Source organism: Ranitomeya imitator, chromosome 3 (assembly GCF_032444005.1).
Source record: "Ranitomeya imitator isolate aRanImi1 chromosome 3, aRanImi1.pri, whole genome shotgun sequence".
In the NCBI taxonomy this organism is placed as follows: Eukaryota; Metazoa; Chordata; class Amphibia; order Anura; family Dendrobatidae; genus Ranitomeya; species Ranitomeya imitator.
Genome location: NC_091284.1, coordinates 8,546,240 through 8,690,418, shown reverse-complemented (window position 1 = coordinate 8,690,418; position 144,179 = coordinate 8,546,240). Strand labels below are relative to the sequence as shown.

At 45.8% G+C, this 144,179-nt stretch overlaps 1 protein-coding gene and 1 non-coding gene across 2 annotated transcripts; one reads left to right on the top strand and one right to left on the bottom strand.

The window, feature by feature from the left end:
* The first annotated feature begins 56,711 nt into the window (after positions 1-56,711).
* Positions 56,712-110,790, top strand: VTCN1 (V-set domain containing T cell activation inhibitor 1). Its single transcript, XM_069760445.1, has 6 exons — positions 56,712-56,913; positions 74,924-74,988; positions 75,073-75,420; positions 93,721-93,984; positions 108,501-108,642; positions 110,012-110,790. Exons 1-5 carry the CDS (start codon positions 56,882-56,884, stop codon positions 108,620-108,622), a joined length of 831 nt encoding a protein of 276 aa, XP_069616546.1. The 5' UTR covers positions 56,712-56,881; the 3' UTR covers positions 108,623-108,642; positions 110,012-110,790.
* Positions 90,799-90,990, bottom strand: LOC138673162 (U2 spliceosomal RNA). Its single transcript, XR_011319828.1, has one exon. It is a non-coding gene; the product is annotated as a U2 spliceosomal RNA (small nuclear RNA).
* Positions 110,791-144,179: the final 33,389 nt, after the last annotated feature.

Here is a 144,179-nt window from a genome sequence, read left to right as displayed (position 1 = left end):
GTATTACACAGGAGAGGTTTAGATACACGGCTCAGCAGACAGTATCACACAGGAGAGGATTAGATACACGGCTCAGCATACAGTATCACACAGGAGAGGATTAGATACACGGCTCAGCATACAGTATCACACAGGAGAGGATTAGATACACAGCTCAGCAGTCAGTATCACACAGGATAGGATTAAATACACGGCTCAGCAGTCAGTATCACACAGGAGAGGATTAGATACACATCTCAGCAGACGGTATCACACAGGATAGGATTAGATACACAGCTCAGCAGTCAGTATCACACAGGAGAGGATTAGATACACAGCTCAGCAGTCAGTATCACACAGGAGAGGATTAGATACACGGCTCAGCAGTCAGTATCACACAGGAGAGGATTAGATACACAGCTCAGCAGACGGTATCACACAGGATAGGATTAGATACACAGCTCAGCAGTCAGTATCACACAGGAGAGGATTAGATACACAGCTCAGCAGTCAGTATCACACAGGAGAGGATTAGATACACGGCTCAGCAGTCAGTATCACACAGGAGAGGATTAGATACACGGCTCAGCAGTCAGTATCACACAGGAGAGGATTAGATACACAGCTCAGCAGACAGTATCACAAAGGATAGGATTAGATACACGGCTCAGCAGTCAGTATCACACAGGATAGGATTAGATACACAGCTCAGCAGTCAGTATCACACAGGATAGGATTAGATACACAGCTCAGCAGACAGTATCACACAGGAGAGGATTAGATACACGGTTCAGCAGTCAGTATCACACAGGAGAGGATTAGATACACAGCTCAGCAGACAGTATCACACAGGAGAGGATTAGATACACGGCTCAGCAGTCAGTATCACACAGGAGAGGATTAGATACACAGCTCAGCAGACAGTATCACACAGCATAGGATTAGATACACAGCTCAGCAGTCAGTATCACACAGGAGAGGATTAGATACACGGTTCAGCAGTCAGTATCACACAGGAGAGGATTAGATACACAGCTCAGCAGACAGTATCACACAGGAGAGGATTAGATACACAGCTCAGCAGTCAGTATCACACAGGAGAGGATTAGATACACGGTTCAGCAGTCAGTATCACACAGGAGAGGATTAGATACACAGCTCAGCAGACAGTATCACACAGGATAGGATTAGATACACGGCTCAGCAGACAGTATCACACAGGAGAGGATTAGATACACAGCTCAGCAGACAGTATCACACAGGAGAGGATTAGATACACGGCTCAGCAGACAATATCACACAGGAGAGGATTAGATACACGGCTCAGCAGACAGTATCACACAGGAGAGGATTAGATACACAGCTCAGCAGTCAGTATCACACAGGAGAGGATTAGATACACGGTTCAGCAGTCAGTATCACACAGGAGAGGATTAGATACACAGCTCAGCAGTCAGTATCACACAGGATAGGATTAGATACACAGCTCAGCAGACAGTATCACACAGGAGAGGATTAGATACACGGCTCAGCAGTCAGTATCACACAGGATAGGATTAGATACACAGCTCAGCAGACAGTATCACACAGGAGAGGATTAGATACACAGCTCAGCAGACAGTATCACACAGGAGAGGATTAGATACACGGCTCAGCAGACAATATCACACAGGAGAGGATTAGATACACAGCTCAGCAGACAGTATCACACAGGAGAGGATTAGATACACAGCTCAGCAGTCAGTATCACACAGGAGAGGATTAGATACACGGTTCAGCAGTCAGTATCACACAGGAGAGGATTAGATACACAGCTCAGCAGACAGTATCACACAGGAGAGGATTAGATACACAGCTCAGCAGTCAGTATCACACAGGATAGGATTAGATACACGGCTCAGCAGACAGTATCACACAGGAGAGGATTAGATACACAGCTCAGCAGACAGTATCACACAGGAGAGGATTAGATACACAGCTCAGCAGTCAGTATCACACAGGAGAGGATTAGATACACAGCTCAGCAGACAGTATCACACAGGATAGGATTAGATACACGGCTCAGCAGACAGTATCATACAGGAGAGGATTAGATACACAGCTCAGCAGACAGTATCATACAGGAGAGGATTAGATACACGGCTCAGCAGACAGTATCACACAGGATAGGATTAGATACATGGCTCAGCAGTCAGTATCACACAGGAGAGGATTAGATACACAGCTCAGCAGACAGTATCACACAGGAGAGGATTAGATACACAGCTCAGCAGACAGTATCATACAGGAGAGGATTAGATACACGGCTCAGCAGACAGTATCATACAGGAGAGGATTAGATAAACAGCTCAGCAGAAGGTATCACACAGGAGAGGATTAGATACACGGCTCAGCAGACAGTATCATACAGGAGAGGATTAGATACACAGCTCAGCAGAAGGTATCACACAGGAGAGGATTAGATACACGGCTCAGCAGTCAGTATCATACAGGAGAGGATTAGATACACAGCTCAGCAGAAGGTATCACACAGGAGAGGATTAGATACACGGCTCAGCAGACAGTATCACACAGGATAGAATTAGATACACGGCTCAGCAGACAGTATCACACAGGAGAGGATTAGATACACGGCTCAGCAGTCAGTATCACGCAGGAGAGGATTAGATACACGGCTCAGCAGACAGTATCACACAGGATAGGATTAGATACACAGCTCAGCAGTCAGTATGACACAGGATAGGATTAGATACACAGCTCAGCAGTCAGTATCACACAGGATAGGATTAGATACACAGCTCAGCAGTCAGTATCACACAGGATAGGATTAGATACACAGCTCAGCAGACAGTATTACACAGGAGAGGGTTAGATACACGGCTCAGCAGACAGTATCACACAGGAGAGGATTAGATACACGGCTCAGCATACAGTATCACACAGGAGAGGATTAGATACACGGCTCAGCATACAGTATCACACAGGAGAGGATTAGATACACAGCTCAGCAGTCAGTATCACACAGGATAGGATTAGATACACGGCTCAGCAGTCAGTATCACACAGGAGAGGATTAGATACACATCTCAGCAGACGGTATCACACAGGATAGGATTAGATACACAGCTCAGCAGTCAGTATCACACAGGAGAGGATTAGATACACAGCTCAGCAGTCAGTATCACACAGGAGAGGATTAGATACACGGCTCAGCAGTCAGTATCACACAGGAGAGGATTAGATACACAGCTCAGCAGATGGTATCACACAGGATAGGATTAGATACACAGCTCAGCAGTCAGTATCACACAGGAGAGGATTAGATACACAGCTCAGCAGTCAGTATCACACAGGAGAGGATTAGATACACGGCTCAGCAGTCAGTATCACACAGGATAGGATTAGATACACGGCTCAGCAGTCAGTATCACACAGGAGAGGATTAGATACACAGCTCAGCAGACAGTATCACAAAGGATAGGATTAGATACACGGCTCAGCAGTCAGTATCACACAGGATAGGATTAGATACACAGCTCAGCAGTCAGTATCACACAGGATAGGATTAGATACACAGCTCAGCAGTCAGTATCACACAGGATAGGATTAGATACACGGCTCAGCAGACAGTATTACACAGGAGAGGATTAGATACACGGCTCAGCAGACAGTATCACACAGGAGAGGATTAGATACACGGCTCAGCATACAGTATCACACAGGAGAGGATTAGATACACGGCTCAGCATACAGTATCACACAGGAGAGGATTAGATACACAGCTCAGCAGTCAGTATCACACAGAAGAGGATTAGATACACGTCTCAGCAGACAGTATCACACAGGAGAGGATTAGATACACGGCTCAGCAGTCAGTATCACACAGGAGAGGATTAGATACACAGCTCAGCAGACAGTATCACACAGGAGAGGATTACATACACAGCTCAGCAGTCAGTATCACACAGGATAGGATTAGATACATGGCTCAACAGACAGTATCATACAGGATAGGATTAGATACACAGCTCAGCAGACAGTATCATACAGGAGAGGATTAGATACACGGCTGAGCAGACAGTATCACACAGGATAGGATTAGATACATGGCTCAGCAGTCAGTATCACACAGGAGAGGATTAGATACACAGCTCAGCAGACAGTATCACACAGGAGAGGATTAGATACACAGCTCAGCAGACAGTATCATACAGGAGAGGATTAGATACACGGCTCAGCAGACAGTATCATACAGGAGAGGATTAGATACACAGCTCAGCAGACAGTATCATACAGGAGAGGATTAGATACACAGCTCAGCAGTCAGTATCACACAGGATAGGATGAGATACACAGCTCAGCAGTCAGTATCACACAGGAGAGGATTATATACACGGTTCAGCAGTCAGTATCACACAGGAGAGGATTAGATACACAGCTCAGCAGACAGTATCACACAGGAGAGGATTAGATACACAGCTCAGCAGTCAGTATCACACAGGAGAGGATTAGATACACGGTTCAGCAGTCAGTATCACACAGGAGAGGATTAGATACACAGCTCAGCAGACAGTATCACACAGGAGAGGATTAGATACACAGCTCAGCAGACAGTATCACACAGGAGAGGATTAGATACACGGCTCAGCAGTCAGTATCACACAGGAGAGGATTAGATACACAGTTCAGCAGTCAGTATCACACAGGAGAGGATTAGATACACAGCTCAGCAGACAGTATCACACAGGAGAGGATTAGATACACAGCTCAGCAGTCAGTATCACACAGGATAGGATTAGATACACGGCTCAACAGACAGTATCATTCAGGATAGGATTAGATACACAGCTCAGCAGACAGTATCATACAGGAGAGGATTAGATACACGGCTGAGCAGACAGTATCACACAGGAGAGGATTAGATACATGGCTCAGCAGTCAGTATCACACAGGAGAGGATTAGATACACAGCTCAGCAGACAGTATCATACAGGAGAGGATTAGATACACGGCTCAGCAGACAGTATCATACAGGAGAGGATTAGATACACAGCTCAGCAGAAGGTATCACACAGGAGAGGATTAGATACACGGCTCAGCAGTCAGTATCATACAGGAGAGGATTAGATACACAGCTCAGCAGAAGGTATCACACAGGAGAGGATTAGATACACGGCTCAGCAGACAGTATCACACAGGATAGAATTAGATACACGGCTCAGCAGACAGTATCACACAGGAGAGGATTAGATACACGGCTCAGCAGTCAGTATCACGCAGGAGAGGATTAGATACACGGCTCAGCAGACAGTATCACACAGGATAGGATTAGATACACAGCTCAGCAGTCAGTATGACACAGGATAGGATTAGATACACAGCTCAGCAGTCAGTATCACACAGGATAGGATTAGATACACAGCTCAGCAGTCAGTATCACACAGGATAGGATTAGATACACAGCTCAGCAGACAATATTACACAGGAGAGGGTTAGATACACGGCTCAGCAGACAGTATCACACAGGAGAGGATTAGATACACGGCTCAGCATACAGTATCACACAGGAGAGGATTAGATACACGGCTCAGCATACAGTATCACACAGGAGAGGATTAGATACACAGCTCAGCAGTCAGTATCACACAGGATAGGATTAGATACACGGCTCAGCAGTCAGTATCACACAGGAGAGGATTAGATACACATCTCAGCAGACGGTATCACACAGGATAGGATTAGATACACAGCTCAGCAGTCAGTATCACACAGGAGAGGATTAGATACACAGCTCAGCAGTCAGTATCACACAGGAGAGGATTAGATACACGGCTCAGCAGTCAGTATCACACAGGAGAGGATTAGATACACAGCTCAGCAGACGGTATCACACAGGATAGGATTAGATACACAGCTCAGCAGTCAGTATCACACAGGAGAGGATTAGATACACAGCTCAGCAGTCAGTATCACACAGGAGAGGATTAGATACACGGCTCAGCAGTCAGTATCACACAGGACAGGATTAGATACACGGCTCAGCAGTCAGTATCACACAGGAGAGGATTAGATACACAGCTCAGCAGACAGTATCACAAAGGATAGGATTAGATACACGGCTCAGCAGTCAGTATCACACAGGATAGGATTAGATACACAGCTCAGCAGTCAGTATCACACAGGATAGGATTAGATACACAGCTCAGCAGTCAGTATCACACAGGAGAGGATTAGATACACGGCTCAGCAGACAGTATTACACAGGAGAGGATTAGATACACGGCTCAGCAGACAGTATCACACAGGAGAGGATTAGATACACGGCTCAGCATACAGTATCACACAGGAGAGGATTAGATACACGGCTCAGCAGTCAGTATCACACAGGAGAGGATTAGATACACAGCTCAGCAGTCAGTATCACACAGGAGAGGATTAGATACACGTCTCAGCAGACAGTATCACACAGGAGAGGATTAGATACACGGCTCAGCAGTCAGTATCACACAGGAGAGGATTAGATACACAGCTCAGCAGACAGTATCACACAGGAGAGGATTAGATACACAGCTCAGCAGTCAGTATCACACAGGATAGGATTAGATACACGGCTCAACAGACAGTATCACACAGGATAGGATTAGATACACAGCTCAGCAGTCAGTATCACACAGGATAGGATTAGATACACGGCTCAACAGACAGTATCATACAGGATAGGATTAGATACACAGCTCAGCAGACAGTATCATACAGGAGAGGATTAGATACACGGCTGAGCAGACAGTATCACACAGGATAGGATTAGATACATGGCTCAGCAGTCAGTATCACACAGGAGAGGATTAGATACACAACTCAGCAGACAGTATCACACAGGAGAGGATTAGATACACAGCTCAGCAGACAGTATCATACAGGAGAGGATTAGATACACAGCTCAGCAGACAGTATCATACAGGAGAGGATTAGATACACAGGTCAGCAGACAGTATCATACAGGAGAGGATTAGATACACAGCTCAGCAGTCAGTATCACACAGGATAGGATTAGATACACAGCTCAGCAGTCAGTATCACACAGGAGAGGATTAAATACACAGCTCAGCAGTCAGTATCACACAGGAGAGGATTAGATACACAGCTCAGCAGTCAGTATCACACAGGAGAGGATTAGATACACAGCTCAGCAGTCAGTATCACACAGGAGAGGATTAGATACACGGTTCAGCAGTCAGTATCACACAGGAGAGGATTAGATACACAGCTCAGCAGACAGTATCACACAGGAGAGGATTAGATACACAGCTCAGCAGACAGTATCACACAGGAGAGGATTAGATACACGGCTCAGCAGTCAGTATCACACAGGAGAGGATTAGATACACAGTTCAGCAGTCAGTATCACACAGGAGAGGATTAGATACACAGCTCAGCAGACAATATCACACAGGAGAGGATTAGATACACAGCTCAGCAGTCAGTATCACACAGGATAGGATTAGATACACGGCTCAACAGACAGTATCATACAGGATAGGATTAGATACACAGCTCAGCAGACAGTATCATACAGGAGAGGATTAGCTACACGGCTGAGCAGACAGTATCACACAGGATAGGATTAGATACATGGCTCAGCAGTCAGTATCACACAGGAGAGGATTAGATACACAGCTCAGCAGACAGTATCACACAGGAGAGGATTAGATACACAGCTCAGCAGACAGTATCATACAGGAGAGGATTAGATACACGGCTCAGCAGACAGTATCATACAGGAGAGGATTAGATACACAGCTCAGCAGAAGGTATCACACAGGAGAGGATTAGATACACGGCTCAGCAGTCAGTATCATACAGGAGAGGATTAGATACACAGCTCAGCAGAAGGTATCACACAGGAGAGGATTAGATACACGGCTCAGCAGACAGTATCACACAGGATAGAATTAGATACACGGCTCAGCAGACAGTATCACACAGGAGAGGATTAGATACACGGCTCAGCAGTCAGTATCACGCAGGAGAGGATTAGATACACGGCTCAGCATACAGTATCACACAGGAGAGGATTAGATACACAGCTCAGCAGTCAGTATCACACAGGATAGGATTAGATACACGGCTCAGCAGTCAGTATCACACAGGAGAGGATTAGATACACATCTCAGCAGACGGTATCACACAGGATAGGATTAGATACACAGCTCAGCAGTCAGTATCACACAGGAGAGGATTAGATACACAGCTCAGCAGTCAGTATCACACAGGAGAGGATTAGATACACGGCTCAGCAGTCAGTATCACACAGGAGAGGATTAGATACACAGCTCAGCAGACGGTATCACACAGGATAGGATTAGATACACAGCTCAGCAGTCAGTATCACACAGGAGAGGATTAGATACACAGCTCAGCAGTCAGTATCACACAGGAGAGGATTAGATACACGGCTCAGCAGTCAGTATCACACAGGATAGGATTAGATACACGGCTCAGCAGTCAGTATCACACAGGAGAGGATTAGATACACAGCTCAGCAGACAGTATCACAAAGGATAGGATTAGATACACGGCTCAGCAGTCAGTATCACACAGGATAGGATTAGATACACAGCTCAGCAGTCAGTATCACACAGGATAGGATTAGATACACAGCTCAGCAGTCAGTATCACACAGGAGATGATTAGATACACGGCTCAGCAGACAGTATTACAAAGGATAGGATTAGATACACGGCTCAGCAGTCAGTATCACACAGGATAGGATTAGATACACAGCTCAGCAGTCAGTATCACACAGGATAGGATTAGATACACAGCTCAGCAGTCAGTATCACACAGGAGAGGATTAGATACACGGCTCAGCAGACAGTATTACAAAGGATAGGATTAGATACACGGCTCAGCAGTCAGTATCACACAGGAGATGATTAGATACACAGCTCAGCAGACAGTATCACAAAGGATAGGATTAGATACACGGCTCAGCAGTCAGTATCACACAGGATAGGATTAGATACACAGCTCAGCAGTCAGTATCACACAGGATAGGATTAGATACACAGCTCAGCAGTCAGTATCACACAGGAGAGGATTAGATACACGGCTCAGCAGACAGTATTACACAGGAGAGGATTAGATACACGGCTCAGCAGACAGTATCACACAGGAGAGGATTAGATACACGGCTCAGCATACAGTATCACACAGGAGAGGATTAGATACACGGCTCAGCATACAGTATCACACAGGAGAGGATTAGATACACGGCTCAGCAGTCAGTATCACACAGGAGAGGATTAGATACACGTCTCAGCAGACAGTATCACACAGGAGAGGATTAGATACACGGCTCAGCAGTCAGTATCACACAGGAGAGGATTAGATACACAGCTCAGCAGACAGTATCACACAGGAGAGGATTAGATACACAGCTCAGCAGTCAGTATCACACAGGATAGGATTAGATACATGGCTCAACAGACAGTATCATACAGGATAGGATTAGATACACAGCTCAGCAGACAGTATCATACAGGAGAGGATTAGATACACGGCTGAGCAGACAGTATCACACAGGATAGGATTAGATACATGGCTCAGCAGTCAGTATCACACAGGAGAGGATTAGATACACAGCTCAGCAGACAGTATCACACAGGAGAGGATTAGATACACAGCTCAGCAGACAGTATCATACAGGAGAGGATTAGATACACGGCTCAGCAGACAGTATCATACAGGAGAGGATTAGAAACACAGCTCAGCAGACAGTATCATACAGGAGAGGATTAGATACACAGCTCAGCAGTCAGTATCACACAGGATAGGATGAGATACACAGCTCAGCAGTCAGTATCACACAGGAGAGGATTAGATACACGGTTCAGCAGTCAGTATCACACAGGAGAGGATTAGATACACAGCTCAGCAGACAGTATCACACAGGAGAGGATTAGATACACAGCTCAGCAGTCAGTATCACACAGGAGAGGATTAGATACACGGTTCAGCAGTCAGTATCACACAGGAGAGGATTAGATACACAGCTCAGCAGACAGTATCACACAGGAGAGGATTAGATACACAGCTCAGCAGACAGTATCACACAGGAGAGGATTAGATACACGGCTCAGCAGTCAGTATCACACAGGAGAGGATTAGATACACAGTTCAGCAGTCAGTATCACACAGGAGAGGATTAGATACACAGCTCAGCAGACAGTATCACACAGGAGAGGATTAGATACACAGCTCAGCAGTCAGTATCACACAGGATAGGATTAGATACACGGCTCAACAGACAGTATCATACAGGATAGGATTAGATACACAGCTCAGCAGACAGTATCATACAGGAGAGGATTAGATACACGGCTGAGCAGACAGTATCACACAGGAGAGGATTAGATACATGGCTCAGCAGTCAGTATCACACAGGAGAGGATTAGATACACAGCTCAGCAGACAGTATCACACAGGAGAGGATTAGATACACAGCTCAGCAGACAGTATCATACAGGAGAGGATTAGATACACGGCTCAGCAGACAGTATCATACAGGAGAGGATTAGATACACAGCTCAGCAGAAGGTATCACACAGGAGAGGATTAGATACACGGCTCAGCAGTCAGTATCATACAGGAGAGGATTAGATACACAGCTCAGCAGAAGGTATCACACAGGAGAGGATTAGATACACGGCTCAGCAGACAGTATCACACAGGATAGAATTAGATACACGGCTCAGCAGACAGTATCACACAGGAGAGGATTAGATACACGGCTCAGCAGTCAGTATCACGCAGGAGAGGATTAGATACACGGCTCAGCAGACAGTATCACACAGGATAGGATTAGATACACAGCTCAGCAGTCAGTATGACACAGGATAGGATTAGATACACAGCTCAGCAGTCAGTATCACACAGGATAGGATTAGATACACAGCTCAGCAGTCAGTATCACACAGGATAGGATTAGATACACAGCTCAGCAGACAATATTACACAGGAGAGGGTTAGATACACGGCTCAGCAGACAGTATCACACAGGAGAGGATTAGATACACGGCTCAGCATACAGTATCACACAGGAGAGGATGAGATACACGGCTCAGCATACAGTATCACACAGGAGAGGATTAGATACACAGCTCAGCAGTCAGTATCACACAGGATAGGATTAGATACACGGCTCAGCAGTCAGTATCACACAGGAGAGGATTAGATACACATCTCAGCAGAAGGTATCACACAGGATAGGATTAGATACACAGCTCAGCAGTCAGTATCACACAGGAGAGGATTAGATACACAGCTCAGCAGTCAGTATCACACAGGAGAGGATTAGATACACGGCTCAGCAGTCAGTATCACACAGGAGAGGATTAGATACACAGCTCAGCAGACGGTATCACACAGGATAGGATTAGATACACAGCTCAGCAGTCAGTATCACACAGGAGAGGATTAGATACACAGCTCAGCAGTCAGTATCACACAGGAGAGGATTAGATACACGGCTCAGCAGTCAGTATCACACAGGACAGGATTAGATACACGGCTCAGCAGTCAGTATCACACAGGAGAGGATTAGATACACAGCTCAGCAGACAGTATCACAAAGGATAGGATTAGATACACGGCTCAGCAGTCAGTATCACACAGGATAGGATTAGATACACAGCTCAGCAGTCAGTATCACACAGGATAGGATTAGATACACAGCTCAGCAGTCAGTATCACACAGGATAGGATTAGATACACGGCTCAGCAGACAGTATTACACAGGAGAGGATTAGATACACGGCTCAGCAGACAGTATCACACAGGAGAGGATTAGATACACGGCTCAGCATACAGTATCACACAGGAGAGGATTAGATACACGGCTCAGCATACAGTATCACACAGGAGAGGATTAGATACACAGCTCAGCAGTCAGTATCACACAGGAGAGGATTAGATACACGTCTCAGCAGACAGTATCACACAGGAGAGGATTAGATACACGGCTCAGCAGTCAGTATCACACAGGAGAGGATTAGATACACAGCTCAGCAGACAGTATCACACAGGAGAGGATTAGATACACAGCTCAGCAGTCAGCATCACACAGGATAGGATTAGATACACGGCTCAACAGACAGTATCATACAGGATAGGATTAGATACACAGCTCAGCAGACAGTATCATACAGGAGAGGATTAGATACACGGCTGAGCAGACAGTATCACACAGGATAGGATTAGATACATGGCTCAGCAGTCAGTATCACACAGGAGAGGATTAGATACACAACTCAGCAGACAGTATCACACAGGAGAGGATTAGATACACAGCTCAGCAGACAGTATCATACAGGAGAGGATTAGATACACGGCTCAGCAGACAGTATCATACAGGAGAGTCATACAGGAGAGGATTAGATACACAGGTCAGCAGACAGTATCATACAGGAGAGGATTAGATACACAGCTCAGCAGTCAGTATCACACAGGATAGGATTAGATACACAGCTCAGCAGTCAGTATCACACAGGAGAGGATTAAATACACGGTTCAGCAGTCAGTATCACACAGGAGAGGATTAGATACACAGCTCAGCAGTCAGTATCACACAGGAGAGGATTAGATACACAGCTCAGCAGTCAGTATCACACAGGAGAGGATTAGATACACGGTTCAGCAGTCAGTATCACACAGGAGAGGATTAGATACACAGCTCAGCAGACAGTATCACACAGGAGAGGATTAGATACACAGCTCAGCAGACAGTATCATACAGGAGAGGATTAGCTACACGGCTGAGCAGACAGTATCACACAGGATAGGATTAGATACATGGCTCAGCAGTCAGTATCACACAGGAGAGGATTAGATACACAGCTCAGCAGACAGTATCACACAGGAGAGGATTAGATACACAGCTCAGCAGACAGTATCATACAGGAGAGGATTAGATACACGGCTCAGCAGACAGTATCATACAGGAGAGGATTAGATACACAGCTCAGCAGAAGGTATCACACAGGAGAGGATTAGATACACGGCTCAGCAGTCAGTATCATACAGGAGAGGATTAGATACACAGCTCAGCAGAAGGTATCACACAGGAGAGGATTAGATACACGGCTCAGCAGACAGTATCACACAGGATAGAATTAGATACACGGCTCAGCAGACAGTATCACACAGGAGAGGATTAGATACACGGCTCAGCAGTCAGTATCACGCAGGAGAGGATTAGATACACGGCTCAGCAGACAGTATCACACAGGATAGGATTAGATACACAGCTCAGCAGACAGTATCACAAAGGATAGGATTAGATACACGGCTCAGCAGTCAGTATCACACAGGATAGGATTAGATACACAGCTCAGCAGTCAGTATCACACAGGATAGGATTAGATACACAGCTCAGCAGACAATATTACACAGGAGAGGATTAGATACACGGCTCAGCAGACGGTATCACACAGGAGAGGATTGGATACACGGCTCAGCATACAGTATCACACAGGAGAGGATTAGATACATGGCTCAGCATACAGTATCACACAGGAGAGGATTAGATACACAGCTCAGCAGTCAGTATCACACAGGATAGGATTAGATACACGGCTCAGCAGTCAGTATCAAACAGGAGAGGATTAGATACACGGTTCAGCAGTCAGTATCACACAGGAGAGGATTAGATACACAGCTCAGCAGACAGTATCACACAGGAGAGGATTAGATACACAGCTCAGCAGTCAGTATCACACAGGAGAGGATTAGATACACGGTTCAGCAGTCAGTATCACACAGGAGAGGATTAGATACACGGCTCAGCAGTCAGTATCACACAGGATAGGATTAGATACACGGTTCAGCAGTCAGTATCACACAGGATAGGATTAGATACACAGCTCAGCAGTCAGTATCACACAGGAGAGGATTAGATACAGGGCTCAGCAGTCAGTATCACACAGGAGAGGATTAGATACACGTCTCAGCAAACAGTATCACACAGGAGAGGATTAGATACACGGCTCAGCAGTCAGTATCACACAGGAGAGGATTAGATACACAGCTCAGCAGACGGTATCACACAGGATAGGATTAGATACACAGCTCAGCAGTCAGTATCACACAGGAGAGGATTAGATACACAGCTCAGCAGTCAGTATCACACAGGAGAGGATTAGATACACGGCTCAGCAGTCAGTATCACACAGGACAGGATTAGATACACGGCTCAGCAGTCAGTATCACACAGGATAGGATTAGATACACAGCTCAGCAGTCAGTATCACACAGGAGAGGATTAGATACAGGGCTCAGCAGTCAGTATCACACAGGAGAGGATTAGATACACGTCTCAGCAAACAGTATCACACAGGAGAGGATTAGATACACGGCTCAGCAGTCAGTATCACACAGGAGAGGATTAGATACACAGCTCAGCAGACGGTATCACACAGGATAGGATTAGATACACAGCTCAGCAGTCAGTATCACACAGGAGAGGATTAGATACACAGCTCAGCAGTCAGTATCACACAGGAGAGGATTAGATACACGGCTCAGCAGTCAGTATCACACAGGACAGGATTAGATACACGGCTCAGCAGTCAGTATCACACAGGAGAGGATTAGATACACAGCTCAGCAGACAGTATCACAAAGGATAGGATTAGATACACGGCTCAGCAGTCAGTATCACACAGGATAGGATTAGATACACAGCTCAGCAGTCAGTATCACACAGGATAGGATTAGATACACAGCTCAGCAGTCAGTATCACACAGGATAGGATTAGATACACGGCTCAGCAGACAGTATTACACAGGAGAGGATTAGATACACGGCTCAGCAGACAGTATCACACAGGAGAGGATTAGATACACGGCTCAGCATACAGTATCACACAGGAGAGGATTAGATACACGGCTCAGCATACAGTATCACACAGGAGAGGATTAGATACACAGCTCAGCAGTCAGTATCACACAGGAGAGGATTAGATACACGTCTCAGCAGACAGTATCACACAGGAGAGGATTAGATACACGGCTCAGCAGTCAGTATCACACAGGAGAGGATTAGATACACAGCTCAGCAGACAGTATCACACAGGAGAGGATTAGATACACAGCTCAGCAGTCAGCATCACACAGGATAGGATTAGATACACGGCTCAACAGACAGTATCATACAGGATAGGATTAGATACACAGCTCAGCAGACAGTATCATACAGGAGAGGATTAGATACACGGCTGAGCAGACAGTATCACACAGGATAGGATTAGATACATGGCTCAGCAGTCAGTATCACACAGGAGAGGATTAGATACACAACTCAGCAGACAGTATCACACAGGAGAGGATTAGATACACAGCTCAGCAGACAGTATCATACAGGAGAGGATTAGATACACGGCTCAGCAGACAGTATCATACAGGAGAGTCATACAGGAGAGGATTAGATACACAGGTCAGCAGACAGTATCATACAGGAGAGGATTAGATACACAGCTCAGCAGTCAGTATCACACAGGATAGGATTAGATACACAGCTCAGCAGTCAGTATCACACAGGAGAGGATTAAATACACGGTTCAGCAGTCAGTATCACACAGGAGAGGATTAGATACACAGCTCAGCAGTCAGTATCACACAGGAGAGGATTAGATACACAGCTCAGCAGTCAGTATCACACAGGAGAGGATTAGATACACGGTTCAGCAGTCAGTATCACACAGGAGAGGATTAGATACACAGCTCAGCAGACAGTATCACACAGGAGAGGATTAGATACACAGCTCAGCAGACAGTATCACACAGGAGAGGATTAGATACACGGCTCAGCAGTCAGTATCACACAGGAGAGGATTAGATACACAGTTCAGCAGTCAGTATCACACAGGAGAGGATTAGATACACAGCTCAGCAGACAATATCACACAGGAGAGGATTAGATACACAGCTCAGCAGTCAGTATCACACAGGATAGGATTAGATACACGGCTCAACAGACAGTATCATACAGGATAGGATTAGATACACAGCTCAGCAGACAGTATCATACAGGAGAGGATTAGCTACACGGCTGAGCAGACAGTATCACACAGGATAGGATTAGATACATGGCTCAGCAGTCAGTATCACACAGGAGAGGATTAGATACACAGCTCAGCAGACAGTATCACACAGGAGAGGATTAGATACACAGCTCAGCAGACAGTATCATACAGGAGAGGATTAGATACACGGCTCAGCAGACAGTATCATACAGGAGAGGATTAGATACACAGCTCAGCAGAAGGTATCACACAGGAGAGGATTAGATACACGGCTCAGCAGTCAGTATCATACAGGAGAGGATTAGATACACAGCTCAGCAGAAGGTATCACACAGGAGAGGATTAGATACACGGCTCAGCAGACAGTATCACACAGGATAGAATTAGATACACGGCTCAGCAGACAGTATCACACAGGAGAGGATTAGATACACGGCTCAGCAGTCAGTATCACGCAGGAGAGGATTAGATACACGGCTCAGCAGACAGTATCACACAGGATAGGATTAGATACACAGCTCAGCAGACAGTATCACAAAGGATAGGATTAGATACACGGCTCAGCAGTCAGTATCACACAGGATAGGATTAGATACACAGCTCAGCAGTCAGTATCACACAGGATAGGATTAGATACACAGCTCAGCAGACAATATTACACAGGAGAGGATTAGATACACGGCTCAGCAGACGGTATCACACAGGAGAGGATTGGATACACGGCTCAGCATACAGTATCACACAGGAGAGGATTAGATACATGGCTCAGCATACAGTATCACACAGGAGAGGATTAGATACACAGCTCAGCAGTCAGTATCACACAGGATAGGATTAGATACACGGCTCAGCAGTCAGTATCAAACAGGAGAGGATTAGATACACGGTTCAGCAGTCAGTATCACACAGGAGAGGATTAGATACACAGCTCAGCAGTCAGTATCACACAGGAGAGGATTAAATACACGGTTCAGCAGTCAGTATCACACAGGAGAGGATTAGATACACAGCTCAGCAGTCAGTATCACACAGGAGAGGATTAGATACACAGCTCAGCAGTCAGTATCACACAGGAGAGGATTAGATACACGGTTCAGCAGTCAGTATCACACAGGAGAGGATTAGATACACAGCTCAGCAGACAGTATCACACAGGAGAGGATTAGATACACAGCTCAGCAGACAGTATCACACAGGAGAGGATTAGATACACGGCTCAGCAGTCAGTATCACACAGGAGAGGATTAGATACACAGTTCAGCAGTCAGTATCACACAGGAGAGGATTAGATACACAGCTCAGCAGACAATATCACACAGGAGAGGATTAGATACACAGCTCAGCAGTCAGTATCACACAGGATAGGATTAGATACACGGCTCAACAGACAGTATCATACAGGATAGGATTAGATACACAGCTCAGCAGACAGTATCATACAGGAGAGGATTAGCTACACGGCTGAGCAGACAGTATCACACAGGATAGGATTAGATACATGGCTCAGCAGTCAGTATCACACAGGAGAGGATTAGATACACAGCTCAGCAGACAGTATCACACAGGAGAGGATTAGATACACAGCTCAGCAGACAGTATCATACAGGAGAGGATTAGATACACGGCTCAGCAGACAGTATCATACAGGAGAGGATTAGATACACAGCTCAGCAGAAGGTATCACACAGGAGAGGATTAGATACACGGCTCAGCAGTCAGTATCATACAGGAGAGGATTAGATACACAGCTCAGCAGAAGGTATCACACAGGAGAGGATTAGATACACGGCTCAGCAGACAGTATCACACAGGATAGAATTAGATACACGGCTCAGCAGACAGTATCACACAGGAGAGGATTAGATACACGGCTCAGCAGTCAGTATCACGCAGGAGAGGATTAGATACACGGCTCAGCAGACAGTATCACACAGGATAGGATTAGATACACAGCTCAGCAGACAGTATCACAAAGGATAGGATTAGATACACGGCTCAGCAGTCAGTATCACACAGGATAGGATTAGATACACAGCTCAGCAGTCAGTATCACACAGGATAGGATTAGATACACAGCTCAGCAGACAATATTACACAGGAGAGGATTAGATACACGGCTCAGCAGACGGTATCACACAGGAGAGGATTGGATACACGGCTCAGCATACAGTATCACACAGGAGAGGATTAGATACATGGCTCAGCATACAGTATCACACAGGAGAGGATTAGATACACAGCTCAGCAGTCAGTATCACACAGGATAGGATTAGATACACGGCTCAGCAGTCAGTATCAAACAGGAGAGGATTAGATACACGGTTCAGCAGTCAGTATCACACAGGAGAGGATTAGATACACAGCTCAGCAGACAGTATCACACAGGAGAGGATTAGATACACAGCTCAGCAGTCAGTATCACACAGGAGAGGATTAGATACACGGTTCAGCAGTCAGTATCACACAGGAGAGGATTAGATACACGGCTCAGCAGTCAGTATCACACAGGATAGGATTAGATACACGGTTCAGCAGTCAGTATCACACAGGATAGGATTAGATACACAGCTCAGCAGTCAGTATCACACAGGAGAGGATTAGATACAGGGCTCAGCAAACAGTATCACACAGGAGAGGATTAGATACACGGCTCAGCAGTCAGTATCACACAGGAGAGGATTAGATACACAGCTCAGCAGACAGTATCACACAGCATAGGATTAGATACACAGCTCAGCAGTCAGTATCACACAGGAGAGGATTAGATACACGGTTCAGCAGTCAGTATCACACAGGAGAGGATTAGATACACAGCTCAGCAGACAGTATCACACAGGAGAGGATTAGATACACAGCTCAGCAGTCAGTATCACACAGGAGAGGATTAGATACACAGCTCAGCAGTCAGTATCATACAGGAGAGGATTAGATACACGGCTCAGCAGACAGTATCACACAGGAGAGGATTAGATACACAGCTCAGCAGACAGTATCATACAGGAGAGGATTAGATACACGGCTCAGCAGACAGTATCATACAGGAGAGGATTAGATACACAGCTCAGCAGAAGGTATCACACAGGAGAGGATTAGATACACGGCTCAGCAGACAGTATCATACAGGAGAGGATTAGATACACAGCTCAGCAGAAGGTATCACACAGGAGAGGATTAGATACACGGCTCAGCAGTCAGTATCATACAGGAGAGGATTAGATACACAGCTCAGCAGAAGGTATCACACAGGAGAGGATTAGATACACGGCTCAGCAGACAGTATCACACAGGATAGAATTAGATACACGGCTCAGCAGACAGTATCACACAGGAGAGGATTAGATACACGGCTCAGCAGTCAGTATCACGCAGGAGAGGATTAGATACACGGCTCAGCAGACAGTATCACACAGGATAGGATTAGATACACAGCTCAGCAGTCAGTATGACACAGGATAGGATTAGATACACAGCTCAGCAGTCAGTATCACACAGGATAGGATTAGATACACAGCTCAGCAGTCAGTATCACACAGGATAGGATTAGATACACGGCTCAGCAGACAGTATCACACAGGAGAGGATTAGATACACGGCTCAGCATACAGTATCACACAGGAGAGGATTAGATACACGGCTCAGCATACAGTATCACACAGGAGAGGATTAGATACACAGCTCAGCAGTCAGTATCACACAGGATAGGATTAGATACACGGCTCAGCAGTCAGTATCACACAGGAGAGGATTAGATACACATCTCAGCAGACGGTATCACACAGGATAGGATTAGATACACAGCTCAGCAGTCAGTATCACACAGGAGAGGATTAGATACACAGCTCAGCAGTCAGTATCACACAGGAGAGGATTAGATACACGGCTCAGCAGTCAGTATCACACAGGAGAGGATTAGATACACAGCTCAGCAGACGGTATCACACAGGATAGGATTAGATACACAGCTCAGCAGTCAGTATCACACAGGAGAGGATTAGATACACAGCTCAGCAGTCAGTATCACACAGGAGAGGATTAGATACACGGCTCAGCAGTCAGTATCACACAGGATAGGATTAGATACACGGCTCAGCAGTCAGTATCACACAGGAGAGGATTAGATACACAGCTCAGCAGACAGTATCACAAATGATAGGATTAGATACACAGGTCAGCAGACAGTATCACACAGGATAGGATTAGATACACAGCTCAGCAGTCAGTATCACACAGGATAGGATTAGATACACAGCTCAGCAGTCAGTATCACACAGGATAGGATTAGATACACGGCTCAGCAGACAGTATTACACAGTAGAGGATTAGATACACGGCTCAGCAGACAGTATCACACAGGAGAGGATTAGATACACGGCTCAGCATACAGTATCACACAGGAGAGGATTAGATACACGGCTCAGCATACAGTATCACACAGGAGAGGATTAGATACACAGCTCAGCAGTCAGTATCACACAGGAGAGGATTAGATACACGGCTCAGCAGTCAGTATCACAAAGGATAGGATTAGATACACGGCTCAGCAGTCAGTATCACACAGGATAGGATTAGATACACGGCTCAGCAGTCAGTATCACACAGGATAGGATTAGATACACAGCTCAGCAGACAGTATTACACAGGAGAGGATTAGATACACGGCTCAGCAGACAGTATCACACAGGAGAGGATTAGATACACGGCTCAGCATACAGTATCACACAGGAGAGGATTAGATACACGGCTTAGCATACAGTATCACACAGGAGAGGATTAGATACACAGCTCAGCAGTCAGTATCACACAGGATAGGATTAGATACACGGCTCAGCAGTCAGTATCACACAGGAGAGGATTAGATACACATCTCAGCAGACGGTATCACACAGGATAGGATTAGATACACAGCTCAGCAGTCAGTATCACACAGGAGAGGATTAGATACACAGCTCAGCAGTCAGTATCACACAGGAGAGGATTAGATACACGGCTCAGCAGTCAGTATCACACAGGAGAGGATTAGATACACAGCTCAGCAGACGGTATCACACAGGATAGGATTAGATACACAGCTCAGCAGTCAGTATCACACAGGAGAGGATTAGATACACAGCTCAGCAGTCAGTATCACACAGGAGAGGATTAGATACACGGCTCAGCAGTCAGTATCACACAGGATAGGATTAGATACACAGCTCAGCAGTCAGTATCACACAGGAGAGGATTAGATACACGGCTCAGCAGTCAGTATCACACAGGATAGGATTAGATACACGGCTCAGCAGACTGTCACACAGGATAGGATTAGATACACGGCTCAGCAGTCAGTATCACACAGGAGAGGATTAGATACACGGCTCAGCAGTCAGTATCACACAGGATAGGATTAGATACACAGCTCAGCAGTCAGTATGACACAGGATAGGATTAGATACACGGCTCAGCAGTCAGTATCACACAGGAGAGGATTAGATACACGGCTCAGCAGTCAGTATCACACAGGAGAGGATTAGATACACGGCTCAGCAGTCAGTATCACACAGGAGAGGATTAGATACACATCTCAGCAGACGGTTTCACACAGGATAGGATTAGATACACAGCTCAGCAGTCAGTATCACACAGGAGAGGATTAGATACACAGCTCAGCAGTCAGTATCACACAGGAGAGGATTAGATACACGGCTCAGCAGTCAGTATCACACAGGAGAGGATTAGATACACAGCTCAGCAGTCAGTATCACACAGGATAGGATTAGATACACAGCTCAGCAGTCAGTATCACAAAGGATAGGATTAGATACACAGCTCAGCAGTCAGTATCACACAGGATAGGATTAGATACACGGCTCAGCAGACAGTATTACACAGGAGAGGATTAGATACACGGCTCAGCAGACAGTATCACACAGGAGAGGATTAGATACACGGCTCAGCATACAGTATCACACAGGAGAGGATTAGATACACGGCTCAGCATACAGTATCACACAGGAGAGGATTAGATACACAGCTCAGCAGTCAGTATCACACAGGAGAGGATTAGATACACGGCTCAGCAGTCAGTATCACAAAGGAAAGGATTAGATACACGGCTCAGCAGTCAGTATCACACAGGATAGGATTAGATACACGGCTCAGCAGACAGTATTACACAGGAGAGGATTAGATACACGGCTCAGCAGACAGTATCACACAGGAGAGGATTAGATACACGGCTCAGCATACAGTATCACACAGGAGAGGATTAGATACACGGCTCAGCATACAGTATCACACAGGAGAGGATTAGATACACAGCTCAGCAGTCAGTATCACACAGGATAGGATTAGATACACGGCTCAGCAGTCAGTATCACACAGGAGAGGATTAGATACACATCTCAGCAGACGGTATCACACAGGATAGGATTAGATACACAGCTCAGCAGTCAGTATCACACAGGAGAGGATTAGATACACAGCTCAGCAGTCAGTATCACACAGGAGAGGATTAGATACACGGCTCAGCAGTCAGTATCACACAGGAGAGGATTAGATACACAGCTCATAAGACGGTATCACACAGGATAGGATTAGATACACAGCTCAGCAGTCAGTATCACACAGGAGAGGATTAGATACACAGCTCAGCAGTCAGTATCACACAGGAGAGGATTAGATACACGGCTCAGCAGTCAGTATCACACAGGATAGGATTAGATACACAGCTCAGCAGTCAGTATTACACAGGAGAGGATTAGATACACGGCTCAGCAGTCAGTATCACACAGGATAGGATTAGATACACGGCTCAGCAGACTGTCACACAGGATAGGATTAGATACACGGCTCAGCAGTCAGTATCACACAGGAGAGGATTAGATACACGGCTCAGCAGTCAGTATCACACAGGATAGGATTAGATACACAGCTCAGCAGTCAGTATGACACAGGATAGGATTAGATACACGGCTCAGCAGTCAGTATCACACAGGAGAGGATTAGATACACGGCTCAGCAGTCAGTATCACACAGGAGAGGATTAGATACACGGCTCAGCAGTCAGTATCACACAGGAGAGGATTAGATACACAGCTCAGCAGTCAGTATCACACAGGAGAGGATTAGATACACGGCTCAGCAGTCAGTATCACACAGGAGAGGATTAGATACACAGCTCAGCAGTCAGTATCACACAGGATAGGATTAGATACACAGCTCAGCAGTCAGTATCACAAAGGATAGGATTAGATACACAGCTCAGCAGTCAGTATCACACAGGATAGGATTAGATACACGGCTCAGCAGACAGTATTACACAGGAGAGGATTAGATACACGGCTCAGCAGACAGTATCACACAGGAGAGGATTAGATACACGGCTCAGCATACAGTATCACACAGGAGAGGATTAGATACACGGCTCAGCATACAGTATCACACAGGAGAGGATTAGATACACAGCTCAGCAGTCAGTATCACACAGGAGAGGATTAGATACACGGCTCAGCAGTCAGTATCACAAAGGATAGGATTAGATACACGGCTCAGCAGTCAGTATCACACAGGATAGGATTAGATACACGGCTCAGCAGACAGTATTACACAGGAGAGGATTAGATACACGGCTCAGCAGACAGTATCACACAGGAGAGGATTAGATACACGGCTCAGCATACAGTATCACACAGGAGAGGATTAGATACACGGCTCAGCATACAGTATCACACAGGAGAGGATTAGATACACAGCTCAGCAGTCAGTATCACACAGGATAGGATTAGATACACGGCTCAGCAGTCAGTATCACACAGGAGAGGATTAGATACACATCTCAGCAGACGGTATCACACAGGATAGGATTAGATACACAGCTCAGCAGTCAGTATCACACAGGAGAGGATTAGATACACAGCTCAGCAGTCAGTATCACACAGGAGAGGATTAGATACACGGCTCAGCAGACAGTATCACACAGGAGAGGATTAGATACACAGCTCAGCAGTCAGTATCACACAGGAGAGGATTAGATACACGGCTCAGCAGTCAGTATCACACAGGAGAGGATTAGATACACAGCTCAGCAGACGGTATCACACAGGATAGGATTAGATACACAGCTCAGCAGTCAGTATCACACAGGAGAGGATTAGATACACAGCTCAGCAGTCAGTATCACACAGGAGAGGATTAGATACACAGCTCAGCAGTCAGTATCACACAGGAGAGGATTAGATACACGGCTCAGCAGACAGTATCACACAGGAGAGGATTAGATACACAGCTCAGCAGTCAGTATCACACAGGAGAGGATTAGATACACGGCTCAGCAGTCAGTATCACACAGGAGAGGATTAGATACACAGCTCAGCAGACGGTATCACACAGGATAGGATTAGATACACAGCTCAGCAGTCAGTATCACACAGGAGAGGATTAGATACACAGCTCAGCAGTCAGTATCACACAGGAGAGGATTAGATACACGGCTCAGCAGTCAGTATCACACAGGATAGGATTAGATACACAGCTCAGCAGTCAGTATCACACAGGAGAGGATTAGATACACGGCTCAGCAGTCAGTATCACACAGGATAGGATTAGATACACGGCTCAGCAGACTGTCACACAGGATAGGATTAGATACACGGCTCAGCAGTCAGTATCACACAGGAGAGGATTAGATACACGGCTCAGCAGTCAGTATCACACAGGATAGGATTAGATACACAGCTCAGCAGTCAGTATGACACAGGATAGGATTAGATACACAGCTCAGCAGTCAGTATCACACAGGAGAGGATTAGATACACGGCTCAGCAGTCAGTATCACACAGGAGAGGATTAGATACACGGCTCAGCAGTCAGTATCACACAGGAGAGGATTAGATACACATCTCAGCAGACGGTTTCACACAGGATAGGATTAGATACACAGCTCAGCAGTCAGTATCACACAGGAGAGGATTAGATACACAGCTCAGCAGTCAGTATCACACAGGAGAGGATTAGATACACGGCTCAGCAGTCAGTATCACACAGGAGAGGATTAGATACACAGCTCAGCAGACGGTATCACACAGGATAGGATTAGATACACAGCTCAGCAGTCAGTATCACACAGGAGAGGATTAGATACACAGCTCAGCAGTCAGTATCACACAGGATAAGATTAGACACACAGCTCAGCAGTCAGTATCACACAGGATAGGATTAGATACACGGCTCAGCAGTCAGTATCACACAGGATAGGATTAGATACACGGCTCAGCAGACTGTCACACAGGATAGGATTAGATACACGGCTCAGCAGTCAGTATCACACAGGAGAGGATTAGATACACGGCTCAGCAGACTGTCACACAGGATAGGATTAGATACACAGCTCAGCAGTCAGTATCACACAGGAGAGGATTAGATACACGGCTCAGCAGACAGTATCACACAGGAGAGGATTAGATACACGGCTCAGCAGTCAGTATCACACAGGATAGGATTAGATACACAGCTCAGCAGTCAGTATCACACAGGAGAGGATTAGATACACAGCTCAGCAGTCAGTATCACACAGGATAGGATTAGATACACAGCTCAGCAGTCAGTATCACACAGGAAAGGATTAGATACACAGCTCAGCAGTCAGTATCACACAGGATAGGATTAGATACACAGCTCAGCAGTCAGTATCACACAGGATAGGATTAGATACACAGCTCAGCAGTCAGTATCACACAGGAGAGGATTAGATACACGGCTCAGCAGTCAGTATCACACAGGATAGGATTAGATACACAGCTCAGCAGACAGTATCACACAGGATAGGATTAGATACACAGCTCAGCAGTCAGTATCACACAGGAGAGGATTAGATACACGGCTCAGCAGTCAGTATCACACAGGAGAGGATTAGATACACAGCTCAGCAGTCAGTATCACACAGGAGAGGATTAGATACACAGCTCAGCAGTCAGTATCACACAGGAGAGGATTAGATACACAGCTCAGCAGTCAGTATCACACAGGATAGGATTAGATACACGGCTCAGCAGACAGTATCACACAGGATAGGATTAGATACACAGCTCAGCAGTCAGTATCACACAGGAGAGGATTAGATACACAGCTCAGCAGTCAGTATCACACAGGAGAGGATTAGATACACAGCTCAGCAGTCAGTATCACACAGGATAGGATTAGATACACAGCTCAGCAGTCAGTATCACACAGGAGAGGATTAGATACACGGCTCAGCAGTCAGTATCACACAGGAGAGGATTAGATACACAGCTCAGCAGTCAGTATCACACAGGATAGGATTAGATACACAGCTCAGCAGTCAGTATCACACAGGAGAGGATTAGATACACGGCTCAGCAGTCAGTATCACACAGGATAGGATTAGATACACGGCTCAGCAGACAGTATCACACAGGAGAGGATTAGATACACGGCTCAGCAGACTGTCACACAGGATAGGATTAGATACACGGCTCAGCAGTCAGTATCACACAGGAGAGGATTAGATACACGGCTCAGCAGTCAGTATCACACAGGATAGGATTAGATACACAGCTCAGCAGTCAGTATCACACAGGAGAGGATTAGATACACAGCTCAGCAGACAGTATCACACAGGAGAGGATTAGATACACAGCTCAGCAGTCAGTATCACACAGGATATGATTAGATACACAGCTCAGCAGTCAGTATCACACAGGAGAGGATTAGATACACAGCTCAGCAGTCAGTATCACACAGGATAGGATTAGATACACAGCTCAGCAGTCAGTATCACACAGGAGAGGATTAGATACACGGCTCAGCAGTCAGTATCACACAGGAGAGGATTAGATACACAGCTCAACAGTCAGTATCACACAGGATAGGATTAGATACACAGCTCAGCAGTCAGTATCACACAGGAGAGGATTAGATACACAGCTCAGCAGTCAGTATCACACAGGAGAGGATTAGATACACGGCTCAGCAGTCAGTATCACACAGGAGAGGATTAGATACACGGCTCAGCAGACAGTATCACACAGGAGAGGATTAGATACACAGCTCAGCAGTCAGTATCACACAGGAGAGGATTAGATACACGGCTCAGCAGTCAGTATCACACAGGAGAGGATTAGTTACACGGCTCAGCAGACAGTATCACACAGGAGAGGATTAGATACACGGCTCAGCAGTCAGTATCACACAGGAGAGGATTAGATACACGGCTCAGCAGTCAGTATCACACAGGAGAGGATTAGATACACGGCTCAGCAGTCAGTATCACACAGGATAGGATTAGATACACGGCTCAGCAGACAGTATCACACAGGATAGGATTAGATACACGGCTCAGCAGTCAGTATCACACAGGAGAGGATTAGATACACGGCTCAGCAGTCAGTATCACACAGGATAGGATTAGATACACGGCTCAGCAGACAGTATCACACAGGAGAGGATTAGATACACAGCTCAGCAGACAGTACCACACAGGATAGGATTAGATACACAGCTCAGCAAACAGTATCACACATGAGAGGATTAGATACACGGCTCAGCAGACAGTATCACACAGGATAGGATTAGATACACGGCTCAGCAGACAGTATCACACAGGAGAGGATTAGATACACAGCTCAGCAGACAGTATCACACAGGATAGGATTAGATACACGGTTCAGCAGACAGTATCACACAGGAGAGGATTAGATACACGGCTCAGCAGTCAGTATCACACAGGAGAGGATTAGATACACGGCTCAGCAGTCAGTATCACATAGGAGAGGATTAGATACACGGCTCAGCAGACAGTATCACACAGGAGAGGATTAGATACACAGCTCAGCAGACAGTATCACACAGGATAGGATTAGATGCACGGCTCAGCAGACAGTATCACACAGGAGAGGATTAGATACACAGCTCAGCAGACAGCATCACACAGGATAGGATTAGATACACGGCTCAGCAGACAGTATCACACAGGAGAGGATTAGATACACAGCTCAGCAGACAGTATCACACAGGAGAGGATTAGATACACGGCTCAGCAGACAGTATCACACATGATAGGATTAGATACACGGCTCAGCAGACAGTATCACACAGGATAGGATTAGATACACAGCTCAGCAGTCAGTATCACACAGGATAGGATTAGATACACGGCTCAGCAGACAGTATCACACAGGATAGGATTAGATACACGGCTCAGCAGTCAGTATCACACAGGATAGGATTAGATACACAGCTCAGCAGACAGGCCATTTTTATGCGCTAAACGCTCTCATTTTTCATATTTCTAGTGCAGTAATGCAGTTCAAATTTCGTTTTTCACGTTTGTATGTTTTGGCGCTGCAGTGTGCTGCCTTATTTACTTAACTATATACGAGTTGGCGACTCTGGGTTCAGCACCTGTTCACACTGAGTCTATGTTTGGATGTGTCGGTCAGGTTTTTGGAATGTATTCTTTAGCCTTCTGATCGTGCACTCTGCCTCCTAGCCACAGGTGTTTTAATTACAGCAGGTCCAATACCCCTCCACAGAGAGAGAGAATTTTAGTCTAAGAAGAGGTTTCACATGTTTCCATTCAGATGGAGACGTTTATTCTCAGCGAGGTAAGGCAAGCGTAGGACCTGGTATAAGAGAGATGCCGTAATGTGGCTACCAGGTACACATAAAATTGGCCATTTTTATGCGCTAAAAGCTCTCATTTTTCATATTTCTAGTGCAGTAATGCAGTTCAAATTTCGTTTTTTAAGTTTGTATGTTCTAGCGCTGCCTTATTTACTTAACTATATACGAGTTGGCGACTCTGGGTTCAGCACCTGTTCACACTGAGTCTATGTTTGGATGTGCAGGTCAGATTTTTGAAATTGTTCTCAAAATGTATCAGGCTTGTTTAGATGTTCTTTTCCATACTTCTGACATTGAATTTTATGGTGAATATGCATGAGAGGTTTTCTTCTGATGTCTCTTCCATGAAGGCCATATTTGTGGAGGTGTTTCTGAACAGTAGACCATTGTACCACAACTGCAAACTCTGCTAAATCTTTCTGAAGGTCTTTTGCAGTCATGCGGTGGTGCTGATTTGTCTCTCTGGCAATTATACGAGCAGCTCTCACTGAAATATTGCTTGGTCTTCCACACCTTGTCTTGACCTCCACTGATCTTGGTAACGGCCATTTCTTAATTACATTTCAAACTGAGGAAAGGGCTACTTGACAACGCTTTGCCATCTTCTTATTGCCTTCTCCTGCTTTGCGGACCTCCACCATTTTCATTTTCAGAGTGCTAGGCATCTGCTTAGAAGAACCCATGGTGGTTGGTTTTTGGCACAAGGTTAGAGGAGGCTGGGTTTTTATAAAGCTAATAAATTTGTATCACTTGGCCTTTCCTAACGATGATAGTGAACAAGCCACAACTAGTAATGAGCGAGCGTGTACGCCACTGGTCAATCAAGCATTTGGGTGCTCGATCAAGTACCGAGCAGCGCCAAGTAGCGCATGTTGCTCGGGTCCCTGAGTTGCGCAGAAATGAAGCTGGGAATTCATTCTCTCTAGAAGAAGCGCTCCTCCTCCTAAATCCACAGATCCTAACTAAAGGTGAGCAGGACATGCAGATGATGTCCCACCAGCCCAGCTGCGCCAAGAACGCCAGAAAGTAAAAGATTCGCTGCCTCCTGTCCAGCCGCCAGGTACCACTGATCTGGATACTGGACCAAAGATCCATGAATCCATCTGCTCTTCTCTAGTCCCCATCACCCCGAATACAGCAGACAGTCCCAGATTTAGGTTTGAGCCCTGCAGTCTCTGGCATCTGCTGCATTTGTCTCATTGCCAGCATCTCTGACATCTTCTCCTGCCTGGGAACAAAGATATGGTAAATGAGCGTGGATTGAGATGTGGCCAGGGTCACACGCTACTTTCTCTGGCCCTGTTTCTGCTCTTCAAAAGTTGGGAGATATGCATCAGTGTCAGCAATAACTAACCATCTGTAATGTCACCGCTAGTTTCTGTCTGGCCCCGGGGTCAGCTGCTGTGGCTCCAGGTTCTGTCCTTGGGTAGTCCCTGGCATCCATCTGGGTTCATGTTTAACCACACCATCAGGGGCTCTAGTGAAGAACGAGGAGTTTACTTAGTTACGTCCCTCCAGGCTGTCCCCGGACTGTGGCACAGTGGTTCTGCAGCCACATGTGCAACAGTTTGCTAAGGCCATGGAACCCACTGATTCTTATATCCCTCCAGGCTTGTACCGGTACCACGAGATCACCCGTTAGAAAGGTCAGCAAAAAAAGATGCTATCTTATCTATGGACTGTTAACGTCCTCCTGGATGCCCTGACATCAGCCCCCGCATCCTCGCCAGTTCAAGTTGTGGCAACCTTGGCAGTGACCATTCAGTCCGCAAGTCATGCTTCAAGTCCTGGACTCTCTCTGTCTTCACTACCACGTTTTGACAGGAATCCGAAACAATGCCGAGCTGTCATCAACAATTGCTCGCTGCACTTTGTACTGCTGGCCCATCAGTACCCCACCGATCAGGCTAAGGTAGCCTGTCTAATGTCTCATCTTGGAGGAGAGGCACTGGCATGGCTCAACCCCTTGTGAGAGAGAGAAGATGTGATAATCTCAGACCTGCAGACCTTCCTGGACACGTTCTGCAAGGTATTTGGCGAGCCAGGTCGCATTACCTCTGCTGCTTCATCCCTCCTCAGACTACACCAGGCCAATCTGTCAGTAGGCCACTACGCTGTCCGATTTCACACCATGGCCTCGGAGCTTGGTTTGAACAACGAGACACTGGTAGCCTCCTTCTGGGAGGGATTGTCAGAAAGGATCAAGGATGAGCTAGCAGGCCGAGACATTCCTATTACTCTGGATGATCTAGTTTCTCTGGCCATCTGAATTGATCTTCGGTTCAAGGAGCGCTCCCGAGAAACAGTGCGTGAGAGAGATCCTCTTCGTCAGGCTCAGTCCTTCCAAAGACTGCTCATTCCTCAGCATCCCACGCCCACAGCATCTCTCCTGAGATCCAAGCCTAGGACCGTTAGAAGAGGCTTCTTTGAGCAAGAGCAAGTCCTCTCTGCCATTGATCCAGACCAAATCTGTGATTTGTGTAGGTTTCCAGTTCACTGAGACAGCATATCTGGATTCTGGTGTGACAGGGAACTTCATACAGCAAGCAGTGATAGATCCCTATCAGATGCCCATTCGACAACTCCAGAATCCATTGCTGGCGTAATTTGCCGATGGGAGGCCCTTATCTGACGCCATTCGGGTGGTCACCAAACAAGTAGAGCTCCTTATAGGAATGCTGTACACTGAGAAAGTCATCTACATGCTATCCAGCCTGTCTCATCCACTTCTCCTGGGTCTTCCATGGCTTCACATGCATGAACTTGACTGGAGATCCAGAGAGGTGCTTCATTGGGGTCAGTCTTGTAATGAGAAGTGTCTTGTACCTGTACAACCGGTCTGGCTGTTGGTGGCACCATCTTCCTTGTCGGACATTACCACCACATAGGTTGTACGACTGCCGTATAGACCTGCTCCCAGGATCCTCACCTCCATGAGGCCGTATTTACCCCCATCCCAGGCAGAGACTATAGCCATGTCCGAGTATGTTAAGGAGAATTTAGCTACACGTTTCATTCAGAAGTTCTCTTCTTTAGGTGGAGCCGGCTTTTTCTTTGTAAAGAAAAAAGGATGGGACTCTCTGGCCTTTAATTGTAGGGTCACGATTAAGAACAAATATCTATTACCCCTGATTTTGGAGTTGTTCAACCACCTCAGAGGTGCTAGGATTTTTTCCAAGCTGGATCTGCAAGGAGCATACAAACTAATCTGGATACGTCGGGGAGATGAATGGAAGACAGCTTTCAACACTTTGGACGATCATTATGAATACCGAGTTATGCCGTTTACGCTCAGCAATGCCCAACTGTCTTCCAAGAATTTGTGAACGACATCTTTAGGGATCTCCTCTACACTTGTGTTGTGGTTTACCTGAATGATTTCTTGGTCTTCTCTCCAGATCTGCCCTGACACCCGTGACTCAGAGACACTCACCCTAAGGCTAAATTTGAGAAATGTGGTCATTATTTTTAGCCTGTTTTGGTTTTGTTCTGCATTTGCAAACAGCTGACAAAAACATCAAAGCTGATGCACCTTCCTGCTCTTTCCTGACCACCGACCAAGAGGAGGAGCCTCAATTCATAATTGAACCATCCAAGATAGTTACTGTGACTCCAGTAAACCGGTCCCAAATTTGGCCAGGTAAGACCTTGGTGTCGGAATCAGACAAGAGGCAAGTTCTGCTATGGGGGTGCTCCTCCAAGGTGGCCAGTCATGCCAAGCAGGGAAAGACATTGCAGCTGATATCACGTCACTATTGGTGGCCTACCATGTGGAAGAAAATCATGGAGTTTGTTTTTGCCTATCCTTCATGGTGCCCGCAACAAAACTCCTAGGTAACTCCCATCTGGGTGACTCCTACCACTTCCTGTGCCCTCAGTGCCTTGTAGCATATTGCCATAGACTTTATTACAGACCATTCTTTGTCATTGGGCTGTTCCGTCATCTGGGTAGTGGTGCATTGCTTCTCGAACATGGCACATTTCACCCCATTGCCAGGCCTTCCGTCTGCTCCGGAACTTGCAGAGAAATTCATCCAGCACATCTTCCGTCTTCACTGATTCCCTTGCTACATCATGTCTTACCAAGGTGTCCAGTTTACATCCATATCCTGGAGAGCTTTGTGTAAATTTGTGAACGTTGTGCCAGATTTCTCGCCTGCATACCACCCTTAATCCAGTGGGCAGGTAGAATCAATCAGATTCTGGATGATTGTCTGTGGCTCTTCACAAATACACATAATGACGACTGGGTCAAGGTCTTGCCATGGGCAGAGTTCTCTTATAACAACTACTTAAGTGAGTCTTCTTCAAGTTCTCTATTTTTTATTATTTTTGGGCAACAGCCAGGAATCCCTCTTCCGGTGTCGGTCGCTTCTGGCATACCACAGCGGATGCCCTTACAAAGGATTTCTCAAAGATATAAGAGAACACTAAAGCAACTCTAGAGAAATGTTCTGAACATATGAAGAGGCATGCAGATAAGAGACGCTTGGCTCCACCTTGTGATCGTCCAGGAGATAAGGTATGGTTATCTTCTAAGTTCACCTATCTTAATATCCTGTCCGACAAGTTGGGTTCTCACCTCATCGGTCCCTTTGAAGTCATCAAACAAATTAATGCTGTATGCTATAAGTGGAAGCTACCAGCCTCCTTATGAACACCCAATTCCTTCCATGTGTCCCTCCTCAAGCTGGTCATCTTGAGTTCTTTTTCAAGGATCCTGGTGACACGCCTGCTCCCTTCAGCTCCGAAGAAGTCAAGAATATCCTAGCCTTGAAGAGGGTTAGAGGAAAACCCTTTTTCTTAGTTGATTAGAAGGGATTTGTGTTGTGAATTCTGTGGCAGAGCTCCCTCCTGTGGTCACAAGTGGTACTTCGGCTGATTCTCTCTGTGAGCTTCCGTTGGTGGAGGAAAGTGGTACTGCGGCTTCTGAGTTTCCTTCCTCAGGTGATGTGAAGTCGTTAGGTGCTGCTCTATTTAACTCCACCTAGTGCTTTGATCCTGGCCTCCAGTCAATGTTCTAGTATTGGACCTGTTTCCTCCTGGATCGTTCCTGTGGCCTGCTGCTCTGCATAGCTAAGTTCCGCTTTGCTATTTTGTTTGCTGTTTTTTTCTGTCCAGCTTGTCTATTTGTTTTTTCCTGCTTGCTGGATGCTCTGGGACGCAGAGGGTGTACCTCCGTGCCGTTAGTTCGGTACGGAGGGTCTTTTTGCCCCCTTTGCGTGGTTTTTGTAGGGTTTTGTGTTGACCGCAAAGTTACCTTTCCTATCCTCGCTCTGTTCAGAAAGTCGGGCCTCACTTTGCTAAATCTATTTCATCTCTACGTTTGTCTTTTCATCTTAACTCACAGTCATTATATGTGGGGGGCTGCCTTTTCCTTTGGGGTATTTCTCTGAGGCAAGGTAGGCTTATTTTCTATCTTCAGGCTAGCTAGTTTCTCAGGCTGTGCCGAGTTGCATAGGGAGCGTTAGGCGCAATCCACGGCTACCTCTAGTGTGATTGGAGAGGATTAGGGATTGCGGTCAGCAGAGTTCCCACGTCTCAGAGCTCGTTCTATGTTTTTGGGTTATTGTCAGGTCACTGTATGTGCTCTGACCTCTATGTCCATTGTGGTACTGAATTACCTTCTCATAACAGTACTGGAGGCCCAAAGTACTAATGATTCTCAATAGAGGGAAAAAAGAAGTTCTGAGACCATTTTTTTTTCTCTGCACTGTGTTTTGCCTTTTTTTTCCCCTAGACATTTGGGTGGTTCAGGACACAGGTGTAGCGATGGACATTAAAGGTCTGTCTTCATGTGTGGATCAGCTCACGGCAAGAGTACAAAATATTCAAGACTTTGTGGTTCAGAATTCTATGTTAGAACCGAGAATTCCTATTCCTGATTTGTTTTTTGGAGATAGAACTAAATTTCTGAGTTTCAAAAATAATTGTAAACTGTTTCTGGCTTTGAAACCTCGCTCCTCTGGTGACCCAGTTCAACAAGTTAGGATCATTATTTTACTCTTCGCCACGACAGCACCCCACATGAGAGAGAGGGATCCGCCCATAGGAACAGGAAACCTACAGAATAAAAGGAGGCGGTCCCCTCTCCTCCTCAGTTTTAGGTTTCCTGTTCCTACAGGGACCCAGCTTACCTACAGATGAAGAGGATCCCTAGGCCATGCACCCGCCTGCGTCGGTATCTGTGGGAACGGCAGGGGCTGCGGTTCCAAAAGCAGCGGCGGGGGAGCCACTGTATTCAGCCTCCCCCCTCGTCTGGTCGGTAGCCATGGTCCGGGTCCGGTCACCGCTGGTCCGCCCGGCTCCATGAGGGCGCGCGCGCTCAAGCGGCCGGCTAAATGAACGCAGCCGCCGCATGGAGAGATGAGCGGCGCGTCTAACCTGGAAGTCGCTGGAACACTTCCGGGTTCAGGCCAGGGAGGCAGGAGATTCGGCGCCATATTTAAAACTGCAGCGCTAGCGTCGGCCGGTGTGTATGTGAGTATGGCTTCACCGGCCGACGAAACGCACCTTGCTGTGCCAGAGCGTTCTCCCAGTAAGGAGAAAAGTACCAGGAGCAGCATTAAAGATGGTGGTCGACAGGAGCGATCTTCCACCAAACAAAAAGATCCCTCAAAGAATCCGCCTCCAGATCCGGTACCTGTCAGCTTCTCTGGGTGAGTTTAAAGACTTCTCTACCTATATGCTGATGTATGTTCCTCCTATGTCCCCTTCCTTTAGTCCAGGAAAAAGGCACACAAATCCAAGCACAAAGAATGTGCTTTATGTATACAGCCCCTACCAGATTCCTATATGAAGAGGTTATGCTCAGATTGCATCATACTGACCCTACGTCAGGAAAACATTATGACTCCATCTGACGTTAGAGCCATGATTCGGGAAGAGATGCAGGGACTGACGCAGGCTAGTAGCACCAGTTCCCGCCAACCTAGCAAGTCCCCATCTCCGGAAAATCCAGAATCAGAGGAGGTGCATAAGTCCTCAGATGAGTCAGAATCTCGGCCAAGTTCATCCGAAGATGAAGGAGGGTTATGTCTGCCTAACAGCAGCGTGGACAACTTGGTGAAAGCAGTCAGAAACACGATGGGGTGTCCGGATGAAAAAGGGAAAAAGTCAGCTCAGGACATTATGTTCGCGGGGTTAGGACAAAGGAAACGTAGGTCCTTCCCCGTTGTTACCACTGTAAAGGAGTTAATTAAAAAGGAGTGGGACAAACAGAGCGCAAGAGGATTTTTACCATCATCCTCTAAAAGGCGATATCCCTTTAGTGACGAGGAGCTGAATACTTGGGCGAAAGTGCCAAAAGTAGATGCAGCCGTAGCCTCAACCTCGAAGCAATCGGTCTTGCCTGTGGAGGATTCAGGGATGCTAACTGACCCATTGGACCGTAAAGCAGAGGCCTTGCTTAAAAAATCTTGGGAAGCCAATACAGGGGCATTCCGACCAGCCATCTCTGCTACCTGTACGGCGAGATCGCTGCTGGTTTGGATGGAACAACTGGAGGAGCAGATCAAAGGTAGAACTGCAAGAGACTCCATTCTACCAAAGATCCCTCTAATGAAGGAGGCTGTAGCATTCCTGGCAGACGCCTCAGTAGATTCGCTACGCCTAGCAGCCAGGTCAGCCGGCTTAATAAATACAGCCCGGCGAGCACTCTGGTTGAAGAACTGGAAAGGGGACGCACAAGCAAAGGCAAATCTTTGTGCGCTCCCCTGCCAGGGTGAGTTCCTTTTCGGAAAGACTCTGGATGAGATCTTAAATAAAGCAGGAGAACGGAAGAAGGGTTTTCCTAATCAATATCTTCCGTCTTACAGGAGAGCATTCAAGAGACGACCCTTTTCCAGGAAACCGTTTGAGCAAAGGGATCGCTGGGAAGCGAAAAACCCTAAGCAAAAAGGAGCTCTGTTTACCGGATCTTACAACTCAAAATGTGGCAAGTACCGCTAACCTTGAAGTGGGCGGCAGGTTAAATTTTTAACATCCAGCCGTTGGATTCTGGACATTATAAGATATGGTCTAAAATTAGAATTTTTTAGAATCCCTTGGGATTCTTTTATAATAACATCACCAAAGGGACAAGAACAACAAGAGGCTCTAGAGTCCGAGATCATATCTCTTCTATCTAAAAAGGTGTTGGTGGAGGTTCCCCAAGATCAAAGAGGAAAGGGATTCTACTCCCCTTTGTTTTTGATCAAAAAAACAGATGGTTCATTCAGAACCATCATAAATCTCAGAAAATTAAATTCCTTTTTATATAATCGAACTTTTAAAATGGAATCTATTAGTTCTGCCATCAAGCTCTTGTTTCCTAGGTGTGTCATGGCCGGAATAGACCTAAAAGATGCCTACTATCATCTTCCTATACATGCCGAACACCAGCAGTACCTAAGGGTAGCGGTCATCCTGACAGGACAGGTTCGTCACTTTCAGTATGTAGCAATGCCCTTTGGGCTTTCCATGGCTCCCCGTATCTTTACAAAGGTGATCCTGGAAGTGATGGCTCACTTACGCCAGCAGAACACTCTCATAATACCCTACCTGGATGATTTTCTTGTTATCGGAAATTCCATATCCCAATGTGAAATGCGGTTATCTAATGCGATCTCATCCTTGCAGGATCTAGGTTGGATCGTGAATTACGAAAAATCCAGGTTGAATCCAGACACCATCCAGATATTTCTGGGAATTCAACTAGATTCAGTAAGTCAGAGAAGTTTTCTGCCACAGTCAAAGAGAAAAATTATACAATCAAAGGTGTCAGAGGCAATGTCAAAACCCTGCATGACCCTGAGAAAGGCCATGTCCTTACTAGGATCACTGTCCTCATGTATACCAGCTGTGCTGTGGGCTCAATATCATACCCGTCAATTGCAGTATGAAATATTATCCATCCAAAAGGAAGTACGACATTTAGAGAGTAAAATTACTCTTTCCAGTGACGTGATTGAATCCCTAAGCTGGTGGTTAGACATGGATCACCTTTCAGGGGGTGTACCATGGATGATAAATCCCTCTAAAACAATTATCACTGACGCCAGCCCTGTGGGTTGGGGCGCACATATGGAAGATAGTCTGATCCAAGACACCTGGAATCAGGCAGAGCTGGTGTGTTCTTCAAATTGGAAAGAGTTAAAAGCAGTAGAATATGCCCTAAGTCATTTTCTTCCACAGGTTCAGGGAATGCATGTGAGAGTTCTGTCGGACAATTCCACCACAGTGGCGTACATATACCGTCAGGGAGGTACGCGATCAGGAACCCTGATGAACGTAGCAGCAAACATCCTCCAGTTGGCAGAGTTTCATCTTCCATCCTTAACAGCCCTGCACATCAAGGGGGCAGAAAACACCAAGGTGGACTACCTCAGTCGAAACAGGCTACGACAAGGGGAATGGTCGTTAAACAAGGACATATTCAACATGATAACAAAAGCATGGGGCGTACCCCAAATAGATCTGTTCGCCACAAGAGACAACAGACAAGTAAAGAGATTTGCTTCCCTGAATCTCATGGATCACCCAGACATGTTGGACTCTCTTCACCATCCTTGGAGCTTCAAGCTAGCGTACGCCTTCCCTCCAATGTCTCTGATACCTCTAGTGATCAGGAGGGACCAAGCCAGCAAGGAGCAAGGGACCAAGCATTAGGAGGGGTGGATACTATTAGAACAGTGCCGGCACCAGCGTGTTTACTTACCTCGCCATACTACTCTGGTTTCTGCCGTCTCTGTCTCCTCCCAGCGCCTGCGCATGGCGTGCAGGTTTTCTGGGAGAATGCTTAGGGAATCTGTTCCTGTCCATCCCTTTTACCTGACCCCATCCGCCCAGTCTGCACCTGATCCAGTCCGTCCAGTTGTACCTATACCTGAACCCACCCTGCCCACCTGCGATCCCACCTGTGGCCGTCCCGTGTTCCTGTACCTTTCCTGACTGTGCCTGATTCCACACCTGTCTACCAGTCGCATACCTCCTGATAACCAATTTCTGTCCAACCCTGTTTCCCTGTCCCCTTGGGGAACAGGTGACTGGCTTCAGGGTCCATCCTACAGTAGCACCTGTCGTCCACCTGGGTTCAAATCTAACCACACCAACAGGGGATCTAGAGATAGCGCCAGCAAGAATCTGCGCTTGAACTTGACTTGGATACTTAATGTACTTCTCAATCTGACCAACTATCAGGAATCAGTCCCTTTGAGACTTGTCCCTCCCACTATGGGCTAGTCCTAAACTTTTAAGTATGTCTGTCTCTACAGTATGTAGCTGGGCAGATCACCTTCACAACATTATGCATTACAATTGTTTTCTGTCAAAACCTATTACACCCATAGTCTCTACCTTATGCCCTAAGACTTAGCCTATGTATTATATCACTTATCACACACTATACATTATACATTAAATATAATTTACTGATGTTGCTTACTTTGTCTTTTATGTCCCAAATCTTAACCTATACCCCTCCTCCCTCCTGCACTGTACACTAAACATTACTATATATATATATATACATATATATATATATATATATATATATATATATATATATATATATATATATATATATGTATATATATATATATAGCTCTGCTAAGAATTAAGAGACCCCCACATCACATCCCTGTCATGGCCGCCCAATCTCCAGACCTGAACCCACTGAAATCCTCTGGAATATAATCAGGAGGGTGATGGATGGTCACAAGCCATCACACAGAGAAGAACGGCTGACATTATTGTACCAGGAGCGGCATAAGGTCACCGAGGAGCCGTGTGAGAGACTGGTGGAAAGCTGCCAAGACGCAGGAAAGCCGGGATTAACAATCATGGTTATTCCACAGAATATTGATTTCTGAACTCTTCTTGATCTTCCTGGGGTAAAACATTAGTATTGTTGTTTCTAAATGATTATGAACTTGTTTTCTTTGCATTAATTGAGGTCTGAAAGCACTGGAGTTTTTAATAAAATTTCGACCATTTCTCCTTTTCAGAAAAAAAATACAAAATGTATTGCTTGGAACTTCGGTGACCTATTGTCAGAAGTTTATAGAATAAAAGAACAATTTACATTTTACTCAAAAATATAAAGAGAAAAATCAGACAAACTGAACATTCTGCAGTGGTCTCTTAATTTTTGGCATATCTGTATATATATATATGTATAACACATAACCTTATCAACACTATATTACAACGCGATTGGTGACTTCAGGGGCAGGAGTATGACAGTACAGTCGAGGACTCCTACACGTCGACATCTGAATGAAATGCTGACATAGAGGCATAAAAATGCTAGACTGCAGCTGGCCAAAATGTACGTGGGTAAGCCAAAATCCTTTCGGGAAACTGTCTTATGGACAGACAAGACCAAGAGTGAGCTTTTTGGTAAACCCCATCTTCCTACTGTTTACCGAAAGCGGAATGAGGCTTACAAAGAAAAGAACACATTACCTACAGTCAGATATGGTGGAGGTTCACAGATTTTTTGGGTTGTTTTGCTAGCTGTGTGCAAGGCATCATGTAATCCGAAGATTACCAAAGGATTTTGGGTGTTATTGTAGCGCCCAGTGTCAGAAAGCTGGGTCATGGGTCTTCCAGCAGCACAATGATCCTAAACATACTAAATTAGCCCCCAGAAATAGATGGAAACAAAGCGCTAGAGAGTTCTAAAGAGGCAACAATGAGTCCAGATCTAAATCCCATTGATCACCTGTGGAGAGATCATAAAATTGCTGTTGGGAGAAGGCACCCTTCAAATGTGAGAGCCTGAGAGTAGTTGCAAATGAAGAGTGCTCCAACATTCTAGTTGAGAGGTGTAAGAAGCTTGTTGATGGTTATTGGAAGCAATTGATTCCGGTTATTTATTCCAGGGAGGGAGACAGAGGCAGATAGTGTGATAATATGAGTGCCCCCTACTAATAATGCCCATGCGAGGGGCATTACTGCCTGGGCAGGCACAGAGCTGTACCTGATTCAGACCACAGCAGTCAGTGAGGTGCTGTATCTGGCCAATGTCTTTTCTTAACCCCTTCATGACCCAGCCTATTTTGACCTTAAAGACCTTGCCGTTTTTTGCAATTCTGACCAGTGTCCCTTTATAAGGTAATAACTCGGGAACGCTTCAACGGATCCTAGCGGTTCTGAGATTGTTTTTTCGTGACATATTGGGCTTCATGTTAGTGGTAAATTTAGGTCAATAAATTCTGTGTTTATTTGTGATAAAAACGGAAATTTGGCGAAAATTTTGCAATTTTCAAATTTTGAATTTTTATTCTGTTAAACCAGAGAGTTATGTGACACAAAATAGTTAATAAATAACATTTCCCACACGTATACTTTCCATCAGCACAATTTTGGAAACAAAATTTTTTTTTGCTAGGAAGTTATAAGGGTTAAAATTTGACCAGCGATTTCTCATTTTTACAACGAAATTTACAAAACCATTTTTTTAGGGACCACCTCACATTTGAAGTCAGTTTGAGGGGTCTATATGGCTGAAAATACCCCAAAGTGACACCATTCTAAAAACTGCACCCCTCAAGGTACTCAAAACCATATTCAAGAAGTTTATTAACCCTTCAGGTGCTTCACAGCAGCAGAAGCAACATGGCAGGAAAAAATGAACATTTAACTTTTTAGTCACAAAAATGATCTTTCAGCAACAATTTTTTTATTTTCCCAATGGTAAAAAGAGAAACTGAACCACGAAAGTTGTTGTCCAAATTGTCCTGAGTACGCTGATACCTCATATGTGGGGGTAAACCACTGTTTGGGCGCACGGCAGGGCTTGGAAAGGAAGGAGCGCCATTTGACTTTTTGAATGAAAAATTGGCTGCACTCTTTAGCGGACACCATGTCACGTTTGGAGAGCCCCCGTGTGCCTAAAAATTGGAGCTCCGCCACAAGTGACCCCATTTTGGAAACAAGATGCCCCAAGGAACTTATCTAGATGCATAGTGAGCCCTTTAAACCCCTAGGTGCTTCACAAATTGATCCGTAAAAATGAAAAAGTACTTTTTTTTTCACAAAAAAATTCTTTTAGCCTCAATTTTTTCATTTTCACATGGACAACAGGATAAAATGGATCCTAAAATTCGTTTGGCAATTTCTCCTGAGCACACCGATACCTCACATGTGGGGGTAAACCACTGTTTGGGCACATGGTAAGGCTCAGAAGGGAAGGAGCGCCATTTGACTTTTTGAATGAAAAATTATCTCCATCGTTAGCGGACACCATGTCGCGTTTGGAGAGACCCTGTGTGCTTAAACATTGGAGCTCCCCCACAAGTGACCCCATTTTGGAAACTGGACCCCCCAAGGAACTTATTTAGATGCATAGTGAGCACTTTAAACCCTCAGGTGCTTCACAAATTGATCCGTAAAAATGAAAAAGTACTTTTTTTCACAAAAAAATTTATTTTCGCCTCAATTTTTTCATTTTCACATGGGCAATAGGATAAAATGGATCCTAAAATTTGTTGAGCAATTTCTCCCGAGTACGCCGATACCTCATATGTGGGGGTAAACCACTGTTTGGGCACAAGGCAGGGCTCGGAAGGGAAGGCGCGCCTTTTGACTTTTTGAATGGAAAATTAGCTCCAATTGTTAGCGGACACCATGTCGAATTTGGAGCGCCCCTGTGTGCCTATGCAATGGAGCTCCCCCACAAGTGACCCCATTTTGGAAACTAGACCCCCCAAGGAACTTATCTAGATGCATACTGAGCACTTTAAACCCCCAGGTGCTTCACAGAAGTTTATAATGCAGAGCCATGAAAATAAAAAATAATTTTTCTTTTCTCAAAAATTATTTTTTAGCCTGGAATTTCCTATTTTGCCAATGGTAATAGGAGAAATTGGACCACAAATGTTATTGTCCAGTTTGTCCTGAGTACGCAGATACCCCATATGTGGGGGTAAACCACTGTTTGGGCGCACGGCAGGGCTCAGAAGGGAAGGCACGCCATTTGGCTTTTTAAATGGAAAATTAGCTCCAATCATTAGCGGACACCATGTCGCGTTTGGAGAGCCCCTGTGTGCCTAAACATTGGAGATCCCCCACAAATGACCCCATTTTGGAAACTAGACCCCCAAAGGAACTAATCTAGATGTGTGATGAGCACTTTGAACCCTCAAGTGCTTCACAGAAGTTTATAACGCAGAGCCATGAAAATAAAAAAAAAAATTTCTTTTCTCAAAAATGATTTTTTAGCCCGCAATTTTTTATTTTCCCAAGGGTAACAGGAGAAATTTGACCCCAAAAGTTGTTGTCCAGTTTCTCCTGAGTACGTTGATACCCCATATGTGGGGGTAAACCACTGTTTAGGCACATGCTGGGGCTCGGAAGTGAAGTAGTGACGTTTTGAAATGCAGACTTTGATGGAATGCTCTGCGGGCGTCACGTTGCGTTTGCAGAGCCCCTGATGTGGCTAAACAGTAGAAACCCCCCACAAGTGACCCCATTTTGGAAACTAGACCCCGAAAGGAACTTATCTAGATGTGAGGTGAGCAGTTTGAACCCTCAAGTGCTTCACAGAAGTTCATAACACAGAGCAGTGAAAATAATAAATACGTTTTCTTTCCTCAAAAATAATTTTTTAGCCCAGAATTTTTTAATTTTCCCAAGGGTAACAGGAGAAATTTTACCCCAATATTTGTTGTCCAGTTTCTCCTGAGTATGGTGATACCCCATATGTGGGGGTAAACTATTATTTGGGCACTTGCCGGGGCTCGGAAGTGAAGTAGTGACGTTTTGAAATACAGACTTTGATGGAATGCTCTATGGGCGTCACGTTGCGTTTGCAGAGCCCCTGATGTGACTAAACAGTAGAAACCCCCCACAAGTGACCCCATTTCGGAAACTAGACCCCCAAAAGAACTTATCTAGATATGTGGTGAGCACTTTCAACCCCCAAGTGCTTTACAGAAGTTTATAACGCAGAGCCGTGAAAATAATAAATACGTTTTCTTTCCTCAAAAATAATTTTTTAGCCCAGAATTTTTTATTTTCCCAAGGGTTACAGGAGAAATTGGACCCCAAAAGTTGTTGTCCTGTTTCTCCTGAGTACGCTGATACCCCATGTGTGGGGGTAAACCACTGTTTGGGCGCACGTCGGGGCTCAGAAGGGAAGTAGTGACTTTTGAAATGCAGACTTTGATGGAATGGTCTGCGGACGTCACGTTGCGTTTGCAGAGCCCCTGGGTGCCTAAACAGTAGAAACCCCCCACAAGTGACCCCATTTTGGAAACTAGACCCCCAAAGGAACTTATCTAGATATGTGGTGAGCACTTTGAACCCCCAAGTGCTTCACAGACGTTTACAACGCAGAGCCGTGAAAATAAAAAATCATTTTTCTTTCCTCAAAAATGATGTTTTAGCAAGCAATTTTTTATTTTCTCAAGGGTAACAGGAGAAATTGGACCCCAATAATTGTTGCGCAGTTTGTCCTGAGTATGCTGGTACCCCATATGTGGGAGTAAACCACTGTTTGGGCACACGTCGGGGCTCGGAAGTGAGGGAGCACTATTTGACTTTTTGAATACAAGATTGGCTGGAATCAATGGTGGCGCCATGTTGCGTTTGGAGACCCCCTGATGTGCCTAAACAGTGGAAACCCCTCAATTCTAACCCCAACACTAACCCCAACACACCCCTAACCCTTATCCCAACTGTAGCCGTAACCCTAATCACAACCCTAACCCCAACACACCCCTAACTCCAACACACCCCTAACCCTAACCCCAACACACCCCTAACCACAACCCTAACCCTAAGGCTATGTGCCAACGTTGCGGATTCGTATGAGATTTTTCAGCACCATTTTTGAAAAATCCGCGGGTAAAAGGCACTGCGTTTTACCTGCGGATTTACCGCGGATTGCCAGTGTTTTTTGTGCGGATTTCACCTGCGGATTCCTATTGAGGAACAGGTGTAAAACGCTGTGGAATCCGCACAAAGAATTGACATGCTGCGGAAAATACAACGCAGCGTTCCCGCGCGGTATTTTCCGCACCATGGGCACAGCGGATTTGGTTTTCCATATGTTTACATGGTACTGTAAACCTGATGGAACTCTGCTGCGGATCCGCAGCGGCCAATCCGCACCGTGTGCACATAGCCTAATTCTAAAGGTATGTGCACACGCTGCGGAAAACGCTGCGGATCCGCAGCAGTTTCCCATGAGTTTACATTTCAATGTAAACCTATGGGAACCAAAAATCGCTGTACACATGCTGCAGAAAAACTGCACGGAAACGCAGCGGTTTACATTCCGCAGCATGTCACTTCTTTCTGCGGATTCCGCAGCGGTTTTACAACTGCTCCAATAGAAAATCGCAGTTGTAAAACCGCAGTGAAATGCGCAGAAAAACCGCGGTAAATCCGCGATAAATCCACAGCGGTTTAGCACTGCGGATTTATCAAATCCTCTGTGGAAAAATCCGCAGAGGACCAGAATACGTGTGCACATCCCGAACCCTACCCCTAACCCTACCCCTAACCCTACCCCTAACCCTAATCCTACCCCTAACCCTACCCCTAACCCTAACCCTAATCCTACCCCTAACCCTAATCCTACCCCTAACCCTACCCCTAACCCTAACCCTACACCTATCCCTACCCCTAACCCTAATCCTACCCCTAACCCTACCCCTAACCCTACCCCTAACCCTAACCCTACCCCTAACCCTACCCCTAACCCTACCCCTAACCCTAACCCTAACCCTAATCCTACCCCTAACCCTAATCCTACCCCTAACCCTAGTTCTTACCCCAACCTTAGTGGGAAAAAAACAAAATTCTTTATTTTTTTTATTGTCCCTACCTATGGGGGTGATAAAGGGGGGGGGGGGGTCATTTACTATTTTTTTTATTTTGATCACTGAGATAGGTTATATCTCAGTGATCAAAATGCACCTCAGTGATCAAAATGCACTCTGGAACGAATCTGCCGGCCGGCAGATTCGGCGGGCGCACTGCATATGCGCCCGCCATTTTGGAAGATGGCGGCGCCCAGGAAAGAAGACGGACGGACCCCGGAAGGCCGGGTATGTATAAGGGGGGGAGATGAGGGCACGGGGGGGCGTCGGAGCACGGGGGGGGGGGTGGATCGGAGCATGGGGGGGTGGATCGGAACACGGGGGGTGGATTGGAGCACGGGGTGGGGGATCGCTGTGCGGGGGGTGGATCGGAGCACGGGGGGGATCGCTGTGCGGGGGGGATCGGAGTGCGGGGGGGTGTGATTGGAGCACGGGGGAGCGGACAGGAGGACGGGGGAGCGGAGCACAGGAAGGAGGGGAGCGGACCACAGATCGGGGGGCGATCGGTGGGGTGGGGGCACATAAGTGTTTCCAGCCATGGCCGATGATATTGCAGCATCGGCCATGGCTGGATTGTAATATTTCACCAGTTTTTTAGGTGAAATATTACAAATCGCTCTGATTGGCAGTTTCACTTTCAACAGCCAATCAGAGCGATCGTAGCCACGGGGGGGGGGGGGGGGGGTGTGAAGCCACCCCCCCCCCCCCCCCCCCGGGCTAAACTACCACTCCCCCTGTCCCTGCAGGCCGGGTGAAATGGGAGTTAACCCTTTCACCCGATCTGCAGGGACGCGATCTTTCCATGACGCATATGCTGCGTCATGGGTCGGAATGGCACCGACTTTCATGACGCAGCGTATGCGTCAAAGGTCGGGAAGGGGTTAAAGGGACATCATAGCACAGAGGGCCGGTTGGCTATTATTATAGGTGGGCAGTGCGTCTTATGAAGGATTGGGTTAAACCCGTAGTATAAAGTCTTCACCTCGTCCACCGGGAAGATTCCTGCAGTGACAGCGGCCGCCCGTCATTCCATTATGACATTTATAACGTTCCTTCGGCATTTGTCGGCTCCTTGTACACGGGTGGATTGTTGGTGGCTTGTGGCTGCTGCTCTTGTCTGACCAGTGACCCCTGTAGATAGCTGGAAATGTGCCGCCATTCTGCACCTGTTTCCGGTGGTGGAGAAGCCCAGAGCGGGTGACATCACTTTTATCCAGCTGATAAATGGAGCATTTTCTCACCTTCTGTAATTTAAACACAGCAGCAAAATTAAACTCGCACAAAGTGCACAAATGGGTTCAGGTTTATGGGCTCAATTACACGGCGGCCATCAGTCTTCGGGCAGAAGTTGGCTCTGGGATGCCCAGTTCGCTCTCCGCCATCTGTTGCTGATGTGAGCAATCCTGTCACACATCATGAGCGCCAGCTATATACAACCCATCTGTGCACCCTGGAGTCAGGAGCATTACTGCTGCCGTAAATTAGAGGGAATGACATGGATAGATGAAGACCGGCGACTTAATAGTGACAAAGAGACACTGGGAAAGGGCAGGCAGGTGGAGATAACAGACACAGGACAAGTCAGGGTTCAGTAGGACAAACCAAGGGCTTCCAGAGTCAGGTTCACACGCCAAAGACAGAGCTATAGCTGACACCACCCTCTGGATACCTGAGAGTTTCACTCAACTACCTGTGTTACTTTCCTTACATTTTTATACCAATATTACTGTATGAAACTGATGTTTGTGCCACCTGAGTGTGCAGGTGTTGCATGAGGTATCAGGTCCCCCAGCTAAGAAGGTTTACACCTCTCCCTTAACCACCAGGTCCTAATTGAAACTTCAATTCAAAGCTGTAAATTTCTGGGCCAGACCCGATACCTCATGCATGGCCCATGGCTGACTGACTCTGTGCCATTTGCAAATTTCTACTGTGACTCAATTGATGCCACATTTCATGGTGTCTGCCCCTAATTTTATCTGTTTTTTTGTCACTCCTTAGGCTGTTGTGTATACATTTGGTTTGGCCTCCCATTTAATTTAATAGGGTTTGGGTACGTTCTTCAAACTGTTCAGCGAACATGTTCAGCAAACGTTCAACAAATTGAACCGAACCAAACCTCGAAAGGTTCGCTTATCTCTAGTGAAGGCCACAGTGGTCTGCACCGGGAGCAGTGAAGACCAAAGGATCTATACTGGTAGCAGTGAAGACCACAAGGATACTGTATGTACCAGGAGCAGTCAAGAGTGAAGACCATAGAAAAACTACTTGGGAACAACATAAAATAAATTGAAATAATTTTCGTAAATATATTAATGCTAAAAAAAATCAGAAGATATCACCCTCTAAAAAACTGCCTTGTGCCTATAATAGTAGGGAACAAAGCGAATGTTGAGATATTAAACACGTACAATAAAAGAGAAGCGTGTGCACTCTCAAAAATAGTAAGAAATGAGTGCATATGCCACAACTAATGCACAAGAAATACGGATAAAACAAGGTAGAAAAGAAGGCAAATGTACATCAAACAAATTATACAAAAATGTGATTTATATAAAGGTTATAAACCTGTGTACAGAATGACCCACACCATGGTCCCCCCATGACGAGGTGAGAGTCACCAGGAAAAAACACATGAATGCACCGGTATTTACAAATCTCTCAGTAGTTGTAGAAGTTGGTAATGGACAATCCAAGATTGCGCACATCATCAAAAGAAAAGCAGAAAAATGCAGAACAGCATCTAAAAAATGCATTTAACGTAAAAACAGGTGAAAATACCAGAAGGAAAATTAACAAAATGTCCATCGAAAACCAGTCTAACCGGCCCAGGGTCTCATCTCCTCCTCATACCTGGTCAGGTACAGGGGTGAACCTAGGTGCAAATAGGTATGAAAGAAACCAAGGAAAAAGTGACTAGCGGATTGAGAAACTGAAGGAAATGTCAAGTTCGGTGGAGGAATCATGATATAGGGTTGTTGTGACATTGAGAAGTAGTGCCGACTGTTGTTGCTTCAAAAGTATCCAGCAACTGGAGGGGTTAACACAGTCACAGGAGACAGGGAGTGGTTAGCAGAGCCCCTGGGATTGTGGGAAACCTATTGACTATGACTATTCTGGCAGCACCTGAAGGGATGAGTGGTGTGTTTCTGTGATCTGTCTCACAAAAATTCAGGCAAGTGAATCATAGGGATACAGGATTGCATTACAGAGTGGAGCTGGGCTATCCCCTATACTGCTAGTTGAGAAACTATCAGGAGCAGGAAGATAAGGACTGGAAGAAGTTGTGTCACAGAGATCATCTCTCTCAGCAATCCCCCGCCCTCCTCCATCTCTCTGTGCTAGAAGGAATGCTTTGGACTACTGTGCCTTTGTAAAGAGTCTTGATCTGTGCTGAACTGTGCTATCAGAAGAGACTGTTAATCAATGTGCCTTTAAGAAGCAGCTGTCCTGTTTATGAAGCCTGTGCTTAAGAGACTTGAATTGTACTGAATGTGCGGTGAAATTGAACTGCACTGTTCATCTGTTCATGAGGACTCTATCAATTGTATCTGTGTGAGAAAGTGGACCCATCTTGTGCCTGAGGAAGCTGCAGTACATGTTCGCCCTGAGTAACAATTCCCCCAGAGTTCCAAAGAATTCATGAGACCTGTCCCGCCCCTATCTGAACCTAGCAGCGTGCATGTAGCATTGGTGGCCCATATGGGGAATTCTGAGCGGGAATTAGTGTGTAGCGGCAAGAGGCAAAGTGACTGGAAAATACAGCAGCACAGCACCTCAACTCAACACTGCTACAACAGTTAAAGGGGACCAGCCCTAAAGAAAACTCACTAGCAGCAATGGATGGGGAAATACAAATGGACAGGATCAGTGAACTGCTTCTTCGGTTAACGTGAAGAATTGAGAACAGAAGCAGAAGATATAAAGATGTCAGAAGAACAGGTCTCTAAAGCACCCTCCCCCAGACAACTCAACTTGTAGCTGTCATTAATACACAGATGGATGAGCTAGGGAGAACGAAGCTGAAGATATCATGGGGACATGGGGACCTTCCTTCAGGAGCTAACACAGTTTCTAACCAGGTTGAAGTTGGAAGATGGAGGAGCAGCACCAATTACCAAGAGCGGGAATCTCCTTCCACAAACAGAACTACAGGAATTAAAAGAACAATTCAAAGCCGTAACAACAGCCCTGCAGAAATCTACCCAACCCTCTCAACGCGTGACAGACTCTAACAGAACTTTTAACCTGCTTGGGTTTGATAAATCAGGAAAACAGTACTCTCCAACACCACAAATTAGGAAAGAGTTCAAGATCCTGGGACAGATTGGAGAGTGCGAGCAGGAAGAGAAACTGTCTTATGTGAACTTGTTGCACCAGATCGATGCAGGATTATTGAAAGGCTATCAGCCAGATGAGATCATTGAAGGGGTGGTGAAAGCGATCAGCCCAGGACTGAACCTCCGCAGTATGCTAGAGATCAAAAGTAGTGATCTGCATGCTCGCAAACGCCAGAAGCCTCACAAACAAGATGGAAGAACTAGAAGCAGAAATATCTACAGGTAACTTTGACATAGTGGGAATAACCGAGACATGGTTAGATGAAACCTATGACTGGGCAGTTAACTTACAGGGTTACAGTCTGTTTAGAAAGGATCGTAAAAATCGGAGAGGAGGAGGGGTTTGTCTCTATGTAAAGTCTTGTCTAAAGTCCACTTTAAGGGAGGATATTAGCGAAGGAAATGAGGATGTCGAGTCCATATGGGTCGAAATTCATGGAGGGAAAAATGGTAACAAAATTCTCATTGGGGTCTGTTACAAACCCCCCAAATATAACAGAAACCATGGAAAGTCTACTTCTAAAGCAGATAGATGAAGCTGCAACCCATAATGAGGTCCTGGTTATGGGGGACTTTAACTACCCGGATATTAACTGGGAAACAGAAACCTGTGAAACCCATAAAGGCAACAGGTTTCTGCTAATAACCAAGAAAAATTATCTTTCACAATTGGTGCAGAATCCAACCAGAGGAGCAGCACTTTTAGACCTAATACTATCTAATAGACCTGACAGAATAACAAATCTGCAGGTGGTCGGGCATCTAGGAAATAGCGACCACAATATTGTACAGTTTCACCTGTCTTTCACTAGGGGGACTTGTCAGGGAGTCACAAAAACACTGAACTTTAGGACGGCAAAGTTTGACCAGCTTAGAGATGCCCTTAATCTGGTAGACTGGGACAATATCCTCAGAAATAAGAATGCAGATAATAAATGGGAAATGTTTAAGAACATCCTAAATAGGCAGTGTAAGCGGTTTATACCTTGTGGGAATAAAAGGACTAGAAATAGGAAAAACCCAATGTGGCTAAACAAAGAAGTAAGACAGGCAATTAACAGTAAAAAGAAAGCATTTGCACTACTAAAGCAGGATGGCACCATTGAAGCTCTAAAAAACTATAGGGAGAAAAATACTTTATCTAAAAAACTAATTAAAGCTGCCAAAAAGGAAACAGAGAAGCACATTGCTAAGGAGAGTAAAACTAATCCCAAACTGTTCTTCAACTATATCAATAGTAAAAGAATAAAAACTGAAAATGTAGGCCCCTTAAAAAATAGTGAGGAAAGAATGGTTGTAGATGACGAGGAAAAAGCTAACATATTAAACACCTTCTTCTCCACGGTATTCACGGTGGAAAATGAAATGCTAGGTGAAATCCCAAGAAACAATGAAAACCCTATATTAAGGGTCACCAATCTAACCCAAGAAGAGGTGCGAAACCGGCTAAATAAGATTAAAATAGATAAATCTCCGGGTCCGGATGGCATACACCCACGAGTACTAAGAGAACTAAGTAATGTAATAGATAAACCATTATTTCTTATTTTTAGGGACTCTATAGCGACAGGGTCTGTTCCGCAGGACTGGCGCATAGCAAATGTGGTGCCAATATTCAAAAAGGGCTCTAAAAGTGAACCTGGAAATTATAGGCCAGTAAGTCTAACCTCTATTGTTGGTAAAATATTTGAAGGGTTTCTGAGGGATGTTATTCTGGATTATCTCAATGAGAATAACTGTTTAACTCCATATCAGCATGGGTTTATGAGAAATCGCTCCTGTCAAACCAATCTAATCAGTTTTTATGAAGAGGTAAGCTATAGACTGGACCACGGTGAGTCATTGGACGTGGTATATCTCGATTTTTCCAAAGCGTTTGATACCGTGCCGCACAAGAGGTTGGTACACAAAATGAGAATGCTTGGTCTGGGGGAAAATGTGTGTAAATGGGTTAGTAACTGGCTTAGTGATAGAAAGCAGAGGGTGGTTATAAATGGTATAGTCTCTAACTGGGTCGCTGTGACCAGTGGGGACCGCAGGGGTCAGTATTGGGACCTGTTCTCTTCAACATATTCATTAATGATCTGGTAGAAGGTTTACACAGTAAAATATCGATATTTGCAGATGATACAAAACTATGTAAAGCAGTTAATACAAGAGAAGATAGTATTCTGCTACAGATGGATCTGGATAAGTTGGAAACTTGGGCTGAAAGGTGGCAGATGAGGTTTAACAATGATAAATGTAAGGTTATACACATGGGAAGAAGGAATCAATATCACCATTACACACTGAACGGGAAACCACTGGGTAAATCTGACAGGGAGAAGGACTTGGGGATCCTAGTTAATGATAAACTTACCTGGAGCAGCCAGTGCCAGGCAGCAGCTGCCAAGGCAAACAGGATCATGGGGTGCATTAAAAGAGGTCTGGATACACATGATGAGAGCATTATACTGCCTCTGTACAAATCCCTAGTTAGACCGCACATGGAGTACTGTGTCCAGTTTTGGGCACCGGTGCTCAGGAAGGATATAATGGAACTAGAAAGAGTACAAAGGAGGGCAACAAAATTAATAAAGGGGATGGGAGAACTACAATACCCAGATAGATTAGCGAAATTAGGATTATTTAGTCTAGAAAAAAGACGACTGAGGGGCGATCTAATAACCATGTATAAGTATATAAGGGGACAATACAAATATCTCGCTGAGGATCTGTTTATACCAAGGAAGGTGACGGGCACAAGGGGGCATTCTTTGCGTCTGGAGGAGAGAAGGTTTTCCCACCAACATAGAAGAGGATTCTTTACTGTTAGGGCAGTGAGAATCTGGAATTGCTTGCCTGAGGAGGTGGTGATGGCGAACTCAGTCGAGGGGTTCAAGAGAGGCCTGGATGTCTTCCTGGAGCAGAACAATATTGTATCATACAATTAGGTTCTGTAGAAGGACGTAGATCTGGGGATTTATTATGATGGAATATAGGCTGAACTGGATGGACAAATGTCTTTTTTCGGCCTTACTAACTATGTTACTATGTTACTATGATGAGCGAGTGTACTCGTTGCTCGGGTGGTCTCCGAGTATTAGTTAGTGTTCAGAGATTACGTTTTTATCACCGCAGCTGAATGATTTACAGCTACTAGCCTGCTTGATTACATGTGAGGATTCCCTAGCAACCAGGCAACCCCCACATGTACTCAGCCTGGCTAGTAGCTGTAAATCATTCAGCTCAGGAGATGAAAACTTAATCTCCGAACACTAACAAATACTTGGAGATCACCCAAGCATGCTCGGGGAAAACCTGAGCAACGAGTACACTCGCTTATCACTAATGAAAAGTCAATTGACCCTACCACAGCTGAAGATGATTTTAAAAGGACAATGCAAAGAAGCGAGTCCTTCAGAATTGTTCCACCGACTCATTAACATCTCACAGAACAATAATGAATCATCCCAAAGTTTCTTGTTCAGAGCGATTGAACTTAAGGATAAATTGTTGATTGCATTCAGAGATGTAGGGGCAGAGGAGAAGTTTGATCCTGGGCTAGTCCAGAAGAAGCTCTTGAGATCATTGGGAATGGGCTTAATCAGCAAATATATTAAGTTACAGCTGAAACAGTACCTAGAAGATCCAGTTTCTGGACGAAGTCCTAATTGAAAAAATGAATGAGGCAGCTAGTTTGGAGTCAGAGAGTGAACAGAAGTTAAAGAAGGGCTCTGCTCCTAAAACCACCAAAATGAGTCAGCTGAAGTTGAGACCCCGGGTTGCTAGTCCGAAGATCATGATGAAGACCCTCCAGTACCACCGTCGAGAGTGAACCTTAATCCACCAACAAAAGGTAGGACAGCTAGAGCTGACTGGGAAGAAGTAATAGGAGTACTGCGAGCCGAACTGATGGAGGTGAAAAAGTTGATTCGTTCCAGGCCAGAATCTGTATAGCTCAGTGTAACGCCCCATACATCATGTCCCAATATATTGTAGAGCCCCAATAAATTGTAGCACCCAGATACATTGCGCTCCTCACACATTGTGTATGCATACAGTGTAATGCCCCCATGCATTGTGTCCTTATACAGTGTAGAGCCCCCATATATTGTAGCGCCCCCATACAGTGTAGAGCCCACATACATTGTGCACCCATACAGTGTAATGCACCCATATAGTGTAACAACACTTTGTGCCCAGCTTGTGCTTCAGGCGTTGTGCCCTAAAAAGATGGGAGACTGCTGGAACACAGACCAGTCCAAAGTGACCGCATCTGCCTCATAAGGGAGCGGTTCCATCTGGGGGTTTTGCATGAATCGCGGTTTTGGGGAATTTACATGGAAACCCTGGTGTAAGCGCTCAGTGGAGAGCGCAGGATAAAGGTGAGCAGAGCCTTATTGCGATATTTGGGAGGTAGAATGAACAGACAGCAGTACAAGGTGAGGTCTTTTATTTTTGCGCTGTTCACCATGCAGTATAAGTGATGAGGCGGATTTATTCTTCGAGTCAGTGCAATTACAGCTATACAAGATTTACATCAGTTTTTTTAGGTTTTGCCGCTATCACACAGTAAAAATGTTTGTTTTTTTTCATCGCCATATTCTGAGAGCTGTAACTTTTTTTATTTTTTGGCGAGCAGAGCTTATTTTCGCAGGATGAGTTGCAGATGTTTTTGTACCATTTTGGGGTACATAGTTATTTTTTATCACATTTTTTCAGATTTTTTAAACCCAGCAATTCAGTTATTGTTATTTTTTTTGTGCCTTTCACCGTGCGGTAATAGTGATCAGACCGATTTTGTTCGTGCTGCATGTTAGGGGTATAATGCAGGCTCATCTATAACCCTTAACATGCAGCACCTTGTAAAAACCTGTTTATAGCTCGGAAAGATTCCAAGGCTCATCTCAGTTATTTATGGGGACTATCCTTGAGTAGAGTCTGTGGGATACAAGGTTATACTCAGTTATTCTTGGATTTTTATATGCTCTTCATGTTTACTATGCTCCATTTGTCCTGTTGCTGACTTGTTTTGAATTGATACCCTCTGTATTTAATAGATTTTTTGGCAAATCATATTTTTTATTGTATTTAATCAAATATTAGATATTTTAACCTTCTTGCATTTTGCCTCCTCTTTCCCCTCTATTGATGGGGAATATTGTATTACTTCCTATGAGGTTGGACCATATTGTTGTGTAGGATCCTTGTGATATATTGATCGGGTCTATCCGGACATGGCGATACCAATCCAGGTTTGTTTTATCATAAATGCGGAGTTTGGTGTGGTGAAGCGGCTTTTTGTGATTTGTGTGCACTTTTTTTTTCTGTTTTCTTTTTTACATATTTTCTTTTACTTTTTCACTTAGTCCCGCTGAGCGACATGTATAATTTTCAGTTTGATCACTGGTCTCATTCACTGCAGTACTCGTAAAATAACATTTTTATTCACGAGTGATTAAAACAAGAGGTAAAACAGCCTGAGGGATTTCTGGCACGGTACGCGCCCTCCGTCATAGGATGTCAGCAAGTAGAAAAGAGCCGGTACAAATAGGACAAGATCCAATCAGAAGCAAGAAAGGTAACGACAGACACATCACAGGGGATCACATTCCGACACACGGGTGAAAGTGTTCTGCGCCATCAGCAGGTGGGAAAGACGTCATGTCTGAAATTCATTCCGTATCCAAACGTAATACCCCGAATGCTTCCCTCATCGTTTCTCGGCCCATTTCATCCACTATGGAAGAAGGGGCCACCATGGTGAACGTCTCATTGGCAGAGGCTGTCTTACCTTTTGTTTCAACCACTCGTGAATAAATTTGCTTTTACCTGGATGGAGAGCTGAGAACAAATCCTTCCCGTCCTGTACCGTCACTGTTCTCACCGGCAGGATCGGCAGCCTCCAGTGGCATTCTACTAACCTCATCCGGATTCAGGCTGCTCGCGTGGAGACTCCCTGATCTTCTCTCCTTCCTCTTCAGGATGTGTCTTAAAAAATTATGAGATACCCAGCTTTTACGATATCTTCGCCCGTGAAGATCCCCAGTGGGAGTTACCACCATCATCTTTCCTATCATGATTTTATCTGTTCATAGATAGGAGACATGGCAGAGATATTGACATCTATCTGGCCGATATCCATTTGGTGCTTCCTGGACATCTGCTAGCCATTAGGAGTTTCCTTAGTGATCCGTTTCCAAAGGAGGGGATAAAGGTAACATGTTACATTGCAAGTTCTTAGCTAATCATGAGACTTCTTATAGATTTGCAATAATATTTATAACACTAATAATGGAGGCGATGGACTGTCATCAAATACTGATGACAGAGGCAATGGGCAGTCATCAGATACTGATGACGGAGGCGATGGGCTGTCATCAAATACTGATGATGGAGGCGATGAGTGGTCATCAGATACTGATAATAGTGAACAACTCTCCCGGAACATGTGACCAATAGCTTAATCGCCTAATGTCAATATCAGTTTTCTTAAACGGCCAAGGCTCAAATAACTTTTCTTAAAGGTCTAGTGCCCACATTACTTTTCTTAAAGGGCCAGTGCCCATATTATTATTCTTAAAGGTCTAGTGGCCACATTACTTTTCTGTAACCAGGGAAAATATAAGACATAACAATATAAAAGGTAAATTATTTATGGGAATGAGCGGACACCTTGCAAATCGTAAGCAGACGAAGGCTATGTCTTTTTTTTAAGGCTTCACTCTCTGCTCCAGTGATTACAGTATATGCAGGTGCTGACATATGACAAGTGACAGTGACCGGAGGCAGGTACATTCCTCCGCACACGGCCACAGTTGGGTTTGGCACCTGCACTATGTCTTCCTCATTCCTGGACAATACATGTAGAGCGGCGAGGACACTCCTCATGTGAGAAAATCTCACTTCTTGTGTGACCACCGGGCGACCGGAGATTTCTCTACACTGCGGACATATCTGGTGTACGATATACAGAGAGAAGGGGGATCCTGAAGACCCCAGTGCTGGAAAGAGACCTCCATCTCCTCCTTATATCACTGCTGGAGACTCCGGTTCTGGATCCATCATGGCCACCATGGGGCAGGTGATATTCAGGATGTAAGTACCATGACTGTAGATGGGTGAGGAGAGCTCTGTGTGTGGAGTCTACCATTATAGGCAGCATAACCACAACAGCGTCAGTGCCAGGCTATCCGCAAATCCCCGGTGCCGGGTACCGAAAACTCCACAGAGATTCCGAATGCCAACCACAAAGCCCCCAATAACAACCGCCAAGCCCCCAGTAACAACTACAGAGCCTCCAATAACAACTACCAAGCCCCCAGTAACAACTACAGAGCCCCTAATAAGAACCACCAAGCCCCCAGTAACAACCGCCAAGCCCCCAATAACAACCACCAAGCCCCCAATAACAACTACAGAGCCCCCAATAAGAACCACCAAGGCTCCAATAACAACTACCAAGCCCCCAACAACAACTACAGAGCCCCTAATAACAACCTCCAAGGCTCCAATAACAACCACTAAGGCTACTTTCACACTTCCGTCTTTAGAGCTCCGTCGCAATCCGTCAGTTTGAGAAAAAAACGGATCCTGCAAATGTGCACGCAGTATGCGATTTTTCCCATACGCTTGTATTAGCCACGGATTGCCACGCATCGCATCCGTCATGCGACGGATCCGTCGTGTTTTGGTGGACCATCGGCACAAAAAAGTTCCATGTAACGTTTTTTTGTGCGTCGCGTCTGCCATTTTTGACCGCGCATGCACAGCCGGAACTCCGCCCCCTCCTCCCCGGACTGCAGAATGCGCAGCGGATGCGTCGAAAAACTGCATCCGCTGCCAACGTCGTGCAAAAAATTCACAACGTCCGTCGGTACGTCGGCCCGACGCATTGCGACGGGCCCGTACCGACGGAAGTGTGAAAATACCCTTTGGCCTCTTTCACACTTTCGTGTTTCATCTCCGTCACAATCCGTCGAGTTTTGAGAAAACAGGATCCTGGATATTTTTCTGCAGGATCCTGTTTTTTCTCATAGACTTGTATTAGTGACGGATTGTGATGGATGGACACACGTTTCATCCATCGTGCACTGGATCCGTCAGCAAAAAACGGTCCGTCGGGCAGAGAAAACGTTCAGAAGAAAGTTTTTTCTGCACGTCGGAAAATCGCTCAGCGACGGATCCTGCGCTGCCCGTCACTGGCTACAATGGAAGCCTATGGGCGCAGCTGCCTGTGAAAAGCAGGAATCCAGCGACGGGTCCCGTTTTTTGTGTTCTGAGCATCTCTCTCTCTCTCTCTCTCCTCCAGAATCTTATACCTGAAAATCCAGGCAGGAACTCCTTTGATGCATCCGTCATAAAACTGGATGCGTTGCACACGTTTTCCGCTACTTTTACAACATCCGTCGATACGTCGCTTCACTGCATTGCGGCGCATGCGCAGCGACGGAAGTGTGAAAGAGGCCTTAGCCCCCAATAACTACAGAGCCCCTAATAACGACCACGATTGTAGTCTCCTGTCATTTAGTCTCCTCCCCAGGAATGGCTGATAACAGAGAGTAATAGATTGCAGTAATCCGCAGTGATCTCGCTATGGATCCTTCTTCTGTGTAACCTGAGATCCTGCAGACATGTTGTGGCTCCGGTTTTGTCTCTGACGTCCGCCAAGCTCCTTTCACTTTGAAATAAAACAAAACTATTTTTACATTTTATTGGTTCTAGATGTCACCAAGAGGCATGAAGTATGTACAGCACTGTGCAAAAGTCTTAAGGTACCGTCACACTCAGCAACTTTACAACGATAACGACAGCGATCCGTGACGTTGCAGCGTCCTGGATAGCGATCTCGTTGTGTTTGACACGCAGCAGCGATCTGGATCCCGCTGTGCCATCGCTGGTCGTAGCTAGAAGTCCAGAACTTTATTTGGTCGTCAGGTCGGCGTGATTCGTCATGTTTGACAGCAAAAGCAACGATGCCAGCAATGTTTTACATGGAGCTAACAACCAGCGAGGACGATAAGTGAGTCGCCGTTACGTCACAGGATCGCTCCTGCATCGTTCTGGAGCTGCCGTGTTTGATGTCTCTACAGCGACCTAAACAGCGACGCTCCAGCGATCGGCTCGTTGTCTATGTCGCTGCAGCGTCGCTGAGTGTGACCGTACCTTTAGGCAGGTGTGGGATAAATGCTGCAGAGTCAGAAGCTCTAAGCAATTGAAGGGTTAATTTTTTATTCTATCAATTAAAAAGATTCATAGGGACTCAAGAAAAGAGAGATGTAAATCCCATCAGTATCTGGTTGTAAGGGGTCACAAAGACTGGTACACGCCCCTACCCCTTTAAGTACGTCCCGTATGCTGCACTGTGTAAAGATAATCTTGTTTTGCTATTGATATGGTGTTTTCTACCGCTATATGAATGTTTGATACTACTATGTATAGTTGTGGTGAAATATGTGTGTATACATATACAGTTAGGGCCAGAAATATTTGGACAGTGACACAAGTTTTGTTATTTTAGCTGTTTACAAAAACATGTTCAGAAATACAATTATATGTATAATATGGGCTGAAAGTGCACACTCCCAGCTGCAATATGATAGTTTCCACATCCAAATCGGAGAAAGGGTTTAGGAATCATAGCTCTGTAATGCATAGCGTCCTCTTTTTCAAGGGACCAAAAGTAATTGGACAATGGACTCTAAGGGCTGCAATTAACTCTGAAGGCGTCTCCCTCGTTAACCTGTAATCAATGAAGTAGTTAAAAGGTCAGGGGTGGATTCCAGGTGTGTGGTTTTGCATTTGGAAGCTGTTGCTGTGTGCAGACAACATGCGGTCAAAGGAACTCTCAATTGAGGTGAAGCAGAACATCCTGAGGCTGAAAAAAAAGAAAAAATCCATCAGAGAGATAGCAGACGTGCTTGGAGTAGCAAAATCAACAGTTGGGTACATTCTGAGAAAAAAGGAATTGACTGGTGAGCTTGGGAACTCAAAAAGGCCTGGGCGTCCACGGATGACAACAGTGGTGGATGATCGCCGCATACTTAATTTGGTGAAGAAGAACCCGTTCACAACATCAACTGAAGTCCAGAACACTGTCAGTGAAGTAGGTGTATCTGTCTCTAAGTCAACAGTAAAGAGAAGACTCCATGACAGTAAATACAAAGGGTTCACATCTAGATGCAAACCATTCATCAATACCAAAAATAGACAGAAAAACACCTCAAGAAGCCAGCTCAGTTCTGGAAAAGTATTCTATGGACAGATGAGACAAAGCTCAACCTGTACCAGAATGATGGGAAGAAAAAAGTTTGGAGAAGAAAGGGAACGGCACATGATCCAAGGCACACCACATCCTCTGTAAAACATGGTGGAGGCAACGTGATGGCATGGGCATGCATGGCTTTCAATGGCACTGGGTCACTTGTGTTTATTGATGACATAAGAGCAGACAAGAGTAGCCGGATGAATTCTGAAGGGTACCGGGATATACTTTCAGCCCAGATTCAGGCAAATGCTGCAAAGTTGATTGGACGGCGCTTCATAGTACAGATGGACAATGACCCCAAGCATACAGCCAAAGCTACCCAGGAGTTCATGAGTGCCAAAAAGTGGAACATTCTGCAATGGCCAAGTCAATCTCCAGATCTAAACCCAATTGAGCATGCATTTCACTTGCTCAAATCCAGACTTAAGACGGAAAGACCCACAAACAAGCAAGACCTGAAGGCTGCGGCTGTAAAGGCCTGGCAAAGCATTAAGAAGGAGGAAACCCAGCGTTTGGTGATGTCCATGGGTTCCAGACTTAAGGCAGTGATTGCCTCCAAAGGATTTGCAACAAAATATTGAAAATAAAAATATTTTGTTTGGGTTATGTTTATTTGTCCAATTACTTTTGACCTCCTAAAATGTGGAGTGTTTGTAAAGAAATGTGTACAATTCCTACATTTTCTATCAGATATTTTTGTTCAACCCTTCAAATTAAACGTTACAATCTGCACTTGAATTCTGTTGTAGAGGTTTCATTTCAAATCCAATGTGGTGGCATGCAGAGCCCAACTCGCGAAAATTGTGTCACTGTCCAAATATTTCTGGCCCTAACTGTATATATATATACTAGATTGTGGCCCGATTCTAACGCATCGGGTATTCTAGAATATGCATGTCCCCGTAGTATATGGACAATGATCATTCCAGAATTCGCGGCAGACTGTGCCCGTTGCTGATTGGTCGAGGCAACCTTTATGACATCATCGTTGCCATGGCAACCATTATGACATCTACGTCGATACTGTGCCCGTCGCTGATTGGTCGAGGCGAATTCGCGGCAGACTGTGCCCGTCGCTGATTGGTCGAGGCAACCTTTATGACATCATCGTCGCCATGCTGTGCCCGTCGCTGATTGGTCGAGGCCTGGTGGCCTCGACCAATCAGAGACGCGGGATTTCCAGGACAGACAGACAGACAGACGGAAAAACCCTTAGACAATTATATATATAGATATATATATATATCTATGTGTGTAGGGACATATGTCTAGGGTTATATGTGTGAACAGTGATGATGTAATATCTGTCCTGAAGGCAAGTCGCACCTAGGTGTTAATAGGTACTTCCTTGGGAATAGTAGAAATTCTGTCTCCAGATCTCACCAGGAGGTCTAGCTAGGGCCCAAAAGAAAAGCCACATTTGGCACCTTCTAGGTCTTGGAGGGGAGGTGGTAATTGCGGCCGGGGGGAAGCTATCCCTGGGAACCATCTCACACGTATCTCAAGAGGAAAATAATATATATTCATTAGTAGAGCGGCCGTGCCCAATCAAACAGACCGCAATTATGATATTAACCTGGGAGGCCGGTCTAGAAACCTGACCTCAGACCAAAGTTATAAATTTGGGCTGCAGACAGAGAATTGTGTTCACATGATGGGGGCAGCCTTAGAAGCTGATGTGATCCAATCTACCTTCTTCCTTCCCTCAGGGAGCAGAAAGCAACTACCAGTTAGATAATTTCTGTAAGTTTTCTCCTGTTTATTTTGACATTGTTTGCATAAGTTCTATGTCTGTTTATTATCATATTTTTATACCTTTTTCTTATTATAAGCATTGAACTTTTTGCAATTAAAGTATAAAACTTTAACAAGTTGAACCTTGAATGTTCTAAGAGAATCCATAGCCCTAAGGTGTGTGAGCCTTATGAGTGATAGACATTATTAGTATTATTAGTTCCGGGACTCATCGCCCGTGTATTCGATGAGTGGTGGCAGCGCCTATGAGCGGGTGTGTGGCCTGGGTCGGTGTGTGATTTATGCTCCCATTACAGCATAGGACAGAGGTTGAATGCTGGGACTGAGAGTGGGGAGATAGATTAACCCTTGCAGGCACAACCCCAAGTCACGTGTGAGAGCAGGCACGTGACGAATAGGTGACACCACGGAGAAGGGATCCGTGACAATTGGTGGCAGAGCGGTGGGATAGAATTATTTCTATTAGAGCATTAGTGCATGGTTTAAGCAATTATTCTCTGTACTAAAGAATTGGTATCCTTGCGAAGAGTGAACCAGTTCTTCAAGGTTCAACTCAGTGCTTACTTAGACATTCTTGCAAGCAGTTTCCCCTCCCCGTTTTTCTTTTCTATCTTTTATTTGGCAAAGGCTGTTTGATATGGCAGCCCAGTACAAGAAGCAGAGCAAAGAAGCTCTGACCGACCTCTGTGAGCAAGGAGGAATAGAGACAGCCAACAGATCCAAGGAGCTGCTGATACACGCCTTGGTCGAGCTGGACATAGAGCAAAGTGCTGGAACATCTGGGCAAGGAGAGAGCCCACCTCAGAGAGACCCAGCAATGCCAGCTCTCGCACCAGAGATGCCTGATGGAAATGTCAGCAATGCCAGTGCTGAGGAGCCTATGGACTGTACTTTACAAATGGACTTACAACGGCTGGGAACAAGTGATCCCAATCTGCGCATGCAGCTGATTCTACAGTACCGCCAGGCTGCTGCTGCAGAACGCCGGGACCGGGCTGAGAGAGGCTGCAGAATGCCGGGAGGACAGAGCTTTCCAGCTTCAGATGGCTCAACTAGAGCGGGGTATCAGTCCTCAGATAACCCCCTCCCAGGACATAAATCCAAGGAGGCCACGTCTTGAAAACTTTCCTGTGATGGAGAAGGATACGGACTTAGATACTTTCCTGTGGGGATTTGAAAAAACCTGCAGGCAGTACCATCTACCACGTGAGCAGTGGGCGCAGTATCTAACCCCAGGGTTGAGAGGCAAAGCCCTGGAAGTTTTTGCTGGCCTCCCACCAGAGCTAGATGCGAACTATGAGGCCATAAAAGAGGCCCTGATCAGGAAATACAACCTGACACCAGAAGTGTATCGTAGAAAGTTCCGGAACCTACAACGTGGATCGATGGACAGCTATGCGGATGTTGTGAGCACCTTGAGGACCATGTTCCACCAATGGATTAGGGGACTTTCTGTTAACAGTTTTGAGGACTTAACAGATCTTATGGTGAAGGATCAATTTCTTCACATGTGCCCCACGGATGTATGACAATTTATGTGTGATCGGGAGCCACAAACTGCGGATCAGGCTGCAAGGATTGCAGACTGCTATGTGGCTAACAGGATGCCTGAGGTGCGGAAGCCATCAGGATTCAGCTGGAGGGGAGGTAAGCCAAATGGGGACCCTTCTCCCTCTACCGGTCGATCACCAGTGCTGTCCAAGCCCACCTTCTATGGGGCCCCGGGAAATAGACATTCTCTATGTGATGCACGCCGGTGCTTCTCCTGCAACAAAGTGGGACATGTTAGCGCTTTCTGCCCTGATAGGGAGAAATGCCCAACTACCACCACAAAGCCGACTGTGCCCCCACCGTCTGTCCTCTTTGTAGCCGGCTCTGATGCGAGGGCAAATGAGAACTGTCAATCTGTCACTGTTGGCAATAAAGTCACCATTGGTCTCCGAGACACTGGGGCAGAGGTGACCCTGGTGCGTCCAGCCATGATAACCCCTGCCGATATCATACCAGGAAAGACTATGTCTATAACCGGGATTGGAGGGGTCAGCCCTGCCGTGCCCATGGCCCGTGTGTACCTGGACTGGGGAGCAGGGAAAGGAATGAGAGAAGTGGGAGTATCAGAGGCTATTCCCACCAATGTGTTGCTAGGCACGGACCTGGGGAGGATGGTGTCCCACTATGTTCCTCCCTTGCAAGTAAATGATGCAGAGAAGGTGGAAGAAAGTGACCCACCTGAGATCCCGTGCGAGGAGGGAAAATGTCCCAATGCACAGGACTGTACATATGTGGCAGCTGTGACCCGGAGTCAGGCTGCCGCTCAGACTCAGGCCCAGAGATTAGAGGATGAGTCTCACACAGAACTGCCAGGACAGGAGGCCCATACTGTGGCCCCGGAGCCTCCATACATGGCAGACCCACCAAGGTTCCTGATAACAGACACTGAAAACTCAGCTTCAGACCAGGGCCTGGCAGTCACACTAGGCCAGGGCCTGCAGGCTGACAGAGCATAAACCTATCTCTCAGAAAATTTGATCCCAAAAAAAGACTCTTTGACTGTATAGCGCCCACAGCAGCGGTGCCGTCTAACACTAAGCTGAAGCAGTGAGGAAATGGTGGCGACGGGGAAAATGGCTGGTTCTTATAGGGCAAGGACATGTGACATACACAGCCAATGACACGTGCCCTTGCTTGTGTGCATCACATGCACATTACTGTGTGTGCACTGCTGATAGGCTGAGAGACTGCACCGCCCCACTGTAAATGTGGGGGGAAAAAAAAATGGAGATCGGCGTTACTTCAGATCCACCGCCCCCCCGCCCACTATACACTGAAAAAGTCTATTAACAATGATAGACAGTTTTAATGTGCAAATCAAGCGAGGCTTTTGGTGAATGAACAGTTATCGAGCAGAAACTCGAACAGCCGAATTTTAAGCAAATTGTTCGAATTCGACGAACGACTCGAAAACCGCCCAAAACAGCTCGAATTTGGCAAACAGTTCGACTTGAACACCGCTCATCTCTAGTGACCGCCCGTCACCTACATCATCAGTATCTGGTGACCGCCCGTCTCCTCCATCATCAGAATAGTGTGAGATCCCAGCTGATAGGACACGTCATCACGTCATACAACAGCCGCAACCTCCGACTATAAAACTAGGTTACAAGCAAGCGGCGGCCATATCTCAGGAGCCACGGCCTCAGAGTCAGGAGAAGAGCGGCCATTACATCCCTTATGCTACAGAATTCCTACAAGTGATAATATACCTCACTGATCAACCTCCTGTACATGGGCCAGGACGACGTCCCACAGCCTCAACCTGCTGCATCATCCAAAATCTTCATGAGAAAAGTTACCGACCACAGAGACTCCTCCAGGGAAGGAGGAAAACCACAAGGCCATGTTCACACATTCAATATTTGGTCAGTATTTTCTGTAAGTATTTGTAAACCAAAACCAGGAGCAGTGACAAATACAGAAATGGTGACGAGTCTCTATAATACTTGAGCGTGTGACCGTAGCCCAAGAAGTAACGTCACTGGTAAAATTCTAAAAGATCAGATCACAAGACAAAACAGTCCAAAAGATGATACAATATAGTGCACAGGGGAACACCGCAGACCTCCCACCATCATCATCATGTGTGACAGGAGACCAAAGAGTTCACAGTGTGAAGTAGGGATCAGTATCACCCCAACTGGCTGTCAGAAATTTACAGAAACAGCTGTCATAAAATGCCATCCAATGTTTAACAATTCTCCTTGTGCAGTGATATGTCAACCTAAAAAATATCTCAAATATACTTACCAAAGTCATTAACCTAAAATAAATCATCCAAAAACTACAAAATGAGCCCTCTGTGTATAATAAGATAACTACTATAATACTGCTCCTATGTACAAGAATATAACTACTATAATACTGCCCCCTATGTACAAGAATATAACTACTATAATACTGCTCCTATGTACAAGAATATAACTACTATAATACTGCCCCTATGTACAAGAATATAACTACTATAATACTGCTCCTATGTACAAGAATATAACTACTATAATACTGCTCCTATGTACAAGAATATAACTACTATAATACTGCTCCATATACAAGAATATAACTACTATAATACTGCCCCATATACAAGAATATAACTACTATAATACTGCCCCTATGTACAAGAATATAACTACTATAATACTGCTCCTATGTACAAGAATATAACTACTATAATACTGCTTCTATGTACAAGAATATAGCTACTATAATACTTTTCCTATGTATAAGAATATAACTACTATAATACCGCTCCTGTGTACAAGAATATAACTACTATAATACTGCTCCTATGTACAAGAATATAACTACTATAATACTGCCCCTATGTACAGGAGAATATAACTACTATAATACTGCTCCTATGTACAAGAATATAACTACTATAATACTGCCCCTATGTACAGGAGAATATAACTACTATAATACTGCTCCTATGTACAAGAATATAACTACTATAATACTGCCCCTATGTACAAGAATATAACTACTATAATACTGCCCCTATGTACAAGAATATAACTACTATAATACTGCTCCTATGTACAAGAATATAGCTACTATAATACTGCTCCTATGTATAAGAATATAACTACTATAATACCGCTCCTGTGTACAAGAATATAACTACTATAATACTGCTCCTATGTACAAGAATATAACTACTATAATACTGCCCCTATGTACAGGAGAATATAACTACTATAATACTGCTCCTATGTACAAGAATATAACTACTATAATACTGCCCCTATGTACAAGAATATAACTACTATAATACTGCCCCTATGTACAAGAATATAACTACTATAATACTGCTCCTATGTACAAGAATATAACTACTATAATACTGCTCCTACATACAAGAATATAACTACTATAATACTGCTCCTATGTATAAGAATACAACTACTATAATACTGCCCCCTATTTACAAGAATATAACTACTATAATACTGCCCCTATGTACAAGAATATAACTACTATAATACTGCTCCTATGTACAAGAATATAACTACTATAATACTTCTCCTACATACAAGAATACAACTACTATAATACTGCCCCCTATTTACAAGAATATAACTACTATAATACTGCCCCTATGTACAAGAATATAACTACTATAATACTGCTCCTATGTACAAGAATATAACTACTATAATACTGCCCCTATGTACAAGAATATAACTACTATAATACTGCCCCTATGTACAAGAATATAACTACTATAATACTGCCCCTATATACAAGAATATAACTACTATAATACTGCCCCTATGTACAAGAATATAACTACTATAATACTGCTCCCTATGTATAAGATTATAACTACTATAATACTGCTCCTATGTACAAGAATATAACTACTATAATACTGCTCCTATGTACAAGAATATAACTACTATAATACTGTCCCCTATATACAAGAATATAACTATTATAATACTGCTCCCTATGTACAAGAGTATAACTACTATAATACTGCTCCTATGTACAAGAATATAACTACTATAATACTGCCCCTATGTACAAGAATATAACTACTATAATACTGCCCCTATGTACAAGAATATAACTACTATAATACTGCCCCTATGTACAAGAATGTAACTACTATAATACTGCTCCTATGTACAAGAATATAACTACTATAATACTGCCCCTATGTACAAGAATATAACTACTATAATACTGCCCCTATGTACAAGAATATAACTACTATAATACTGACCCTATGTACAAGAATATAACTACTATAATACTGCCCCTATATACAAGAATATAACTACTATAATACTGCCCCTATGTACAAGAATATAACTACTATAATACTGCTCCCTATGTATAAGATTATAACTACTATAATACTGCTCCTATGTACAAGAATATAACTACTATAATACTGCTTCTATGTACAAGAATATAGCTACTATAATACTTTTCCTATGTATAAGAATATAACTACTATAATACCGCTCCTGTGTACAAGAATATAACTACTATAATACTGCTCCTATGTACAAGAATATAACTACTATAATACTGCCCCTATGTACAGGAGAATATAACTACTATAATACTGCTCCTATGTACAAGAATATAACTACTATAATACTGCCCCTATGTACAGGAGAATATAACTACTATAATACTGCTCCTATGTACAAGAATATAACTACTATAATACTGCCCCTATGTACAAGAATATAACTACTATAATACTGCCCCTATGTACAAGAATATAACTACTATAATACTGCTCCTATGTACAAGAATATAGCTACTATAATACTGCTCCTATGTATAAGAATATAACTACTATAATACCGCTCCTGTGTACAAGAATATAACTACTATAATACTGCTCCTATGTACAAGAATATAACTACTATAATACTGCCCCTATGTACAGGAGAATATAACTACTATAATACTGCTCCTATGTACAAGAATATAACTACTATAATACTGCCCCTATGTACAAGAATATAACTACTATAATACTGCCCCTATGTACAAGAATATAACTACTATAATACTGCTCCTATGTACAAGAATATAACTACTATAATACTGCTCCTACATACAAGAATATAACTACTATAATACTGCTCCTATGTATAAGAATACAACTACTATAATACTGCCCCCTATTTACAAGAATATAACTACTATAATACTGCCCCTATGTACAAGAATATAACTACTATAATACTGCTCCTATGTACAAGAATATAACTACTATAATACTGCTCCTACATACAAGAATACAACTACTATAATACTGCCCCCTATTTACAAGAATATAACTACTATAATACTGCCCCTATGTACAAGAATATAACTACTATAATACTGCTCCTATGTACAAGAATATAACTACTATAATACTGCCCCTATGTACAAGAATATAACTACTATAATACTGCCCCTATGTACAAGAATATAACTACTATAATACTGCCCCTATATACAAGAATATAACTACTATAATACTGCCCCTATGTACAAGAATATAACTACTATAATACTGCTCCCTATGTATAAGATTATAACTACTATAATACTGCTCCTATGTACAAGAATATAACTACTATAATACTGCTCCTATGTACAAGAATATAACTACTATAATACTGTCCCCTATATACAAGAATATAACTATTATAATACTGCTCCCTATGTACAAGAGTATAACTACTATAATACTGCTCCTATGTACAAGAATATAACTACTATAATACTGCCCCTATGTACAAGAATATAACTACTATAATACTGCCCCTATGTACAAGAATATAACTACTATAATACTGCCCCTATGTACAAGAATGTAACTACTATAATACTGCTCCTATGTACAAGAATATAACTACTATAATACTGCCCCTATGTACAAGAATATAACTACTATAATACTGCCCCTATGTACAAGAATATAACTACTATAATACTGACCCTATGTACAAGAATATAACTACTATAATACTGCCCCTATATACAAGAATATAACTACTATAATACTGCCCCTATGTACAAGAATATAACTACTATAATACTGCTCCCTATGTATAAGATTATAACTACTATAATACTGCTCCTATGTACAAGAATATAACTACTATAATACTGCTCCTATGTACAAGAATATAACTACTATAATACTGTCCCCTATATACAAGAATATAACTACTATAATACTGCCTCCTATGTACAAGAGTATAACTACTATAATACTGCTCCTATGTACAAGAATATAACTACTATAATACTGCCCCTATGTACAAGAATATAACTACTATAATACTGCCTCCTATGTACAAGAGTATAACTACTATAATACTGCTCCTATGTACAAGAATATAACTACTATAATACTGCCCCTATGTACAAGAATATAACTACTATAATACTGCCCCTATGTACAAGAATATAACTACTATAATACTGCTCCTATGTACAATAATATAACTACTATAATACTGCCCCTATATACAAGAATATAACTACTATAATACTGCCCCTATGTACAAGAATATAACTACTATAATACTGCTCCTATGTACAAGAATATAACTACTATAATACTGCTCCTACATACAAGAATACAACTACTATAATACTGCCCCCTATTTACAAGAATATAACTACTATAATACTGCCCCTATGTACAAGAATATAACTACTATAATACTGCCCCTATGTACAAGAATGTAACTACTATAATACTGCTCCTATGTACAAAAATATAACTACTATAATACTGCTCCTATGTATAAGAATATAACTACTATAATACTACTCCTATGTACAAGAATATAACTACTATAATACTGCCCCTATGTACAAGAATATAACTACTATAATACTGCCTCCTATGTATAAGAATATAACTACTATAATACTGCTCCTATGTACAAGAATATAACTACTATAATACTGCCCCTATGTACAAGAATATAACTACTATAATACTGCCCCTATGTACAAAAATATAACTACTATAATACTGCCCCTATGTACAAGAATATAACTACTATAATACTGCCCCTATGTACAAGAATGTAACTACTATAATACTGCCCCTATATACAAGACTATAACTACTATAATACTGCCCCTATGTAGAAGAATATAACTACTATAATACTGCTCCCTATGTATAAGATTATAACTACTATAATACTGCTCCTATGTACAAGAATATAACTACTATAATACTGCTCCTATGTACAAGAATATAACTACTATAATACTGTCCCCTATATACAAGAATATAACTATTATAATACTGCTCCCTATGTACAAGAGTATAACTACTATAATACTGCTCCTATGTACAAGAATATAACTACTATAATACTGCCCCTATGTACAAGAATATAACTACTATAATACTGCCCCTATGTACAAGAATATAACTACTATAATACTGCCCCTATGTACAAGAATGTAACTACTATAATACTGCTCCTATGTACAAGAATATAACTACTATAATACTGCCCCTATGTACAAGAATATAACTACTATAATACTGCCCCTATGTACAAGAATATAACTACTATAATACTGCCCCTATGTACAAGAATATAACTACTATAATACTGCCCCTATATACAAGAATATAACTACTATAATACTGCCCCTATGTACAAGAATATAACTACTATAATACTGCCCCTATATACAAGAATATAACTACTATAATACTGCCCCTATGTACAAGAATATAACTACTATAATACTGCTCCCTATGTATAAGATTATAACTACTATAATACTGCTCCTATGTACAAGAATATAACTACTATAATACTGCTCCTATGTACAAGAATATCTATAATATAACGCTGGGAGCGTCACTCTGTCCGAAGCCTCTATAGACTGCGCAAGCGCAAGCGCCGGCGCAGTCTGGGCCTCACAGAGCGACGCTCCCGGGAGATCGCGGTATGCGTAAGCACTGAACGCATACCGCGATCTCCACCGGAGAGTCAGGGACCGCCAGGAGGGAGGGTAAGTATACTCACCTTTCCCGGTTCCAGCGCTGCTTGCGGCTCCGTCTCCCGGCTCCTCTGCTCCCGGCTCCGGAGGGCGCGGACTGCGCAGGCGCCGATTCCTGCTGCCGGAATCGGCGCCTGCGCAGTCCGCGCTTTCCGGCGCCATTTTCTTGAAGACACACTCCGGCTCCACTGCAGGTGTGTCTTCAAGAAAATGGCGCCGGAAAGCGCGGACTGCGCAGGCGCTGATTCCTGCTGCCGGAATCGGCGCCTGCGCAGTCCCCGCTTTCCGGCGCCATTTTCTTGAAGACATACCTGCAGTGGAGCCGGACGATAGGTGAGTATGGTATTTTTTTTTTTTTTTATATGGCAGCAGCATTCGGGGGCATACACACTGGAGCGGGGGGCATATAATACAATGGTGGCGCAGGATGGGAGCAGCACATGACAGAACGGGCGCAGGATGGCAGCAGCACATGACAGAACGGGCGCAGGATGGCAGCAGCACATGACAGAACGGGCGCAGGATGGCAGCAGCACATGACAGGACGGGCGCAGGATGGCAGCAGCACATGACAGAACGGGCGCAGGATGGCAGCAGCACATGTCAGAACGGGCGCAGGATGGCCGCAGCACATGACAGAACGGGCGCAGGATGGCAGCAGCACATGACAGAACGGGCGCAGGATGGCCGCAACACATGACAGAACGGGCGCAGGATGGCAGCAGCACATGACAGAACGGGCGCAGGATGGCCGCAGCACATGACAGAACGGGCGAAGGATGGCAGCAGCACATGATAGAACGGGCGAAGGATGGCAGCAGCACATGACAGAACGGGCGAAGGATGGCAGCAGCACATGACAGAACGGGCGCAGGATGGCAGCAGCACATGACAGAACGGGCGCAGGATGGCAGCAGCACATGACAGAACGGGCGCAGGATGGGAGCAGCACATGACAGAACGGGCGCAGGATGGCAGCAGCACATGACAGAACGGGTGCAGGATGGCAGCAGCACATGACAGAACGGGCGCAGGATGGCAGCAGCACATGACAGAACGGGCGCAGGATGGCAGCAGCACATGACAGAACGGGCGCAGGATGGCAGCAGCACATGACAGAACGGGCGCAGGATGGCAGCAGCACATGACAGAACGGGCGCAGGATGGCAGCAGCACATGACAGAACGGGCGCAGGATGGCAGCAGCACATGACAGAACGGGCGCAGGATGGCAGCAGCAAATGACAGAACGGGGACGCAGGATGGGAGCAGCAAATGACAGAACGGGCGCAGGATGGGAGCAGCAAATGACAGGATGGGAGCAGCAAATGACAGAATGGAGGCGCAGGATGGGAGCAGCACATGACAGAACGGGGGCGCAGGATGGGAGCAGCACATGACAGGATGTGTCATATGTCATGCTCGCCACCCGGGCGTAGAACGGGTTCAATAGCTAGTAACTACTATAATACTGTCCCCTATATACAAGAATATAACTACTATAATACTGCCTCCTATGTACAAGAGTATAACTACTATAATACTGCTCCTATGTACAAGAATATAACTACTATAATACTGCCCCTATGTTCAAGAATATAACTACTATAATACTGCCTCCTATGTACAAGAGTATAACTACTATAATACTGCTCCTATGTACAAGAATATAACTACTATAATACTGCCCCTATGTAAAAGAATATAACTACTATAATACTGCCCCTATGTACAAGAATATAACTACTATAATACTGCTCCTATGTACAATAATATAACTACTATAATACTGCCCCTATATACAAGAATATAACTACTATAATACTGCCCCTATGTACAAGAGTATAACTACTATAATACTGCTCCTATGTACAAGAATATAACTACTATAATACTGCCCCTATGTACAAGAATATAACTACTATAATACTGCCCCTATGTACAAGAATATAACTACTATAATACTGCTCCTATGTACAATAATATAACTACTATAATACTGCCCCTATATACAAGAATATAACTACTATAATACTGCCCCTATGTACAAGAATATAACTACTATAATACTGCTCTGTTATCCCAAACCAAAAAACCTCTAACACTTAGGCTATGTGCACACGTAGGGAAAGAGGTGCAGAATTTTCTGCACAAAATCCGCATCTCCTGGCAGAATCCGCAGCCGTGGATTTTTTGCGGTTTTTATGCGGATTTTTTGCGGTTTTTATGCAGATTTTGTGCGGTTTTTATGCGGAATTGATGCAGATTTTGTGCGGATTTTCTGCGGTTTTTGCCTCTGCAGATGTTTATCATGGAGGGGTGCAGAAATGCTGCAGATCTGCACAAAAGAAGTGACAAGCATTTCTTTGAAATCCACAGCAATTCCGCACTGATTTTTCCGCACCATCTGCACAACTTTTTTTTTTACCCCGTTGAATAACATTGTACTGTACATAACAGTGCGGATCCGCAGCAATTCCGCATCGTGTGCACATTGCCTAAACCATATGTGCATGAGAGCAGAATAGAACTTGGAGGACAGTAGATAAATTATAGCCGTGGTACTAACCTATAAGCCAGACGTGGGAGAGAGGCCCTGACGCGCGTTTCGCTATAAATGCTTCCTCAGGGGCGCGTGATAAAAATTATATTTTATTGAAACAAGTCATGTGTACAAATAAATTCAATCAACACAATAATGAAAATCCAAACAACAGGAGGTAAAGGAACACTGGGGATATACTAGGGAAGGAGTGGGAGTTCGGATATATCCCACAGGGGCACAGTCATGATTGTGATCATATCATACAGAATTTGATGGCTTGGTCAATCAAATAACGTTACTTAGTATATGGGAAAAATCGCTATTACAAGCCAAGCGGAACAGTAGTGAAATCTCCATGCTTACCCATAGTGAAGAGTGACCCCCACCGCTTCCCAGGAGCCCATTGATGCGCGTTTCGCGGTCCAGCTTTTTCAAAAGGGGATGTATAGTAAGAGATATCTCAGGCTTAAATGGAGCTATATCAGAAGTAAAGATGGCGCACGTGTCCCGGACTCCAAGCAACACCTCCCCAATGGCCATCACAATTGGCGTGCTCGGAATGTGGGCGGAATCCTGTCCAGTGACGTCATAGGACATGCGCACTCCGCAGGAACTGATAGCCACCGAGTAGGTGAAGACGCGATGGAGTCAAGGCGCGCATGCGCACCATCGGCAGCCATTTTGTTGAAGGCCATTGGAGCGGCCATTGAACTAAAGGTAACTATACCACCTCCCTGATTTACCAAAAACAAGAAGAAAAGAGAAATCGCATAGCGTGTGCAATTATGTAAGTGACAGTGCAAAAAATAGGGGCAGTAGCCATTATACTAAAGTGCATAATGCAATGTAACAATACCATGTTCCAGATACTGGTGATACAATGTGAGATAGCAATGACCTTGTACAGGTTAAGGTCTTTGGGTGGTGGGATTTGGATGGATCTTTGCCCGTTTGCACTGACTCTGCCTTTCTTCCTTGCAGCATGATTGTGATAATAATCCTCCTTGTTGCGGCCATTGCCCTTATCATCGGCCTCAGTGTTGCAGGTAAGGCTTCTTACACCCAGATGTTTCCTCACCCATCAGATACGTTTGTATGATGTGAAGCTCGTCCTCCATTCACTCCTCCAGGTAACAGCAGCGCTAACGATGTGACGACTGTCAATGCCGTTGGACAGATCAGTGGGAACGTTCTTCTCAGTTGCACTTTCGCCCCAGATGTGAAGCAATCTAGTGATGTCCTGTGGGAGAAGGTGGGAGACACTGGAGTTGTGTACAAATATGAGAATGGTAAAATATCCCTGTCGGACCAGAACTCAAAGTACAAAAGTCGGACCTCACTTTTCCTTAATGAGCTGTCGGTGGGAAATGCCACTCTGATGATAAGCGGCTTAACGGTGGCGGATTCTGGAGTCTACAAGTGTACAATCACCAATTCCAATGGGAAGGGCGATAACAAGCTGAGTCTCAACGTAGGAGGTGAGTGGCATAAAAGTAGAGGGGGGTCTACAGGGGAATATCTTTTTTACTTCAGCAGTATAGCTGTGTCTCCAGCAGTATAGCTGTGTCCTCAGGAGTACCGCTGTGTCCCCAATAGTTCCGCTGTGTCCTCAGGAGTACCGCTGTGTCCTCAGGAGTACCGCTGTTTCCTCACGAATACCGCTGTGTCCTCAGGAGTACCGCTGTGTCCTCAGGAGTACCGCTGTTTCCTCACGAATACCGCTGTGTCCTCAGGAGTACCGCTGTGTCCTCAGGAGTACCGCTGTTTCCTCACGAATACCGCTGTGTCCTCAGGAGTTCCGCTGTGTCCTCAAGAGTACCGCTGTGTCCTCAGTATACTCAGAAGGAACCACCACCCTCCCCTGACCACACTTTTTCCAGAACACCGAGATTCAGAGTTTACTTGTGGTGAGGGTTGAGTGTTACCCCTATTCCCCAGTAGCATCTTCGCTGCCTCCACCCGAGAAGAAGGGTTAGATTTAAGAAGGACGGCAGAGATTGTAGCTCCCAGGCAACAGGTTTTACAAAACTTGCTCCAACTGAATACTTCTCTGGAACGACAATCCATGACCGGAGTGTGTTTTCTCATCCAGGGAAGGCCTAAGACGATGGGAGTAGGCAGACCCTCCAAGACGTAGCATGACAGGAACTATTCATGAAGAGTCCCTGTGCGCAAGTTCAAATTATGTACGACTTGGATCAAACTCTTCTGGCTGAGAGGAACAGAGTCAATAGCACATATAGGAATGGATCTCGCTAGCGATCTACCGATCAGACCATAGGTCTTCGCAAAGCGAGAATCCACCAAACTGACTCCAGCTCCACTATCCAAAAGAACAGGAATTGTCTCGGTTTTACCACCAACCACGATTCCCGCAGAAATGGTAAACGGAGATGTAAAAGTGGAGGAAATGTCCACACCCTGGTGGTCTCCCTCCACACGACCAGAGGTTAACATTTAACTTATTTTGCAAACATTTTATTTCAGAACCAATTTTTTTTATTTTTGCAAGGGTAAAAAGAGAAAATGAACCACAAAATTTGTTGTGCAATTTCTCCTGAATACGTCGATACCCCATATGTGGGGGTAAACCACTGTTTGGGCGCACGGCAGAGCTTGGAAGGGAAGGAGCACCATTTGACTTTTTCAATGCAGAATTGGCTGGAATTGAGATCGGACGCCATGTCGCGTTTGGAGAGCCCCTAATGTGCCTAAACAGTGGAAACCCCCCACAAGTGACCCCATTTTGGAAACTAGACCCTTTAAAGAACTTGTCTAGATGTGTGTTGAGCACTTTAAACCCCCAGGTGCTTCACAGACATTTATAACGTAGAGCCTTGAAAAAAAATAATCGCATTTTTTCTACAAAAATGATCTTTTCGCCCCCAAATCTTTATTTTCACAAGAGTACCAGGAGAAATTAGACCAGAAAAGTTGTTGTGCAATTTGTCTTGAGTATGCCGATACCCCATAGGTGGGGGTTAACCACAGTTTGGGCGCATGGCAGAGCTCGGAAAGGAAGGAGTTCCGTTTGACTTTTTCAATGTAGAATTGGCTGGAATTGAGATCGGACGCCATTTCGCGTTTGCAGAGCCCCTGATGTGCCTAAACAGTGGAAACCCCCGACAAGTGACCGCATTTTGGAAAGTAAACCCATTAAGGAACTTATCTAGATGTGTGGTGAGCACTTTGAACCCCCAAGTGCTTCACAGAAATTTATAACGTAGAGCCGTGAAAATAAAAAATCCTTTTTTAAACTCAAAAATGATTTTTTAGCTCGCAATTTTTTATTTTCTCAAGGGTAACAGGAGAAATTTGATCACAAGAGTTGTTGTCCAGTTTCTCCTGAGTACACTGATACCCCACATGTGGGGGTAAACCACTGTTTGGGCACACGTCGGGGCTCGGAAGGGAAGAAGTGACGTTTTAAAATGCAGACTTTGATGGAATGGTCTGCGGGCGTCATGTTGCATTTTCAGAGCCCCTGATGTACCTAAACAGTAGAAACCCCCCACAAGTGACCCTATTTTGGAAACTAGGCCCCCCAAACAGCTTATCTAGATGTGTGGCGAGCACTATGAACCCCCAACTGCTTCACAGAAGTTTATAATGTAGAGCCATGAAAAAAAAAAAAAAAACATTTTTTCCACAAAAATTATCTTTTCACCCCCAGATTTTTACTTTCACAAGGGTAACTGGAGAAATTGGACCCCAAAATTTATTGTGCAATTTATCCTGAGTACGCTGATACCCCATATGTGGGGGGACCACTGTTTGGGCGCATGGCAGAGCTCGGAAGGGAAGGCGCGCCGTTTTGGAATGCAGACTTTGATAGAATGGTCTGCGGGCGTTATGTTGCATTTGCAGAGCCCCTGATGTACCTACACAGTAGAAACCCCCCACAAGGGACCCCATTTTGGAAACTAGACCCCCAAGGAACTTATCTAGATGTGTGGTGAGAACTTTGAATGCCCAAGTGCTTCACAGAAGTTTATAATGCAGAGTCGTGAAAATATTTTTTTTTTCCACAAAAATTTAATTTTTATCCCAAGGGTAACAAGAGAAATTGGACCACAAAATTTGTTGTCCAATTTGTTCTGAGTACGCTGATACCCCATATGTGGGGGGTGACCACTGTTTGGGCACACAACAGGGCTCGAAAGGGAAATAGTGACGCTTTAAAATGCAGACTTTGATGGAATGGTCTGCGGGTATCATGTTGCATTTTCAGAGCCCCTGATGTACCTAAACAGTAGAACCCCCCACAAGTGACCCTATTTTGAAAACTAGACCCCCCAAGGAACTTATCTAGATATGTGGTGAGCATTTTGAACGCCCAAGTGCTTCACAGAAGTTTGACGCAGAGCCATGAAAATAAAAAATCATTTTTTTCCCCACAAAAATGATTTTTTAGCCCCCAATTTTTTATTTTTTTTTGCAAGGGTAGCAGGAGAAACTGGACCCGAAAAATTGTTGTCCAATCAGTCCTGAGTACGCCGATACCCCATATGGGGGGTTAAACCACTGTTTGGGCGCACGGCAGAGCTCAGAAGGGAGGGAGCACCAATTGACTTTTTGAACGCAAAATTGGCTGTCGCGTTTGGAGACCCTCTGATGTACCTAAACAGTGGAAACCCCCTAATTCTAACTCCAACCATAACCCCATCACACCCCTAATGCTAATCCCAACTCAATCCATAACCCTAATCAAAACCCTAACCCCCAAACACCCCTAACCCTAATCCCAACCCTAACCATAACGGTTACGGTTAGGGTTGGGATTAGGGTTAGGGGTGTTTTGGCGTTAGGGTTATGATTAGGGTTATGGCATAACCTGTTATGAATAGGTAATTCAGAACCACAATGGACCTTGAAGTTCAGAACACACAAGTGACCTGACAAAAACCACAAAACATAGGACGAGCTCTGAGACGTGGGAACTCTGCTGACCGCAATCCCTAAACCTATCAAACCACACTAGAGGTAGCCGTGGATTGCGCCTAACGCTCCCTATGCAACTCGGCACAGCCTGAGAAACTAGCTAGCCTGAAGATAGAAAATAAGCCTACCTTGCCTCAGAGAAATTCCCCAAAGGAAAAGGCAGCCCCCCACATATAATGACTGTGAGTAAAGATGAAAATACAAACACAGAGATGAAATAGATTTAGCAAAGTGAGGCCCGACTTACTGAATAGACCGAGGATAGGAAAGATAGCTTTGCGGTCAACATAAAAACCTACAAACAACCACGCAGAGGGGCAAAAAGACCCTCCGCACCGACTAACGGTACGGAGGTGCTCCCTCTGCGTCTCAGAGCTTCCAGCAAGCAAGCAACACCAAAAAAGCAAGCTGGACAGAAAATATAGCAATAAAAGTAACACAAGCAGAACTTAGCTTATGCTGAGCAGACAGGCCACAGGAACGATCCAGGAGGAAGCAAGACCAATACTAGAACATTGACTGGAGGCCAGGATCAAAGCACTAGGTGGAGTTAAATAGAGCAGCACCTAACGACTTAACCTCATCACCTGAGGAAGGAAACTCAGAAGCCGCAGTACCACTCGTGACCACAGGAGGGAGTTTGATCACAGAATTCACAACAGTACCCCCCCCACCTTGAGGAGGGGTCACCGAACCCTCAACAGAGCCCCCAGGCCGACCAGGATGAGCCATACGAAAGGCACGAACAAGATCGGCAGCATGGACATCAGAGGCAAAGACCCAGGAATTATCTTCCTGACCATAACCCTTCCACTTAACCAGATACTGGAGTTTCCGTCTCGAAACACGAGAATCCAAAATCTTCTCCACTATATACTCCAACTCCCCCTCCACCAAAACCGGGGCAGGAGGATCAACAGATGGAACCACAGGCGCCACGTATCTCCGCAACAATGACCTATGGAATACGTTATGGATGGAAAAAGAATCTGGAAGGGTTAAACGAAAAGACACAGGATTAAGAACCTCAGAAATCCTATACGGACCAATAAAACGAGGCTTAAACTTAGGAGAGGAAACCTTCATAGGAATATAACGAGATGACAACCAAACCAAATCCCCAACACGAAGTCGGGGACCCACACAGCGTCTGCGATTAGCGGAACGTTGAGCCTTCTCCTGGGACAAGGTCAAATTGTCCACTACATGAGTCCAAATCCGCTGCAACCTGTCCACCACAGTATCCACACCAGGACAGTCCGAAGACTCAAACTGCCCTGAAGAGAAACGAGGATGGAACCCAGAATTGCAGAAAAACGGTGAAACCAAGGTAGCCGAGCTTGCCCGATTATTAAGAGCGAACTCAGCCAACGGCAAAAAGGACACCCAATCATCCTGATCAGCAGAAACAAAACATCTCAGATATGTTTCCAAGGTCTGATTGGTTCGTTCAGTCTGGCCATTTGTCTGAGGATGGAAAGCCGAGGAAAAAGACAAATCAATGCCCATCCTAGCACAAAAGGCTCGCCAAAACCTTGAAACAAACTGGGAACCTCTGTCAGAAACGATGTTCTCTGGAATGCCATGTAAACGAACCACATGCTGGAAGAACAATGGCACCAAATCAGAGGAGGAAGGTAATTTAGACAAGGGTACCAAATGGATCATCTTAGAGAAGCGATCACAAACTACCCAAATGACTGACATTTTTTGAGAGACGGGGAGATCCGAAATAAAATCCATAGAGATATGTGTCCAAGGCCTCTTCGGGATCGGCAAGGGCAAAAGCAACCCACTGGCACGAGAACAGCAGGGCTTAGCCCGAGCACAAATCCCACAGGACTGCACAAAAGAACGCACATCCCGCGACAGAGACGGCCACCAAAAGGATCTAGCCACCAAATCTCTGGTACCAAAGATTCCAGGATGACCAGCCAACACCGAACAATGAACCTCAGAGATAACTTTATTATCAGGGGAGATGGCAGACACAATTACTCCCTCTTTGAGAATACCCGCCGGCTCAGGCAAACCCGGAGAGTCGGGCACAAAACTCCTAGACAGGGCATCCGCCTTCACATTTTTAGAGCCTGGAAGGTACGAAACCACATAGTCAAAACGGGAGAAAAACAGCTACCAACGAGCCTGTCTAGGATTCAACCGTTTGGCAGACTCGAGATAAGTCAAGTTCTTGTGATCAGTCAAGAGCACCACGCGATGCTTAGCTCCTTCAAGCCAATGACGCCACTCCTCGAATGCCCACTTCATGGCCAGCAACTCTCGATTGCCAACATCATAATTTCGCTCAGCAGGCGAAAACTTCCTGGAAAAGAAGGCGCATGGCTTCATCACCGAGCAATCAGCACCTCTTTGCGACAAAACAGCCCCCGCTCCAATTTCAGAAGCATCAACCTCAACCTGGAATGGAAGCGAAACATCTGGTTGACACAACACAGGGGCAGAAGAAAAACGACACTTTAACTCTTGAAAAGCTTCCACAGCAGCAGAAGACCAATTGACCACATCAGCACCCTTCTTGGTCAAATCGGTCAATGGTTTAGCAATACTGGAAAAATTACAGATGAAGCGACGATAAAAATTTGCAAAGCCAAGGAACTTTTGCAGACTCTTCAGAGATGTCGGCTGAGTCCAATCATAAATGGCCTGGACCTTAACAGGGTCCATCTCGATGGTAGAAGGGGAAAAAATGAACCCCAAAAATGAAACCTTCTGAACACCAAAGAGACACTTTGATCCCTTCACAAACAAAGAATTAGCACGCAGGACCTGGAACACCATTCTGACCTGCTTCACATGAGACTCCCAATCATCCGAGAAGACCAAAATATCATCCAAGTATACAATCAGGAATTTATCCAGGTACTCTCGGAAGATGTCATGCATAAAGGACTGAAATACTGATGGAGCATTGGCAAGTCCGAATGGCATAACTACGTACTCAAAATGGCCCTCGGGCGTATTAAATGCCGTTTTCCATTCATCGCCCCGTTTAATACGCACAAGATTATATGCACCACGAAGATCTATCTTGGTGAACCAACTAGCCCCCTTAATCCGAGCAAACAAATCAGATAGCAGCGGCAAGGGGTACTGAAATTTGACCGTGATTTTATTTAGAAGGCGGTAATCAATACAAGGTCTCAGCGAACCATCCTTCTTGGCCACAAAAAAGAACCCTGCTCCCAATGGCGATGACGACGGCCGAATATGACCCTTCTCCAAGGATTCTTTTACGTAACTCCGCATAGCGGCGTGCTCAGGTACAGATAAATTAAACAGTCGACCCTTAGGAAACTTACTACCAGGAATCAACTCGATAGCACAATCACAATCCCTATGCAGAGGTAGGGCATTGGACTTGGGCTCATCGAATACATCCCGGTAATCAGACAAGAACTCTGGGACCTCAGAAGGGGTGGATGATGAGATAGACAGAAATGGAACATCACCATGTACCCCCTGACAACCCTAGCTGGACACAGACATTGATTTCCAATCTAATACTGGGTTATGGACTTGTAGCCATGGCAACCCCAACACGACCACATCATGCAGATTTTGCAACACCAGAAAGCGAATATCCTCCTGGTGCGCAGGAGCCATGCACATGGTCAGCTGGGTCCAATACTGAGGCTTATTCTTGGCCAAAGGCGTAGCATCAATTCCTCTCAATGGAATAAGACACTGCAAGGGCTCCAAGACAAACCCACAACGCTTAGCAAACTCCAAGTCCATCAAATTCAGGGCAGCGCCTGAATCCACAAATGCCATGACAGAATATGATGACAAAGAGCAGATCAAGGTAACGGACAAAAGAAATTTCGACTGTACCGTACCAATGGTGGCAGACTTAGCGAACCGCTTAGTGCGCTTAGGACAATCGGAGATAGCATGAGTGGAATCACCACAGTAGAAACACAGCCCATTCTGACGTCTGTGTTCTTGCCTTTCAGCTCTGGTCAAAGTCCTATCGCACTGCATAGGCTCAGGTTCATGCTCAGATAATACCGCCAAATGGTGCACAGATTTACGCTCACGCAAGCGTCGACCGATCTGAATGGCCAAAGACATAGACTCATTCAGACCAGCAGGCATAGGAAATCCCACCATGACATCCTTAAGGGCTTCAGAGAGACTCTTTCTGAAGATTGCTGCCAAAGCACATTCATTCCATTGAGTGAGCACAGACCACTTTTTAAACTTCTGACAATAAATCTCTATCTCATCCTGACCCTGACACAGAGCCAGCAAATTTTTCTCTGCCTGATCCACTGAATTAGGTTCATCGTACAGTAATCCGAGCGCCAGAAAAAACGCATCAATATTACATAATGCAGGATCTCCTGGCGCAAGGGAAAATGCCCAGTCTTGAGGGTCGCCACGTAATAAAGAAATAATGATCTTAACTTGTTGAACTGGGTCACCAGAGGAGCGAGGTTTCAACGCCAGAAACAGTTTGCAATTATTTTTGAAACTCAGAAATTTAGCTCTATCTCCAGAAAACAAATCAGGAATAGGAATTCTTGGTTCTAACATAGAATTCTGAGCCACAAAGTCTTGAATATTTTGTATTCTTGCAGTGAGAAGATCCACACATGAAGACAGACCTTTAATGTCCATCACCACACCTGTGTCCTGAACCACCCAAATGTCTAGGGGGAAAAAAAGGCAAAACACAGTGCAAAGAAAAAAAAATGGTCTCAGAACTTCTTTTTTCCCTCTATTGAGAAGCATAGTACTTTGGGCCTCCAGTACTGTTACTGTTGTGAATTCTGTGATCAAGCTTCCTCCTGTGGTCACGAGTGGTACTGCGGCTTCTGAGTTTCCTTCCTCAGGTGATGAGGTTAAGTCGTTAAGTGCTGCTCTATTTAACTCCACCTGGTGCTTTGATCCTGGCCTCCAGTACTGTTATGAATAGGTAATTCAGAACCACAATGGACCTTGAAGTTCAGAGCACACAAGTGACCTGACAAAAACCACAAAACATAGGACGAGCTCTGAGACGTGGGAACTCTGCTGACCGCAATCCCTAACCCTATCATACCACACTAGAGGTAGCCGTGGATTGTGCCTAACGCTCCCTATGCAACTCGGCACAGCCTGAGAAACTAGCTAGCCTGAAGACAGAAAAATAAGCCTACCTTGCCTCAGAGAAATTCCCCAAAGGAAAAGGCAGCCCCCCACATATAATGACTGTGAGTAAATATGAAAATACAAACACAGAGATGAAATAGATTTAGCAAAGTGGGGCCCGACTTACTGAATAGACCGAGGATAGGAAAGATAGCTTTGCGGTCAACACAAAAACCTACAAACAACCACGCAGAGGGGCAAAAAGACCCTCCGCACCGACTAACGGTACGGAGGTGCTCCCTCTGCGTCTCAGAGCTTCCAGCAAGCAAGCAAAACCAAAAAAGCAAGCTGGACAGAAAATATAGCAACAAAAGTAACACAAGCAGAACTTAGCTTATGCTCAGCAGACAGGCCACAGGAACGATCCAGGAGGAAGCAAGACCAATACTAGAACATTGACTGGAGGCCAGGATCAAAGCACTAGGTGGAGTTAAATAGAGCAGCACCTAACGACTTAACCTCATCACCTGAGGAAGGAAACTCAGAAGCCGCAGTACCACTCGTGACCACAGGAGGGAGCTTGATCACAGAATTCACAACAATAACCCTAATCACAACCCTAACGCCAAAACACCCCTAACCCTAATCCCAACCCTAACCCTAATCAAATCCCTAAGCCCAACACACCCCTTATCATAATCTCAACCCTAACCTCAAACCTAACCCCAACCCTAACCTTAACCCTAATCCCAAACCTAACCCTAATCCCAAACGTAACCCTAATGCCAACCTTAACCCTAATACCAACCCTAACCCTAATCCAAACCCTAATCCCAACCCTATCCCTAATCCCAACTCTAACTTTAGACCCAACCCTAGCCCTAACCCTAGCCCCAACCCTAACTTTAGCACCAACGCTAACCCTAGCCCTACCCTATCTTTAGCACCAACCCTAACACTAGCCCTAACTCTAACTTTAGCCCCAACCCTAACCCTAGCCCTAACCCTAGCCCTAACCCTAACCCTAATTGAAAAATAGAAATACATACTTTTTTTATTTTATCATTTTTTACTAACAAAGGGGGTGATAAAGGACCCCCCCTTTATTTACTATTTTTTTTTATTTTGATCACTGTGATAGGATCTCACAGTGACCAAAATAAAACAAGAGGAAGAATCTTCCTCTGCCGGCCGGCACATCACGGCGGGCGCACTGCGCATGCGCTCGCCATTTTCTTCCCAGAGGAAGAAGCCAGCGGCCAGGAGGGGACGCAGGAGGACCCAGGGACACCGGTAAGTATAACAGGGTCCCGGATCCCCCTATTTCTCTGTCCTCTGATGTGCGATCACATCAGAGGACAGAGAATGACACGCTGCTTTTTTTTTGCATTCGCCGGTAAACGGTTAATTACCGGTGATCGCAAAACAGGGGTCAGTTAAACCGACCCCGATCATGTTCTTTGGGGTCTCGGCTACCCCCGCCTTTTCTGTTGCTTTGCCCCGCTCTTCCCACTTGCCCTGTAGCGGTGGCAAGTGGGGTTCATATTTGTGGGGTTGATGTCACCTTTGTATTGTCAGGTGACATCAAGACCACTGCTTAATAATGGAGAGGCATCTATAAGACCTCTATCAATTACAAATCCTATAGTTACATGGTAAATATTGACACAGCTAGAATAAATAAAGTCCTTTATTAGAAATAAGACTAAACACTCTTTTACTTTTTTATTTCAAAATAAAAAACCCAGTTATACTCAGCTAACACCTAATTCCACTGAAGCCCTTGTCTCCTGTAATAAAACTAAACTAAAAACAAATATCCCTCACAAATCCATTGTTCTGTCCCTTGCCGGAATCCATGTCTAGGGGATAATTCATTTTCAACCTGCACGGTGCCAAGATGCGACCGTCCAGGCTGAGAACCACTGGTGAATGAGCTGCTGTGGCTGTGACATCATTGAGGTTACTGCCGGTCACTGAGGCTATATTCCCAGCTGGGCTGAACTGCTGTGACCTCATTGAGATCACCGCTACCACAGTGAGAAAAAAACTCACGGTGCAGAGGCAAGGAAAAGGAAAAAGGTGAAGTGTTTAGTTTTATTTCTAATAAAGGACTATATTCTGGCTGTGTCTTTATTTACCATGTAATTATAGGACAAGTAATGAAGAGATGTCTTATAGATGCCTCTCCATTACTAAGCCTTGGGCTTGATGTCACCGGACAATACAAAGGTGACATCAACCCCACTTGCCACCGCTACAGGGCAAATGGGAAGAGCTGGGTAAAGCACCAGAATTGGTGCATCTAATAGATGTGCCTTTTCTGGGCGCCTGCTGGCTGCTATTTTTAGGCTGTGGGGCCAATATCAATGGCCCCTTACCAGCCTGAAAATACCAGCCCTTGGGTGTCTGCTTTAGCAAGGCTGGTTGCAAAAAATAGGGGGGACACCATGCTGTTTTTTAAATTATTTATTTAAATAATTAAAAACACAGCCTGGGGACTCCTCTATTCTTTTTAACAATCCTTGCTAAAGCTGACAGCTGAGGGTTGAGGCTCGCAGCTGGCAGTTTTGTCTGGCTGGTTATTAAAAATACTGGTTAACCCACGCTGTTTTTTTTAAATAATTTAGAGTGCAGGAGCTGGCTGATGAATACTCCAATCAGCCAGCACCTCCCCAGTAGTCCCATCAGCCGACACCTCTGTGATCAGTAATAAACTTTTTACCTCTGATCACAACAGCTGTCCAGCAGTGATGATTTTACCACCGATCAGAAGCAGTGTCAGAAGCATGACAGCGCGACAAACACTCGATGTTCAGGGGCCTGAACCCAAACAGTAACACAGATTTCCTGATGAAGTCTGTACTGGAGCAGTAGATGTTCGCTACAGACGCAGAACTTTACTGTTCTGGTTTGTCTTTTTCTAGCCTTTTCAACTTAGAAAAGTTTTCCAGTAAACAAGTTATCACTCTTCTATTTCTGTCAGCCCCATAGACATGAATGAGTTGGTGGTCTGGCATGCGTGCTGCTGCTACATTCTTGCAGGGGTAAAGGTGTCAGTTCTGCTGATTGTTTCTGGTCCCAGTGGTCAGACCCTCACAGGCCGATACATTGTCACTTATATTGCACTTATATTGCACTTATATTATAGTGCATATAGTACATCACCCAACTTTCCACACAGACTTTCCTCTCCTCCTAGCATTCATATAGTATGTCTTTCAACTAACCCAAGCTTACCCTGTGTTATTTATGACGTTGTTTACTTTGGCTTGATTGTATGCATCTGGTCCACTCTTAATTCTCTGACCAAGATGAACAGAGACCACTCCTCTCTGCTTCACACCTGAATGCACTTTGTAGCACATATATTGCATAACACAAGTCTGCAAAGACTTTAGTCTGCTGTGTGTATCCTATACGTGTGTCCTAGAAGTGTGAAGATTAGTGTAGAAATAAAACCAGAATTGAACCAGAAGGGAACTGAAGGTAACTGTCCAGTCACTGTAAACAATGTTTCTGTTTGTTTTCACTCTCAACCCTATAATCCTTCACTTTCTGCTAACTCCCCTAGTCCCTACACCAATTAAGGAACTGTTTATCTCTTCTTCAATCCTCCCCATCCATCTCACCTCCTCCTCTGAACTTTCTCTGCTCCTTCTCACTGCTGGTGATATCTTTCCAAATCCTGGTCCTCCTCACCCCATACCCACAGTCATTTCTACCTCCCATCCACACTCTATCACAAATTTCCATAACCTCTCTAACCCAGTAACCTTATACCCATTCGCCCAGCCCCCGCTTCCCCAGTCCCACTAACAGGAGCTCTATGGAACGCTCGCTCTTTTTGCAACAAGCTTTCCTACACTCATGATCTTTTTGTTACTACCAAACTTTCCTTCCTCGCCATCACCGAAACCTGGCTTACCCCTTCTGACACTGCCTCTCCTGCTGCACTTTCATATGTTCAAAAAATAAGTCCAGATACACACCCCGGAAGAAGCAGAAAGGGCGAAACGTGCGTCGGGGAGCTGGGGAAACTGTGGTAACGCCTTATTATCGATTCTGGTATAGGGGAGTCTTGTTTATATTGGGTTCACTACGCTATGGCCTTATATAATATCACTGCACACTATGAATTGCACAAAGTACTCTAGCATGGATATAAAATAGGATGCAACTAGCACCCAATATGAGATCTATGTGAGTCAGTGGTCTTCTGTGTTTTGGTACATGCTATAGTTAGGTGGTTTTCCAGTACTCCTTTGGATTAATTGTTTTGGTACGGCATTGTGTGTGTTTTTCTCCACGATTCCCGTATGGGGTATGGTTCACATTAATATGAAGTAGCTTTTTTAACATGTATCTGTTCTTATTGTCTTCAATAAAAATAATTGAAATTTTATTCATGGTTGGATTCTTTAAGAAGGCGGTAATTTGACCATCATCTTTTGTTTTTTGCACTTTCATATGGTGGATTCTAGCTTTCTCACACACCCCGCTCCAGCAGCAAGCATGGCGGAGGAGTTGATTTTCTCCTGCCAGATTATTGCTCCTTCACCCCAATCCCAATGCCATCATCTGTTACCCTCCCTTCCTTTGAGGTGCACTCTGTGCGCATCTACTCCGCCTCCAACCACCAACTGCCTGTCATTTACCGCCCCCCAGGGCCAGCCACCACCTTCTTTGACCACTTCACCACCTGGCTACTTCATTTCCTTTCTGCGGACATTCCCACTATCATCATGGGCGACTTCAACATCCCCATTGACACTTCCCTCTCAGCTGCCACTAAACGTCTATCTCTCACTTCCTCCTTCGGCCTCACTCAATGGTCTTCTGCAGCCACTCACAAAGATGGTCACACACTGGACCTCATCTTCACCCGCCTCTGCTCCCTATCTAACCTCTCTAACTCACCTCTTCCTCTTTCTGACCTCAACCTACTCACATTCTCTTCCCTCTCCACTCTTTGTCTACCATCCCCACCACATAAACTTTCACGCCCACGCAGAAACCTTGATCTACACTCAATCTCTGAATCCCTCCTCCCTCTCACAGACATAAGTTCCTTACACAATGTGGATGACGCTGCCGCTCTATATAACACCACAATAGCTGTAGCTCTGGAATCTCTTGCCCTTCTCACACATACCAAAGCTCGCAAAATCAACAGACAGCCCTGGCACACCAGCCTGACCAAAGAACTGAGATGAGCTTCCAGGGCTCCTGAGCGCAGATGGAAAAGATCCCACTCCAACGAGCACATTTCATCGCATTCAAACAGTCCCTCACTACTTTCAAGACCACACTCGCCACAGCTAAACAAACCTACTTCTTATCTCTCATATCCTCCCTGTCTCACAACCCTAAACAGTTATTCAACACCTAAAATTCTCTCCTCCGTCCCTCAGCACCTCCTCCCTCCCCACTCATCTCAGCTGAAGACTTTGCTTCATTTTTCAAGCAGAAGATTGATAAAATCAGAGACAGTTTTGGTCAACAACCCCCAGAGTCCTTCCTCCCAACTTCCCAGCCCTCCATCTCCAAAACCATCTTCTCCATCATTAAAGAAGATCGACTTTCCACTCTACGTTCAAGATCGCATCTTAGCACCTGTGCACTTGACCCAATCCCATCCCTCTTCATCCCAAACCTTACCACAGTCTTCATTCAAACCCTAACCCATCTCTTCAACCTATCACTAACAACTGTTGTTTTCCCCTCAAGCTTTAAACGTGCCTCAATTATTATTATTATTTTTTATTATTATTTATTTATGTAGCACCATTGATTCCATGGTGCTGTACATGAGAAGGGGTTACATACAAATTACAGATATCACTTACAGTAAGCAAACTAACAATGACAGACTGATACAGAGGGGCGAGGACCCTGCCCTTGGGGGCTTACATTCTACAGGATGGTGGGGATGGAGACAATAGGTTGAGGGTTGTAGGAGCTCCGGCGTTGGTGAGGCAGTAGCTTCGGTAGTGGTGAGGAGGCAGCGAGGTCAGTGCAGGCTGTAGGCTTTCCTGAAGAGGTGGGTTTTCAGGTTCCGTCTGAAGGATCCGAATGTGGTTAATAGTCGGATGTGTTGGGGCAAAGAATTCCAGAGGATGGGGGATACTCTGGAGAAGTCCTGGAGGCGGTTGGGTAAGGAGCTGATAAGTGTGGAGGAGAGAAGGAGATCTTGGGAGGACCGGAGATTACGTGAGGTAAGATATCGGGAGATTAGTTCAGAGATATATGGAGGAGACAGGTTGTGGATGGCTTTGTAGCTCAGTATTAGTAGTTTGAACTGGATATGCTGAGGCAATGGGAGCCAGTGAAGAGATTTGCAGAGGGGGGAAGCGGAGGAGTAGCGAGGAGAGAGATGAATTAGTCGGGCAGCAGAGTTGGACTGGAGAGGATGGACTGGAGAGGTGCAAGATTGTTAGCAGGGAGGCCACAGATAAGGATGTTGCAGTAGTCAAGGCGGGAGATGATGAGGGCGTGCACAAGCATTTTAGTAACATAGTAACATAGTAACATAGTTAGTAAGGCCGAAAAAAGACATTTGTCCATCCAGTTCAGCCTATATTCCATCATAATAAATCCCCAGATCTACGTCCTTCTACAGAACCTAATAATTGTATGATAAAATATTGTTCTGCTCCAGGAAGACATCCAGGCCTCTCTTGAACCCCTCGACTGAGTTCGCCATCACCACCTCCTCAGGCAAGCAATTCCAGATTCTCACTGCCCTAACAGTAAAGAATCCTCTTCTATGTTGGTGGAAAAACCTTCTCTCCTCCAGACGCAAAGAATGCCCCCTAGAGAAGGAGTGCACTGTTCCCGGAGATACTGCAATAACGGGTCAATGCGTGGAGTGGACAGAGCAAGCTCCATTTCCAGCTCCCTGTTCTAAAAATCCATTTAATATATGGTCCCCAAATAGGGGACGTATCAGATATTAAACTGATAAGAACAGATACTACACTTGATCTTAGCCAAAAGGCCGAGATAGACAGATAGTAGATAGACAGTTGAGGAAAGGACAGATTCTGGAGATATTTTTGAGCTGGAGGTGAAAGGAGGTGGAAAGAGCTTGGATGTGCGGTTTGAAGGACAGGGCAGAGTCAAGGGTTACTCCGAGGCAGCGGACTTCCAGTACGGGGGAAAGCGTGATGTCGTTAATTGCAATAGATAGGTCAGGTATGGAAGATCTATGAGATGGAGGAAAGATGATGAGTTCAGATTTGTCCACGTTGAGTTTGAGGAAGCGAGAGGAGAAGAAGGAGGATATGGCTGATAGACACTCCGGGATTCTGGACTGCAGAGAGGTGACGTCTGGGCCAGAAAGGTAGATCTGAGTGTCATCAGCATAAAGGTGGTACTGGAATCCATGGGACTTTGAGTTGTCCCAGGCCAAGTGTATAGATTGAGGAGAGTAGGGGTCCTAGAACAGAGCCTTGGAGGACTCCAACAGAGAGAGGGTGGGATGAGGAGGTAGTGTGGGAGTAGGAGACGCTGAATGTGTGGTTGGAAAGGTATGAGGAGATCCAGGATAGGGCGAGTATTTCATGCCAAAGGAGGAGAGGATCTGTAGTAGGAGGCAGTGGTCAACTGTGTCAAAAGCAGAGGACAGGTCTAGAAGGAGGAGTACAAAGTATTGTCCGTTAGCTTTGGCTGTAAGTAGGTCGTTAGTGATTTTGGTCAGGGCTGTCTCAATTGAGTGATGGGGGCGGAAACCAGATTGTAGATTGTCAAAGAGCAAGTGAGATGAGAGGTGGGAGGAAAATCACACTTATCCGCCCTCTCTTGACCCATCCTCTGTATCTAGCTATCGCCCTATATCACTTCTCCCCTATGCCTCAAAACTGCTGGAACAACATGTCCATCTTGGCCCTATCCTGGATTTCGTCATATCTAACAGACGGGACATTCAGCATCTCCCACTCACACACCACCTCCTCACCTCACCCCCTATCTGTCGGAGTCCCGCAAGGTTCAGTCCTTGGGCCCCTGCTCTTCTCCATTTACACCTTTGGCCTGAGACAGCTCATAGAATCTCACGGTTTTCAGTATCATCTCTATGCTGACGACACACAGATCTACATCTCTGGACCAGATATCACCACTCTACTAACCAGAATCCCTCAATGTCTGTCCGCTATTTTATCCTTCTTCTCCGCTAGATTTCTAAAACTTAATATGGACAAAACAGAATTCATCATCTTTCCCCCATCTCACGCGACTCTGCCCAACGGCCTATCCATTACAGTAAATGGCTGCTCACTTTCCCCGGTCCAGCATGCTCGGTGCCTCGGGGTAATCCTTGACACTGATCTCTCCTTCAAACCACATATCCAAGCCCTTTCCACCTCCTGCCACCTTCAACTCAAAAATATTTCATGGATCATTACATTCCTAAACCAAGAATCTGCAAAAACTCTAGTCCATGCCCTCATCATCTCCTGCCTTGACTACTGCAACCTCCTGCTCTGTTGCCTCCTCTCGAACACTCTTGCACCCCTCCAATCTATTCTAATCTCTGCTGCCCGACTAATCCACCTGTCCCCCCGCTATTCCCCGGCCTCTCCCCTCTGTCATTCCTTTCACTGGCTCCCCATTGCCCAGAGTCTCCAGTACAAAACCCTAACCATGACGTACAAAGCCATCCACAACCTGTCTCCTCCATACATCTGTCACCTCGTCTCCCGGTACTTACCTGCACACAACCTCCGATCCTCACAAGATCTCCTTCTCTACTCCCCTCTTATCTCCTCTTCCCACAATCGTATACAAGATTTCTCTCGCGCATCACCCATACTCTGGAACCCTCTACCACAACACATCAGACTCTCGCCTACCATCGAAACCTTCAAAAAGAGCCTGAAGACCCACCTCTTCCGACAAGCCTACAACCTGCAGTAATCACTGATCGACCAAACCGCTGCACGACCAGCTCTACCCTCACCTACTGTATCCTCACCCATCCCTTGTAGATTGTGAGCCCTCGCGGGCAGGGTCCTCACTCCTCCTGTATCCTCACCCATCCCTTGTAGATTGTGAGCCTTCGCGGGCAGGGTCCTCTCTCCTCCTGTATCCTCACCCATCCCTTGTAGATTGTGAGCCCTCGCGGGCAGGGTCCTCTCTCCTCCTGTATCCTCACCCATCCCTTGTAGATTGTGAGCCCTCGCGGGCAGGGTCCTCTCTCCTCCTGTGTTCTCACCCATCCCTTGTAGATTGTGAGCCTTCGCGGGCAGGGTCCTCTCTCCTCCTGTGTCCTCACCCATCCCTTGTAGATTGTGAGCCTTCGTGGGCAGGGTCCTCACTCCTCCTGTATCCTCACCCATCCCTTGTAGATTGTGACCCCTCGTGGGCAGGGTCCTCTCTCCTGTATCCTCACCCATCCCTTGTAGATTGTGAGCCCTCGCGGGCAGGGTCCTCTCTCCTGTATCCTCACCCATCCCTTGTAGATTATAAGCCCTCGCGGGCAGGGTCCTTTCTCCTCCTGTATCCTCACCCATCCCTTGTAGATTGTGAGCCCTCGCGGGCAGGGTCCTCTCTCCTCCTGTACCAGTTATGACTTGTATTGTTTAAGATTATTGTACTTGTTTTTATTGTGTATACCCCTCCTCACATGTAAAGCGCCATGGAATAAATGGAGCTGTAATAATAAATAATAAATAATAATAATACTATGAAAGCTGATATTTTGTATATCGAGCACTCATACATGTCTATATCTTCTCCAGCTTTCTCTGATCTGACATTGACAAATACCTCTCAGACCGGCCTGCACTGTGACTCCCCCAGCTGGTACCCGAAACCCACCGTCAGCTGGGTGAACATCACGTCCGCGACTATCATCACCAACTCTACCATCACCGGCTATGTGGACGGGCTCAACGGCGTGGTGGAGGTGGTCTCTGATTTCAATGGAGTAGAGAAAAACATTCAGTACAGATGTGTGATCAATAACGACCTAGCTCGTGCCGAGGGGGATGCCATACTCACAGGTGGGTAGCAATGACATCACAGCTTGTATAGTGTATAAATGGTGACATCACACTTCTGCAATATCACAGAGAGTTCAATTCTGAACGATGACACAAAAGTCTCTAAGAATAATGGTATCATACACATCCTGAGTGGATGGGGCTGATGTGTAATATGTGACTGATGACATCACAGGTGTATAGTATATGAATGGTGACATCATAGGAGAGTAGTATGTGACTGATGACATCATAGGTGGATAGTATATGAATGGTGACATCATAGGAGAGTAATATGTGACTGATGACATCACAGGTTTATAGTATACTAGATTGTGGCCCGATTCTAACGCATCGGGTATTCTAGAATATGCATGTTCCCGTAGTATATGGACAATGATGATTCCAGAATTCGCGGCAGACTGTGCCCGTCGCTGATTGGTCGAGGCAACCATTATGACATCTACGTCGATACTGTGCCCGTCGCTGATTGGTCGAGGCAAATTCGCGGCAGACTGTGCCCGTCGCTGATTGGTCGAGGCAACCTTTATGACATCATCGTCGCCATGCTGTGCCCGTCGCTGATTGGTCGAGGCCTGGCGGCCTCGACCAATCAGAGACGCGGGATTTCCAGGACAGACAGACAGACAGACAGACGGAAAAACCCTTAGACAATTATATATATAGATTAATGGTGTAATCATAGGAGTGCAATATATGACTCATGACATCACAGGTGTATTTTATATGAATGGTGACATTATAGTAGAGTAATATGTGACTGATGACATCACAGCTGTATAATATATGAATCGTGACATCATAGGAGAGTAATATATGACTGACATCACAGGTATATAGTATATGAATGGTGACATCATAGGAGTGTAATATGTGATTGATGACATCACAGGTTTATAGTATATGAATGGTGACATCATAAGAGAGTAATATGTGACTGATGACATCACAGGTGTATAGTATATGAATGATGACATAATAGGAGTGCAATATATGAGTGATGACATCACAGGTGTATAGTGTTGTGATAGGCAATTCAGTATCACAATGGACATAGCGGTCAGAGCACATACAGTGATTTGACAATAACCCAAAATAACAGAACGAGCTCTGAGACGTGGGAACTCTGCAGACCGCAATCCCTAATCCTCTCCAAACAACACTAGAGGCAGCCGTGGATTGCACCTAACTCTACCTATGCAACTCGGCACAGCCTGAGAAACTAACTAGCCTGAAGATAGAAAATAAGCCTACCTTGCCTCAGAGAAATACCCCAAAGGAAAAGGCAGCCCCCCACATATAATGACTGTGAGTTAAGATGAAAAGACAAACGTAGGGATGAAACAGATTCAGCAAAGTGAGGCCCGACTTTCTTAACAGAGCGAGGATAGGAAAGATAACTTTGCGGTCTACACAAAACCCTAAAGAAAACCATGCAAAGGAGGCAAAAAGACCCTCCGTACCGAACTAACGGCACGGAGGTACACCCTTTGCGTCCCAGAGCTTCCAGCAAAACAATTAGACAAGCTGGACAGAAAAAATAGCAAACAAATAGCAAAGAAGAACTTAGCTATGCAGAGCAGCAGGCCACAGGAATGATCCAGGGAAAAACAAGTCCAACACTGGAACATTGACAGGAAGCATGGATCAAAGCATTAGGTGGAGTTAAGTAGAGAAGCACCTAACGACCTCACCAGATCACCTGAGGGAGGAAACTCAGAAGCCGCAGTACCACTTTTCTCCACAAACGAAAGCTCCCAGAGAGAATCAGCCGAAGTACCACTTGTGACCACAGGAGGGAGCTCTGCCACAGAATTCACAACAGTACCCCCCCCTTGAGGAGGGGTCACCGAACCCTCACCAGAGCCCCCAGGCCGACCAGGATGAGCCACATGAAAGGTACGAACAAGATCGGGAGCATGGACATCAGAGGCAAAAACCCAGGAATTATCTTCCTGAGCATACCCCTTCCATTTAACCAGATACTGGAGTTTCCGTCTTGAAACACGAGAATCCAAAATCTTCTCCACAATATACTCCAATTCCCCCTCCACCAAAACCGGGGCAGGAGGGTCAACAGATGGAACCATAGGTGCCACATATCTCCGCAACAATGACCTATGGAAGATGTTATGTGTTATGTCTGCTAATGAAAGGTGTAATGAAGGCAATCCAGAGACACAGTGTGCCTAGTGATCAGAGCGCACACAGTGATCTGACAAATACCCAAAAACAAAAGAACGAGCTCTGAGACGTGGAAACTCTGTAGACTGCACACCTGATCCTATCCTAAACACAACTAAAAGCGGCTGTGGATTGCGCCTAACAACTACCTAGGCAACTCGGCACAGCCTAAGAAACTAGCTAGCCTGAAGATAGAAAAATAGGCCTGACTTGCCCCCAGAGAAATACCCCAAAGGAAAAGGCAGCCCCCCACATATAATGACTGTGAGTAAGATGAAAAGACAAAACGTAGGGATGAAATAGATTCAGCAAAGTGGGGCCCGATATTCTTAGACAGAGCGAGGACAGTAAAGCGAACTTTGCAGTCTACAAAAAACCCTAAAGCAAAACCCACGCAAAGGGGCAAAAAAGACCCACCGTGCTGGACTAACGGCACGGCGGTACACCCTTTGCGTCTCAGAGCTTCCAGCAAAACAAAAGACAAGCTGGACAGAAAAAAGGCAACAAAATAGCAAAAAAGCACTTAGCTATACAGAGCAGCAGGTCACAGGAACAATCAGGAGAAGCTTAGATCCAACACTAGAACATTGACTAGGAGCAAGGATAGCAGCATCAGGTGGAGTTAAGTAACGAAGCAGCTAATGAGCTCACCAGAACACCTGAGGAAGGAAGCTCAGAAGCTGCAGTACCACTTGTGACCACAGGAGTGAATTCAGCCACATTATTCACAACAGTACCCCCCCTTGAGGAGGGGTCACCGAACCCTCACCAGAGCCCCCAGGCCTACCAGGATGAGCCGCATGAAAGGCACGAACAAGATCGGGAGCATGAACATCAGAGGCAAAAACCCAGGAATTATCTTCCTGAGCATAACCCTTCCATTTAACCAGATACTGGAGTTTCCGTCTAGAAACACGAGAATCCAAAATCTTCTCCACAATATACTCCAATACCCCCTCCACCAAAACCGGGGCAGGAGGCTCAACAGATGGAACCATAGGTGCCACGTATCTCCGCAACAATGACCTATGGAATACATTATGTATGGAAAAGGAGTCTGGGAGGGTCAGACGAAAAGACACAGGATTGAGAACCTTAGAAATCCTATACGGACCAATAAAACGAGGTTTAAATTTAGGAGAGGAAACCTTCATAGGAATATGACGAGAAGATAACCAAACCAGATCCCCAACACGAAGTCGGGGACCCACACGGCGTCTGCGATTAGCGAAAAGTTGAGCCTTCTCCTGGGACAAGGTCAAATTGTCCACTACCTGAGTCCAGATCTGCTGCAACCTGTCCACCACAGAATCCACACCAGGACAGTCCGAAGACTCAACCTGTCCTGAAGAGAAACGAGGATGGAACCCAGAATTGCAGAAAAATGGAGAAACCAAGGTAGCCGAGCTGGCCCGATTATTAAGGGCGAACTCAGCCAACGGCAAAAAGGACACCCAATCATCCTGGTCTGCAGAAACAAAACATCTCAGATATGTTTCCAAGGTCTGATTGGTTCGTTCGGTCTGGCCATTAGTCTGAGGATGGAAAGCCGAGGAAAAGGATAGGTCAATGCCCATCCTACCACAAAAGGCTCGCCAGAACCTTGAAACAAACTGGGAACCTCTGTCAGAAACAATATTCTCAGGAATGCCATGCAACCGAACCACATGCTGAAAGAACAAAGGTACCAAATCAGAGGAGGAAGGCAATTTAGCCAAGGGCACCAGATGGACCATTTTAGAAAAGCGATCACAGACCACCCAAATGACTGACATCTTTTGAGAAACGGGAAGGTCAGAAATGAAATCCATCGAAATATGTGTCCAAGGCCTCTTTGGGACCGGCAAGGGCAAAAGCAACCCACTGGCACGAGAACAGGAGGGCTTAGCCCTAGCACAAATCCCACAGGACTGCACAAAAGTACGTACATCCCGTGACAGAGATGGCCACCAGAAGGATCTAGCCACTAACTCTCTGGTACCAAAGATTCCAGTATGACCAGCCAACACCGAACAATGAAGTTCAGAGATAAGTTTATTAGTCCACCTATCAGGGACGAACAGTTTCTCCGCTGGACAACGATCAGGTTTATTCGCCTGAAATTTTTGCAGCACCCGCCGCAAATCAGGGGAGATGGCAGACACAATGACTCCTTCCTTGAGGATACCCGCTGGCTCAGATAAACCCGGAGAGTCGGGCACAAAACTCCTAGACAGAGCATCCGCCTTCACATTTTTAGAGCCCGGAAGGTACGAAATCACAAAGTCGAAGCGGGCAAAAAATAACGACCAACGGGCCTGTCTAGGATTCAAGCGCTTGGCAGACTCGAGATAAGTCAAGTTCTTATGATCAGTCAATACCACCACGCGATGCTTAGCTCCTTCAAGCCAATGACGCCACTCCTCGAATGCCCACTTCATGGCCAGCAACTCTCGGTTGCCCACATCATAATTACGCTCAGCGGGCGAAAACTTCCTGGAAAAGAAAGCACATGGTTTCATCACTGAGCAATCAGAACCTCTCTGTGACAAAACCGCCCCTGCTCCAATCTCAGAAGCATCAACCTCGACCTGGAACGGAAGAGAAACATCTGGCTGACACAACACAGGGGCAGAAGAAAAACGACGCTTCAACTCCTGAAAAGCTTCCACAGCAGCAGAAGACCAATTGACCAAATCAGCACCCTTCTTGGTCAAATCGGTCAATGGTTTGGCAATGCTAGAAAAATTACAGATGAAGCGACGATAAAAATTAGCAAAGCCCAGGAACTTTTGCAGACTTTTCAGAGATGTCGGCTGAATCCAATCCTGGATGGCTTGGACCTTAACTGGATCCATCTCGATAGTAGAAGGGGAAAAGATGAATCCCAAAAATGAAACTTTCTGCACACCGAAGAGACACTTTGATCCCTTCACAAACAAAGAGTTAGCACGCAGGACCTGAAAAACCATTCTGACCTGCTTCACATGAGACTCCCAATCATCTGAGAAGATCAAAATGTCATCCAAGTAAACAATCAGGAATTTATCCAGGTACTCACGGAAGATGTCATGCATAAAGGATTGAAACACAGATGGAGCATTGGCAAGTCCGAACGGCATCACTAGATACTCAAAATGACCCTCGGGCGTATTGAATGCAGTTTTCCATTCATCTCCTTGCCTGATTCTCACCAGATTATACGCACCACGAAGATCTATCTTAGTGAACCAACTAGCCCCCTTAATCCGAGCAAACAAGTCAGATAACAATGGCAAGGGATACTGAAATTTAACAGTGATCTTATTAAGAAGGCGGTAATCAATACACGGTCTCAGCGAACCATCCTTCTTAGCTACAAAGAAGAACCCTGCTCCCAGTGGTGATGACGATGGGCGAATATGTCCCTTCTCTAGGGATTCCTTCACATAACTGCGCATAGCGGCGTGTTCGGGCACGGATAAATTAAATAATCGACCTTTAGGGAATTTACTACCAGGAATCAAATTGATAGCACAATCACAATCCCTATGCGGAGGTAGGGCATCGGACTTGGGCTCTTCAAATACATCCTGATAATCAGACAAGAACTCTGGGACCTCAGAAGGGGTGGATGACGAAATCGACAAAAATGGAACATCACCATGTACCCCCTGACAACCCCAGCTGGATACCGACATGGAATTCCAATCCAATACTGGATTATGGGTTTGTAGCCATGGCAACCCCAACACGACCACATCATGCAGATTATGCAACACCAGAAAGCGAATAACTTCCTGATGTGCAGGAGCCATGCACATGGTCAGCTGGGCCCAGTATTGAGGTTTATTCTTGGCCAAAGGTGTAGCATCAATTCCTCTCAATGGAATAGGACACCGCAAAGGCTCCAAGAAAAACCCACAACGTTTAGCATAATCCAAATCCATCAGATTTAGGGCAGCGCCTGAATCCACAAACGCCATGACAGAAAACGACGACAAAGAGCATATCAAGGTAATGGACAGAAGGAATTTGGACTGTACAGTACCAATGACGGCAGACCTAGCGGACCGCTTAGTGCGCTTAGGACAATCAGAAATAGCATGAGTGGAATCACCACAGTAGAAACACAGACCATTCAGACGTCTGTATTCTTGCCGTTCAACTCTAGTCATAGTCCTATCGCACTGCATAGGCTCAGGTTTAACCTCAGGCAATACCGCCAAATGGTGCACAGATTTACGCTCGCGCAAGCGTCTACCGATCTGAATGGCTAAAGACAAAGACTCATTCAAACCAGCAGGCATAGGAAATCCCACCATGACATCCTTAAGAGCCTCAGAGAGACCCTTTCTGAACAAAGCTGCCAGCGCAGATTCATTCCACTGAGTGAGTACTGACCATTTCCTAAATTTCTGACAATATACTTCTATATCATCCTGACCCTGGCACAAAGCCAGCAAATTTTTCTCAGCCTGATCCACTGAATTAGGCTCATCGTACAGTAATCCGAGTGCCAGGAAAAACGCATCGACACTACTCAATGCAGGGTCTCCTGGCGCAAGAGAAAATGCCCAGTCTTGAGGGTCGCCGCGCAAAAAAGAAATAATAATCAAAACCTGTTGAATAGGATTACCAGAAGAATGAGGTTTCAAGGCCAGAAATAGCTTACAATTATTTTTGAAACTTGGAAACTTAGTTCTATCTCCAAAAAACAAATCAGGAATAGGAATTCTTGGTTCTAACATAGATTTCTGATCAATAGTATCTTGAATCTTTTGTACATTTATAACGAGATTATCCATTGAAGAGCACAGACCCTGAAAATCCATGTCCACACCTGTGTCCAGAAACACCCAAATGTCTAGGGGAAAAAAAAAAAAGTGAACACAGAGCAGAGAAAAAAAAAAAAAATGATGTCAGAACTTTTTCTTTCCCTCTATTGAGAATCATTAGTAGGCTCCTAGTACTGTTATGTCTGCTAATGAAAGGTGTAATGAAGGCAATCCAGAGACACAGTGTGCCTAGCGATCAGAGCGCACACAGTGATCTGACAAATACCCAAAAACAAAAGAACGAGCTCTGAGACGTGGAAACTCTGTAGACTGCACACCTGATCCTATCCTAAACACAACTAAAAGCGGCTGTGGATTGCGCCTAACAACTACCTAGGCAACTCGGCACAGCCTAAGAAACTAGCTAGCCTGACGATAGAAAAATAGGCCTGACTTGCCCCCAGAGAAATACCCCAAAGGAAAAGGCAGCCCCCCACATATAATGACTGTGAGTAAGATGAAAAGACAAAACGTAGGGATGAAATAGATTCAGCAAAGTGGGGCCCGATATTCTTAGACAGAGCGAGGACAGTAAAGCGAACTTTGCAGTCTACAAAAAACCCTAAAGCAAAACCCACGCAAAGGGGCAAAAAAGACCCACCGTGCCGGACTAACGGCACGGCGGTACACCCTTTGCGTCTCAGAGCTTCCAGCAAAACAAAAGACAAGCTGGACAGAAAAAAGGCAACAAAATAGCAAAAAAGCACTTAGCTATACAGAGCAGCAGGTCACAGGAACAATCAGGAGAAGCTCAGATCCAACACTGGAACATTGACTAGGAGCAAGGATAGCAGCATCAGGTGGAGTTAAGTAACGAAGCAGCTAATGAGCTCACCAGAACACCTGAGGAAGGAAGCTCAGAAGCTGCAGTACCACTTGTGACCACAGGAGTGAATTCAGCCACAGAGGACCCGTTGAAGTGCCGTAGAGCACGAAACGATCGTTGTCCGTGGCTGACCCTATCCCTCCCTGCTATCCGTTTGTTTATATGTCCTAATAAAGTGATATTCACCGCAACAGGGTAAGTGCGCGCCTACTTTTTCTTTTTTGCCATTTGGATTCTGCACACATTTTTCCTGGCAGCAGCACCCCGTTGATTCAGGTGTAAAGGATTCATACAGCCAGTATCACTTTCTGTGGTGCTAGACCGATATTATAATACGGTCACTGAGTTGGACCTTTGAGCAGTGCGGATGTGTGTTTTCTCTACTATTGGACTCAGCCACAGAATTCACAACAGTTATGTATGGAAAATGAATCTGGAAGGGTCAGACGAAAAGACACAGGATTAAGAACCTCAGAAATCCTATACGGACCAATGAAACGAGGTTTAAACTTAGGAGAGGAAACCTTCATAGGAATATGACACCATTACACACTGAACGGGAAACCACTGGGTAAATCTGACAGGGAGAAGGACTTGGGGATCCTAGTTAATGATAAACTTACCTGGAGCAGCCAGTGCCAGGCAGCAGCTGCCAAGGCAAACAGGATCATGGGGTGCATTAAAAGAGGTCTGGATACACATGATGAGAGCATTATACTGCCTCTGTACAAATCCCTAGTTAGACCGCACATGGAGTACTGTGTCCAGTTTTGGGCACCGGTGCTCAGGAAGGATATAATGGAACTAGAGAGAGTACAAAGGAGGGCAACAAAATTAATAAAGGGGATGGGAGAACTACAATACCCAGATAGATTAGCGAAATTAGGATTATTTAGTCTAGAAAAAAGACGACTGAGGGGCGATCTAATAACCATGTATAAGTATATAAGGGGACAATACAAATATCTCGCTGAGGATCTGTTTATACCAAGGAAGGTGACGGGCACAAGGGGGCATTCTTTGCGTCTGGAGGAGAGAAGGTTTTTCCACCAACATAGAAGAGGATTCTTTACTGTTAGGGCAGTGAGAATCTGGAATTGCTTGCCTGAGGAGGTGGTGATGGCGAACTCATTCGAGGGGTTCAAGAGAGGCCTGGATGTCTTCCTGGAGCAGAACAATATTGTATCATACAATTATTAGGTTCTGTAGAAGGACGTAGATCTGGGTATTTATTATGATGGAATATAGGCTGAACTGGATGGACAAATGTCTTTTTTCGGCCTTACTAACTATGTTACTATGTTACTATGTTATGACGAGAAGATAACCAAACCAGATCCCCAACACGAAGTCGGGGACCCACACGGCGTCTGCGATTAGCGAAACGATGAGCCTTCTCCTGGGACAAGGTCAAATTGTCCACTACATGAGTCCAAATCTGCTGCAACCTGTCCACCACAGAATCCACACCAGGACAGTCCGAAGACTCAACCTGTCCTGAAGAGAAACGAGGATGGAACCCAGAATTGCAGAAAAATGGCGAAACCAAGGTAGCCGAGCTGGCCCGATTACTAAGGGCGAACTCAGCCAAAGGCAAAAAGGACACCCAGTCATCCTGATCGGCAGAAACAAAGCATCTCTGATAGGTTTCCAAGGTCTGATTGGTTCTTTCGGTCTGGCCATTAGTCTGAGGATGGAAAGCCGAGGAAAAAGACAAGTCAATGCCCATCCTACCACAAAAGGCTCGCCAAAACCTCGAAACAAACTGGGAACCTCTGTCAGAAACGATATTCTCTGGAATGCCATGCAAACGAACCACATGCTGGAAGAACAATGGCACCAAATCAGAGGAGGAAGGCAATTTAGACAAGGGTACCAGATGGACCATCTTAGAAAAGCGATCACAGACCACCCAAATGACTGACATCTTTTGAGAAACGGGAAGATCTGAAATAAAATCCATAGAGATATGTGTCCAAGGCCTCTTCGGGACCGGCAAGGGCAAAAGCAACCCACTGGCACGAGAACAGCAGGGCTTAGCCCGAGCACAAATCCCACAGGACTGCACAAAAGTACGCACATCCCGTGACAGAGATGGCCACCAAAAGGATCTAGCCACTAACTCTCTGGTACCAAAGATTCCAGGATGACCAGCCAACACCGAACAATGAACCTCAGAGATAACTTTATTCGTCCACCTATCAGGGACAAACAGTTTCTCCGCTGGACAACGATCAGGTTTATTAGCCTGAAATTTTTGCAGCACCCGCTGCAAATCAGGGGAGATGGCAGACACAATTACTCCTTCCTTGAGGATACCCGCCGGCTCAGATAAACCCGGAGAGTCGGGCACAAAACTCCTAGACAGAGCATCTGCCTTCACATTTTTAGAGCCCGGAAGGTACGAAATCACAAAGTCAAAACGGGCAAAAAACAGCGACCAACGAGCCTGTCTAGGATTCAAACGCTTAGCAGACTCGAGATAAGTCAAGTTCTTATGATCAGTCAATACCACCACGCGATGCTTAGCTCCTTCAAGCCACTGACGCCACTCCTCGAATGCCCACTTCATGGCCAGCAACTCTCGGTTGCCCACATCATAATTTCGCTCAGCAGGCGAAAACTTCCTGGAAAAAAAAGCGCATGGTTTCATCGCTGAGCAATCAGAACCTCTCTGCGACAAAACAGCCCCTGCTCCAATCTCAGAAGCATCTACCTCGACCTGGAACGGAAGAGAAACATCTGGTTGACACAACACAGGGGCAGAAGAAAAACGACGCTTCAACTCTTGAAAAGCTTCCACAGCAGCAGAAGACCAATTGACCAAATCAGCACCCTTCTTGGTCAAATCGGTCAATGGTTTGGCAATACTAGAAAAATTGCAGATGAAGCGACGATAAAAATTAGCAAAGCCCAGGAACTTTTGCAGACTTTTCAGAGATGTCGGCTGAGTCCAATCATGGATGGCTTGGACCTTAACCGGATCCATCTCGATAGTAGAAGGGGAAAAGATGAACCCCAAAAATGAAACCTTCTGAACACCAAAGAGACACTTTGATCCCTTCACAAACAAAGAATTAGCACGCAGGACCTGAAAAACCGTTTTGACCTGCTTCACATGAGACTCCCAATCATCCGAGAAGATCAAAATGTCATCTAAGTACACAATCAGGAATTTATCCAGGTACTCTCGGAAGATGTCATGCATAAAGGACTGAAACACTGATGGAGCATTGACAAGTCCGAATGGCATCACTAGATACTCAAAATGACCCTCGGGCGTATTAAATGCAGTTTTCCATTCATCGCCTCGCTTGATTCGCACCAGATTATACGCACCACGAAGATCTATCTTGGTGAACCAACTAGCCCCCTTAATCCGAGCAAACAAATCAGATAACAATGGCAAGGGGTACTGAAATTTAACAGTGATCTTATTAAGAAGGCGGTAATCTATACAAGGTCTCAGCGAACCATCCTTCTTGGCTACAAAAAAGAACCCTGCTCCTAATGGCGACGATGACGGGCGAATATGCCCCTTCTCCAGGGATTCCTTCACATAACTGCGCATAGCGGTGTGCTCAGGCACGGATAAATTAAACAGTCGACCTTTTGGGAATTTACTACCAGGAATCAAATTGATAGCACAATCACAATCCCTATGCGGAGGTAGGGTATCGGACTTGGGCTCATCAAATACATCCCGGTAATCAGACAAGAACTCTGGAACCTCAGAAGGGGTGGATGACGAAATTGACAGAAATGGAACATCACCATGTACCCCTTGACAACCCCAGCTGGACACCGACATGGATTTCCAATCCAATACTGGATTATGGGCTTGTAGCCATGGCAACCCCAACACGACCACATCATGCAGATTATGCAACACCAGAAAGCGAATAACCTCCTGATGTGCAGGAGCCATGCACATGGTCAGCTGGGTCCAGTACTGAGGCTTATTCTTGGCCAAAGGCGTAGCATCAATTCCTCTCAATGGAATAGGACACTGCAAGGGCTCCAAGAAAAACCCACAACGCTTAGCATATTCCAAGTCCATCAAATTCAGGGCAGCGCATGAATCCACAAACGCCATGACAGAATACGATGACAAAGAGCAGATCAAGGTAACGGACAGAAGGAACTTAGATTGTACCGTACCAATGGTGGCAGACCTAGCGAACCGCTTAGTGCGCTTAGGACAATCAGAGATAGCATGAGTGGAATCACCACAGTAGAAACACAGCCCATTCAGACGTCTGTGTTCTTGCTGTTCAACTCTGGTCATAGTCCTATCGCACTGCATAGGCTCAGGTTTAATCTCAGGTAATACCGCCAAATTGTGCACAGATTTACGCTCACGCAAGCGTCGACCAATCTGAATGGCCAAAGACATAGACTCATTCAAACCAGCAGGCATAGGAAATCCCACCATGACATCCTTAAGGGCTTCAGAGAGACCCTTTCTGAATATAGCTGCCAGCGCAGATTCATTCCATTGAGTGAGCACGGACCACTTTCTAAATTTCTGGCAATATACCTCTATCTCATCCTGAGCCTGACAAAGAGCCAGCAAATTTTTTTCTGCCTGATCTACTGAATTAGGCTCATCGTACAGCAATCCAAGCGCCAGGAAAAACGCATCGATATTACTTAATGCAGGATCTCCTGACGCAAGAGAAAATGCCCAATCCTGAGGGTCGCCACGCAAAAAAGAAATGACGATCCTAACCTGTTGAACTGGGTCACCAGAGGAGCGAGGTTTCAAAGCCAGAAATAATTTACAATTATTTTTGAAACTCAGAAATTTAGTTCTATCTCCAAAAAACAAATCTGGAATAGGAATTCTCGGTTCTAACAAAGAATTCTGAACCACAAAATCTTGAATATTTTGAACTCTTGCCGTGAGCTGATCCACACATGAAGACAGACCTTTAATGTCCATTGCTACACCTGTGTCCTGAACCACCCAAATGTCTAGGGGAAAAAAAAGGCAAAACACAGTGCAAAGAAAAAAAAATGGTCTCAGAACTTCTTTTTTCCCTCTATTGAGAATCATTAGCACTTTTGGCTTCCTGTACTGTTGTGATAGGCAATTCAGTATCACAATGGACATAGCGGTCAGAGCACATACAGTGATCTGACAGTAACCCAAAATAACAGAACGAGCTCTGAGACGTGGGAACTCTGCAGACCGCAATCCCTAATCCTCTCCAAACAACACTAGAGGCAGCCGTGGATTGCGCCTAACTCTACCTATGCAACTCGGCACAGCCTGAGAAACTAACTAGCCTGAAGATAGAAAATAAGCCTACCTTGCCTCAGAGAAATACCCCAAAGGAAAAGGCAGCCCCCCACATATAATGACTGTGAGTTAAGATGAAAAGACAAACGTAGGGATGAAACAGATTCAGCAAAGTGAGGCCCGACTTTCTTAACAGAGCGAGGATAGGAAAGATAACTTTGCGGTCTACACAAAACCCTAAAGAAAACCATGCAAAGGAGGCAAAAAGACCCTCCGTACCGAACTAACGGCACGGAGGTACACCCTTTGCGTCCCAGAGCTTCCAGCAAAACAATTAGACAAGCTGGACAGAAAAAATAGCAAACAAATAGCAAAGAAGAACTTAGCTATGCAGAGCAGCAGGCCACAGGAATGATCCAGGGAAAAACAAGTCCAACACTGGAACATTGACAGGAAGCATGGATCAAAGCATTAGGTGGAGTTAAGTAGAGAAGCACCTAACGACCTCACCAGATCACCTGAGGGAGGAAACTCAGAAGCCGCAGTACCACTTTCCTCCACAAACGAAAGCTCCCAGAGAGAATCAGCCGAAGTACCACTTGTGACCACAGGAGGGAGCTCTGCCACAGAATTCACAACAGTATAGTATATGAATGTGATGAATGTGACATATACTGTACATAGGCAATATGCGCAAAATGTTTTCACCTTTTGGCGTTTTACGTGAAGTCAGACACCCCTGGTTCATGGTTTGTTCCTCTGCACCTCGATGTCCTACAGCAATCTGGCTGGAGTAAGATTTCTGGCGTAAGGAATACCACAGCTCGTCAGAGTTAGAAGAGTCATTGTGCCCATCCCCCCGCCGCATCGTGTCATGCCCCCGCCGCATCGTGTCATGCCCCGCCGCATCGTGTCATGCCCCGCCGCATCGTGTCATGCCCCGCCACATCGTGTCATGCCCCCGCCGCATCGTGTCATGCCCCGCCGCATCGTGTCATGCCCCGCCTCATCGTGTCATGCCCCCGCCGCATTGTGCCATGCCCCAGCCGCATCATGTCATGCCCCCGCCATATCGTGCCATGCCCCCGCCGCATCGTTCCATGCTCCCACCGCTTCGTGCCATGCCCGTGCCGCATCATGTCATGCCACCCGCCACATTGTGTCATGCCCCCGCTGCATCCCGTCACACCTCAGCTCCACTCAGCTTTGCCCATTTTCACTTAGCTGGGAGAAGCTGGCCAAGTTGCAAAATTTGACAAATTTGACAAATTTCTGACAACATTTTTAGACTTTTTCAAAGTAATTTACACATAATTCTGGCAAAATTGGGTATCTTAACATTCTGCGTCTTCAGCTCTGTACTCTGTCCAGACCGGCGCAGCGCGAGCCTGAGCTATGCGGAGTCTTGATGAATTGTCCCCATCATCGCGTTCTCCTCACTCTTATGTTTGGATTTTATTCACAGATTTTGGCCTGAAAACACAAACCCGTCTGCTGATCTTGAGCTCGGGCCAGACGACGTCTCCTTCCCGTCTCCTCTTGTGCCTTCTTATCCTGATCTTCCATCTTGGAGCTGAGAACATGTAGGCATCGTTCATTACTAGCAGGTAAGTAGACAATCAATGTGCTGCTGTGTTCTAGATCTCTGCCCCCGAGTGTCTGGAGCCAGAGATATGCCAGCAACCCCTTACATCAGGGCAGGGACTGGTGGGCAGCAGGGTTGTCTACACCGAGGTCTTCAGGGTCTTCTGCATCTGGAAGTGTCCACATATGTGTGAAGCTGGCACCCGCTGAAGACTGGACTCCATGTCTTGTATGTATCGGATTGTTTGGACTCCATGAACCCGAGGGTTATAGAATTGTACTATAGGAAGCTTCTGTCATATCCATAACTACGTCAGAGAGTTAGAAGGGTTCTCCAGTGAAAACAATGTATGCCTTATGCACAGGATAATCGATGATTTATTGATTATTGAGGGTCTGACCACTGGAACCTGCACCGATCGGTGGAGTGGAGAACTTTTATAATGTGGCAGCAGTTGGCTTGCTCGTACGCCGCTCCAGTCATTCCATATCGGATACAAACGTTGTGCTTAGCATTTTTTAGAAGTCCTTAAAGAATCAACGTAGCAGCTTTTGGGCATCTGACCTGCCACGCCACTTTGTAACATTGAAAGAATGCCCCATCGGGAATAAAAATTCCCCATTCTGTCGATTGGTGCGTGTCCCAGTGGTCAGACACAAACCGATTAATGAGTTGTCCCCCATCTTGGATTCACTGGAGAACCCCAATAAGGATTAGCTAGAAGGTCCTAGATCAGGGGACAGTCTGGGAAACCCAAGTGAGAGTTCAGTAGGAGGACGCTGTAGAGTGTGTAATAGGAAGAGAGCAACAGTAGTTATGGCAAGAAGCAACCATGGTATTGACAACGGCAGAAGGGATAAGAAGATCAGTGTAAAGGGAGAGGAGGACACTGGTGCTCCAGAGTAGGTCCACTGAGAGGAAGATCAGTACAGCAGAGTACTGAGCCAACGAGTCCACTGGAGGACGACCCTGAGACTGCGAGGTAGTGAGACTGGGGCAAGTGTAGCCCGGGTCCCAGAAGTGATGAAGTCCTGGGCTAGCAGGACAGGAGCACTAAGGTGCTGAGCTGCAGCTGGGCCAGGAAGTTCGAGATACAGGAAGAATTTGGGACTATTAAAGCAGTTATGTTGTCAAGAGTTGAGCTGCCACCAGTATACACTAACATCTGTCTCCTGTGTTCCGTACGTACCACGATCCGCACTAAAGAAACGTTTGTAGACTCTGTCTCTCTTCTCGTGATGTAATTTAGAGTCTCCAAGATCATGGAAGAGACGTGTTGTCACTGATGTTTGGGGGCAGTGGGGTGTACCTTGGCCGGTGCACCCTGTACACAGAGTACAGACCACACCATGGACTATACCACAGTCATTAATGCCCATTTTATCTCCCAGGTCTCGTGCAGTCCATGGATGATGGTGCTCCAGATGGTCATCTTCTCACAGACATTTCAGTGACTTCTCTTCCCACCAGTATTCACCTTCCTCCAAACCCCTGGGAGCCCTTATGGGCACATTGTCTGTAGATCTTCTCCGTTGATGTAATTTCATTGGCGTCACCATGAGGTTGTCAGGAGACATCTGACAGTACGAGATCTCCCAAGTCTTCAGAACCATCCCAAGTCCTGGAGATCAAGTCTCAGGGACATCTACATGCTTAAGGGAAGGATAAGTCCTCAATGCAGGTGTGAAGAGCTACATAGGACATAAGAAGAACCAGCACCTGGACAGAAGCCATTCAGTATCCAAACCTGAGGACCAGATCCACCCCAGCGAAGCTCCGGGACGATTATGGCTTCCTAAAGATGACAAGAAGACGTCCATGACTCAGAGATATGAAGGAACAGGTTCTCCCAGCAGCACAGAGCTTATGAGGAGATGGGTGCGTTGTGTCTCCTGTACGAGGTCTAACCGGAAGTTACATAGTGGAAGGAGCAGGGTCCCCAGCAGCACAGAGTATTTCAGGAGAGGAATGCGATGACCTTTTTCAACAAGATGAATGTAATCTCTCCCCTCTTTTGCAGACCTCATTTCTCCAGATTAATGCCTGTCCCTGGATGTGTAGAAAGCTTTTATTTTTCTATTAAGGAAACAGCAGTTATTTATTACCCATGAACCTCTCTGCTTTGTGTATCACTTACTGCAGCATTGAAATAAAATCTTCTATTATATCATTTCACTGCTGTCATTGCGTTCTGGGGGGAGACCATGGCGCATATGTAACTTTCCAGCTATTACTGGACGGTCACAGTGTATAAGGCGTGTGCGGCATGTATGACGTACCCCGGACCACCCTACTGGGTATCGTGGTGACACACGTATAATTCTTTACACCACCAGGTGGTCATAGCTGGCACTGCAGGTGCAACTTCAGCACCTGCATAAAGCTGGAACCGTCAATATATTTAAAGGGGTTGTCCGATACTAGGATAGCTCCGTATCGATTCTAATGTTTGGCGCTGATAAAATAAAAACATGCTCCATCACCTCTTGTGTGGTTGTTATGATACGAAGGCCTGGAGCCCAATCAGCCCTGGCATCATTGCCCCTGACTTCAGAAGTGTTGTACATCAATAGGAAGCCAAGGATGCGGCTGCTCTCTGACTTGCCTTTAACCAGGCCTACACTCACACAATCAAAATTCCATCCCTTTAATCAGGCCTACACTCACACAATCAAAATTCCATCCCTTTAATCAGGCATTCGCTCACAACAACTAAGATTCCGTCCCTTTAACCCCTTAAGCCCCAAGGGTGGTTTGCACGTTAATGACCGGGCCAATTTTTACAATTCTGACCACTGTCCCTTTATGAGGTTATAACTCTGGAACGTTTTGACGGATCCCAGTGATTCTGACATTGTTTTCTCGTGACATATTGTACTTCATGATAGTGGTAAAATTTCTTTGCTATTACCTGCGTTTATTTGTGAAAAAAAATGGAAATTTGGCGAAAATTTTGAAAATTTCGCAATTTTCCAACTTTGAATTTTTATGCAATTAAATCACAGAGATATGTCACACAAAATACTTAATAAGTAACATTTCCCACATGTCTACTTTACATCAGCACAATTTTGGAACCAAAATTTTTTTTTTGTTAGGGAGTTACAAGGGTTAAAATTTGACCAGCAATTTCTCATTTTTACAACACCATTTTTTTTTTTAGGGACCACATCACATTTGAAGTCATTTTGAGGGGTCTATATGATAGAAAATGCCCAAGTGTTACACCATTCTAAAAACTGCACCCCTCAAGGTGCTCAAAACCACATTCAAGAAGTTTATTAACCCTTCAGGTGCTTCACAGGAATTTTTGGAATGTTTAAATAAAAATGAACATTTAACTTTTTTTCACAAAAAATTTATTTCAGCTCCAATTTGTTTTATTTTACCAATGGTAACAGGAGAAAATGGACCCCAAAAGTTGTTGTACAATTTGTCCTGAGTACGCTGATACCCCATATGTGGGGGTAAACCACTGTTTGGGCGCATGGGAGAGCTCGGAAGGGAAGGAGCGCCGTTTGACTTTTCAATGCAAAATTGACAGGAATTGAGATGGGACGCCATGTTGCATTTGGAGAGCCACTGATGTGCCTAAACATTGAAACCCCCCACAAGTTACACCATTTTGGAAAGTAGACCCCTTAAGGAACTTATCTAGAGGTGTGGTGAGCACTTTGACCCACCAAATGCTTCACAGAAGTTAATAATACAGAGCCGTAAAAATAAAACAAACATTTTTTCCCACAAAAATAATTTTTTAGCCCCCAATTTTTTATTTTCCCAAGGGTAAGAGAAGAAATTGGACCCCAAAAGTTGTTGTACAGTTTGTCCTGAGTACGCTGATACCTCATGTGTGGGGGTAAACCACTGTTTGGGCGCATGGGAGAGCTCGGAAGGGAAGGAGCGCCGTTTGACTTTTCAATGCAAAATTGACAGGAATTGAGATGGGACGCCATGTTGCATTTGGGGAGCCACTGATGTGCCTAAACATTGAAACCCCCCACAAGTGACACCATTTTGGAAAGTAGACCCCCTAATGAACTTATCTGGATGTGTGGTGAGCACTTTGACCCACCAAAGGCTTCACAGAAGTTTATAATGCAGAGCCGTAAAAATAAAACAAAATTTTTTTCCCACAAAAATTATTTTTTAGCCCCCAGTTTTGTATTTTCCCGAGGGTAACAGGAGAAATTGGACCCCAAAAGTTGTTGTCCAATTTGTCCTGAGTACGCTGATACCCCATATGTGGGGGGGGGGACCACCGTTTGGGCGCATGTGAGAGCTCGGAAGGGAAGGAGCGCCATTTGGAATGCAGACTTAGATGGAATGGTCTGCAGGTGTCACATTGCGTTTGCAGAGCCCCTAATGTACCTAACAGTAGAAACCCCCCACAAGTGACCCCATATTGGAAACTAGACCCCCCAAGGAACTTATCTAGATGTGTTGTGAGAACTTTGAACCCCCAAGTTTTTCACTACAGTTTATAACGCAGAGCCGTGAAAATAGAAAATATGTTTCTAACAAAAATTATTTTTTAGACCCCAGTTTTGTATTTTCCCAAGGGTAACAGGAGAAATTGGACCCCAAAAGTTGTTGTCCAATTTGTACTGAGTACGCTGATACCCCATATGTTGGGGTAAACCCGTTTGGGCACACGGGAGAGCTCGGAAGGGAAGGAGCACTGTTTTACTTTTTCAACGCAGAATTGGCTGGAATTGAAATCGGACGCCATATCGCGTTTGGAGAGCCCCTGATGTGCCGAAACAGTGGAAACCCCCCAATTATAACTGAAACCCTAATCCAAACACACCCCTAACCCTAATCCCAACGGTAACCCTAACCACACCTCTAACCCAGACACACCGCTGTGCTCTGCTTTACGGCCAGCCGGCGCTGACACAGTGCAGGGAAGCAGAACGCCGGGGGACGCGACAGACACCGGAATGTAAGTATGTAGTGTTTTTTTTTTTTTTACATTTACACTGGTAACCAGGGTAAATATCGGGTTACTAAGCGCGGCCCTGCGCTTAGTAACCCGATGTTTACCCTGGTTACCAGTGAAGACATCGCTGAATCGGCGTCACAAACGCCGATTCAACGATGTCTGCGGGAGATCCAGCGACGAAATAAAGTTCTGGCCTTTCTGCTCCGACCAACGATGTCACAGCAGGATCCAGATCGCTGCTGCGTGTCAAATACAACGATATCGCTATCCAGGACGCTGCAACGTCACGGATCGCTATCGATATCGTTGTTAAGTTGTTCAGTGTGAAGGTACCTTAACCCTAGCTCTAACCCTATCCCTAGCTCTAACACTAGCCCTAACCCTAGCTCTAACCCTAGCCCTAACCCTAGCTCTAACCCTAACCCTAGCTCTAACCCTAGCCCTAACCCTAGCCCTAACCCTAGCCCTAACCCTAACCATAGCCCTAACCCTAGCTCTAACCCTAGTGGGAAAATGGAAATAAATACATTTTTTTAATTTTTTAATTTTTCCCTAACTAAGGGGGTGATGAAGGGGGGTTTGATTTACTTTTATAGCGGGATTTTTAGCGGATTTTTATGATTGGCAGCCGTCACACACTGAAAGACGCTTTTTATTGCAAAACAATATTTTTTGCGTAACCATATTTTGAGAGCTATAATTTTTCCATATTTGAGTCTACAGAGTCATGTGAGGTCTTGTTTTTTGCGGGACGAGTTGACGTTTTTATTGGTAACATTTTCGGGCACGTGACATTTTTTTATTGCTTTTTATTCCGATTTTTGTGAGGCAGAATGACCAAAAACCAACTATTCATGAATTTCTTTTGGGGGGCGTTTATACCGTTCCACGTTTGGTACAATGGATAAAACAGTTTTATTCTTCGGGTCAGTACGATTACAGCGATACCTCATTTATATCATTTTTTTATGTTTTGGCGCTTTTATACGATAAAAACTATTTTATAGAAAAAATAATTATTTTTGCATTGCTTTATTCTGAGGACTATAACTTTTTTATTTTTTCGCTGATTATGCTGTATGGCAGCTCGTTTTTTGCGGGACAAGATGACGTTTTCAGCGGTACCATGGTTATTTATATCTGTCATTTTGATCGCGTGTTATTCCACTTTTTGTTCAGCGGTATGATAATAAAGCGTTGTTTTTTGCCTCGTTTTTTTTTTTTCTTACGGTGTTTACTGAAGGGGTTAACTAGTGGAACAGTTTTATAGGTTGGGTCGTTACGGACGCGGCGATACTAAATATGTGTAATTTTATTGTTTGATTTTTTTATTTAGATAAAGAAATGTATTTATGGGAATAATATTTTTTTTTCTTTATTTAGGAATTTTTTTTAAATTTTTTTTACACACTTTTTTACTTTGTCTCGGGGGGGGGACATCACAGATCGCTGATCTGACAGTTTGCACAGCACTCTGTCAGATCAGCGATCTGACGTGCACTTCTCCAGGCTTCCCGGCGCCTGCTCTGAGCAGGCACTTGGTAAGCCACCTCCCTCCCTGCAGGACCCGGATACAGCGGCCATATTGGATCCGAGCCTGCTGCAGGGAGGGAGGTAAGAGACCCTCGCAGCAACGCGATTACGCGGGGTCTCAGGGAAGCCCGCAGGGAGCCCCCTCCCTGCGCGATGCTTCCCTATACTGCCGGCACACCGCGATCATGTTTGAGATCATGTTTCATCGCGTGTGCTGGGGGTTAATGTGCCGGGGGCGGTACGTGACCACTCCTGGCACATAGTGCCGGATGTCAGCTGCGATGAATGGCAAAAGAGGCTGGAAGAGCCAAACGAAAAGACACCGGATTGATAATCTCAGAAATCCTATAAGGACCAATAAACCGAGGCTTAAATTTAGGGGAAGAAACCTTCATAGGAACATGGCGAGAAGACAACCAGACCAAATCCCCCACACGAAGCCGGGGACCAACACACCGACGGCGGTTAGCAAAACGTTGAGCCTTTTCCTGAGACAACGTCAAATTGTCCACCACATGAGTCCAAATCTGATGCAGCCTGTCCACCACAGAATGAACACCAGGACAATTAGAAGGCTCAACCTGCCCCGAAGAAAAACGAGGATGAAAACCAAAATTACAAAAGAAAGGTGAAACCAAAGTAGCCGAACTAGCCCTATTATTAAGGGCTAACTCGGCCAACAGCAAGAAAGCCACCCAATCATCCTGATCAGCAGACACAAAGCATCTCAAATAGGTTTCCAAGGTCTGATTAGTTCGCTCAGTTTGGCCATTAGTCTGAGGATGAAACGCCGAAGAAAAAGACAAATCAATGCCCATCCTAGCACAAAAGGCCCGCCAAAATCTAGAGACAAACTGAGAACCTCTGTCAGACACAATATTCTCCGGAATGCCATGCAAACGAACCACATGCTGAAAAAACAATGGAACCAAATCTGAGGAGGAAGGCAACTTAGGCAAAGGTACCAGATGGACCATTTTAGAGAACCGGTCACAAACAACCCAGATAACAGACATCTTCTGGGAAACAGGAAGATCCGAAATAAAATCCATGGAAATATGCGTCCAGGGCCTCTCAGGGACCGGCAAAGGCAAAAGCAACCCACTAGCGCAGGAACAGCAAGGCTTGGCCCGGGCGCAAGTCCCACAGGACTGCACAAAAGCACGCACATCGCGCGACAAGGAAGGCCACCAAAAGGACCTAGCAACCAAATCTCTGGTACCAAAAATCCCAGGATGACCAGCCAACACTGAACAATGAACCTCAGAAATTACCTTACTTGTCCATCCATCAGGAACAAACAGCTTCCCCACTGGACAGCGGTCAGGCTTATCAGCCTGAAATTCCCGAAGCACCCGCCGCAAATCAGGGGAGATGGCAGAAAGAATCACCCCCTCCTTAAGAATGCCAACCGGCTCAAGGACTCCAGGAGAAACGAGGTAAATCAGATTCTTATGATCAGTCAAAACCACAACGCGGTGCTTAGCTCCCTCAAGCCAATGTCGCCACTCCTCAAACGCCCACTTCATAGCCAACAACTCCCGATTGCCGACATCATAATTGCGTTCCGCAGGCGAAAACTTTCTGGAAAAAAAAGCACACGGTTTCATCAAAGAACCATCAGAATCCCTCTGAGACAAAACGGCCCCTGCCCCAATCTCAGAAGCGTCAACCTCAACCTGAAAAGGAAGAGAAACATCCGACTGACGCAACACAGGGGCAGAAGTAAATCGGCGTTTAAGCTCCCGAAAGGCCTCAACAGCCTCAGAGGACCAATTCGTCACATCAGCGCCTTTCTTCGTCAAATCAGTAAGGGGCTTAACCACACTGGAAAAGTTGGCAATGAAACGGCAATAGAAATTAGCAAAGCCCCAAAATTTTTGAAGGCTCTTCACAGATGTGGGTTGAATCCAGTCATGAATAGCTTGGACCTTAACAGGATCCATTTCCATAGACGAGGGAGAAAAAATAAAACCCAAAAAAGAGACCTTCTGAACTCCGAATAGGCACTTAGACCCCTTCACAAATAAAGCATTATCACGAAGGATCTGGAACACCATCCTGACCTGCTTTACATGAGACTCCCAATCATCGGAAAAAATCAAAATATCATCCAAATATACAACCATGAATTTATCAAGATAATTGCGGAAAATATCATGCATGAAAGACTGGAACACAGATGGAGCATTAGAGAGCCCGGATGGCATCACGAGGTATTCAAAATGGCCTTCGGGCGTATTAAATGCAGTTTTCCATTCGTCACCCTGTTTAATACGAACAAGATTATATGCCCCTCGGAGGTCAATCTTAGTAAACCAACTAGCCCCCTTAATCTGAGCAAACAAATCAGAAAGCAAAGGCAAGGGGTATTGGAATTTGACCGTGATCTTATTAAGAAGACGATAATCAATACAGGGTCTCAAGGAGCCATCCTTCTTAGCAACAAAAAAGAAACCCGCTCCCAATGGTGACGAAGAGGGCCGAATATGCCCTTTCTCCAAAGATTCCTTAACATAACTCCGCATGGCGGCATGCTCTGGCACAGACAGATTGAAAAGTCGGCCCTTAGGGAACTTACAACCTGGAATCAAGTTAATAGCACAATCACAGTCCCTATGTGGAGGAAGGGAACTGGACTTGGGCTCATCAAATACATCCTGAAAATCCGACAAAAACTCAGGGACCTCAGAAGAGGGGGAAGAGGAAATTGACATCAAAGGAACGTCACTATGTACTCCTTGACAACCCCAACTAGTCACCGACATAGTATTCCAATCCAGCACCGGATTATGTTCCTGTAACCATGGAAAACCCAGTACAACAACATCACGCAGGTTATGCAACACCAGAAAACGGCAATCTTCCTGATGTGCAGGAGCCATGTACATAGTCATCTGTGTCCAGTACTGAGGTTTATCCTTGGCCAATTGTGTAGCATCAATGCCCCTCAAAGGAATAGGGCTCTGCAAAGGCTGCAAGGAAAAACCACAACGCCTGGCGAATTCTAAGTCCATTAAGTTCAGGGCAGCGCCTGAATCCACAAATGCCATGACAGAAAAGGACGACAATGAGCAAATCAGGGTCACAGATAAAAGAAATTTAGGCTGTACAGTACTGATGGTAACAGACCTAGCGACCCTCCTAGTACGCTTAGGGCAATCAGAAATAACATGAGCAGAATCACCACAGTAAAAACACAGCCTATTCTGACGTCTGAATTCCTGCCTTTCTGTTCTAGTCAAAATCCTATCACATTGCCTAGGCTCAGGACTTTGCTCAGAGGACACTGCCATATGGTGCATAGCTTTGCGCTCGCGCAGACGCCGATCAATCTGAATGGCTAGAGACATAGATTTGCTCAAACCAGCAGGCGTAGGGAAGCCCACCATAACATCTTTAAGGGCTTCAGAAAGACCTTTTCTGAAAATAGCAGCCAGAGCATCCTCATTCCATTTAGTGAGCACAGACCATTTCCTAAATTTCTGGCAGTATAATTCTGTCGCTTCCTGACCTTGACACAGGGCCAACAGGGTTTTTTCTGCATGATCCACAGAATTAGGTTCGTCATACGATAATTCGAGCGCTTGAAAAAATGCGTCTACATTCAGCAATGCCGGATCCCCTGATTCAAGGGCGAATGCCCAGTCCTGAGGGTCACCACGCAGCAAGGATATGATGATTTTTACTTGCTGAATGGAATCACCTGAAGAACGGGGTTTCAAAGCAAAAAACAATTTGCAGTTATTTTTAAAGTTCAAAAACTTGGATCAGTCCCCAAAAAACAAATCAGGAGTAGGAATTTTAGGCTCCAAAGCCGGAGTCTGGACAACATAATCTTGGATACTCTGTACTCTTGCAGCAAGTTGATCCACACGAGAAAACAAACCCTGAACATCCATGCCAGAGCATAAATCCTGAACCACCCAGAGATCAAGAGGAAAAAAAAGACAAAACAGAGCACAGAAAAAAATGGCTCAGAATTTTTTTTTTCCTTCTTTTGAGATGCATTTAATTCATTTTTGGGCCACTTGTACTGTTATGAACTGGTGGTTTAGGAGCAACATGGAACGAGCTCTGAAGGAGGTGGTACCTGTACTGACCGCAGTCCCTAAGCTCAACACAACACTAGAAGTAGCAGTGAGATGCCCCTATTCACATGACCGAGATTCCATTCCTTTAATCAGAAACAGAATGAACAGAGCGTTCCCAGGACAGAGAGAGAAAGATGTAAACAGGAATGTCAAAGATCGCAGCCAGGTAGGGGTCATCACTTAACCCACCCGCTGTGATCTTAGGAGCAAAAAGCTATCTTCTCCCCCCTATCGTCTGGCCAATTACGTGACTGATTGATGATTAACGGAGCAGGCCGCAAACTGTTTCCACTAATAGGCCGGTTATCGGGAAACTAACAGTGAGCACATAGGATATACACCTCCGATTCCAACATATGGAGCATATGTGTAAGGGGGACATAAAAATGGTCTTGTGCCCCAAACACGTCCCGGTTAACTGTTTGTATATTGTTGTATTTTGTACCATATCTAGTGTTGCTATGTATATATGTTTATATATTGTCTTGATGTATATACTGTTTAATGTATATGGTTACTTAGGGAAAGTGCAGTACCTAAATTAGGACACTAGATGGGGTACCTCAGTGTATATAGTTAATCTAGGAGGGGCCTGCTGTGGGTAAGAAAGGGAATTTCCTGTTTTCTAGTCAGTGGAGCCTGGGAGCTGAGACAGGCCAGCAGGGCCAGAGAGCCCAGGCAGTCCCGTAGTGTTGTGAATTCCGCTCTTGGGCTCCCTCCGGTGGTTGTAAGTGGCACTTTTGTGAGTTCTGCTCTTGGGCTCCCTCCGGTGGTTTTAAGTGGAATGGCTGCTCCTTGGATTTAGCAGTCTGCAGCTGCTTCCACTGATTGTCTTTCTGCTCGGCTATTTATGCCTGGCTCTTCCCTTCAGCCAGTGCCACTTCTCAATGGTTCCTGGTTGGATTCACATCTCTCTTGGATTTCCCTGATATCCTGACCAGTTCAGCAAAGATAAGTCCTTGCTTTGCTCGTTTCTGTCCACATGTTGTGGACTTATTCGTTCTGTGCATTCTTTGTTTTGTCCAGCTTGTCAGTATAGATTAATTCAGTTAAGCTGGAAGCTCTGGGAAGCAGATTTACCCTCCACACCTTTAGTCAGGTGTGGAGATTTTTGTAAACTCTGTGTGGATTTTTGTAGTTTTTAATACTGACCACACAGTATTCTATCCTGTCCTATCTATCTAGCTAGACTGGCCTCCTGTGCTACATCCTGGTTTCATTCTGTGTATGTCTTTTCCCTCTCCACTCACAGTCATTACTTGTGGGGGGCTATCTATCCTTTGGGGATTTTCTCTGAGGCAAGATAGTTTTCCTGTTTCTATCTTTAGGGGTAGTTAGTTCTCAGGCTGTGACAAGGTGCCTAGGGAGTGACAGGAGCATCCCACGGCTACTTCTAGTGTTGTGTTGAGCTTAGGGACTGCGGTCAGTACAGGTACCACCTCCTTCAGAGCTCGTCCCATGTTGCTCCTAAACCACCAGTTCATAACACGTAGTGCCTTAGAGCCCAGGGCAACAATGTTCCAAGCAAGATGTCCAGCCGCCCAGGGTCAGTGGGTCAGACATGCAGCAGAGATAGCAGCAGTGAAAAGAAGCAGTGACGGCGGTACCAAGAGCAGGAGCTACAGCAAGAGTCACAACAGGACAGTAACGCCGGTCGCCCCCCAAAATGTGTCAGCTTGCTACTTGGGCAGATGCCCTCATGTCTGATGCAAAACGGACAGGGGAACTCCTAAGGATAGACAAGCCAGACAGGGAGGATACTGCGATTCCATGCGGGATGGGAAGTCCCGGATATGAAGTGAAGGACATAGGAAAGAGCACAGGGAAAGCAAAGGAAATAAACTGTGTGGAACCCTGTGTTGATGCTGCTAAAGACATGGATGTGCTGAGAGAAGAAACCAGCAAAGTCATCTGTTTTAAATTGAACATGAACTCTGTCTCTATTTGTGCAACAACATCAGCAGCAGAACTTCAGCCGCTCAGGTGGGACCCTGACGGTGCAGATGATGTAGCTAAAAAGGGGACATTGTGTACATGTGGCGGGAGGCCAGGGCGCATGTAAACATATAGTCTCAGCCAGGGCCGGACTGGCCATTTGGCAATTCTGGCAAATGCCAGAAGGGCCTGTCTGGTTGTAGGCTGCCTTGATGCTGCATTGTTAACAAAATCTGTGTTATCAGGACACCCATACTGTTAAGAGTTGTGATGGAGCACAAAGTTGCTGACTCCTTTACTTAGAGGAGAGGTAAGTATTGTGTCTGTGTGTCTGCTGCACGTTAGTGTGTGTGGGTACTGCACTATACTGTGTGTGGGGGACTGCACTATTGTGTGTGTGGGGGCTACATTATACTGTGTGTGGGGGCTGCATTATACTGTGTGTGGGGGGCTGCACTATTCTGTGTGTGGGGGCTGCACTGTGTGTTGGGGCTGAACTATACAGTGTGTGTGTTTGTGGGGGGCTGCATTGTACTGTGTGTAGGGCTGCTTTATACTCTAGGGGGCTGCGTTATACTCTGTGGGGGCTGCCTTATACTTTGTGTGGGGGCGCTGCACTATACTGTGTGTGTGTTAGGGCTGCGCTATACTGTGTGTTTGTGGGAGGACTGCATTATACTGTGTGTAGGGCTGCATTATACTCTGAGGGAGCTGCTTTATAATCTGGAGGGCTGCATTATACTGTGTGTGTGTGGGGAGCTGCCTTATACTGTGTGTGGGGGGCTGCATGATACTGTGTTTGGGGCTGCACTGTACTGTGTTTTTGTGGGGGGCTGAATTACACTTTGTGGGGGTGGGTCCTGCATTATACTGTGTGTGGGACTACATTATACTCTGAGGGACTGCATTATACTGTGTGTGGGGGGCTGCATTACACTGTGTGAAGGGGGCTACACTATACTGTGTGTGCTTGTGGGAGTGGAGCCTGCATTATACTGTGTGTGTGGCAGCATTATACTTTAAGGGGACTGCATTATACAGTGTGTGGGTGCTGCATTATACTCTTGAGGGGGCTGCATTATAATTTAAGGGGGCTGCATTATACTGTGTGTGGGGGGGGCTGCATTACACTGTGACGGGGCTACACTATACTGTGTGTGCTTGTGGGGGTGGAGCCTGCATTATACTGTGTGTGTGGCTGCATTATACTTTAAGGGGACTGCATTATACAGTGTGTGGGTGATGCCTTATACTCTTGAGGGAGCTTCATTATACTCTACCAAGGACCATGGGGAGTGCATTTTACTATATGTACTATATGGGACCTGCATTATACTGCATCGAGGACTATCTGTACCAATCATTCTTCCTCAGCCGGAGAAAGGATAGATGTACACGGTCAGTAAACGATGTAGGGATGGACATTGCGTACTTGTGCAGCAGCCAGTGTTGTGAATTCTGTGGTCAAGCTCCCTCCTGTGGTCATGAGTGGTACTTCGGCTGGTTCTGTCTATGAGCTTCCTCTGGTGGATGTGAGTGGGGCTGCGGCTTCTGAGTTTCCTTCCTCAGGTGACGAGGTTAAGTCGTTAGCTGCTGCTCTATTTAACTCCACCTAGTTTTTTGTTCCTGGCCTCCAGTCAATGTTCCAGTATTGGTCTTGCTTTCTCCTGGATCGTTCTTGTGGCCTGTCTGCCCTGCATAAGCTAAGTTTTGCTTGTGTTAGTCGGTGCAGAGGGTCTTTTTGCCCCTCTGCGTGGTTGTTTGTAGGTTTTTGTGCTGACCGCAAAGCTATCTTTCCTATCCTCGGTCTATTCAGTAAGTCGGGCCTCACTTTGCTAAAATCTATTTCATCTCTGTGTTTGTATTTTCATCTTAACTCACAGTCATTATATGTGGGGGGCTGCCTTTTCCTTTGGGGAATTTCTCTGAGGCAAGGTAGGCTTATTTTTCTATCTTTAGGGCTAGCTAGTTTCTCAGGCTGTGCCGAGTTGCATAGGGAGCGTTAAGCGCAATCCACGGCTACCTCTAGTGTGGTATGATAGGATTAGGGATTGCGGTCAGCAGAGTTCCCACGTCTCAGAGCTCGTCCTATGTTAGTAACTATCAGGTCACTTTGTGTGCTCTTAACCACTAGGTCCATTGTGGTTCTGAATCACCTGTTCATAACAGTACTGGAGGTCCCAAGGTACTAATGCTTCTCAATAGAGGGAAAAGAGAAGTTCTGAGACCATTTTTTTTTTCTCTGTACTGTGTTTTGTCTTTCTTTTCCCCTAGACATTTGGGTGGTTCAGGACACAGGTGTAGTGATGGACATTAAAGATCTGTCTTCTTGTGTGGATCATCTCACTGCAAGAGTACAAAATATTCAAGACTTTGTGGTTCAGAATTCTATGTTAGAGCCAAGAATTCCTATTCCTGATTTGTTTTCTGGAGATAGAGCTAAGTTTCTGAGTTTTAAGAATAATTGTAAACTGTTTCTAGCTTTGAAACCCCGCTCCTCTGGTGACCCAGTTCAACAAGTTAAGATCATTATTTCTTTATTACGTGGCGACCCTCAAGACTGGGCATTTTCCCTTGCGCCAGGAGATCCTGCATTATGTAATATTGATGTGTTTTTTCTGGCGCTCGGATTGCTGTATGATGAACCTAATTCAGTGGATCAGGCAGAGAAAAATTTGCTGGCTCTGTCTCAGGGTCAGGATGAGGTAGAGATATATTGTCAGAAGTTTAGGAAGTGGTCTGTGCTCACTCAATGGAATGAATGTGCGCTGGCAGCAATTTTCAGAAAAGGTCTCTCTGAAGTCCTTAAGGATGTCATGGTGGGATTTCCCATGCCTGCTGGTCTGAATGAGTCTATGTCTTTGGCCATTCAGATCGGTCGACGCTTGCGTGAGCGTAAAACTGTGCACCATTTGGCGGTATTATCTGAGCATGGACCTGAGCCTATGCAGTGCGATAGGACTTTGACCAGAGCTGAACGGCAAGAACACAGACGTCAGAATGGGCTGTGTTTTTACTGTGGTGATTCCACTCATGCTATCTCCGATTGTCCTAAGCGCACTAAGCGGTTCGCTAGGTCTGCCACCATTGGTACGGTACAGTCGAAATTTCTTTTGTCCGTTACTTTGATCTGCTCTTTGTCATCCTATTCTGTCATGGCATTTGTGGATTCAGGCGCTGCCCTGAATTTGATGGACTTGGAGTATGCTAGGCGCTGTGGGTTTTTCTTGGAGCCCTTGCAGTATCCTATTCCATTGAGAGGAATTGATGCTACGCCTTTGGCCAAGAATAAGCCTCAGTACTGGACCCAGCTGACCATGTGCATGGCTCCTGCGCATCAGGAGGATATTCGCTTTTTGGTGTTGCATAATCTGCATGATGTGGTCGTGTTGGGGTTGCCATGGCTACAAGTCCATAACCCAGTATTGGATTGGAAATCTATGTCTGTGTCCAGCTGGGGTTGTCAGGGGTACATGGTGATGTTCCTTTTCTGTCTATTTCATCATCCACCCCTTCTGAGGTCCCAGAGTTCTTGTCAGATTACCGAGATGTATTTGATGAGCCCAAGTCCAGTGCCCTACATCCGCATAGGGATTGTGATTGTGCTATCGATTTGATTCCTTGTAGTAAGTTTCCTAAAGGTCGACTGTTTAATTTGTCTGTGCCTGAACACGCCGCTATGCGGAGTTACGTAAAGGAATCCTTGGAGAAGGGTCATATTCGCCCGTCGTCGTCGCCATTGGGAGCAGGGTTCTTTTTTTGTGGCCAAGAAGGATGGTTCGCTGAGACCTTGTATTGATTACCGCCTTCTAAATAAAATCACGGTCAAATTTCAGTACCCCTTGCCGCTACTGTCTGATTTGTTTGCTCGGATTAAGGGGGCTAGTTGGTTCACCAAGATAGATCTTCGTGGTGCATATAATCTTGTGCGTATTAAACAGGGCGATGAATGGAAAACAGCATTTAATACGCCCGAGGGCCATTTTGAGTACCTGGTTATGCCACTCGGGCTTTCTAATGCTCCATCAGTGTTTCAGTCCTTTATGCATGACATCTTCCAAGAGTACCTGGATAAATTCCTGATTGTATACTTGGATGATATTTTGGTCTTCTCGGATGATTGGGAGTCTCACGTGAAGCAGGTCAGAATGGTGTTCCAGGTTCTGCGTGCGAATTCTTTGTTTGTGAAGGGGTCAAAGTGTCTCTTTGGTGTTCAGAAGGTTTCATTTTTGGGGTTCATTTTTTCCCCTTCTACTATCGAGATGGACCCTGTTAAAGTTCAGGCCATTTATGATTGGACTCAGCCGACATCTCTGAAGAGTCTGCAAAAGTTCCTGGGCTTTGCTAATTTTTATCGTCGCTTCATCAATAATTTTTCTAGTATTGCTAAACCGTTGACTGAGTTAACCAAGAAGGGTGCTGATGTGGTCAATTGGTCTTCTGCTGCTGTGGAAGCTTTTCAGGAGTTGAAGCGTCGTTTTTCTTCTGCCCCTGTGTTGTGCCAACCAGATGTTTCGCTCCCGTTCCAGGTCGAGGTTGATGCTTCTGAGATTGGAGCAGGGGCTGTTTTGTCGCAAAGAAGTACTGATGCCTCGGTGATGAAACCATGCGCCTTCTTTTCCAGGAAGTTTTCGCCTGCTGAGCGTAATTATGATGTTGGCAATCGAGAGTTGTTGGCCATGAAGTGGGCATTCGAGGAGTGGCGTCATTGGCTTGAAGGAGCTAAGTATTGCGTGGTGGTCTTGACTGATCATAAGAACTTGACTTATCTCGAGTCTGCCAAACGGTTGAATCCTAGACAGGCTCGTTGGTCGCTGTTTTTCTCCCGTTTTGACTTTGTGGTTTCGTACCTTCCGGGCTCTAAAAATGTGAAGGCAGATGCCCTGTCTAGGAGTTTTGTGCCCGACTCTCCGGGTTTGTCTGAGCCGGCGGGTATTCTCAAAGAGGGGGTAATTTTGTCTGCCCTCTCCCCTGATTTGTGGCGGGTGCTGCAAAAATTTCAGGCTAATAGACCTGACCGTTGGACGAGTAGAGTTATCTCTGAGGTTCATGGTTCGGTGTTGGCTGGTCATCCTGGAATCTTTGGTACCAGAGATTTGGTGGCTAGATCCTTTTGGTGGCCATCTCTGTCGCGGGATGTGCGTTCGTTTGTGCAGTCCTGTGGGATTTGTGCTCGGGCTAAGCCCTGCTGTTCTCGTGCCAGTGGGTTGCTTTTGCCCTTGCCAGTCCCGAAGAGGCCCTGGACACATATCTCTATGGATTTTATTTCGGATCTCCCTGTCTCTCAAAAAATGTCGGTCATTTGGGTTGTTTGTGATCGCTTTTCTAAGATGGTCCATTTGGTACCCTTGTCTAAATTGCCTTCCTCCTCTGATTTGGTGCCATTGTTCTTCCAGCATGTGGTTCGTTTACATGGCATTCCGGAGAACATCGTTTCTGACAGAGGTTCCCAGTTTGTTTCGAGGTTTTGGCGAGCCTTTTGTGCTAGGATGGGCATTGATTTGTCTTTTTCCTCGGCTTTCCATCCTCAGACAAATGGCCAGACTGAACGAACCAATCAGACCTTGGAAACATATCTGAGATGTTTTGTTTCTGCTGATCAGGATGATTGGGTGTCCTTTTTGCCTTTGGCTGAGTTCGCCCTTAATAATCGGGCCAGCTCGGCTACCTTGGTTTCGCCGTTTTTCTGCAACTCTGGGTTCCATCCTCGTTTCTCTTCAGGGCAGGTTGAGTCTTCGGACTGTCCTGGTGTGGATACGGTGGTGGACAGGTTGCAGCAGATTTGGACTCATGTAGTGGACAATTTGACCTTGTCCCAGGAGAAGGCTCAACGTTTTGCTAATCGCAGACGCTGTGTGGGTCCCCGACTTCGTGTTGGGGATTTGGTTTGGTTGTCATCTCGTTATATTCCTATGAAAGTTTCCTCTCCTAAGTATAAGCCTCGTTTCATTGGTCCGTATAGGATTTCTGAGGTTCTTAATCCTGTGTCTTTTCGTTTGACCCTTCCAGCTTCTTTTTCCATCCATAACGTATTCCATAGGTCATTGTTGCGGAGATACGTGGCACCTGTGGTTCCATCCGTTGATCCTCCTGCCCCGCTTTTGGTTGAGGGGGAGTTGGAGTATATAGTGGAGAAGATTTTGGATTCTCGTATTTCGAGACGGAAACTCCAGTACCTGGTTAAGTGGAAGGGTTATGGTCAGGAAGATAATTCCTGGGTCTTTGCCTCTGATGTTCATGCTGCCGATCTGGTTCGTGCCTTTCATTTGGCTCATCCTGGTCGGCCTGGGGGCTCTGGTGAGGGTTCGGTGACCCCTCCTCAAGGGGGGGGGGTACTGTTGTGAATTCTGTGGTCAAGCTCCCTCTTGTGGTCATGAGTGGTACTTCGGCTGGTTCTGTCTATGAGCTTCCTCTGGTGGATGTGAGTGGGGCTGCGGCTTCTGAGTTTCCTTCCTCAGGTGACGAAGTTAAGTCGTTAGGTGCTGCTCTATTTAACTCCACCTAGTTCTTTGTTCCTGGCCTCCAGTCAATGTTCCAGTATTGGTCTTGCTTTCTCCTGGATCGTTCTTGTGGCCTGTCTGCCCTGCATAAGCTAAGTTCTGCTTGTGTTTTTTTTGTTTGCTATATTTTCTGTCCAGCTAGCTATATTGGTTTTTCTTGCTTGCTGGAAGCTCTGAGACGCAGAGGGAGCACCTCCGTACCGTTAGTCGGTGCGGAGGGTCTTTTTGCCCCTCTGCGTGGTTGTTTGTAGGTTTTTGTGCTGACCGCAAAGCTATCTTTCCTATCCTCGGTCTATTCAGTAAGTCGGGCCTCACTTTGCTAAAATCTATTTCATCTCTGTGTTTGTATTTTCATCTTAACTCACAGTCATTATATGTGGGGGGCTGCCTTTTCCTTTGGGGAATTTCTCTGAGGCAAGGTAGGCTTTATTTTTCTATCTTCAGGGCTAGCTAGTTTCTCAGGCTGTGCCGAGTTGCATAGGGAGCGTTAGGCGCAATCCACGGCTACCTCTAGTGTGGTATGATAGGGTTAGGGATTGCGGTCAGCAGAGTTCCCACGTCTCAGAGCTCGTCCTATGTTAGTAACTATCAGGTCACTTTGTGTGCTCTTAACCACTAGGTCCATTGTGGTTCTGAATCACCTGTTCATAACAGGCCAGATGTTACAGCATAGTGGTTGGGATTTCAAGATATCCCATGCCCACTACATGTGCACAGATGCCCGCAGCCTACCTGCGGAGACAAACATAAGGTGCGTCTTTCCAGACCGCAGCATGTCAATTTATGTTTATTTGTCTCCACAAGATAAATTTCACCCATACAATGTATTGGACGCAGGGAATCCGCACGGTTCAATGAACACATGCAGATTCACCTGCGCTCAATAGCCTGCAGAGTGAACATATGCTGCGTCTAAAGTGCTACCAATTACTGAACATGTGCACCTACCCTAAAGAAGCCGGGAAACAAACGTCAAACGACTTCAATATTCTTGTTTGGCGGCCTGAACTTAGCGCTTGTAAATCCAACAGAAAAATGTCTGTGTGATGGTGCGATATGTGAGCATTTGGGGCCCCATTTTAAACTTTTGCCCAGTATAAAACCGGCCCTGTCCACACACTCAATTAATCAGTTAGACTCTAACCTCTACAACATGGGCAAGACCAAAGAGCTTAATAAGGATGTCAGGGAAAAAATCATAGACCTGCACCAAGCTGGAATCGGCTACAAAACCATAAGTAAGACGCTGGGTGAGAAGGAGACAACTGTTGGTGCAATAGTTAGAAAATGGAAGAAATACAAAATGACTGTCAATCGACATCGATCTGGAGCACCATGCAAAATCTCACCTCGTGGGGTATCTTTGATCACGAGGAAGGTGAGAGATCAGCCTAAAACAACAGGGGGGGACTTGTTAATGATTTCAAGGCAGCTGGGACCACAGTCACCAAGAAAACCATTGGTAACACATTACGCCGTAAAGGTTTACAATCCTGTAGTGCCTGCAAGGTCATCTTTAAAATTATAGACTGTTCATGTCTTTGTCAGTGGGCAAACTTACAAAATCAGCAAGGGATCAAATACTTACTTCCCCAACTGTATATACCCCGATACAGTCACTGCAAACTCCACAATAACCCCAGTACCACTTACTGTCGCTACCAGTCCTTTATAAAGGCTGACTGGAGGCCTGGTTCTGGTTCTGTTAGTATATGGCTTCGGGGTGCGGGTTACGGAACAAAAGGAACAGAACTATTACATTTTATTTTTAATCCAAAATGATAGTGTCACGGGTGAGACAGGTTTACTTCGCTTTGCAAACACCTTCTTGATTTTTCCATCTCATTCTCACTTTAGGACCTAGCAGTGGCCTCCACCTTCTGCTGCTGATTAACACACCCTTGCTGGATGTTTAAATACCCTGAGTCCCTTCAGCAAGGCACCGGTGATAGCTCTATTTATCTCTGTCTGTTGGAAGTGCTAGAAGTCGACTAATGTCTTCCTGGAGCCTCTAGGAGGATTGATGGTGTGATTTCTCCTGTGTCGTCTCAAGCTAAGTGTATTCCCTCGTTTGTCTTCCTGCTTTGTCTTTAGTTGTAGTGGGGGCTCATTATAGACACCCCATCCTTTCAACATCCAGGGTCTATTGTGGGGGCAGTCAGGGATTAGATTCCTGCTTGGCAAATGGTGCGGAACCTATTTAGGGACATTAGGGCAGGTAGACTGTTCTCAGATCTGCCTAGGGGTCACCACTCCCCCCTTCCCTAGTGTTTGGACTTCTCCTACCTCTCACTATTGTTGTGCATCTTACTTCTCCCACACCCAGCGTGACAATAACATCAGCCATAAACATTTATAGGAAAAAAAACCCTGACACTTGTTTTTTTTTGTGTGTGTGTTTTTTTTTTCGGTGTGGATTTTTTCCTTTTTCCAGGTTCATGGATCCCGTTTCTATGCTGGCAGAACAGCTGCAGAAGTTTTCACTGGAGGTAACTGACCTTCAATCTGAGGTTCAGCAGCAACGGCAGCAGCTGCAGGATCCTACTATGGGGGACTCTGCAGGTAGGCCGGTCCAGCTTTAACCCAAAATTGCCCTCCCGGACTGGTTTTCGGGAGGTAGGGACAAGTTTTTGGTATTTACAGGTGCTTGTAAATTGTATTTTAAACTGGGTCCCTACTCCTCAGGGGATGAGGAGCAAAGAGTGGGAATTGTGATTTCACTGTTGAAAGGGATCCTCAGTACGGGGACTTTTCTTTGTCACAGGATTCTATTTTTTCTCCATTCGGTAGAAGGGTTTTTCAGGGCTTTATCCCTGATCTATGATGATCCTGACCATATTTTCTTGGATGAATCCAGGCTCAGTCGCCTTCAGCAGGGGAATCGTTCACTGGAGACTTATACCTCTGAATTCCCCGGTCGGGCAACCGATACCAGATGAAATGACCCGGCTCTTAGAAGCCAATTTTGTCAAGGTCTTACTGAAAGGTTAAAAGATGCTTTGGCAGTGTATGAAAGTCCAGACTCACTGGAGGTTATCATGTCATTGGCTATACGGGTGGATAGACGCCTGCGGGATAGATGGGTAAGACCACCTTCTCCTGAGCCCTCTTTCCGGGACAATACCCCTGTATTGGGGGAAGGTCAGGGGGTGAACCTATACTTGTGGAGTTAGAGGAACCTATGCAGTTAGGAGATGCATCCCTGTTGTATGTCTCTGCAGCGCCCCAGAGATCTGGTCGTTGCAGTATGACACTCTGCCGCTAAGGGGAGTGATGGTACGTCTGATGGCACTAAAGGAGTTCTACTGACCAGGTATCACCAGCACACATTACACTTCACACTCCGGCCACTAGGGGGAGAAAAAGGCTTTATTTGTTGGGCCACTCCTCACACTGGTAAAACTAGGGGCTGGGGAGGAAGTTAGTCAGAAGCTGACTGGGTTGGATTCAGGCAACATCCCGTGGCAGGGGGTGTTGCAGGGAGAAGACACAGGGGGGTCCCTGTCGGGCGTGGGAACCTGGCAGGTACCTAGCGAACAGAGCAGAATGTTACGGAACCGCGCCTGCACTACCTTGCAGCAGTATCCTAAGAAAGAGACACGAAGGGAAGGATATTGTGGAACAATGAGAAACGAGATCAAGCACAAAGGAGAGCCAGTAGGAGTCGTGCCGTGAAACCGAGGCAACATCTTACTGAGGCGCGTAGCCGGTGGCCGGAACACCGCGGGAGTAACTGACTCTAGGCCTTACTTCGAACTCCGCAGGACAGTTAATTATAGGTTGGCTGTCTACCTTAAATTTCCTACGAAAACATAGGGGGCAATGCGTGGAGAGGGGCGTCTCTAGGGTCCCGGAAGAGCTCCGAGCCTTCCCGTCATACGGGTGCGTCCTAGCCATAACATACCTGGGGGACGAGAAACTAGTAACATCTGGAACAAGAGAGAGAGAGAAAGAATTAGAAAGAACTAGAAAGAACGAACGAACGAGAACCGCAGTTGTGAGGACTATTCCGAATGCTCAGCAGGGTAGGACTACAACACACAGGCGCTAGTGGTAGGCAACGATTTCCACCTGCAAAGGGAATTCTGGATGTGCCCATCGGACCGGCCGGTCTCTGAGAGCCCTGTTAACCGTGCTCTGGATTGAGGATCCTGAAGTCTTCAGTAAAGAGGTAAAGAGACTGCAACCTTGTGTCCTCGTTATTGTCTGCACCTCACACCATCATCATCCACCTTACTGGGAAGCCCTGGGGATATACTTCACCTGTGGGAAGGTATACCATCCAGCTGCCATTCCATCACCCCAGCGGACCCCACAGCAGCGTCGGTCACCCTGACCGAACACCACGGGTGGCGTCACGAATCCTTGACAGACTCCTATCACCTTTTATTGGACGCACCTTAGCAGGGTCACGGACCGGGTCCAGCCACCGTGACAGCCTCAGAACCGAACCAGAGAGGCCCGGTACCGAGAACTCGTGGCCCTGCATCTGGGGGCGATCCAACTCCCCCGACATTCCCAAGAAAAGGTGTGTGTTTTTTGTGAGAGGAAGGGAAATTTTATTGGGGCCTGTCCTTCGATTCTTATATAAAAAGAGACTCGATTAACTCTTGGGAGTCTGGAGTTTGATAATCAAGGGGTAGGTTCATCTTCAACCTGTAATTCTCGGTTTGTCCTGACAGCAGAGGTGGTGCCAGAGAGCAGGACTGAGAAATTTCCTGTGTTTGTAGACAGTGGAGCTGGAGTCAGTATGGTGGACGCAGAGTTTCCTAGAACTCATGGCTTGCTTGCTCTGCCTTAGCTAAGCCCATTCCTGTTTATGCCATTGACTCAGCGCCACTTGCGTAAAGAGCACAGACGCAGCTTGTACATAACATAAGATTGATGGTGGGGTCTTTTTTATTATGAGTTAATTCCTTGTTATGTCCTGAGGGTCTCCACACTCCAATGGTTCTGGGGTTACCCTGGTTGGTGAAGCATAATCCGACTGTGGAGAGATTGTGAAGTGGAGAGATCACTGCCTAAACATTTCCTTTTCTGCAGTATCTACGGGGACCTTACCTACGTTTTTGCCGTGCTGTGAGGATGTATTTTCTGAAAGGCGGTGTCAGGATATGCCCCCCCCCCATCAGGTATATGACTGTCCTTCCCGGGAACCTGAAGGCATTGCAGAGCTTTCTGGGTTTTACTAATTTTTACCGGAAGTTTATTCAAAATGGGGTAATGGTGAAACCCCTTACTGACATGACATGGAAGAGGTCTGATTTTTCCTAATGGTCGGATGCTGCTCAGCAGGCTTTTACCTCCTTAAAGAGTTGTTTTGACACTAAACCTGCACCTATATTCAGTCAACCCAAAGGTTTCCCAACCTTTTCAATCCAAGACAAGCTAGGTGGTCCCTGTTTTTTACTAGGTTCAATTTTGGTGTCACTTTCCATCCAGGAGTTAAAAACACCAAGGCTGATGTTTTGTCCTGGAGGTTCCCTGGTGGTGATGATGTAATGACCAGAGGTCCGAATAAGATCCAGTGAGTCACAAACCAAGACTAAGGCAGAAATCTCCAACGGTATTTACTCAAAGGCAAATTAATCAAGGTAATATGGAGAATATTAAGGCAGATGCACCCCAAAGATACACTAGCTCAGCAGCAGCTGAAATCACTGTGCCACTCCAAGGTCTCCTGAGAACTGTGTACTACAACAGACTAGTAAGAAATTTACCTAACAGGCAACTAAAAACAGGAACAAGTGTAAATTGAATGTAGTGTTATTAAGGGAGCCCCTGGAATGGCACATTGAGTATAACTTACACAACTCTAATATAAGATACACCTCTAAAGTAACAATTTAACACTCTGAGCAGAGATACCCGGGTATCTATAACTATGGTACCGTATCCTGAGATGGATTTCCTCTCAGGCAGGAATCCGCAGAGGCTGCAGCCAGTTCATATTTTCAGCGCCAATAAGTTACAGCAAGCTCCTCTTGTCTTGTCGGCCGATGCCGAGCCCAAACGCCGGGGACTTAGTTAGTGGTCTCACGATGTAGTCTCTGCTTCTGTAGCTCCTAGGAATGCTTCCACGACAATCCGTCCGTCTCTGTATCAGCAGTCTGTCCAGACTTGGTTCTCCACTCAATGCACAGGGAATCCACAGACTTCCAAATACGTACTGGGTTCTTAGCAAAGTCTCCGTCTTTTGTTAAATAAAGGGTTAACTCCTCTCCAGGAAACGTTAGCCACACAAGTCTCTCACAGAGTTAAACAAAAGGTTAATTCTTCTCCAGGGGAACGTTAGCAACAAAAAGTATCTCAAAAGCTTCTTTTCCTCCAAAAACACTTGCAGTAAATCCACACACAGTCTCTCTTTAAGATATCACAGCAGCTTCTGCCTTTGCTTCCCGCCTTTTTCTCTCTCAGCTCTCACTTCCTAGTTTCACTTTACACCCGAGACACTAGACCCCACCCAGCAGCACACATTGTCTCTGGGAGTCTTGCACGGTCTGTTCTCTTCTGCAATAGGCAAAAACCACAGGGTCCTAGTGCCCTCTCAGTGGGACTACAGTTCACCCTCTTACATGCCACCCCACTAGAGGTTGGCGTCCTCGACATACCTTCCCACTCAAATTCATCTTGAGCATATCGCTGAGGCGGTATTCCTGCCGTAGATCGTGTAGTTCTCCTGAGTCCTACATCAACAGGTGCGACCTTAGAGGGAGCTAGAGTCTCTTCCATGGTCGTGTCAGTGGGCGTAAGTGGAGTTGTCTCCTCCTGCGGCTCGATGTCCTGTGATACAGCGTCAGGACTAAGCAGTTGACCTGATGCACTCTCCTCAACAACATCCTCCATATCCCCAACATTCTCATCACCCGAGGCCAGATCGGTCACAGGGGGCAAATAAGCAGGCGCAGGAGTAAGCACACCATCAAACTCAAGATCATTCAGAGCTTCCGCCCCTTGAAACATGGCCTCTGGCTCTAGGGGGGTAGGCGCCGAATCTTCAAACCAGCACCGCTGTAACATGTTACGATGCAAATTACGGGTTGGCCCCCCTGTCCCCACCGGTTCGACCTCGTACACTGGAATCTCAGGGTTCACCTGTTTTTTTATCAGATACGGTATCGCCTCCCATCGGTCACTCAGCTTTCCTGACCGTCGTTTTGTCCTCACCAACACTCTGTCTCCCGGAGAGAACAGCTCTGTTTGTACAGGTCGCGTGTCCTTATGGACCACCTGGCGAAGGCGGTCACCCACCACCTGATGCACCACCCTCAACCGCCGCCGATGCTCTCGTACCCACTCGGATGCAGTCCGAAGGGGGGCGGAGGAGGGATCTGGCATGCTCAAATCCTCAATGTCTCGGCCAGGTCTACCAAACATCAGCATGTGTGGTGAGTAACCAGTAGTACTGTGCACCCTGTTATTGTAAGCCCACATCAATTCGGGGAGATACTCAGGCCAGCATGTCTGTTGCTGACTCTCTAAGGACCTCAACATTTGCAACAGGGTCCGATTAAAACGCTCACACGCCCCGTTACCCTGAGGGTGGTAAGGCGTTGTTCTCGACTGCTCGATACCATAGAGCTGGTGCAACTCTTTCATCAGCGTTCCCTGAAAGCAGGCCCCTTGATCTGAATGTATTCTCTGCGGACACCCGAACACTTGGAAGAAATGTCGGCACACTGCCTCAGCCGCCGACTTGGCCGTCTGATCTCTTGTCGGCACCGCTACAGCATACTTGGTAAAGTGATCTGTCATCACCAGGCAGTAGGAGTACCCTGATGTAGAGTACCCTATCAACACGTAGTCAATCATGAGTAGCTCCAGTGGAGCTGAAGTCTTAATAGACTGTGTGGGAGCCCGCTGCTCAGGGCTTTTGTTGAGCCCACAAATTCGGCACTGCCGACACGCGTCGGCCACCATCCCTCCCAACTCAGGGCAGTAGAGGACTCGCTGCAACCACTGAAGTGTCTTTTCACTTCCAAAATGGGCCCCCTTCTCATGCGCCTCACGAGCGACCACCGGCCCCATCCCCACAGGAATTATCAGTTGGTACCGATGCTGCAGCTCCGATGGCAGGTACACCTTACGATACAAAAGACCTTGTTCCACACACAATTTATCCCATTGTCGAAGGAGTTTCATTCCTTCCATGGACAACTGAGCCTTGTCCTCTGCACTGGGCCAGGCCTTGTTTTGTACCCAACGGCGCACAAGTGCAACGTCCGGACACTCATCCTGGACTCTTGTCCAATCTGAGGGTGTTTTACCCAGGACACAGGGCATCCCGGTGGCCACCCCACTTGAGTGTACCACACTTTGGAAGATAGGTATTTGCCCCAAAGCTGGAGTTTCAGTATCCTCAAGTTGTTCATCAACATCTTCCCCGGATGACCCAAGGGGCACTCTTGACAATGCATCTGCATTGCCGTTCTCTCGACCAGAGCGAAATTTAATGCGGTAATTGAACTTGGCCAGTCTGGCGACCCACCGCTGCTCCAACGCCCCCAGTTTTGCATTCTCTAAGTGAGCTAGCGGGTTGTTATCTGTCATGACTAGCACCTCAGCTCCTGTTAGATACTCGGCGAAGCGTTCTGTCATTGCCCACACCAGGGCCAGCAATTCCAGACGGAATGAGCTGTAGTTAGCCGGATTTCGCTCGGAGTCTCTTAAAGATCTGCTGCCATAAGAAATCACTCGTTCTCGGCCGTCCTGCACCTGTGCTAGTACTGCCCCCAACCCATGAAGACTACCATCGGTATACAACAAAAAAGGGGTGTCAAACCGGGCGTAGGCCAGCAATGGGGCACTCGTTAGGGCGGTTTTCACTCCATCAAATGCCTTTTTCTGTAGGGGCCCCCATGGAATGGGGCGATTTCGAGGACCCAGCGCTGTCCCTCTCAAAAGTTCATTCAAGGGACTCACCACTTGTGAGAATTTAGGCACAAACCGCCGATAGTATCCTGCTAGGCCCAGGAAGGCCCGCACTTCTCGCAGGTCACAAGGAGGTGGCCACTCTTGTACCGCCTTAATCTTACTGGCTAAAGGTAGTACCCCGTCTGGGGTCACCAGATGCCCCAAATATTCAATCTGGTTTCGTAACAGCTGACATTTTTTTGGCTTTATTTTCAGGCCGTAGCTCTTGAGCCGCCGGAGAACTTGACGCAGCTTCTCCAGATGATCTTCAAATGAGGTTCCGAACACCACAATGTCGTCCAAATATATCAGGACTGATTCAAAATTTAGATCACCCAAGCAATGTTCCATCAGGCGTTGGAAGGTTCCTGGGGCGGTAGCGAGGCCAAAGGGCATCCGGTTGAACTCAAAGAGCCCCATTGGCAATACAAACGCCGTCTTGGCCCGATCTTTTTCAGCCATTGGGACCTGCCAGTACCCGCTTGCCAAATCCAACGTTGAGAAATACTTGGCCCGACCCAGGGCCGACAGGGATTCTTCAATACGGGGTAAAGGATATGCGTCCCGTACGGTGTGGGCATTCAATTTCCGATAGTCCACACAAAATCGGAGTGTCCCATCCTTCTTGCGGACCAAGACTACAGGGGCCGCCCAGGGACTCCGGCTCTCTCGGATCACTTGGTTGTCCAGCATACTGGCCACCATGCTCTTCACCTCTTGATAGAGCGCCGGAGGAATTTGGCGATATCTTTCTCTAATGGGTGGAGTATCCCCCGTTGGAATCTCATGCTCAATCGTCTGGGTACACCCGAAGTCCTCTCCATGTCGGGAAAAGGTCTCTTGATGTTCCCACAAAACTCTCTCCAACTGCTCCAACTGCACGGGGGTCAGCTCCTCCCGATCCACTCCCATCTGCTCCATGATCACATGAACATTCCATTCCTCCGTAGGAGGTTCAGTCCGGCCTACCTCGACCGCGAATGTCCAGGATGACTGTTGGTCTGGTCGCAATTCGAACCCTGCATTTTCCGGCACCTTCTCTGCCGGCACGAACAGTTCAGCCAGTATGGTCCCAGCGGGAATTGCAACAGCTTCATCTAAAACATTGATGCATCGGACCGGTACTCGTCCATTCTTCACAATCGCCAAAGAACGGGCCACATGTACCTTGGCAAATGAGGAACCCTCTCGGACGGGCTCAAGTAGCACTTCAAGCCCATTCAATCTCTGTGCAGCTCCCACAGGCAGCATTAAGAGTTCCTCTTGTCTGGGTCCCAGCAGGATCGGGGCCTTCGAAGTCACTCGGACCCGGCCCACCCGGCCACCTGGGACCGCACTTTTCAGCAAGTCGCAACTCAGCACTAGACGGTGTAGAATTCTCTGTGTGGGTCGGTGTCTTGTCGCACGGGCCCAGTATCGGGGTCCTTCACTGGCATACATCTGGTGATTCAAATCTCGCAGCACGTTCATTCCGAGCGTCACTTCCATCCCTCTTCTAGGGGGGTGATCCACCAGTACTACCCCTTTCTGCCCCAGCTCTTGACCAAACATTTTTAGTTGCATCCACACGATCCCTTTTACTGACAATTGACCATTATTTGCGGCGGTCAGTCGTATCACTCGGCCATCCTCTGGAATCACTAGTCGACTGAAGTATCTCTCATATACTTCTAGAGGCATTATAGTACATTCGGATCCCGTGTCAACCAAGCACCTCATCTTCCGCCCCTCAAACTCTGCTTCTATCACTGGACTACATGCAAACAAATCTTGTTCATTCCGTCGAGGGCTTTGTGTGGGTGGGGCCGCTGCTGCTTGCCCTCTCATGGCAGCGGCCGGAAGTTTAAAGCCGGCGACGGGGTTTCTGGGGCTGTAAGCGCCCGGCAGTAACGCGAGATGTGTCCCTGGCGGCCACACTTCCAGCAGGTGATTGTTCCTCGTGGGCGAGGGCTTGACTCATTCTGATAGGACGACCTGGCCATTTGCGGGGTCACCGTTCCAGGGGGTGAGGCAGGAGGTTCCCGCGAGGGGGTAGAGGCGGGATCAACTGTCAGTTGAGACAATTTCAGCTTCAACTCCTTCACCTCAGCACGCAGAGCTTGTACCACGCTTACCAGCCCCTCTCCCCCCGACCCTGATGACACACCTTCCTCCAGCTGGGCACTGTTCACTGACCCCTCGGGAACATAGGCCGATTTCTCTTCCCTTTCCACTGCAGCTCGGTAAATCTGCCAGAAAGATAACTCTGGTGCAACCCGGGCCATTTCCAACAGTTTGTCCCGGAGAAGTCTATTGGCTACACCGGTGATGAATTGGTCCCGGAGCAAGCGGTCTACCTCCCGGAATGCCCCCATGGCCCCCGGGTCTAGTCGCTGCATCTCATTCAACATCTCTTGCAAAATATTAGAGTACTGCATCAGGGACTCACACTCTCTCTGGGGACGATTAAAGAATAGGGACCGAAGCTGGGCCACGCGCGCTCGGCCCCCCAAACTCCCCTCTAACAGTTCCAAAATCTTTTCTAATGTATCCCTCTCTGATTCTGGGCGCACCATCACCATACGCCTAATATCACCCTCCAGTGCATTTAATGCCAGCTCAGCGCGTAACGCGGGGGTCAAATTACACATGCGCAGAATACTCCGGATTCTCTCAGCCCAATCTTGCAACGCCATATTGCGCCCATCGTATTTCGGCATGTGCTGAAGTAAAGCTCCTACAGGCACATACCCTCCCGAAGTCGCCGCGGCTGCCAGGGGAACCCCAACCCCCGAGGAGGATGCGGATACAGCGGGGTCATTTCCACCGTCGCCCTCGTCCATGACAAACACTGGATCCTGCCGACTACGCCAAAAATGTAATGACCAGAGGTCCGAATAAGATCCAGTGAGTCACAAACCAAGACCAAGGCAGAAATCTCCAACGGTATTTACTCAAAGGCAAATTAATCAAGGTAATATGGAGAATATTAAGGCAGATGCACCCCAAAGATACACTAGCTCAGCAGCAGCTGAAATCACTGTGCCACTCCAAGGTCTCCTGAGAACTGTGTACTACAACAGACTAGTAAGAAATTTACCTAACAGGCAACTAAAAACAGGAACAAGTGTAAATTGAATGTAGTGTTATTAAGGGAGCCCCTGGAATGGCACATTGAGTATAACTTACACAACTCTAATATAAGATACACCTCTAAAGTAACAATTTAACACTCTGAGCAGAGATACCCGGGTATCTATAACTATGGTACCGTATCCTGAGATGGATTTCCTCTCAGGCAGGAATCCGCAGAGGCTGCAGCCAGTTCATATTTTCAGCGCCAATAAGTTACAGCAAGCTCCTCTTGTCTTGTCGGCCGATGCCGAGCCCAAACGCCGGGGACTTAGTTAGTGGTCTCACGATGTAGTCTCTGCTTCTGTAGCTCCTAGGAATGCTTCCACGACAATCCGTCCGTCTCTGTATCAGCAGTCTGTCCAGACTTGGTTCTCCACTCAATGCACAGGGAATCCACAGACTTCCAAATACGTACTGGGTTCTTAGCAAAGTCTCCGTCTTTTGTTAAATAAAGGGTTAACTCCTCTCCAGGAAACGTTAGCCACACAAGTCTCTCACAGAGTTAAACAAAAGGTTAATTCTTCTCCAGGGGAACGTTAGCAACAAAAAGTATCTCAAAAGCTTCTTTTCCTCCAAAAACACTTGCAGTAAATCCACACACAGTCTCTCTTTAAGATATCACAGCAGCTTCTGCCTTTGCTTCCCGCCTTTTTCTCTCTCAGCTCTCACTTCCTAGTTTCACTTTACACCCGAGACACTAGACCCCACCCAGCAGCACACATTGTCTCTGGGAGTCTTGCACGGTCTGTTCTCTTCTGCAATAAGCAAAAACCACAGGGTCCTAGTGCCCTCTCAGTGGGACTACAGTTCACCCTCTTACAATGACCATGAGGACCCTGCCCCAATTTTGCAGAAGGAGGTAGTCATTTCAGCCCTATATCCTTATATCCTGGCCTTATATCCTGACCTTCAGGGAGGTTATTTGTACCATCTGATTTGCTCCGTAAAGTAATTAGGGAACATCACAACTCTGTGCTTGCTGGTTATCCAGGGGGTAAGACAACCGTCTCTTTCTCGTCGTCTTTGGTGGCTGGGATTGCATCGGGATGTGGTTGAACAGTTGTCTGCTTGCAGTGTTTGCGCAAATTCCTTAAGTATCACATACCAGTCCGTCTGGTCCTATTCTTCCACTACTTATTCTTAGTAGACCATGGACTCACTTGTCCATGGATTTTATTACTGAACTACTAGTGTCAGCAGGCAAGACTTTGGTTTTGGTGGTTGTAGATTCAGTAAAATGGTGCATTTCATCTCATTACCAGCACTTCCGAATGCCAAGACTCTGGCTCAGGTTTTTATTAAAGAGGTCGTAAAGCTTCACGCTTTCCCTCTGATGTGGTGTCAGATAGGAGGACCCAATTTATTTCTAAGTTCTGGAAGTCATTCTGTTGTTGACTGAGGGTGCAGCTGTCCTTTTCCTCTGCTTTCCATCCTCAGTCGAATGGACAGAATCAGAATTTGGAGACCTTCCTTAGGTGTTTTGTCTCCAAAAACCAGGTCACCATTCTTTGGAGCATACAGTTTCCCTCTAGAGTTTGGTACTTTTAGAGGCGGAGGGGCTTCGGGAGTTTCTGAGGAGTAACGTTTTGCTTCTGAGTGGTGGGGGGTTCTGAGTAATTTAAATTATGGGAGACAGGTACAAACGTACGGCTGACAGGAAACTCGTGCCAGGTCCGGACCTAGGTATGAATGACTTTGTGTGGATGTCTACCAGGAATATCAAGTTGAAGTTACCTTCCTGAAAACTGGGACCAAGGTTTATTGGCCCCTATAGAATAACCACCATCATTAACCCTGCAGCTTTTTGTCTCAAGTTACCCCAGGCTCTTAAAATCCACAATGTGTTTCACAGGTCTCTGCTCAAGAAATATGTTGAACCTCTTGAGCCCTCTCCCCTGCCACCACCTCCAATCATTGTTGATAGTAATTTGGAGTTTCAGATTTAGAGAATTGTTGATACTCGTCTTCAGCGTCATTCCCTAAAATACTTGATGCATTGGAAGGGTTATTGTCCAGAAGAGAGGATATGGGTTTCGGCATCAAAGGTGAACGCCCGTAGGCTGGTTCGTTTGTTCCATGGCTCTCATCCTGAGAAACCAGGTCCTGAGTATCCTTAGGCCACTTGTAGAGGCAGGGGTGGGGGGTACTGTCACGTGTGTGCCAGGTGCGACCAACAGTCATTTTGGATCCAGCTGTAGAAAGTCATTGTGCTTCGCTTTGCAAACACTTTCTTGATTTTTGCATCTCTGCTGTGGAGTGATATCCTTCTCCCTTTAGGACCTAGAAGCGACCTCTACCCTCTGCTGCTTATTGACACACCCTTGTTGGAGGTTTAAATACCCTGAGTCCCTTCAGCAAGGCGCTGGTGTTAGCTCTATTTACCTCTGTCTGTTGGAAGTGCTAGAAGTCAACTAGTTTCTTCTTCAAGCCTTTTGGAAGATTGCTGGTGTGAGCTCTATTGTGTCATCTCAAGCTAAGTGTATTCCCTCGTTTTGTCTTCCTGCTTTGCCTTTAGTGGTAGTGGGGGCTGACTAGCGCTGACCCCGTCCCTGCTCTATCCAGGGCCTATCGCGAGGGGCAGTCAGGAATTAGGTTCTTGATCAACGAAAGGTGCAGAACCTATTTAAGGACATTAGGGCAGACAGGGCGTTGTCAGATCTGCCTAGGGATTTCCACTCCCCCCGTTCCTAGTGTTTAGGCTCCCTCACCCTCTTCCTGTTGTTGTGCACTTAGCTTCTTTTTCACCCAATATGACAGATAGACAGTGTCTATAAAAAGTATACAACAGATTTTACAAAGGGAACAAAACAATACAACAATACAGTACATAAAATAAAAAGAAATAATGAAAGAGACTTACTGAGGTGCTGGAGATGAACAAACTGAACTGTGGGCAGTAGCGAACAGAATGGTTTTTAACAGGGAGAAATGTAAAGTCCTACATCTGGGCAATAAAAATGAAAAAGCATATACAGAATAGGAAGAATAGAACTAAGCAACAGCACGTGTGAAGAAGTCTTGGGTATACTAATAGATCACAAACTGAACATGAGTCAACAGTGTGATGCAGCAGCAAAAAGGCAAACAGTTCTAGGATGTATTAAGAGTAGCATACAGTCTAGATTAGATGAAGTAATTATCCCCTCTTCTCCTCCTTGGTCAGGGCCAGTTCTGGGAACCACATTTTAAAAAAGACATTGAAAAATTGCGGCAAGTTCAGAGAAGAGCTACAAGATAGTGAGTGGACTGCAAAGTGTGTCCTATGATGAGCGGTTAAAGGATCTGGGAATGTTTATCTTGCAAAAAAAGAAGGCTAAGAGGAAACTTAATAGCTGTCTACAAATATCTGAAGGGCTGTCACAGTGTAGAGGGATCATCATTACTATCATTTGCACATGGAAACATGAGAAGCAATGGAATGAAATTGAAAGGAAGATACAAATTAGATATTAGAAAAATCTTTTTGACAGTGAGGGTGATCAATGAGTGGAACAGGCGGCCACGAGAGGTGGTGAGTTTTCCTTCAATGGAACGCTTCAAACAGAGGCAGGACAGACATCTGGCTGAGTGGTTTGTATTGAGCCGGGGGTTGGACCATATGACACAGGAGGTCCCTTCACCTTATCAATCATTCTATGATGCTATGGGTCAACTTAGCTGAATGAGAACACTTCTATTAGAGACTTCCAGTGAGCAGTATTGATGCATATGTGACGCCCACCAGGGCCTAGGGGTATCAGGTCCGGTACTTAAGGGAATATGTCACAATGGCGGCGACCCGGTCCGTGGCCCTGGGCGCCATGATAAAGGGAAAGTCTTTAAAGGGGTTTTGTGAATGAAGTTTGTTCGTGACGCCACCTGTGGTATTCGGTCAGGGATGACCGACGCTGCTTAAAGGAGTGATGTTGTGGCAGCAGGGATGGTATGGCTTCCCACAGGTGAAGCTAGGTCCCCAGGGCCCCCGGTGTAGTAGGCACTGGTGGTAGGTGGTGTAGAAAGAAACGGAGGACACATGATTGCAGTCTCTTTACCTTTCTACTGATGCAAGGCGGCCAGCTTGGAAGCGAATCTGGAATCCCCCTTTCCAGGTGGAGTTGGAAGCCTTCCTTCTAGCGCTATGGTGTAGTCCCTTGCTGCCATACGCCTCACAGAAAGTCCTCACGTGTTCTCTCTGTCCCCTTTAGGTAGGACAATACCTGTATGACAGGAAACTCTAGCCTTTTTACAGGATCTCTATCCCGACCCGGGCTCTATGCGTTACTGTGTCTTCAGGTGTAAGGTGGACAGGTAAATTGCAATCTGCTGTCCCACCGGTTTCTGCTGTGCCATTTGGAGTACGACACAACCTCGGTCTTCCGGCTACCGGTATCTGCGCTCAGTAGGGCGGTAACTCAGTTGCAGCTAACCCCCTAGCTCTTCACTTCGCTTGTGCTTCTTTTCTCCTTCACGCTCTCCAATTTGTTCTGCTTTCCTTTCTCTCTCTTTCTATCCAGGAGCTTCAGCACCCTCGTGGCTGCATGGCCCC

Bases quoted from the DNA above. Each gene is read 5' to 3' on its own strand.
- VTCN1 (XM_069760445.1), top strand. From the start codon at position 56,882: ATGGCCACCATGGGGCAGGTGATATTCAGGAT. The intron at 74,989-75,072 runs GTAAGGCTTCTT...TCACTCCTCCAG, and splicing joins CATCGGCCTCAGTGTTGCAG to GTAACAGCAGCGCTAACGAT. The intron at 75,421-93,720 runs GTGAGTGGCATA...TATCTTCTCCAG, and splicing joins GCTGAGTCTCAACGTAGGAG to CTTTCTCTGATCTGACATTG.